The following is a 138,179-nucleotide window of genomic DNA, read 5'->3' on the forward strand; positions in this document are numbered from 1 at the left end:
ATCTCAACTAGGTTCCTGGAGTGCACGAACTATGCAGCCCATGACACCGGTATGCAAACAGTGTTGGGTAAGGAAAACTGCGGGGGGAAAAAAAGTGGGCATGCCTAATTTTCACACCTATGAGGCTGAGGACTAAGAATCTGACCTGGACAGCCTTATCCCCTGTCTGATTCTTGGACAAAAAGGTGAAAAAGTTAGCACTTATATATAGTATCAAAAAAATACACAGTACAGGATCACACTCTCTGTGTGCCTGAATTCACACAAACGAACATGTAGATTGAGATATTAAAGATTTTCTTACCCCAAGGTTTCTCAAAACCGCAAGTATGAGTCTCCCCTGATTGTATTAGTCAAATGTGCTGTGACATCACATGGATGTAATATAAGGCTCCCATTGCCTGTGCATCTCAGGGAGGACTGAACATCACCAAACAACCAACAAAGAGCACTCTGTCGGTCCTGGGAGAGAGAGTGATCGACTCAGCTACGACGCCTAACTGGTAAGTGTCAACCGCGACAGACCTGTACATGATAGGAGATCAATAATATATCAGTCACTCTGCATTGAGTAGAGATCTGTCTTGAAGTGGGTCTGTGCCCAGCTTGTTGTGTTGTTCTAGTCACAGCTGATAGAAAAGATACGTTTTCTTTTTCCCAGATGCTGAAACTTGCGAGAGATTCCTGTGTATTGGTTTGAATTCCTGTATGTCTGAGTATGTTGAGGCAGCAGAGCACATGGTGATCAAGTGATCGGCTTTGGGCATTCGGGGAGGATGAGACAGGATAATAGACCGGTTGTTAACAGGGATGGACTACCTTAAGGGAAGGGGTTCCCCAAATTGACTGATAGAGTAGAGTGGTGATTGATGTTTGAGGATAATCAATGAATGCAAATTCCACTGAGCTCCGCAATGTCTTTAACCTGATGAGTCTACATGATCTGAGAAGTGAGAAAAGGCAGTTTTACAACTTGTTTTATTGATCTTTTTGTCTTGTGTGTGGTCTTTTATGATGTATTTCTGGTCTTGCGCTTTATCTCTCGATATCACAGTATGACAAACATTTTTGTATCTCCTCCACACAGCTATGCCACCATTGTAGTCTGATAACATGAGCTCCCCTGGCCATGTGTTTGGCCAGTGAGCTGGCCCGTCAGATGATAAGACAACAGCAGTCATATGTTGTCACACAGAGGAGGAGGAGGAGGGAGGGGGGGTCATCAGGTCATTGTCCATTGTGCTTCACCATTTTCTCTGCTTACTACTGCAGTTTAATGGGTGAGAACTCATTAGACAATAAAAGACAGTCTCAGGGAGAAATTTGTCTCTGCAACATTTAGGCTTTGTTTTATTTAGTTTTTTTGACAACAACAGCTGCTATCATTCCTCCTCCTGCCGCTGTTATAACTAATACATGGACAGTAATCATCGACATAATTATAATAAGATCAGTAACTGCAGTCGACAGCATTGCATAATTCTGCTCAGAAAGGCCTACTTAAATACAAAAAATATCCAAGATTCATATGATGCAGAGCTCTGCAAATTCATTCTTTAATCATTGAACGGAATACTCATTAACAACATTTTTGAAATGCTGAAATCATGTCATCCTTGTTTACTGTTTGTAACATGCGGGAAAATGAAAAGACTGGACTGACTGCTACCTAATCAATTAACTGCGATGCAAAAATTCTGACAAGTGTAACAAAATACAGTGTCTTTAAAAAAATGTCTTTTAAAATATGTGGGCGAAAAGGGTGGGAAAAAGACTTGCTGACAGACTGTCATAAGACTAACAGAGGGATAAGTCAATTAGTCTGACTACAATGTCCCTGTTGTACATATCTGCTGAGATGTTGATTATTCCAAAACATTGATCACTACATATTACATTACATATTAGTACTTAAATTTGCACAGGTGCTTACTGGGAAAATTATTCTGTGTACAAAAGTTCACATAGCTACAATGTGCAAGACAAATAATGTTGCAGTGATAGTCCATCATGGCTCATCAATCCAAAACAGTTTAAAATTCACAAGTGGGATTGTTGCAAAATCTTGTGACTGTAATTTGTCTTAAAGTTGAGCTACTGTTGACATTGCAAGTGCATGAATAACCCAACAGAGGGTATTTCATTGCAGTTAAAGTCATAAGATACTCAGATTTGCTACTTTCACAAAAATGGCTCCTGTGTGACCAGGAATTGTTTGCTATGTGGTCCCTTCCCAAGACTAGAACCATTTGTTATATGTAGACTGTGGTGTTAATCCTAGGTGTCTGCTCCTCTTTCTCCTCTTCTGCTTCACTTGTCTCCAGTTGTTAGTGTATTATTCAAACAGGGAATATTAGTGAGGATGCTGAGAAAAACAGAGGCTGTGGTAGAGCAGAGATCAGTCATGGTCCACAGGCAAAACAAAATACTTGTAGGCTGGCATTCTTAACACGTGGCATGATTTGAGTGTGGTGAGAGGGGATTGGTCTTTTGTTGTGAGGTTAACACCATGTCTTTCTCCTCAGACCAGTATGGGACAGAACCAGGACAAATTGGAAGGGGGAGATCAGGCCCTCGGTGAAGGATTGGAGGAGACAGGGCCGTGCCCTGACTCTGGGAGTGCAGGCAGTCATGCAGGTGATGTCATGGAGGGAGGAAGCTCCTGTGAGGAAGAGGTTGGTAACACCGGGGAAAATTCAGGGGAGCCAGACGCTCAGGATCTGGACGAGAGCCTCGGCCAGGAGCCAGCAACACCTTCTAGTGAGAAGCACATAAATTCGTGGGTGAGTCCTTTCCCTGCGAGGGAGGTGAGACAGGGAGGGGCGGCAGGAAAAGAGGGAGGAGGAGGAGGAGAAGGAGGCAGGACTGCTCCACTGGTTCCACAGGAGACAGGCAAGAACCAAAAGAGCTGTGCGAGGATTGAGGAAAGAGCCAGGGCGTACAAGCTGCTCAATCAAGTCAAGACGGAGTGGAGGACGACTGGGGAGGCGCTTAGGACATCCTCAAAGATCAAGATGGAGTATCAGGACAAGGGAACGGTCCCACATGAGGAGATTCAAGATGAAAACTTCTCTGTGGATGCAAACTCTTCTGACAACACCGACGAGAGCTCTGTGATGGGGAAGATCAGCAGATGTGGAGCTCATGCAGCAACTAATGATGATCTCATCCAGGGAGCAGGAAGTGAGTTTTTGCACTTTGTTCAACATGATCAGAACGAGGCTATGATGGCTGAAGTTGGGAATGAAGATATTAAGCTCTGTGCAGGAACAGCGGGCCGCTTGAGTGAGAGGAAGGAACCGCCCACAGCTCAATCCCAACATCCTTTGAAAAACAGTCTGCAGAAAGAGGCTCTATTAGACATGAGTGATACCATTCACTGTAGACCTCCAAAAGAGGGAAGAGAAAGTGATACAAAAGAGGAAACACTCACACCAAAGGTCAATGACGCTGATGAACAAAGGGAGTCAAATGAAAAGCCCACAGATTCAGCATCAGATACAGTTTTACCAGTTGAACCCAGTTCCATTTTGGAGAAGCTGCTGAGGAGAAATAAAAAAGAGGCAACCCCCGCTCTCTCAAAAATAAAAGAGGTTAAAATAGACACCACAGATGTTCCTGTGGAGGTGAATGCAAAGAGGATCCTTGACAATGCAGTGACAGAGATATCCGCTGATGAAACTGATAAGTCAGAATGTCACACGAAGGGGATTTCACCCTCGTCTTCAGCTTCAAAAGCAAAATCAACAAAAGATCACCACAGCAAGGACCTGGATATGAAACCCGCGGTCACTGCTAGCAGCATGGCCTCAGATGTACTTTGTTTTCTTCCTGGAATGACTGGAAATACTATGTGTGAGAGCTCTCCCACAAAATCACATTATTGCGTAACTGACTGTCAGAGTTCAGAGAGGAACTCAACAGATGCTTCAGTCAGTGAAGAGATGGAGATAATGCCAAGTATAGACCCCTCTAAAAACCTGTCCTCAGACAACTTACCATCAGCTGCTCCACATGAAAGAATGTCATGTGGAGTGAGTGGTGTGATATCAGAGGAGTCTGCGCCATCCACTGTGCCTCCACCCACTAAAAGTGATGGGCAAATTGCAGACTCATGCCATTTTCTTACTGGTGATAAGACAGGCAGTAATTCAGTAAGGCCACCTTTACAGATAAAAGGTGCCTGTGAGGGCAAAACTGATCCACAATTTTGTGGCTCTGAGAAATCAGATATTCAGACAAACATTAAAAAGAAGGTGAAAGACTCCACTGAGGACACTGCTGCACTGGATGTGGATGCCAGCTCAGTTTCTGTTGCAGCCGGGACAGTTACCTCAGAAGAAAGCCACCAGATGACAGCCGGCATGAAGCAGGATCTTCACATGACGTTTAACACAGAAAATATGACAAAAGAGCAACCTGATAAGAAACCTGGCAAAGAGAGAGATGACAGCGTATCAAAGAGAGATAAATCCCCGAACACCCCCAAATCTAGGCCTGTCTCAGAACTCATAAGGGAGACCATCCAACTGCATGAAAAGCTGCAGCACCAGGATCGCTCAAAGCCTCCTGAAGTCAAGTCTGACGAGCAGGGTCAGTCTGTGAAGGTGGCACAGATGAAGGCGGCTTTCGACTCAGCTCAGAAATCCCCAGACAAGGCCGTCGAGAGGAAGCCGTCCATGAGAAGAGGTAAGGACATTAAAATCTACCCAGCTGCAATACATATACTGCATCATCAAATAAATAGAAATTGCAGGAAGTGAAGGACAAACTGGGGACAACAGGATAGCAGGTAAATGAATCAGCGAATCACTTGTTATTGAAAAAACAGTGAAGAAAAAAAAATAGATTGGATGATGGAGCACAGCTGTTTTCTTCTGCCAGGAGTTTGCATCACTCTGGATTTGTGAAATAACGCCATCTTGTGGTCCTCAAATACACTTGTGGTACATTGTGTTCTTCAGGAGAACTGATAAATATATATTTTAATATTGTAAAATGATATCTAGAACACTAATATGTGTATAAGCATGTGCTATTGGTTTACCACCGATCATAAACTCTACATTATATTTAATATTCATGGACATTAGAAGCAGCCTGCATAAAAAAAAAGTCCAAGCAGACTGAGGAATTACCTCTGCACACAGAGCCATTCAGCCTTAGCATAGACTTGTGTTTATATCCTTATGTTTAGTATCCATAATTGTATTCCCACTTACTTACACATGTAGGCACACACACACACAGCCCATATATGCTCTCTCTCCCTACTCCTCCAATTATTGTTGCCTCACCCTGTTTTTTTTTTTTTTTTTTTTGAATATTATGGGTCCTCTTGATATATATATATATATATTTTGCTCCTCATGCTGTCAGATGAGAGATAGGATGTACTTGTCCATCCTTCCAAAAAGAACAACATAAGTCCTATGAATTGATAAATAAATGGTAAAATTATGCTTTTCTGAATCATGTGGTATGGTGAGATAACAATAGATGCACAGAATCAGAAACAGAATCATCTTTATTGGCCAAGTATGTTTGCACATACAAGGAATTCGACTCTGGTTTAGTGGCTCTCAGTGTGCTTACACACAATAACACAACAATCTTCAGAAATATACACAAGGAATGACTTTATACAGGTAAACCCGTTTCTGTGAACTGTAAATAATATGCAAATACTGCAAAGAAGTGAAGAGTGCAAGGACTGATGAGATAAATATTAAACTGTAAAAAAAAAATGACTTTACTTTATACATACATATAGTAGGTGGTTATGTACAATATATACAGCCTGTTCAGATAGTGAGTGAAATGTATTGCCCAATTTCTATTTTAAACTAAAATATGAGCAAAACAATAACACAACTACTGCTACAAAGCCACCATGAAAACACAATTGATGGTGATTTTCGGTTACTGGGAACCTGAAGAAAGAAGGCTCCCTGTTATCCCAGAATTCACGCTGATTGGCTGCTCGAGCTGTCCGTCAAAATCCACTCGTCCACACGCTGCTCGCCAAGCCAAAGAAGGGGGCGGGACTAGCGGCGGAGTGGGGAAAGAGCCTACAGAGCGACTTGTGTCAGCAGCACAGCAGCGGCTCCGGCAGAGGGAGGAATCAACTGGGACACGCGTTGGGCTGTGTTATATCATTCGGCTTTCGGGAAGACTTTCATTTTCCTCTCAGGAGGTAGGTTATGGATTATGTGGTTTATTTAAAACATATCGGGTGGTTTTTCCCGCCTTTGAATTGTTTGCAACGGTTTTCCATTTGTCCACCTTACAGCCATCCTGACAGAAAAGTGCATGCGCTAGCTAAAATGAATCGGTATAGTCTGTAGACTGTGAACTGTGTTTTTTAAGCTAACACTAGCATTCAACGGCAGTTAATACTACTGATAAAGCCAAAAAGGGAGTTTCTAATCGATAAGCGAGGGAATAGCTGCTTTTAAAGGTTGTTTTTTTCATTCCTTCTGGTGTCGGAGGGGTGTTTCGTCCACTATCCACGACATGAAAATGAGCTGTTGTACGTTATTGAGCGGGGTGGGGTAGCTAACCATAGTGCGGCAGGAAAACTTATCTCCGAAACGATAGATCCACATAAGACGGAGGTGCAGGCAGACTAACCGCGCCCTGGCCCCTGGCATCCTGAACTGGCGTTAATACGGGCGTAAAAATACGAAACAATAGACTCAAAACATAAAATATCCAGCATTTATCTCCAGACAATTATTATTACCGAACTACCTCATTTGATCCAGGTCAAATAATCCGTAATATTCAACGTATTTTACCCACTAACACACCGGTATGGGAGATAAATGGAAAACGTAGAAGTGCTCGCCGCTTCCATGCTAGCGACCACAAATACTGCCCAAATGTCTAAATCACCGCGTCCTCCATCAGCTCTGCTATATGTCCACAACACGTGGAGAAATGTTGGTATGAAATTATCCAGAATCTGCAGATATTACCTCAACCTTCACTAGTAACGTTAGTTATAGTTGATGAGAGGAAACGCCGAAGATATGGTGCACCTGAGTGTATTCCTGTTATCTAAAAGGCTGAGTTCATCAGCATTATGTTGACAGCTTTCAGAGTTTGGGTTAATTATGTTCAAGTCAACGTTAAGATAAGATTTATTAGTGAATGGTCCTTGTTCCCTTGTGCCTCACTAATTTGATTTATCTAAATAATTCATTTTAGACTCCCACATTCGACCATATACTTGTATTTTGCAGTTGAGTCATTTAATGAGTGGTTTTACAAGTAAACAAATTAATTCCTGGATTGTGTCATTAGTAACTTAGGGCTATAGGACTAACGATTTTTTTCATTATTGGTTAATATGATTCTCGATTATGATTAATCACTTAATCTATAAGAAGTTTTACAAGAAAGTCAGTCCCAATCCCAAAGATATTCAATTTACAATGATATTAAACAGAATAAAGCAACAAATAAGCAACAAATCCTCATATTTGGGAAGCTGAAACTGGAGAATATTTAACATTTGTGGTTGACTAAATGACAAACAATTAATTGATTATTAAAATGTCAATTAACTTTCTTTCAATAGACATATCAATTAATGGACTATTTGTTTCAGCTCTGGTCATAAGTGTTATAAATTAGCCTTACCTTTTTTAATAATGTGGCTAGGCTCTGCTCTTGCACTGTGGGTAATATGATTCTCAAAAACCAATATTATCCTGGGAAATCAGTATATTGGAAATAGATCTAAAACTGAAGGTTGTAAAGAGATCATTAAAGACTTGATGGTGCTCTCCACTTAAGTCAAAAATAATCTCTGCAGTTGAGCCTTAGTAGCTGGGTGATGACCCAAATAGTCCTCACCGTGACCCTTCTGTCTGTATGTCACCACTGGCTCATTTACTTGCTCATTACAATGGGGCAGTTTGATTTGTAATGACCGTGGTTAGTGTGCCAAAAGGGCAGCATGATTTGCATATTTGGCCGCTGTCTTGAACTAGGTTACTCATCTACCGTGTGTAATCAGCTTTGGAGTTGTAGGAGTTTTCCCTCGCTGAGACTCGCTGTGGGATGCAGGGCCAGTTGAAGGCTGACAGAGCGACCCCGAGGGTTGACAGTCAACAGCACTACAGCTGTGTTTAGGCTTGTTAACCATTCCAGACGCATCAACCTCTGGTGGTTGTGCTGCAGTACAAGGTCTTTAGAAGTGCATAGCCTGCCTTCCTATGGCTGGGCTGAGTGAGGAAGTAGGTCAGGAAGCAGAGGGAAAGTAAGCATGAGATGTGAGGGAGTGTTTGCTTCTATTAACTGCAGCAAGGCACGCTGGTGTGGGCTGTGGTGAACTCTCCTATGCATTTTTAACATTTTGAAGAAGATTGCTGGGGTTTATATCCAGTATCCAATATATCCATCACATGAACTTCATCAGTGTTTATGGAGCTCAAAGCTATGACCAGCTGTTCTCTGCTGGCCATCTTTTACGATTGCCCAATATTAGGTTTCTGTTTCTGCTGAAGTTGTTTAGAAGTAGTGGTTCAAGCTAAGGCTTTGTTTTGTGCTCTAAGGAATGCGCACATTAGATAGAAAGTAGCTTAAGGTTCGTTATCGCTCTTGTTACTGTTAGTTCTCATATCAGTCTGCTGGAATAATCAGCATCCTGTGGAAAGAAGCTAAATATTCAGTCAGCAGTTTGGCCTCTGCATCTCAGTTGGATTCAAAGATCACATTCTTTGAACATGTCTGACATACCTCAGTTTGTGTCCGGTCCTGTCTGTGCAAGATACTATCTCAGTCCACACTTGCAAGAGGACTCTCTGTCAGAAACTTGCAGAAAAAAAGCTTGAAAATGTAACTGATTGTTGACTTACATTATGGGTTTGTTGTGCTACAGATGTTTTTTCCCCTGGACAGGATGTCCGGTAGTTTTTTCTAAGGACACAAGGAAGTAAACATCATTTTTAAAGACTTTTATGATTTATAAATAACAAAGGGGACAATAGATTTTGAGAGAAAAAGTCATTCAGAAAACAACCCATCCTTTGTCATTTAATAGGCCACACTTCATTTTTGGTAAATATATTGTCTGCTTCAACTTGTTTGTCTGGAAAAAGAGTTACTTGTCTATTTTTTTACATTTACAAGTAGCATAATCTATACTCACTATACAAACATAAGTTCAGATGCCCTTTCTCCTCTTTAGTTGAACTAAAGCAGTAGTTCTTTGCAGCTGAGCGATTCCAGCAGATGCACAAACTTCTTCCATTGGTCTTTCCCACCACAGCTGACAACATCTGTTGAAATGGAGCAGTGGTTCCTGCATTGCTCATTGGGGGGAGGGGGAAGTTGCTGATCAGGAAGAGGAAGGCACATGCAGGGTCCGAAATTAACACCCACCAAGCGCCACATGCGGGTAGATTTTCCGCTTGGCAAGTAAATCTCGGAAGGCTATCCACCACACTGGCGGGTAAATGTTTCTACCAAAATAGTCATGTAATAAAATATCTGGTATGATGATTCGGAGGAAATTACTCATGTTTGTCCCTATACAGTAGGGTTGGGTCAGTTTCTGGTTTTGCCGGTCCGGTCCAGTGTACGAGCTTAAACTGGTTGATTTTATGTGAACCAACTGAACTGGCATTTTTCATTAAGGGATGTCTAAGCGTCTCACACAGAGGCTCTGACACTGACAGGGCCTGCTGCTGTTGTCCACCCAGCTGGACGCCAAAGACAAGCTGAGGGAGGTAGGCTGACCCGGGCTAACGGCGCAGATCTCACCAATAACCCGGATAAACCTGGCCGGGGTGCTTACAGCTTCCAGCAGTCTGAGAGCGGCTTGTGTTTTGAAAACAACCCACAGATACAAAAGGAGGTGATGGATCATTTTACTAGCATGCACAGCGGCTAGCAGCTAGTTAGCATGGCTAGCATCGTTAGCATAGCATAGGCGAGCTGTGCTGTGTGTAGCTGTGGTGTTTCCAGCTGTTACACACAGCACCCTAGTGCAAGAAGAAAAGTTAAATTGAATGGTTGTTGTGAAGAATAAAAACAAAATGTGTCACTCAGTTGTCCTGACTGTGGCGCTGCTACAATCTCATTCACGGGCTCTCATTATGTTCCACTCAGGAGCAGCTGAGTCACATGCGAAACCTAGTGGTAAAATATGGTATTACTGGTTGGCTTAATATCAATATATAGTTAATTTTACTTTGAGCATGTTTACACTCTTGCCTACTTTTTGATATTAAGTCAACATAAGGAAGTTATGTACTGAAACAAATGTATATATGACACAATAAGACAGACAATTTTGGCCAGTAAAAAATATGCTTGGCTGTTGGATTTTGTCATCTACCAGTCCACTTGGCAGGTGAGTCAAAAAGTTAATTTTGGACACTGTGCACATGCTTTGCACTCTGAGGCTTGTGATATTTAGAAATTGGCTTGTTCTTTTGAGAAACAGGCAGATTTTGGTATTTTCCCCCTTTTTGTTGTGAGGTCTGTTGTGTTGATCATCTTATAGGAAAGGTGTTTCTACAAACCTAAGTAGGTTTATGTTCAATTTGCAATACCCCCCCCACACACATACACTCATACTCATAAAAACACTGGAGCTTTTCCTGTTGTGTGTAATTTTATAGGATTTTAAAGTCGTCTCTCTTAAACCTTGACTTTTAAGTAGGATAAGAAGTTTAGGATTTAGTCTTTTAAGTCTCCCAGCACAGAAAGTGATAGAGAGTTGGGAGGGGTTTATTGCTGGAGTACAGTTAAAGGCGTGCTTTGTGTCACACTAAACATACAGACAGTTTCTGACACATTTATGAACCCTATGTCTGAATTTAAAAAGGTCTGCTTTTCCTGTTTTGGAATGAGGAAGTTGGCCAAATCTCATCATTGGACCTCTGGTGTTGAAATCTTTTTCATCCGTGAATGTCTGGCACAGTACATGCTGTTGATCTGCGTACATAACCTTTACCTCCTCGATGGAAGAGTTCGATTGGATCTGGCGGTTAGTTCTGTCTCTGCTACTTAGCAATGAGTTGAACGTTGAGCTCCATTACTCTTGTGTCTGCAAATCTCATTTCCTCTACAAAGTATAAAAGTATACAATAGCATTCCTTGAAACACTGATGCGTAATATATTGTGTTCCAGTTGTATAAATTGAGCAGAGCGCAGACCGCATGGTCACTTGGGTTTGGAGAGAGGTGAAAAAACAGCACCTTATCTCATTGTTGCAAAAAGCACTGGAATGTAGCTGGAATCTGATTACAATGGTGGTCTGTGGCCTTGGTTACAGGAAGGGGATTTAGGTGGCGTCTCATGCGGTCTTGGTGACAAAAGGCAAAAGGCGGCCCGTGTATAGAGAGCACTGAGGCGACATCACTGCTGTGTGTGTAGTGGGGGCGAGGGGTAGCATGGGTAGCAAAGTGTGGGAAAGAAAAGCCTGTGACCAGTAATGGCTGTTATATCTCTAAAGTTAAAATATGAAACTTTCTGAAATTAAAATACCAATACTAGTGTGTATACATTAATCACATGCCACCCCGTGTGTGTGTAGGCATATTAGCATTACAATTTGTTGTAGTGATGTACTTTCTATACATGACCAAAAGTGTGGGCTGTGGCTACCAAGATGACGCTAGCAGCCACATTGCAGGGAAGTTAACAAAAACAATAATGATGAAAAGCACTGACCAACAAAGGAATTGCAAAACTAAACATGTAGCAGATAAGACCACTTGGAAAAACAGCTTTGTTTCATTTGCTGATTGTCGAATCAGCTACGCTAAGGGTGACAGAATACAGGGTAACTGTATTATGGACACCGTTTTGGCTCTGTCATAATTCTACTCTAATTCTGCTGCCCCTCCTCTCCCGCATAGCTTATCCTGATTTGTGGCTGGGATTTTCATGTTATGTCACATCTCACTCACCGAGTGCACTATGAAAACACGTAGCACCGGGGACAGTTTTGTCTCTCACCATCAATGTGAGGTTTGTATTGACAGACATTGTTAGTTCTTGTTTTGCGTCACCCATAGTCCAAAATAAACCGTTATCTTTGGGTTTCATCTTTGGACAGGTTAAATGTCATAGTGGGGATCTCATTGTCCAAGTGTTGAGGGTAAGCAGTTTAGTAAGTCTCCTCCTTGTCTCTTGGAGCTAAAACTGAAGTTTTGTCTTCCAGTAAATTTGTAAACAAGTGTTTCTTCAGTGCCTCTTTGTCTTTTATTATCAGGATGGGGCAATAATATGCAATAATATTATTGTGCATGAGCCTTGCCAACGAGAAACCAGAGTACAAATAGCTACTGACAGAATGGGGTGGCCCATGTTTTAATTGGAATGTGTGAACATAACTAAACGTGGCAGGGATGGACAACGTTAAATGTCACCTGTCACTGAGGACATGCCATAACCTTACGTGTTCTGACGTCCAGTCTCTTTCTTAAAGGTGGATTTCTCACGTTTAGCAACGTGTTTAAAACTTGTTTGATTTGGTCTCAGGAGCACATACTTTAGTAGGAAGAAAAAATAGATTTTCCTGGATAAAGGTCACCTCAGAGTGCTCCATTGATCTTAGTATTCGGTTACTGAAAAGCATCTTGGATCAAGTGACAGAAAAGGTGTTTGTCCTTCCAGTAATAACACAGGAATGAAGGAAGACATTCAGGCATAGTGGCCAAACACGAGCCCTCAGTAACTCTTTTTTTAGTGTTTCCTCTCTGTAGCTGGTTTGCAGTCTTATGTCAGAACAAAACCATTTCCCCTCGGTTTAATGGAAGGCAGCAGTCTGTACTGTGATGGTGAACGATAGTTGTGAGGGACACCCTCCATGGCCTAACCCAGTCTGCTGCAACAGCGAGCATGAAGGACCTAAATTCTTACCTTATCACTTTTCTTTTCATGCCATATCTTTACTCTTAGAGGTGTGGGGTTGTCTATTATTGTTTGACACCACTGATACATGATAAGACTGCCAGATACAGAGAAATGATTTAGTGATATACCCTAACAATTGAAATGGAAGTCTTGCACTCAATTTGCCAGAAGACCTATTTCCTCAACAGATGTGAGAGGAGTGGTGGAATGCGGAGAGAGATGCTAAAAATTGTGTCACACTGGTCGTATATCCTGTTGGTCATTTCCTCAGGCTCTAGGGTCCTCCTTCTGTCTCTGCACATCAAGGTCAGCTCTGCTGGCTCAGGAGGCAATAAGGTACATGGCTGTCCTTTCATCTGATTTGTCCGACTTGAGGTCTTCTTGCTTGAATTAGGGTTGGATCAGTGAACTGTAAGTCTCAGGATAGTGTCACTGGGAAGCACAGTATTCCTACAAGGTTTGTCTCTATCTCTCTGTGGTGTATATCTGAGGTTACAGCCACACTAATATGTTTTTGTTTTAAAACGCATAACTTTTGCTACGTTTACGCCTAGCAGCTACGCTACTCTGGCATTTTCAAACCCCATTTTCAAAGACTTTTGAGAATGCTACCGACCCCGTTTTAGTTTGAGTAAACTGGGATTGCATTTTAGTCTGGATGGGTGGAAACGGAGACTTTTGAAAACGATGACGCAATCACCCATGTTGGCTTCCTGATTGGGTCTTATCAGTCACGACATCTCCTTCCCTGATTCGTCAAACCCCTATCACGTGACACTTCCACTTCGTCGTCAGTCCAAGAAAAGAAATCTCTCGTCTTACTTTTCGCCATTGCTGTTCTTCCTTTGTAGTATTTTCTGCAACTAAGCAACCAACCACAGCGTAGACAATAAGGGGTTTTCCATACACATGTGCTGGCTTGGCTTGACTCAGTTTGACTCAGTGTGTCAGCCCAGTGAGGCAGGGATTTTCATTTCCATTACAACAGGACTACCTGCTTGAAGGTGTGTCTTTAAATGATGATGACGCGCTTGTCTTGAGCAGCGCCCTCTTTAGTGCTGTTTACGCAAGCTCCCAGGAAGTGTGCTGGCTGTGACTACTACTTTAAAGGAGTGGCTGTAAAACAGCAGATAATTTTTTTTGGTGTCACAACCCCCAGGAAATGACTCGTTTCACTATCAGAATTTGATCCTTTCGATCCGATAACATTTTGAAATTCTAGAAGAGCCGCCCATTGAATCATTTTATCACATTCAAGTTAGCGCAGGGCTTAACCAGAAGTTAGCCAGCTTGCCCCTGAATGATAACGAAACCCATCTGACGTCACCACAACCTGCTTGGAGGCAGGTTGGGTGCGCTTTGACTCGAATTCGGAGATGGTTCATCTCAGATGCGACTTGATGCAACTCGACGCATTTAAACTGGTAATGGAAATGCAAATCAATGCGGCATGGTTTGACTCGGTACAGCCAAAAGTGCCAGTGGAAAAAGGTTAAATCTGCTGTAATGGGACTGAGTGCACAGTAAACTCGGCAGCCACACATTTCTCTGTTCTATATTTCTCTGTTTTGTGTCTTCAGGTTAGGCTAACCCATTGTTGCTAACTTTGGAGCTAACCCCCTTCACTTTTCCAGCATTTGGGGAAACAACAGACGTGACTTTTTAGTATTTATAAACTGACACACTGTAGTCTGTACTGTACATCTACTGCCAGACTGACAACTTACTACTAACCTTTTCCTCTGCCCCGCTCGCATCCACCGTCACTTCTCTGCCCCCCAAACATACTCCTTAACGGAGCCATGCTACCAATAGTTTCCCAGGCAATGACAGAGGTTGACTCACGTACCGGAACAGTGCTGCTCAGAGACTCCCAAACGCTGTTGATTTCAAATCAAAATCAAATATTAAACTTTTTTTGGGGGGGTCTGTCGGGGGTTCTCGTTGTGTCATTATGGAGAAACACAGATTCAGTAAACATTCAGTACGTTCAATAAACGTTGAGTATAGTTAGACCCAGCAGTCTCCATTAGGTTGGGCGAGTTCAAAGTTGTGAAAACAACAGGGGTGTTTTGAATACACCCCCGTTTTCACAGGTAATTTGTTAGTCTGTACCTCTCGCCGCAGGAAATAATGGATTACTCCTGGAAAGCTATTGATGTAGCACTTTTCTCCTTTTGAAAATAACTCGGAGATTATTCGACCAATGAGAATTTAGTCGGACGAGAGCATATCGACCAACTAATCGACCAGTCAACCAGCAGACTACAGCCCTAAAAATTTCATTTTTTTTCTACAGTTTTCATTTTAATTTGTTCATTACAGTGTGCTCCACTGAATGAACCAGTGCTCTAGCAGTTGTTCTTTATACATATTTTACTCTGTGTTGACTATGTTTACTCACTTCCTTAGATTTCTGTGATAGCTGCAAGAGTCGAACAGAAAAATTATTGTCTTATAAAGCCTAGTTTTGATGAGAATGATGCTGCCCTTCTGGTTCCTGTTTGCCACTTTTAAAACCCAACCTAACCCAAAACTCTCCAATGCTCTTCAACTGCCTGAGCATATTTAGGATAAAATGGAGGTACAACATATCTACTTGAGTTTGTTGTGCTTATGAAAACTGATGTCACATAGACAACATATTGCAACCATGCCTTTTGTCTTTTATTAAAACCACCAACAACCAGCCTCAAATCTTTATGAAGTGTTGGATCCACTGGTGCTTGAAGGTTTGTTACACTCTGAATAGTTAAAATTAGCGTTTCATACAGTGACACATTTCATGCCTTTTTATTTAGAGTGCACAATCACATTACTTCCGGTGAGGTGATTCACTTACGGTCATACTCCCAGCACTGTTGGACACCTCTGTTCGGTTCAGCTTCCGCTTTTGCTTCACTCAGATCATGCTCAGTATCTGTGTCAGGACAGCTGCTTGTCAGCGCATTTAACGTGCTTTCAGTTTTGAGCAATTTCACACAACTACATTGTCTACAACTTCGAATCAGTGCCCAGCACAAATAGTTACCACCATACCAGCAGAAACATTTTCTCCTGTCCCTGGTTTCTGTGTAGGCCTGCTTGTGTCGGACTCAACACCAGGTGCAGGGTTGGGATAATGATGTTCTTACGTAAGGGTCCCGCTGAATAAGGGAGTTTTAGGTTTGGCATTTCCCCATGGCAGGGTTAGGTCTACATTTTCCAGTGAGAGAGGTGAGGTTTGTTTGAAACCTTGAAAGAAGGTATGCCTGGGAGGCAAAAAAAAACACAAGTCCCGTCATGTGTAGCTTTAGGGTCCAACATGATTGAGTCCTGAGTTTAAATTCCAGGTCTGTGTCTCTGAATTTATAAGATGAATAAGGATTGGTTTGCAAATGACCCTATTTCATTTTGGCTTGTCTAGCTCATCTTTCCATGTGTATCAGTGGGAATAGCAATTGAATCTCCTTCAGTGAGGACCCACTGACTAAGAAATGGTGCTATCTCTCTAAAGGAGGATTGTCAGAATACACCACCTCACAACAAGGCTTACTCACCAAGACCCAGTGTTGCATAATCAGCTGCAGCCCCACCCAGTTTGCTCTGACCTACAGCGTGTACACTGATACAGCCCAACCCTCACCATAAAGGTTTCATATCCAGTGCCTGAAGTCTAGTATAACAGAGATTACTTTATAATCATGTCATATAAACAAACATGAATAAATCTGGTGACATCTGAATTTTTGAACATTGACTGTTAAGTTATTTTGGTTGTAATCAACATTTGTAGAAATTGTGTCAGCTTTGGCAGATATGAGCAGGGCTAATCAACATCATTTTGGGACACAACTGGCCCTGAACACTAACATATGATATTAAACATTTCCTGCTGTTTGTAGAGCTTTGGATAGTGTGACTGGGGATCTTTGTGCAGGCCCAGACTGACCTCAAGAATGCAGTGATTGTTTTGTCTAAACTAGTCACACTATTGTGGTGATAAACCAACACATCTAATAAAGTTCTCCTACCTAAAACAATGTGTTGCTCTGCTGCAGATGAACAGATCCAAGAGCAGCAGGATAGTTTCACTGCTCGCTCTTTATTGAGATTTGGAAAAGCTCAATACCGCTTACATGGGTTATTGATTGGAACAGCCTTTATTCAACAAACAGGTGATTGACTAGTGTTCTGTGATCAAACTGTTCTGGACAGTTGCACCACTTGATAGATTGACGTTGGGTTTTGCCTCTAGCTTCTCAAACTGGAAAGACATGGTGGCTGTTTGTAAAATGATGTATTTGATCAGTTTAGTTAAGATTCCAACAGCTCTGCGTTTTATCATTGTCATCTAAACCTCTTCCCATAGTTTGCTGGCTCCCAGTTGCTCAGCTCAGTCGATTTGTCAGTGGATGTTTTCCAGACTAAGATTTCATAGTGAAATCTGAGATCATTAAAGTCTGTTTGGTTTTGCAAGGCGAGGAGAAATTCCAAACCTGGAGATATGATTAAGTTTAACAGTTGTTTGACTTTTGAAATTAACAGTAACCTTTAAAACATAGTTCTTAGTTAGTTTGTATTTTTAGTATTGTATTGTGTTTCTTTGTTGGGTTGGTATTTCCCTAATGTTGCTAAGCAGCATGTCTGTGTTACGAAACACATATTGCAGCCAAGTGAAGACGCATGCATTTGCCCGTGGCATAAGAGGATTTTTTTCTCTTTAGTTTTTTTTTTTTTAACCTTTGACACAACTTGATCTCCTACTGTTGGAAGTTGAATTTATTGTCACCTGTTGTGAGCAAGACTCAGCAGAATACCCAGGATAAAGTGCAGCATGGCCAAGAAAGCAGTTATATTTTCCAGTGATGCAGATTCCTGTAAAGAGTTGTAAGATGTTGAACCTCCTGATGGATGTCCAGAGAGTTCAGCATCAAGCCATTATGTAACTCTAAAATATCGTAGAGGAACTTTGTCAAAGGCGCATTTTCACATCTACATTTTCAGCTACAACTTACTTGAGAGGACGAGTGATCATAATAGACCTTTCTTTGCTCTGCCAGCTAAATTGTTGATGAACTGGCAATGTCCTCTTTAGTCAGTTATTGCTTTGCTCCCCCTTTTTTCACTCCCTCCTTATTAGGAAAGAGTCCTCACTCCAGCCAAGAGAACATATGGTTCCATTAGAGAACCAGTAGGGACTAGCACTAATTGACCACTTGCAGTGGCCAACAATTAGTCTGTCAAGCACTTGAGTGCCTGCAAAGATTCAATTTAAGATGTATACCAACCTCAACTATCTTCCAATCCCATATAATACAATTTTCCCTGCTATATCTTATTTTAAAGGGGTTTTATCCTATGTTTGCTATTGTATTATGAAAATAAGTATGACATGGGGGAAGTGAGCTGAACAGTCACATTCTGGTGTTGTGTTTTAAGTTTGTGGAAAGCTGCTAGTCTTTGACCAATATTTTAGACAGAACATGGACCAAATCAATCTTAGTAGCTAAATAACTTTGTTACATAAATTCCCACAACACTAATGTCGCAAGAAGCCAAATTTGTATTCTTTTGGGTGGTGGTTAACAAGACTGTGGCAGGTCCAAACTGGCTAAAGTCCCAATCTTTTCTGTCTTCACTAACTGTAGTAGAGTTACACATTTGGCAGGACAATCACAAGATTGTTCAAATAACCTAGGGCTTTTCTCCACTGCATCAGTTTACACACAAGCACACCAGCATGTGGTGTAGAGAGAAATGTACAGAGTTTGAAGTCTCATGAAAACACTGCCAAGATAATAAAAAACCTTCAACAACAGAGAAAGAAGCAGCAGCAGTGGTTTCTGTTCACACCATTACAAAGTTTTCTGACACTGTTATTAAGTCTGCCACTAGACAGGTAGTTGATTTAGGTGTCTGTTCACATGCAGCTTCTATCCCAACCAGACAGATCTATAGCTCTAAAGGTAAGCAAACAAGCCTCACCCTCACAAACAAGGTTGTCCTTGTTGAGTGTTGCCCCAGACTACCATTGCATTACTGTAAGGACAAACAACTCTTCTTTTCCCTTTTTGACATACTTGAAATGTAATTGCAATAAGAATCACAAATAGTTGTGTCGTTCACAACATAGACTAACTTCTGTTTTAAAAAATATTTAAGACTGTGGTGTTGGACAGTTTAAATATTTACACTTATTATTCTCATACAGGTACAAGACTGTAACATGCTTCCAAATTAATGCAGCTAACTTTTTAAAATAAAAAAAGCTCCATACTTTTATACACTTTTCTCTGCCTTTTTTCTGTTGCTCAGACAATCAAGACCAGTTAGCTGCCAGGTATGTTTCATATTGCAGTTCAGTGGGCCAAGGACACGACTGAATGGTTTGACACACAGTGAACTGGAGTAAGAGCCTAAAACTTGTGCCTCTTTTTCAATTGTGGTGACACCAAAAATCAGGATCAAATTGTGAGATTCTCAAAGATTGTATTTGTCTTTTAGCTCACCATCTATGTTTGTAAATCTAAAAAATGAACAGTTGTAATGACTGGTGTGTTTTACGGAAGAGTTAGGGAGTTAAGACACTCCCACATCCCTACAGGAAGAGCTTCCTGCTTGTGTTGTCCTGTCGGAAACATGCCATACAAGCGTTTCTCGCTTGCTCTCATTCTTCTTCTCACACACACACACACACACACACACACACACACACACACACACGCACACACACACACACACACACACACACACACACACACACAATGGAAAACCACTGCTGAAACATGTCCCACATCCTGTGCAGTTCTTTGGTCATGTTGGTGATTCAGGCTGGGAAACTGTTACCATGTGCTGTGTCAAAAAATAAAAAAAGGATTTGATGAGCTTCACAAAACCGAGACCACTCAGGAGCTTTTGTCTGTCTTGATGTTGTAGGTTAGTTCGGACTTTGGTTTTGGTCATTTATCTGAAACTGGCCAGATTTCCATTATCTTTGGAAGTGGTCTGTTATTGTAAGCTGAGCAGTGGGACTTGTAGCTTTTGAATGGGCTTGTTTTCCAAAGCTCTCTTGTCTGCCAGCAGATTCTTGTCTAGGTGAAGATTTTAGCTGAACCAGCTACAAAGTCTGTTTTTGTTTGGATTGGATATGTCCTATTTTCCTTTGGAAGTGGCTCTTTGAAAGTGTGGCACAGATAAAGGGTGCTCGCATTTCAAATGTTGGATATTTGGCACAACAAAGGATGAAAAGAAACTACAAGGTTTTGAAAAGGGTTTTGAGTCATTTGAAACATTTATCAAGCACGTTTAATGTCTTTTGGAGCTGAAACAATTAATCGATTGGTAGATCAACAGAAAAAATATTATTTTGAGAATCGCGTAATTACATTTTTAAGTAGAAATGCCAAATCATTCGCTGTTTCCAGCCTCTCCACTGTGAGGATTTGCTGCTTTTCTTTGTTTTGTGTCATTATAAACAATATCTTTGGTGTCTTAGGCTGGTTGGACAAAACAAGACATGAGACGACATCAAATTGTGCTTTAGGGAATTGTGATGGGTAATTTTTGTAAAAAATTATGATTATGCTGGGGATTTTATGTCTTTTTGAGATGGCGCCAGTAAAGAGATGACATAGCGACATGGTGCTTCATGGTTGGCTGAAAATAATCGTTAGTTGCCGCCTGAATTTTGAGACAATTGATGCAGTTTTAAATTGGGTCACACACACTAATAGTTTTATTGCTAGTGAACTGTGGTGTATATCTGCTTGTAACTTATGATTGAAGGATCTATACATGCTTGCTGTGTGATTAGCAAGCAGGCAGAGTATAGATAAGTCAAGTCAAGTTTTGGCTTGAAATTATCTCATTTCCTCCTTCTTACTTAACAGAAGAATTAAGAGTTGTGAAACAAAATATAGAAAAGTCTTAAAGAATGAAACTGGAGCTGAACCATCACTGTAACTTGCTCTTAATCTACAAAATGTGTTGGTAATACTCCTCTATGAAATTGTTAGCACCACAATACTCCCAAATTCCTGGGAGACCTTTGGAGTAGTGAGTAGTAATGGTTTGTTACAAAACACTCCTGGAGCAAGAGAGTCAAACATCTGCAAAGGGAATGTTTTGTGGAAAAAAAGCTCACACATGAACTCAGTCTGTTCAACAGCTTTGCTGCAGTTTGTGGACGGGATGTCTTGTGTTCTCAAGTCTCGCAAAGTAGCTCAAGTAGTCTATGTGTAATAAATGTGTTATTTCATATTGCAGTTCTGTTTGTTTTCTTGTTAGTGTGTGTGTGTGTGTGTGTGTGTGTGATTATAAGCCTTTTCATTGTTTTCATTTCAGCGCTATTTGACTATCAGTAAGTTTGCAAACATACTGTATGTTCAATCCTCCTCCTCTGCTCTTTGTACAGATATGAGACGAGTTGTACGGCAGAGCAAATTCCGTCACGTCTTTGGCCAGGCGGTGAAGAATGATCAATGCTACGATGATATCCGGGTGTCAAGGGTCACATGGGACAGCTCCTTCTGTGCAGTTAACCCCAAGTTTGTTGCCATAATTATTGAGGCCAGTGGCGGTGGAGCTTTCCTCGTTCTCCCTCTTCATAAGGTAAGTTTATGATGTATCATAAAGTTATTAATGAGTGGGTTAACACTGGACATGTATAGTGTGTTTGTACAGAGTTAATCAGTGAGAGCTGAGAGTGTAGGAATAGAATTAGTCACAGTAAGACAACTAGATGGAGATAACCTGGTTGTAAAAGCATGTTTGCATTTACTTTATGCCGGTTCAGAAATGCAATCTGAGCGCCTAAAATTGCATTGATTAAAAAGCTTTGTGTTCATTTTTTTCATCACTTGTTCTAAGATGAAAACAGCTAGTTTATTTGGCTTACTTTGGTGTACTTCCTTGTACTTTTGTGACGTTTGTGTTGTCTTTTGGTCATTAGCTGGATGCAGGTGAACATAATGTGCGCTGTCAGTGACTGTTGTCATCTCTGCAGATAAGATAACTCATAGTCTGATGTTCTCTATGCATATTCATGCTCCAAAGGGGAAAACCGTTGTTTGATTTACATGAAGGGCCTTTCCTCTAGTACAGGAGAAAATTGAAACCCAGTCTCTAATTTTTGAGATCACACTGTCCAGCTACAGTCACACAGCATAATAGCTAACAGTCGCACATGAACGATTAATGGTGTCCATTTTCTGAATGATCTTGTCGCATGATGTCCGACCTCCCTAAAATTTTAAGCATTCATTATTAGAAAACCGATTTGAAGGTAGCGTGTTTCTTCTTATTCTGAGAAAAAATGATGCATTGAAATGGTGTAATGCTACCCTTTTAAAGGCATTGTGGTGTTATGCATGTGATGTTTTTGTTACAGATGATTTAAGCAGATCAAATTACGTCTGGATATTTTTAGATGAGGTAAAAAACCTTGTCTTCACATCAGTAATGCCGTAAGAGTATGAAAGTCATTCTATCTGAGGGATTATATTTAGACCAACATGAATGTAAACATGGCACATAAAAGGTAGAGACAGTTGAACTTTAAATCTTGATTGCTCTTTGATTTTTTTTTTAATTTTTTTTTTTTCTTTTAGAGCAACAGACCATTTCCCATGTTTTGTGTACAGTAAACAGTCATTTGCATTTAAAACTTAACCTCTTACTGCAGGACTGCTGACTCTTCGTGTCAGTGTACCGCAGGATTAATGTTTACCAGTGGGTTGTCAACACACCCTTATGTGTACAACAGAAACTACTCCAAAGCCCTGGAGCCAACAGTCTTCTGATCCTTACCTCCATATAAGGAATCGCTCCACTCCAACTGGAGTTACTCTTGGGTTGGGCAAGAGACACATTTGAGGAGTGTTTGGCTGTAAATAAGTTTGCTGGGTGAATACATCCCTCTCTTTTGTTCTAGTCATGTTGTCATAATTGGGCTAATTAAGGTGTAATAGATTCTGATTCTACTCTGAATCCAGCAGGGTGCTCTGGCATGTCCCCAGAGAGTCCTTGGATGCCATTATGGTTGATAGCAGTGAATTGCAGGCCGCTTGTGTTTCTGTTTGGCAGCTCCAACCAGTGGCCAAGTGGCAGGTTCCCGACTCTGTGAGTGACATAAGTACTGCAATACTGTTGACAGATCTAACCTGTGCCTGTAATTAGTGCACGCCAGTACACTGCCATGTCATCTGAGACGAATCTGGCATAGGCGACCGGATCCTCAGGCCTGTCATCACACGGCTTACACCTCTCAGCACCTCATTCAATACGGAGCTTGTACTGGAGGTGGGCTGTGAACTCAACTGGTTTCACACTCCTCCTGCCCTCCTCTCTGTGTCTTGTGTTTGACTGAGCTGCCCTCTGCATGCCATGCCCCAGTACAGTAACAGTGTGTCTACCGAACAAAGTCTACTTTCACTTCTGAATTAAAAAGTAGTGGGAGACTGAGGTCTTTATGTGCAGCGCAAACCTCGGGCAATTTCCTCAAGTGAGAGATTAAAAAAAGCTCTCTTGATTTTTAGATCTTCCTACATACAAGCTGGCAGGCGTGACACAAGACTAATCTCTCAGATACAGTGTTTTTTCCTAATTTCAACAGTCCATTCATTGAGAGACTGGAGCTGAAAGGGGAATACCATGTTATTTATGAATTACAGTATGTTGTGCATGCAAGTTATGACTTTGGACAGTGTGACCAGTTTTTATCACCACCAAACCAGTTTCACAGCTTTGCATAATAGAGAAAGTCAGCTGCTGGGACATTAGCAACAACAAGAATTTCAGATCTTAAATTAATGCGTATTCCCTTTTTTTTAACATTTATTTTTGGCATTTATCACTGTGTTATCCTCACATGAGTTTTTGTGAAAAAGCAGGTCCATCTGGCAATCTCAGTATAGCCTCAGCTGGCAACGCAGGTCTCAAAAGTGGGGCGATGCTGTTCTTGCAAACAGTATGACAAGACTGCACTGCAGTCGGTCGATTATTATTACAGAGTTCCCCCTCGCACCTGAGATCACTGTTTATAAAATGAATAAAAAAGGATTACGGTGTTGCCTCTTAATTAGAAAATGGTTAAACTAATTTGCCAGGCATTTGTACAACAAATCAAGTGCTCTTCCTTTGGTTATTATGCCGTCTGTACAAAGTGTCTGTTTTACTTTATGTGCTTTTGTAAGACTCAGCTCTGCTAAGTGCCTGATTGAAGGACACTTGGGTCTCATTTCATTTTTACTGCAAGGACACACACATCCTCTAAACGCCCCCACCTTCCCACCCTTTCCCGTCCCTAATGTGAGGGTGCATCTGTCCGGCTAACCCATCTGCCTATGCTGTGTTGCTCCCAGTCTCTGTGGGCAGCCAGCTGCTCAGGGCCTTTGTCCTGCGCTTACTCCCAGCGCAGCCCTTTGTCATTACCACACTTCGCTTGGGGAGGGGGGGGGGGCAGAAGTGTGATGATGCTCCTTCCCCCTTCACAATTAAGCCATATGCAACTGTGCACCGTCTTTGTTGTAGTGATGCAATAACAGTGGGAGAATATTGTGGATGAAATTACTGGTTTATGAGCCCTCACAAAGCATTTTACTCCCTCCTTTTTTATTTTGTGTCTGGAAATGGATGGAAAAGCATCTCTTGGAGTTCAGAGGTTGCTGTTGTGGATCTATGACCTGACCTGAGGTCTGAGTCTCGTTTTGTGTCATCAACCAATGGAGCCGTCTCTTTGTGTGTGACTCAGTAGGGTGAGGTTGGTGCGGCAGGCCACCGTGACTCAGCACAGCCATGAGTATTGTTGCTTCCTAATGTCAGAACACTGGGATTCATAGAGAGGGCATCAGATGTCCAGCTCAACACATGTCATTCCCTTCCCTCATGCTTTCAATCTCCCCCTTTCTCTTTCTTAGCAGGATGCCTGCTAATTTATTCCCTGATTTCCATATGAAGGAAGCTGTGGGAGTGAATGCAGCAGCTAGCAAGTGCTCAGTGAAACATTCCTGATAATTCCTCTCTCTGTCTGGCTCAGCATAGAAATAGAAGGGAAGTCTCAGTAAATCACCACAGTTGTTGTGATGTATATCCCTAAACTAGAAATCCCTAATTTTGATTTATCCAAGCATGACATTGTTAAAAAATCAGCGCTGTCTGTCCTGTTTTAGCCATCAGCATCTTTATTTTCCATGCAGACTGTGTGTTAGTCACTTTGTGAACTGTCCGCATCTCTGGTTTCCTCTTTTGTCAGTTTCTTTTTAAGACTGACCTAAACTAAAGGCATAGCAGCATCAAAGTGTATTGTCTAATGTAGAAGGCATGTTCCATGTTAGTGCTTCAAACGCCGCCTCTGTACAGAAAGGATGATCAGATGTGGAGTGTGTGTGTTTGATTTGGATTCAATCCCTCAATGCACCATTCATCCAGTGCTCAACCTTTGCTGTTAGTAATTCCTGGGTGTGTGCACAGTGACATTATTTCTGTTCAGTCTCACATACACCAGTTTGGCTGCTAACTAAGCTAAAGTCTGTCTCTACATAAAAAAATACATTTGGCGTGCATGATATCCAGGGTCTTTCCCCATACTTTGGTCAGTTTGTGTTCCAAGACCTCTATACTGCTCAGCTGCCTCTGCCTTTGCCGCTTCTGCCGCTCAGTCCTGCTGACTGCAGATTTTACCATATATGGTCAAATCTGCTCCCTGCCTGACAGCCTTCCAAGACCATTTCCTCCCTGCCCTGCCATTGGCTGCTTCATGCAGTGTCAGTACACATGTGAATTCTGGGATAGGCCGAAATATGAAGAGCGGCCAAGATGAGAGAACTGGGTTGAAGTCAGATGTTGTCTCTGTCACAGAGTCAATGACTGTATGCAAATGCTACATTAAAATAATTATTTTTATGTGATAATTAGTACGACTGCTGCAGGATTACAGAATATTTACACTATAAAGAGCTGTGAATACACTTTGTTCACTGAAATATTGATTGATTAATTTTTATTGTCCTCAGTGGAAATTTGGGCTTCTCCCAAAGTACAGCAAAACTACATACACTGCGCACAGCACACACACTATTAAAAACATACAAAATATACAACATACAATAGTGCTAATGGGCAGGTAGCAGCAGATAGGTTATATAAATAATACTAGAGAGTAAATCTTATAAAATACACGTATTCCCTGATGCAGTCACTCTGTGTTCAGTGCCTGTATGACATGGGGAATAAAAGACTTCTTGTATATGTTCCAACTTGCCCTTAAGACGAGTACAGACATATCATAGGAAAAGAAATCCCTCATAGCTTAATTAAATAAACCAGATTGTTTATCTGTAAATCTCCTCTCTTTATAATACCTTGTAATAACAGATGATGAATGCAGTGTCATTTTCCCACAGGGCAAATTCTTCCATCATTTAAGAATTTATGGTTTGTTGCAAAAGAGCATTTCATTCACAAACCTGCTACGGTTTGTGCATGAATGCACTGATCTGGCAGACAAAGTCACAGAAAAATCTCTTAGGGTGGGCTGCCTCTGATAAGTTCCCGCTAAAAATATCTGTTCATTCATCTATTTTCTGTTTCTCCAGTTGATGATCATTTAGGGCCGCAGGTGCTGCTGTATCACAGCGTACACTGCAAATATTTTCATATCAGGCCTTGTTAGCAAATATCTTGTGCTGCAGAAGTACTTTGATAATAATAACACAAGTGGCTCAGAATTTCAGTTTCCCCAAACAATTCCTGTCTGGCAACCAACCTCGAATGTTTTCAGAATTAGTGGACTTGTCTCAGGTGCTATTTGGATTTTATCTTATGACCGGTGGTTTCATCAGCCAATGTACCAGAAATGCATTATATTGTACTACAGTATATCCGTAGTACACCTCTGTGGAAGTATCTATCTTTTTTATCTCCTTAGCTATATATAGCTCAAGTTTCCAGTGTGCTGCGCTCTATTGTTTCTCCCCCATTATTCAGACATTGTAAATCTTACTAAAAAAGTTCAGGGTATGACAAGAGTGCTGCTACTACTGCCTCAGCTGTTTGTCTCTGCCGTACAGATGAAGAGACTTGTAAAAGTGGAAATTTCCATGGAGCTCTGAGCAGCACTGGACAGCATGCATGAAGACCCTTTTAGTGGTGGGCATGTGCGAATCACATGTTGAGCTGCAAGGAAAGGAAGTGTGCAGGCCTCTTGTGTGAATGAAAAGAATGTCCTCTCTTGCCTTGAGGGAATGTTGTTCATCCATTTTTTTGTGTGTGTTTCAGTGTTGTGCTTTGTATCTATCACTGTGTGATTCACTCTTATTTTCTGCAGTCTTACTTGTTGCTATGCAACTGGTTGTTTTCTAGGCGTCAGACATTCCTCTCAAAGGATATAAATGCCTGTAGTGTAGTTATGGACATGTTAGGTATTCAACTGCTGAGTTTAGCCCGTTGGTGTTGGTGTGGGTGTTTTTTGATGCCGATGCGGTTGATTTTCCTTGTTCTCGTCAAAATTATGCTCACATCTTCGTGTCAAGTCTTGCTAAGCACACTTCCTATAGACTGGTCGCCTTGGAGATGATTTTCTTGCTTGGCTGGTTTAGTCTGTTAGGGCCCATTTTTCTCGGCAGTGTTCCAGTGTGATATTACTGGCTGTCCTACGTAACTATTCACCTGTCAGCCAAGGTGTTGGACCTTGATAGAATGTGTAAACCTTAAGTCTGATGTCAAAACTGAGTTATTGTCCAAACCACAGCACTAATGGGTGTGAAATTAGTGGTGAAACATGATTCAATAAGTGAAACTGTACCTGGAATCTGTAATCCAAGTCAGAACTGATATCTATCTTATACTCATACTTGTCCTTATTGCTGTTCATTTGCTAGCAGACTTCATATAGTTAAGTAGTTGGTAGTCATGATGTTTATACAATGTAAGGTTGTTTTATCAGTTTTACCTGCTCTTAATAATACAATTGTATGTTTTCCAACACTAGTGAGCAGCATCTGATTCAGCACAGGTGAGGAGTTATTTACTATCAAATTACTATTCGCTGCCGAATAGATCGAGGACAAGATGACACAGAATTTTTGTATTCTTCCTAAATTACTGGTTCGCAGTAATGTTAGTCACGCCTGATGCTGAGTGGTTGTGCCTACTATTCCCATCAAGATATTTTTAAATGTGTTTCTCCCTCAAGTAAAACTTAAGTTTATTACAAACAAGTGGTGTTGAGATACAGTGCTGTTGTAATATGTTCAGTTTTGTTTCCCTCTTTACATTCTCATTTCTACGTTGGTGAAATTTGAATCATGTGGCGCTAGCGCACCTTGAGACATGCTCTATTGAAAACACATTGAAGCCACATTTTAGAGTTCAATATTTCATAAAATAAATGTTAAATTAAGTTTCAGTTTAGTTTCTCTTTTGCACATTTGACTTGTCAATTCTCTCTTTGTCAATGCTCAAATTTATGTCAATGTTATATTTAGTTTCCTTTGTTAAAGGGAAATTCCTGTTTACCAGAGCAGAGAGTGTTGTCCAACAAGTGTTCAACTGCAGATGCAGGTTAAGACGGTTAAAAAAAAAATCAAATATGTCTCACCTGCCAACGGTTAGGATGGTCCAGTACTGTCTTAAACAAAGTTTAGTGTCTAGTATGTGACCTCGCCACAAGGCTGATTTCTTCAGATTTATCATCTTGTCTCTGCTGAGTGACATCTCATTATGCTTGTAATTGGGACATGACAGATGATGGGTGGATGTTTCAGTTAAAATATCTCACTTAAAGACAAATCTAGACTTGCAAATGTGCCTGAAGCTCTGCTTTTCCAGAGGGACAGAGGGGAGAATGCAACAAGTTGGTACAAGTTAACTTATCTGCACTGCTCATCTGAGGTGATCCCTGAAGTGAGCTTGTTTTCAGTTAAACTGTTAATTGGCAGAGCTGACAATTACAGTGACCTCACTCCATACAAACTGCATTCCTGCCTTGTGTATCATGTAATCAAATGTTTACGCAGGCTTGAGGCACTTGTGTTCGCCCTCAGACCCTGGAATTCCTAATTGTATGTATCAGACACAAACGACATTAACACCTCAAAGGGTGCTAGATTTGACACCCTAGCAGCCCTCTTGCTCTCATTAGTCATACCCATACCAGAGCTGCCTGGGGCCGAGGTGTGGAATGTGAAGAACGCCTGGCGCCCTGGTCGAACTGATGGTCTGCTCTGCCCTGCCGGGGTTGATCAGGAGGTCGGGCTCCACGGCTCGGTTTAAGTGTTACGAGGGCATCATGGTTCATTGCTACTAGTCAACCATTCGAGCTACAATTTATTCATAAGTGTAGTTTTTTTTATGTGTGTGATTAAAACGTGTTGATGGAAATTTTCCTGAGACTAGTGTAGGTCTTCTACACTAGTCTCCAGTTGAGACATGCTACAAACACTCCTGCTGTAGGAGTGTTTGTAGCATGTCTGAACTGGAGCAGTTAGCATGCCAGATGTGCTGAGAAGAGTGAGCGTCGAGGTCCCGACACTGATGGTTCTGCATACTGTAGATGGTCTTAATCTGTGTGGCACGGGCATAAAACCTGACCGTATGCTTACTGTAAATCTGTTTGCATGCTTCTTCAGTCTGTTTTAAAGCCACTGCACCACATTGTCTGTGGTCATTTCCGATTCCTGAGGTTCAGATAAATGTTTTTTTCTGTTCATGTGCATTTGCAGTAAATATATAACAATATAATATAATATAAATTAATATATATATATATATAATATACACACACACCCAGGTCACAGTCTACTTTCTTTTTCTTATACATGCACCATGAGATCTGTTGCTATTCTCCACCTCAGTTGTGTGTCTGTGCCAGTTTTTAAGCAAAATAGAAACCAAGTAAACACAAAACCACAGTAGTTTAAGTGTTTGTCTATGTTACAACATCCGCCCTTATGGATAATGCACGGTGTGCTCCTGAAGTACCGGACAACAGAAAAGATAAATGAGCACTTGTACAGCACCAGTTGATGTTGAAATGATATTAACTGTTTTACATGACAGAACTGGTTTGACAGTGTTTGACAATTGTTTTTTTGTGGATGTGCAAATTTCAGAATTTGTCTTGACATGATCCATGATACTGTGGATCTGTTCAGTATAATTAAAATATTGTGAAGTAATTAATGTAAAACATAGTAGCATTTTCCAAGAGAATAATGTACAATGGCAAATAACTTTGAAGTGTGGGCTCATCTTATCTCTGTGATCAGTTTGTTCTTTGTCAGACTTGTTTATGCTGTTTCTGTTGCTACACCTGGTCATGAGCCTGTGTCCTTCCTGCTTTACATCCTGTTCCTACGAGCAGGAAATCATTTGCAGGAATAGTCTGGTGAACTACGCTGTCATATGCTGTACATCTCTAAGCGATCAAATGAATATGCACAGATATCATGTCTACCTGATAATGCAAATTACCTGTGATTTGTGATTTACTAAATGAAAGTGGTATTTTTAAATAGACTCAGATTTAAATAGACTCAGCTCCAGAGGAGAGGTCACTAGTCTGTTATCTGATTAGCAGATGGTGGCTCATAGATCCCTGTTGACAGCGGTATCAAAGTCTGCTGTCTTTACACTCAGCTTCAGAGTTGGTTTCAGGATGTGTCTACTAGTCAGGGTGAGGTTTAGACGAGATCTTGTGATTTTTCACTTACTACCCGTACACGCCCACAGAGTTCATTCTCACATACACTGGACTTTGATCACTAAAGTTGGAGTTAGAGTATGTGTCACAGCCCAACTGTGTCAGTCAGGTGACTGCATGGCTACAGGCCTGATATTTTCATATATAATAATTATGTAACACTAAGTCTTACTGTGACTTTAACAGGTGTCCAGCCATTGTAGGACTGTAGATAAAGCATCTGTTCAGTCTCACTGAATATGAACTGAGATATGAATCTTGTCACATGGTGATATTAACCTCACCATGTTGATGTGCACTGTAGTGACAGGAAGCTTGAAATGCCCTCTGCTAGACTACATTAGCTACTACAACAGAAAGAGGTGCCTGAGCAAAATAATTATTATTAATGATTCTGGACTGAACTGTCCCTCCCAGGCCCAGACCACCGTTCCTCTGCTTGCCTCTGGGTTTTTGTTTCTCACTTTGAATCATAGCAAAATTAATAATTATTTGAAGAAGTCACCCTGTCAGAACTTGTGTTCAACAAGCAAACTGCATCTTTAGGTTAAAGTTTCTCCAGTTAAACAGCGGAAGTGAGCAGGATCTGTTTGTTTAAAAGAACAGAAAGCAACCATGACAGTCTGAGTAAGCTGCAGACAGTGCATTGCACTAAGAGTCCAAAAGGCCATTCAATTCAGACTTTATTAGGGACACAGCTCCATTATTTACTCTGTTCTGTATTTATCTCTCTGACAGCTCCTTCGTTTTGAAAGCTTGAAGTTGCATGTAATCATTTGACTGCAGAAGCCATAATTTTCAATTTGGGGTGAGCGTGGTCTCTTTGGAACTTTTGAGTCTGTCACTTTACTCAAACCAGCCGCCCGGCTGTTTGTAGCCAGCACTGACTGACTAAAGTAACATCTCATTCTTGCTTGTGCATGTGCACTCTACCACTATATTACAAATGAAATTTAATTTAGTATGTTGATAAACAGCAGTTGAATACAACACAGCCAGTAAATGCTAGTAGCCTATACTGACTGGGGCTCAAGACCTGTTAGTAAGCACCAAGTGGAAGAGTTGTAAGTTGAAGATATGACTCGCATGTACCTTTTTTTGTTTTGTTTTGTTTTTTTTATAAACCTTAAAAAATACATGGTCCAGAGGCCACTAAAAACAATGAGGAAGTAGCATGCAATTGTGTGTTGGGGATGGTGAAAATTTCAAATTCATGTGTCCAGCCTGCACACACTGTACCAGCTGGTCCTAAATGCAGTTCATCATTTTGTTTAAAAACATGTCATTTTGCTCCTGTGAACACCAAATTTGTTTGATGTATACTGTCATTGTAAATCGTTTGAGCACACAGTGTGTCTATTGAGTATATCATGCTTGTAATGGTTGCCTAATATCTTGTTTGAATTAACATTTAGATTAAGCTGTATCTGTTATTCATTACTAATATACAATTCTGAGATTTAGTAGCTCTTCTTAAGCCATTATTATCACTGTTCCCAGTGTAATGGCAGAGTAGCTGGGGGCAGTAAGTGATTCTCTTCTTTTCTGTATTAGGGAAGCCATCATGCTTTAAATAGGGCTGCAGCAGCAGGACTCTTTCCACAGTAAGTGACATCATCTCTCCGGCCCTGCGGTGGTACTTGGAGTCAACAGCACAGTAGGGTGTGTCTCAGACACCCACACGGCACAGCATGAGTTTGCTAAGTCACCTCACGGTGTAGAGAACACCTGGTTCTCCCAGCTCTCAGGGTTCAGAGGTCAGACCCAGCTGCAGGCTGGTTTTAAGAGGATATAAGAAGACGCACAGTGTAACTGAAGGACCTTTGTGTCTTTGTGTGTCAGTCAGAAATTCATCTGTAACTAGTCCATGAGTTGTATAAGTTGGTTATGTAAAGGGCACACTTTGATTCAGGGTTATCATTTTTTAAGTAAGGAGATGTTGTGGAGAACTAAGCATCTGTTGGCATGCGTCTACTGTATAATGACATCACCACTTTACTTTCCTTAATTACTGTGTGTGGTCCAATAGAGGGTAGGCTAAATCTAATCTCAGTTTGCCTCTGTGTAGCACCGATAAAACCCTGGTCTCTTTTTGGCTGAAGGAAGGGGTGATAAACCATGGCTGCTGATTTTTCTGGCTGTAGGCAGTTTTTAGGTTTGTTTTTCCTCTATGGTCATAATTTCCCCTTTCTGACCTCACACTTTGATCTTCATACAGTGTACGCAACTGTGGGTAAAAGTGGGTGACAATGTGTTATGTATTGAGCAAATCATTAAAATTTTTAAAATCATTTTTTATTTAAAATAAAAACAGTTATTGAATTAAATTCAAGAAGGAGTTGTACACATTTTTTTCAGTTTGTATTGATTGGCGTGCAGTGAATGCTGCCATATCACGCTCAGTTCACCTCTGATTCTCTGTAGAATTAATCAGTTTAAGCGTCTTTTCCTAGATATTGTTTGTGAGTGTGTGTGTGTGTGTGTTTGTTCTTATTTCCGCAGGTGGGATTTTGGATTACACTGTAATTGTCCCTTTTCAAAACATGCCCACTCCTCCAGCATGGACAGTGTTCTTTAAGCAGTATCAGACTAAGACTAATCTCATTACTCAGTGTTGTTTATCTTTTGTCTTTACAGTCGGGACGCATTGACAAAGCCTACCCCACAGTGTGTGGTCACACAGGCCCGGTGTTAGACATTGACTGGTGCCCCCACAATGATCAGGTCATCGCCAGCGGCTCCGAGGACTGCACAGTGATGGTAAGGTTTGCCTCGCCCTTTCACACCTGAGCTCGGCCCTCTTAATTATTGAGGAAGAATTGCAACACACATTCGTGAGCTAATAAATGACAAGAAACTTCATGTTTTTATTGCGAAAGACCGGCCTGTTGTAACTCAGGGATGGGTGCAGACGTCACCCTTTGGATTAGATTAGGCTCAAATATGTGTCGTAGAAATCAGAGCTGGGGAATTACTTAGCTGTTTATTGAGCTGAGGTCACTGACTTTTTTGAGACTGTAGCGGTACTTTCCTTCATATGTCCTTATTTGGGCCGTGAAAGGCTGAGACCAGTGTACTGCCCGTTGAGGTATGTTGCTATCACTTCCTCACCTGAAAGTCCTGACTTCCTGTTAAACTCAATCTGTATTAATGCCATATTTATTTCATGTTTGCAGAAGTAAAAGTCATATGAGCCATGCACAGAGGAATCATCAAGGGTTCCTCTCTTTGCAGCCTTTGATCTGTAGAATTTCACAGCCTTAATAAGCTCTTGGTAATGTTTAGTTTAGATTAGGTAGGCGTGAGTGATGTAACCAGTGTATACAGCAGACTGGTAGAGATATCCGCACATGACGTTTAAGTGCCGATGCCAGTTTTCACAATAAAGAATGGATTTTAATTGTCACGTAAAGCGCACAGCACACGTCGGCACAACTCACTGCAGGTTAATCAGTGCTGTTAATGTTGTCAGTGTGTCACTGATTTCCCTTTTAAAAATGTGAGCACATGCTTCACTTTTTACACTGAACCAAGCAAATATAAGCATGCTAAGAAAGGTGGTTGAATAAATGAAGACAGATGCCACAGAAGTAGCACTAAACAATGAAAAGGGGGACGCTTCAATTGTAGTTTGGACACGGTTTGGTTTTTAAAAGTGACACCAAACAAAAAATCATTATGAATAGATAACAATATATGTAGGAGACAATCGTTGACAGAGACTAAGATACAAGTAACCTTTTTATCACCTAAAAAAGAAAACATGTCCACAGATATGAAGGTTTTTTTCAGAATGTCCTTTGAGACAAATAACTTTGGACATTAACTGATCCATAAAATAACTATCTTCAGCATGTGGAGACATGTTTCCCAACCAAAATGTGGAGAGAGACATTGCTCTAATGTAAATATTTTATCCAAAATTAAATCCTGTTGCACAGTAGTATTTCAAGAAAATAGAGCATTTTCCACCATGTATGAATGAAAAGTATATAAATAGTTAGTTGATAAAAACTTTTAACTACACTAAATAACTACTACTACTACTACTACTACAACTAAATAGTGACATTTTATTGAGATTATGAGGCTCTTACCTCCCAGCCTTAAGATTAGATCATTTTAATCAGAACCACTGCAGGTGTCAACGGTTGACCTCCAAGTTAATTTATCATTATCAAAACTCCAGTTGTTTGGATTTTCATCAGGCTGCATATACATTATTTTATTGGGAGAAGGACCAATATTATACCAGATGTAGTGATAATAACTAACCTTACTACATGCTACACTATATGAATATCCCATCTCTGTCTCTAAATCACATGCTGTTGTTGGTTACTGAGTTCTTGGTCACTGCTGCCCCCCTCAGGTTCCTCTTGGTAACTGCTGTTTGTTGGTGGGTTTTTTTTGTTGTTTTTAATGCTGTCGTACCGTTGGGTTGACAATGAAATCTTTGGATATTTTTTTTGAGACTTTGTAATTTTGTCAAACACAAAGGTAAAAGTCTCCCGTAGGCTTCCTTGTCTGTTCTCTTATCTCACTTCTGTCATGGTAACGTGCTCCATAGGTGTGGCAGATTCCTGAGAATGGCCTCGTCACTTCCATGTCTGAGCCAGTAGTGGTGCTGGAGGGACACTCCAAGCGAGTTGGCATCATCACATGGCACCCAACAGCACGCAATGTCCTTCTTAGTGCCGGTGAGAGTCCTCTCTGTGTCCTTACAACTACAAAAAAAAGGCTGCTAGAGTGAGCTTTCAAAAACGTGCTGAAATTCAATGCTAACACTGATCTTCAAGTCATAATATATTATCATGATAACGGCAGCCTCAAAGACAAAACACTGGATCACTGGAAACACTTCTTTCTGTTGCCAGGTTGTGACAACCAGATCATCATCTGGAACGTGGGCACAGGCGAGGCCATGATCACCCTGGAGGACATGCATCCTGATGTCATTTACAACGTGTCCTGGAACCGTAACGGCAGCCTCATCTGCACTGCCTGCAAGGACAAGGCCATCCGTGTCATCGACCCCCGTAAGGAGGAGATTGTTGCTGTAAGAACTTTTCAAATCTTTTTTTGTTCTATTGATGTTTTTTAGGTTCAACTGTATCTACTATATGTGAAAAATAAATACTAATCTACAGTAGTTGAGCTCACAAGAGGGGGGAGACTGCTTTAGCTGTAAGCACTGTTTTCAACTGTGCTCCCTTAAAAGTGTTCTTGAATAAGACAGCTATAGCAGCTTTACATCTATTCTTCTGGGTCTGACCTCACCGTGGAAGGGTCAAGTGAAAACATTAAGTTGAAATAAAGTGGAAATATGTATTTTAACACACTCAAATATAAGAACATTAACAAATTACTTTCTGGGGAAAAAGACCCAGAATTTAAGATTAGTTTAGAATTAAGAAACAACACAAATGGTTACATAAAAAAGTTGCCCAAGAAAATGCATTTTAAGATTTGCTGTAAAACCTGAGCCCGTTTTCCTGCCTTATTAAACTGCCTGGTTATAGATGTGTTTCAGGAAACAGTGACTTGTGCTCACCTATTAACTCTACTTCACAGGAGAAGGAGAAGGCACATGAGGGCGCTCGACCCATGAGGGCCATTTTCCTGGCCGATGGGAACGTCCTCACCACGGGTTTCAGTCGTATGAGTGAGAGACAGCTAGCCCTCTGGAACATAGTAAGATGCTTCATGTTTTTCTGACAGCACTACATGAGTTCATTGATTATGGGGTTAGAGTTACATTCACACATTTAATTTGTCTGGCAACGAACAATTTCAGACTTAATTTCCACCACAGTTCTTTAATTGAAATGGTTCACACATGTTAAAAATAAATACCATATACAACTTTATTACTGTGGAATCTGTTTCATTATTCCTCGCTATCAAAAGTACAACATTCTGGCCTGACAACCACGCTGCTACCTTTTCCTAAGCCTTACATTTTTCTAGCCTCTCTGATTTATCTTCATACTTTATTTCCAGCAAAACATGGAGGAGGCCATGACTGTTAATGAGATGGACACCAGCAATGGAGTGCTCTTGCCCTTCTATGACCCAGACACCAACGTTGTTTACCTTTGTGGAAAAGTAAGTCCAAAGTCCTTCAGCAGTGAACTCAATCATTTGTGATCTCCACATAGAAAAATACAGAAACAAAACTATTCTTTATTCCTTGGTGGTTTACAGGGTGACAGCAGCATCCGCTACTTTGAAATAACGGATGAGGCTCCGTATGTTCACTTCCTCAACACCTTCGCCACCAAGGAGCCTCAGAGGGGCATGGGCTACATGCCCAAGAGGGGCCTTGATGTCAATAAGTGTGAAATAGCAAGGTAATCTTCGTCTCTGACACCAGAACGCATTTTGAGTTTTTATTTTTATCAAACACATCTACCGTGTAGTTTCCAGCTTTACCACTGGGAGGCAGAACATGATCACTAATCTCTGTCGGGACAGTCTGTTCCCTTTGTTGTCCAATAAGGAACTGAATTCTGGGTACACGGTTTGAATTGTGTCTTGCCAGGTTCTATAAACTGCATGAAAGGAAGTGTGAGCCTATCGTGATGACTGTACCTAGAAAGGTAAGTCCTCATCCTTAGCGGCCACTTTGCACACTAAACCTCTAATCAGCTTGTTGTATCAGCTGTGAGGTTCTGTCATATAATGTTCAGGTTACAGTGTTTTCCTAACAGCTTGTCACTCTGTCTTTCCCTTTCAGTCGGACCTGTTCCAGGACGACTTGTACCCTGACACAGCTGGACCAGACCCGGCCCTGGAGGCTGAGGAGTGGTTTGAGGGCAAGAATGGAGACCCCATCCTAATCTCCCTCAAGAACGGCTACGTTCCGGGCAAGAACCGTGAGTTCAAGGTGGTCAAAAAGAACATTTTGGACAACAAGGTGACCAAGAACACAGAGAACTCAAGCCCTGCCAACAAGTCTGCCTCCCCGACTCCATCGATTGTGAGTATTTGCTTTGGCTAAGTTGTCCAGAGTGTCTAATAAATGTCTCATTACATTAAACAAACTTTCCAAGGAGGCCTGAATCGAGGACAACTGGACTTGGTTGTAGTTGTAACCAAGTCCAGTTGTCATCGATTCAACCCTCCGTGGATAAACAGGATCTGGGCGACTGAGAATCTTCAGAGCAGACTATTAGACAGTCTGTTTATTTGGAATAAATAAACTTTCTTCTGATACGGATCATACTGTCTGTTTAGATAATGATATAAAGACTGTGTGATATTTGGGAAATAAATAAATTCAATTACGTTTTTGGCTTCCAACGATTATGAAAATAAGATAACCGAGATAAAACGATTATTGTGCCACATTCGGTTTCTCAATGATGCTCATGTTTTGTCTTGTGTTATAAATCCAGTGCATCGTGTCGGAGCAGCCGGACAGCGCAGTGAGAGGCAGAGTGACATAGCAGAGCTCTTCTCACTGTGCGAATGTGTCTGAATTGGACAGTCAAATGTTCAGCAGTGGAAACTGATTTATTTAGACATCTACAGGCTACTTTGTTTTAGTTACAGTCAGACTTTGGATGCTATTATTTTAGATACGAGGATTCTTCGCTCCGTGTTATGATCTCTCCTTTCATCCAGCTGCTCGGCACTGTGCCTTCTCTGTCTGCAGTCTGTTATTGTGCATATGCTTGCTTTTAAAAAGCTGATTAGAAACCTGGTTAAGTGTATACATGGCAGAGATTTTGGTGCTCTCCAGGGAGTAAAATCTACCTGTGGTAACCGGGTTTCTCTAATCCCAAACTCCGATTTTTCGTTCACATGACAGTTAATAAATCAGCTTTCTAGAAGAAACTGACTGTAACGTGGTTACATTAATGATGTTTCCAAATTCAATGAGTAACCATGTTAAATAATCGTGATCTCAGTATTAACCAAAATAATCATGATTATGATTTTTGCTACAATTGAGCAGCCCTAACGTCCCTTTTTTCCAGTTGATGATCTTCATAAATGACTCTGGAACAAATTGTTGTAGATAGTTTTTATTTAAACAAATAATTGTTTAAGAATTGTTTAAGTTTTGTCTACGATTCTCTGCCCTCACATAATTAAGATATTAGACAATAAACAGTAAATATTGATATATTTCCGATCCTTACTACTCAGAGGACATCATCATAGTCTGTCCTCCTGACTCTCACCTCCATCTCTGTGACTCTCTCTGCTGGCCTCGTCTCTATGTAGCGTGCAGTATTAGGCAGACAGATATGTGTATATGTATGTGTGTAAGAAGCAGGGCAGATCGCTGGCGGTCTTCATGAGGTGGTTTGTAGATCTTGTCTCTGACTCACGAACTGAGGGGTCTGCTGCTGCAGTGGGCGCCTGCCGCTGCTGGGCGTCGTGCTGCACCTCACCCACAACACAGCCACCCGCCTGGGACCCAGCCCATGCGTCTCTCTGCAGTTCTGCTCTGTAATCACAGCTCCAGTGCAGCCTGCTGGTGAAACATGTTAACCCTCAGAGTACCAGGCCCTGCCACATGGCATTTACACTGTAGTCCCAGACTGTAGATAGCGTTTTTAGCCATGCTAGCGGCGTGGCTATCAGGATGTCATGTTCCCCACTGTATCTAAAACTTAGTAAATGTTAGCGTGCTAACATGCTGAACAATGATCGTGAACATGGTAAAGATTATACCTGCTAAACATCAGCGTGTTGATGTCAGCATTTAGCCTAACAGCAGTCTCCCAGAGCTGCTAGCATGGCTGGAGACTCTTGACACAGGTGGTGTTTTTTTGCACTCTGCTGATATTTTTGTGCGTAGAATTATGTTTGGCATTAATTTAAATTGTGACTGTAGTCGTGTGTGAACTGTTCAAATATGCCAAAAAGTCCCAACTTGTCTCTTGTTTCCCACAGAAGTCTGAAGCCAAGCTGGAAGAGATCTTGAAAGAAATCAAATCCCTCAAGGACCTGGTCAGCAGTCAGGAGAAGCGAATCATCAAACTTGAAGAGCAAATGTCTAAAATTGCCATTTAAGGACCCTTTACTCGACCCCGCTACAATTCAGGACGTTCCATTGGCTGGACGGTGGGCGGGACCAGTCACTGCCTATCTCAATGACAGTGTTTCGTCTGAGGCCTGCCTAGCAACGATCCCTAGCAACATTCCAGATGAACTTTTTCTTAGCCAGCCCCCAATCCTCAGTTTAACACAGGTGGAATAAGAAGGACGTGTGGCAAAGTTAGCAGAAAATGTTCTTGCTTTTTGGTGACAAAGGACTCTTCTTTTTTTTTTTCCTCCTTTTTATTCTGTGGCAGTCTTTTTTTTTTTTATTTTGTCTACTTGTATAAAAAGTTCTTACATATTCCTTTTCATTTTAGCAAAATTGCCAAGAAAATTCCAATATTAACATTCCCAATTTACTATTGTATTCCCAAATATTTTTTTAAGCAGGTATCAGTGTTTCATGTTACCAAACCCCCAAAATTATAATGTTGGCAAATCTGAAATTGTGTTTACACCTCCTTGACAGTATTTCTTTCTCTCTCTGTCTTTCTCTTTGTGGGAAGATTAAAAATGCAAACAGAGAAGCTCAGTGCAGTCTCTCTAGGAAGAGAGGGATTTCATTACAGTTTTGCCATGAAATTAATATGATTTAAGTTAATTGGATAGTTACGAACGGAAGATTGACTTCTCAACTTCTAGAGGAAATAAATTCTTTACGCATAAACACATTTAACTGCCACAGTCCTCACCAAGCACTCAAATGACAGTTCTCGCTGTCTGTGTTGAAGATGCACAGATCAGCACCTGCTTTCTGGCATTTCTTTTCATTCCCACTGCTTTCTGTCATTCCGACACGCTCTACTGACAGTGGACACAATAATCCACGTAAACATGCATTCCTTTCAATCTCGCTTTGTTAACATGCACTGTGTGCTTTTTTGGAAAATGACAAACACATTCCACAAAATCTCATCGGCATTTCTTGGTGTTTGTGTAGGGGGGTGGGTGGTGGGGGGAATATTCCTACAACGTTCCTTGTTTTGTAAACACGCTACTGTAGTGACGCACGTACACTGGTTGGTTTTTATTGTGACAATTACGTCGTACCCATGGGAAAAAACCAACTGTGTGGATTTTCAGACCTTTCTGCAGAAAACCGCCTGTCAGCTCTGCTTTGTCTTTGAGAGGTTCAGTCACCGACCTCAGCGTCAGCGCTCAACACACAGGTGTAGTCAGGTGTAGTGGGATTATTTTTTGTCACGGTTCCTCTTTGCGTTACAGGTCATCTCCAGCTCAGATCTTTATTTTCTGTACAAAGAAAAGAGGAATCGATAAGAAACGACACCAAGTAATCACACCTTGACTTGATTTGGTGATTCGCTACAGAAACTGTTCATGACGGACCTTAAAGGCCTAGATTGTGTGTGAATATGTGCCTCGTCTTTGGCCTGCCGGGTTTCTGTCACTTTGGATGTTCCTGCTTTGTTTCTTATGGGGAGGTGGGGGCGGGGTTATGAAATGGACTCACAGTAGAACGTCCAAGACTTGCCTCTAACTTGGATGAATTGAATAGTTGGGTTATTGCTTCACTGTTAATTTTAGCCTGTTTCTTGTTCCAGCTGTGCTTATATCCCTCTTAGCACTTCCACTTCTTGGGTTTTTTAATGGTTATTTCTCAGATGCCCCCCCATTCAGTATAGTTATCCCAAAAAACAAGGAACCATTGGGTTGTCCAATCTGAGCTGTTTTGCTACGATAAAAGCTCTTTTCTTGATGTTTTTTCGATCTGTTTCCCAGTGGGAAGCTGAGACGGGTAATGGTTCAGTCTGTTGTTTGCCTTCAATGTTTGTTACCACTGTAAAGACCTGAAAGTGCCATAGAGGTGACCACGGAAGTGTTTGTAGAGGACTGTTGTGTGAGTAGTTTGATTTGTGTAGTAAATGGAAGATTTGATAGGTGCCCAGATTTGAAACCACTTTAAGGTGCTACAGCTAGTGCAAACACTAAGTTCAAAGGACTCTGGATGACATCACGAAGTCCCGCCAACATATCCCACAATCCACCAGGCAGCATTATCGATCTGGATTCGTTAGAGGCATCGTGCTCACAGACATCTTGACACTTTCCACCTCGGTACGGGTATTCAAGCCATTTAAAAAAAAAAAAAAAAAAAAAAAAAAAAAGATGTCAAACTGAGAAGCCGTCAGTCATCTTGACTTCAAAATGCAATTTGAGTCGACTAGAATATTAGTGAAAGGAAATCTAGAGTGCGACAGAAATGTAGGTCTGACACTTGAAGACCTGTGGTCTTAAATTATACTGCCCTATCATGTATATCAGACTGCCACTCTATGGATTCTTTATTGCACTGTTGGCACAAGAGCTAAGTTTTGAGGAGTAGTGAGTAGCGATCCAAAGGGACACTGTAGGTTGGAGAAATGTGCAGTTGAAAGATAGATGTATGTTTGTAATTAAGGTCTAGAGTGAAAGCTGTGTAAATAACATGACCATATTTTCTGTATTTTTTTTTTTTTTTAATTCTTTTTGTGGTTGTGCTGAAGAGGGTATTTGTATGGGAGGTGGGTTTTAAATGTTTCTCCTTGTCTGTTCCCTGCACCTTGCCATAATGCATCATGAGAAAAGCAGAAACCTCTTGTTATTATTGGAGGTCGTATGAATATCAAGAAAGAAAATCAGAAGAAAACAAACCAGGATGAAGCCTCATGTTGGAGGTCTGCTCAGCATTTTTGTTCATTATTCTTGCTTCAAGTATCAAACATTGATTATAAGAAAAATTAATAAAGAATTTTTAAAATGGGCTCATTGTGTAGTTTTGAATTGACAAATGTATTTGTATCTGATTTGTTTTATGTGTTTGTGTTTTTTTGCATTCAGCCATGCAGCCTGCAGTCAAAAGTTGCCTTTTGACCATGAACAACATATCTCAATCTGCACTCCAGAAGTACTCATTACAGGGGAAAAGCCTAAAAATGTTTAAAGGATAATCAGGCTGGCACTCGCCCATATTTTTCTTGTCAGCAAACCCCATGAACAGACCAAAACTAACAATGTGTGAGTCCGTCTCTCAATGCTTTACGGCTATCCTGTCTGTGGCAGCCTCACTTGTTCCCTCTAAAGATGTGAATCTTTAAAAGTCAGTAACAAATATTTAGAAAAAGGTATTAAAAGTAAAAAAGTAATTTCCTAAAACAGCTGGACACTAGTTTTCAGCAAACTATTCAAAATTTGGACTGAATGGTGCATTTTTAGGGACTATTTTCAGCAGTGGATTAATACACATTTGGTGGTTTAGTGTATATTCTCGGCAGCTGGATGGTTTATGTGGGATCGAGTGAAAATAAACTACAGTGGCCATGTTTATGTTGATGAAGGAACATGTCGTCCAGTGTAACAATGTGGCTCAATGAGACATTTTATAATTTTAATTCATTGTTTTGTGGACAACAATGGAGGTCTATGTATATTACAGAGGAATAACCTTTATCAGACAATACTTGTTAGTGGGATCAATTCTTTGTTGGTTTTAGTGTTTTTATTTCCTTGTGGACAATAATAAAAATATACAATATTGCCAGTTTTATCCTTTCAAAAGTCAAATTACACTTCTGAAAATGTGACACAAATCCTTTGTGTTGATTATTGCCGTCTGGCAGTGACAAACCCACACACATCAATACATCAAACTATCAAACTATAGGTCATCAAAAAGGTTGGTGTCCCACTGGAACAACCAGTATGAAATACATGGCTATTGATTAATGATATAATTAATAGAAAGTGTAGTAGCCTGAATCAAACCTTTTTCTTTTCTGTAGTTTAAACCAACATGTCCCATAGTATAAACTGGAGGAGAAATGATACTTTGAACATTATTGTGACCCTTTTGTTGGTTTATTGCAGGTAGTCACGGTGCTGCTACTGTGTTTGAACCAAAAATAGCCTTTGACGCACTGTTTCAGTATCGTGCGTCAAAGGTTGTAACATTTGATGACAAGTATCAGTTACAGCATCCAGAAATAAGGATCCGTTGTGAGTTACAAAGCTATTTCATGTGCTGTAATGGTCGTTACAACAATGTGTGAGGCACTGAACTAGCTAGTTTTCAACATGGCCTCCAGAACCAGGAGATAATTGCAAATCTCTGGAGGAGAAAAGCCTACAAAAAATGACGCTCAGTAAAAACTTCAAACCTTTTGAAAACGTCCTCTACTTTTAGGTCCTCTAGTCTTGTAAATTACCACCTCAATTCACTGATCTGCTATAAAATCATCATCACACACCAACTGTCAAAACAACTCATTCCTGCATAAGTCTGTCTGAATAAAATCAGAGAGGAGGCATGAGTTGCCTTAAATATATGTCCTGCATATTTAGAGACATATCCAGAGATAAGTGCTCCTAAAAAGACCATGAAGTTTATATGTTCGCTCTGTACATGTGTTTTGGGATGAGAGGCTTGCTTTCTCTCTGCACTGGTCTTGTATGCCCTGTAGAGACAGGCTGTAATCAAGGCGACTTAATTAGAGAGGACTCAGTGGGAGGCAGAGAAGTCTTGGGACTCGCCCCGCCATGTACAGAAATACCTCGTTCCCTAAAACATGAGACTGATGTACCAACTGCAACTTGAGTTTTTAAGCAGAAAACTCAGGTTTAATGAGTCGAACTTTAAACGCATCAACACAAATTCTTGTAAATTACACTTTTATTCAAAATTAAAACCCTTTCATAAGGCTTCTTATTGAGTTAGTGTTGCTCCATGTTCAAGAAAATATGAGTACAGTGTCACTTCTGCCTCATTGTTCCCTCTGTTATTAGTAAAATAAATGTAAAGTTTAAAAAATTTAAAAAGTCCATTCCTAAATGGCCGCCTCAACAGGGCAGGAGGATGAAGATGGAGGATGGGAGGCAGACGAAGAGGGAGGAGAAGCTGAAAATAGAGGGATGGACATCATTTTGTAGCCAGCAGACTTTTTAGAGCTGAGTAAAAAAACCACTCAGTATAACTTAGCAGGGAGGGCGAATGCTTGGAAACTCCTTTTCACTCTTACTTTCCTCTTGTTATTCTGTCTCCCCCCTTTTTTCCTCTCTGTCCTCCACACTTGGCCGTGCTGTCGTAAGATAAACCCAGGATAACGCAAGATCCTGTAAGTATATATATTTATATTTGTTGTGAATTTAAAATGGATGTTATCAAGAAAGAAAGAAGATGTAGACAAACATTTCAGGTGTTTCAGGGCAGTTTGTGTTATTGTGGTCTGTGCTATTTGATTAAAATTTCACATTTTGTGATCTATGTGATTCATATTGTTAATATTTAATGCTGTTTTACCTTTTTGCTACTAACATCCAGTGGTAGAAGGTAACTAAGTACATTACTCAGGTGCTTAAGTACAATCTGAAGATACATTTTACTACTTTATGCTTAATATAGTACTTACTATATTTACTGTACTATATTTAACTGACAGCTATCATTACTGGTTACTTTCCAGATTAAGATTTTACACATAAAATATATGATCAGTTTATAAAATATGATTACCTGTTACAAATTTAACAATCCAACAATACATAAAGTAGCTTATATTAGCTCCAATTAGCAACTGTAATAATGATATAATAATATGATATATATAACACTATAACACTCACAGGGGCCACTTTTCAGCAGAACAAGCACTTTTACTTTTGATACTTTAAGTATATTTAGCCAATACTTGTGTATCTTTACTGAGGTTTGTTAAGCTTTTACTTCTTATGGAGTATTTTATATTGTGGCATTGGTACTTTTACTTAGGGCTGGGCAATATGTCAATATTACATCGATATCGTGATATGAGACTAGATATCATCTTAGATTTTGGATATAGTAATATTGCCATGTGGCATAAGTGTCTTTTCCTGGTTTTAAAGGCTGTATTACAGTAAAGTGATGTAACTTACCAGACTCTTTTAGCTGTTCTATTATTTGCTTTTCTCCACTGAGTCATCATATCCACATTACTGATGATTATTTATCCAAAATCTCATTGTGTAAATATTTTGTGAAAGCACCAATAGTCATCCCTACAATATCGTCACAATATCGATATTGAGGTATTTGGTCAAAAATATCATGATATTTGATTTTGTCCATATCACCCAGCCATACTTTTACTTAAGTAATATTTCTTACATCCTTTCAAGATTTTCTTGAATCTGGATGATGAACTCAGATTTTATCCTGTGAGTAACTCATCTTCTTTTTTTAACTCTTAATATAGTTCACAGAGTGTGAATGAGAGTGAATGAGAGTAATGTTTTATGTAAGAATGTATTTTGATGATGATCTAACCTCAACAAATCATGTTCTCTGGCCAAACACTTTAAAATCAAGGAACTTTAATCTAAAATGTAGTTGAGTTTTTCTAAAGGGACATATTTCAGAATTTGAGGTAAATACATATAACAGGATGCCCAGGACATCCTCTGTAGGACATTTTCATTTGCTGTAATGACACAGCCATTAAAAATGTGTCCTGGATGGATTCATTACATATCTGGTGGCTGCATGGCCTTCATTTGAAGATAATATGGACCCACCGGTGACATGCCGGAAATGTAATTATGGCTGTAAATAATTATAGGGATTCAAGGGGCAGTGCTGGCCTATAGCTGTACATCCAAGGCTGAAGACCCAGCCAACCATCTGGTCCAGCAGCGTATATAATGTACTGTATGTTTGACCACACAGGGAGGGGGTTTCACACTGCACTGTGTAAATCAGAGGAGCAGCAGGTTCACTATAGCATGATGCTGATTAGAAGCTCAACTTTACAGCAAAGCACCGTGTAATTACACACCATGTAAAGAGTTAAACAGATTTTAAATGGTAACGGACTGAACTCTGCACCAAAGGACACAATTTCCTTAGTTAAATCTTGACTTCACATCGAGAGGAAGAGAGAAAGATGGAGAGAAATAATAATAGTAGAAAAGTAATATTGGGTCGGGAGGTTTATTCAGTCCGTTGTACTGTCAGTAAATGTAGGTTTCTCTGGAAGCAGAAATATCCTCATCAGGTTTGTGCTGATGTGGGCTGGTGTACAGCAGTCGCTGCCCAGTGTAAATATAGAGGCCACAGCCACAGGTCTCCCACGCCTCTGTGCACCCTCTGCATTATAGCTTCCTTCTGGCTTTGGTGTGGTGGATGGGTGGCCTCCCTCTACTTTACAAATTATAAGGCCTCCAGCACCAAACTCACTGCCTCCACCCCAAATAAGTAATGGCTACTCTGCTGCCTGCTAAAATAGATCTGGTGTGAGATGAGGAATGGAAGAAATCTAGAAAAACCTGAGTCAAGATGGAGACTGTAGTTACATTACAGATGGAAACAGCACTTAAAAACACTGTTTTATTTTAGTGGAGTGGTGCCCAACACGGGGGTTGGGACCCACCAAGGAGTCACAAGATAAGTCTGATGTGTCACAAGATGATTAAAAAGAAAGAAGGAGGAAAAAATGTATCTGTTCATGAAAGTTTATTCTTAACCTCGGTAGTGTCACAATAGAAAAACAAACAAAGTCTACAGCCACGTTAGCAGCTCTGTGAGTCTGTACACAGAAGCTGGACTTTGTGCTTTGAGCTGCAGTAAATGCTGTTTAGCAGGTGTAATGTTCATCATATTCACCATTTTATGTTATTATTATTTAATAATAGTTTTGCAGGTATTTGGTCATAAACCAGTTAAAAAGCAAGGAGGAAAATTAATCACCAAAGTTCATAGTATAATATATAACAATTCATAGTTGTCAAGATGTTCCACTCAAAAGCACAAATGTGAACCTCAGTGCCGCTAAAGGAAAAGACAGAGGATCAACAACATCATTAGGATTCATCATCTGTGAACTATGAATGTCCGTGTCAATTCATTCAGTAGATGATGAAATATTTCACTGGATAGGTGAAAACTTTGACCTGCTGGTCTCACCAGAACCATACATATCTGTACCAGACCTCATGTCAATCCATTCAGTAAAGGTATTTCAGTAAACTGACAGACAGAGACACATTTCCATCCATATGTTGATGCCACATGGCTAAAAACTTAACTCACAGTTCACTTATTCTCTCTGAGGTGTATCTAATGTTAGCTTTTTTTCAGTCACTAAATACTGGAAAGTTTTACCTCTTCAGACCTCTAAAAACAAATTAAACAAATGAAACCATGTGAGAAGGACACATCTTTCTTAAGTTGAACTGCTCACAGTCAAAAAATTTGGGAAACACTGTGTTAGAGGATCCATAGAGGATTAAGTTCATTAATACTTCCTTTTTAAATTCAAATAAAAGAATTTAAATGAGTCTTCTGTTGTTGTTGTTGTTGCAGGACTTAGAAGAGAGGATGAAGTCCCACTTGGTTTTTCACATCACCTGTGTGACCCTGCTGTCACTCTGGTGCAGTGTGTGTCACTCCACTCCTCTGTTCAACATGTCCATGGACGGCAGTGGTGATGAAGCGGAGCTGGGACTCCTTTTCCCAACTTCTTTCTCCACCAGAGCGCCTGTTCTCATCACTACTGCCACCGGCACTCCCACCCTCACCAACACCATCACCACCACCATGATCCGCCTGAAGGACTTTGTCCTGAGCCGAGTGGTGGACTTCCTGCAGGAGCATCTTCTCATCATCATTGTCGTGACCTCCCTTCTCATCGTCATGGTCTTCATCATCTGCTGTGCCTCTGCCATGAGTCACAAGCGCAAGCTGGAGGCCTACAAGCCCCCTGCTAATCCACCCAGGAAGTATATGGCGGACAAAACCGGAGGACGCAAGAATTCAAGCGAGCTCCAGGAGAGGCCGTACGCTGTCGACCACGTCAAGAGAGTCCAGACTCAGAGCATGGCCTCCCCCAAGAACCTGCGCATGCCCTCCAAGGCTCTGGTGGGAGAGAAGGGGAGAGATGTCAGGTCGTCACCTCGCCATGAGGTCAGGAAGGTCAGGGAGGCAGAGGAGGTGGAAAAGCCCAAGCACAAAGAGCAGTCGAAGCACAGAGAAGAGCATCAGAGCTCCAGTCCCAGCACCAGCTCCGGTCAGCCCGTCTGCACCTGCCACCTTAAAAAGGCCCACCACTAGAGGATGTTCAAGGCTACTGTTGACATAAACGGTGAAAATGTTTCATGAAATAAAAACAGAATCAGATAGGTTGGTTATTCCATCACACATGGGCAAAATATATCAAAATATCATCAAAATTACCCTTTTTTACAACTGGAAATATATTTCAATGAGGCTTGTGCCCTTGTATGAATAACAACACTTCTTTAAAAGAATAACCTCTAAACATTGATGAAAACATGAGCCACTACTTGTTGTTTAATCCAAAGTAAATGTAAAAACTAAACAGAATAGATATGTGACTAGAAACCAAAGTAAAGTAAATGTTGATGCACAAATCAAGCGTGTGCATCTCAAAGTTTTAAATTCATACACAGAGACTAACAAGCCAGTACTTGACACCAGCAGGTTTCCTTGAATGCTGGTTGCCTTACAGTTTGTCCTTATATACCTTATAATGTGTCTTGTGGTTTTTATCATTACTGTCAAGTCTCAACAGCCGACTATCATACCACTGTGCTGTTGATGTAGCATCACTCAGTAAAATTAATGTTTTTTTCTCACGTTTAAAAATGTTTATAAGGAGAAAGATAAAGAAAAAGTAATTTAATGTTTTAAAACTTTAGGCAGCTTGTAGGTGGTTTATTCTGCATGCTCGCCAAGTGAAAATGACACAATAATCAGTGTTCATGTGTTTTGACTACATCTTTGTATTACTTCATATGCCTGCCAAGACAGAGGAGTCTCCTCAGTACGTCCTGCTGTATGAATGATGAAATCTTTCTGGTCAGAGGACAGCGAAAAGCTTTGGCTGAATCAGTCTGACATTTAGAGTAAAATCGTTGGTGCTTGTAAATAAAGCAAAGTGAGATGCCAGTAAACTCCAGCTGTTGGACTTGATTACTTTAAAAAGAAAACGTTTCTTTATATTTACTTTCATACTAATTTCGTTTTGTGTTTGCATTGTGTTATGTTATATCATATTGTATTTTACTTTGATACCCTAACTCAAGATCTTTACACCAAAAACACAATGTGTGATAGCGCCTATTAGAAGTGGCTGAAGAAAGACATTTATAGTTTCTATTCTCATCTATTCTATCAATTTGTCTAAATGTTTATTCTGGTTGATCATTTTTAAGCTCTTCATAAAAATGGACAAAACATTCTGGACTTAATTTGTTGTTTGGTGTAAACATTTTGTGAATCAGGGTTAGATTTTTTTGTTTTGTTTTTTTTAGTAATAGGCATACTTATGTATACGATAAATTATAAGAATAAGGTTATTATTTTTAATGTAATTTTTTTTTCTGATCCAAAGTCTAAAACTTGAGTAATGGGATAGGGAGCAGACTTACTTTACTGGTGTCGCTGGTATATTTTAACTGGTGGCTAAATATTACTTACAACTAATTTCTCATATTTATCTGACTTGTTTGGACTTAAAATTCAGGTTACACTGGAGAAGAGCATCTGTAAAAACTCTCTACTACAACTCACTATCCCGTTACTTACGTTAATGACTCTGAGCATCTAAACCAAATGTGTGATATTCAGTTTGTACAATTTATGGGCCAGAATTTTGTCCTGTTTAAATATTTGTTTCCATTGAACCTCAGATTTTTGTCCTCAGATGTTTTGAGACAGATGCTTCCTCTGTAAGTGACCGTTTTCTTGTTTACAAAATGACCATTTTCTTTTACTTATGTTTAATAAAACTGCTGATAATGATGTTTCTGTCGTTATTCAAAGCGTGGCGGTGGAAATGGTGGAATCAGTTTAACAATGAAACACAGGTCTAAAAAAGGGCACACATTATGTTCAACGCTGAATCAAAGGTAGCTACTTTTAAGGCAAGGCAAGGCAAGTTTATTTGTATAGCACATTTCAATAACAAGGCAATTCAAAGTGCTTTACATAGAGCATAAAAGGCATTAAAACAGAATATAAAAGCAATACAAGTAAAAAGACATAAAAAACAATTAAAAAGTGTTAAATTTGGAAATAAAAAGAAGGTAAAAAGGGAATAAGACAGATAAAACAAGAGAATAAAAGTAACAGTGCAGTGCAAAATATTAACCCTCGATGTGGTTTAATGAAAGGCAGCGGCAAACAGAAAAGTCTTCAGCTGCGATTTAAAAGAACTGAGAGTTGCAGCAGATCTACAGTTTTCTGGGAGTTTGTTCCAGATACGTGGAGCATAAAAACTGAATGCTGCTTCTCCATGTTTAGTTTTCACTCTGGGGACAGAAAGCAGACCTGTCCCTGACGACCTGAGAGGTCCGGATGGTTCATAATGTAGCAGCAGATTAGAGATGTATTTTGGCCCTAAACCATTTAGTGCTTTATAAACCAACAGCAATATCTTAAAGTCAATTCTTTGACAGACAGGAAGCCAGTGTAAAGATCTGAGAACTGGAGTGATGTGATCCACTGTCTTGGTCTTAGTGAGGACTCAAGCAGCATCGTTCTGAATCAGCTGCAGCTGTCTGATCGATTTTTTAGGGAGACCTGTGAAGACAGCGTTACAGTAGTCAAGTCTACTGAAAATAAATGCATGGACAAGTTTTTTCCAAATCCTGCTGAGACATGAGTCCTCTAATTCTTGATATATTCTTCAGGTAATAGCAGGCTGACTTTGTTATTGTCTTAATGTGGCTGTTGAAATTCAGGTCTGAGTCCGTGACTACACCAAGATTTCTGGCTTGGTTTGTAGTTTTTAACATTATTGATTGAAGCTGAGTGCTGACTTTTAAATGTTCTTCCTTGGCTCCAAAAACAATTACTTCAGTTTTGTCTTTGTTTAATTGAAGAAAATTCTGGCACATCCAATTGTTGATTTGTTCAATGCACTTACTCAGTGCTTGTATTGGCCCATAGTCCCCTGGTGATATGGTTATGTAAATTTGTGTGTCATCCGCATAACTGTGGTAAAATATTTTGTTGTTTTCCATAATCTGAGCTAGTGGGAGCATGTAGATGTTGAACAGAAGAGGCCCCAGAATGGAGCCTTGGGGAACTCTGCATGTCATTTTTGTCCACTCAGATGTGTAATTACCTATAGACACAAAGTAGTCCCTGTCCTTTAAGCAGGATTCAAATCAGTTTAGCACTGTGCCAGAAAGTCCCAACCAGTTTTCCAGTCTGTCTAGTAATATTAGCACTGAGCACTGAGATCTAGTAATACTAATACTGTAATTCTGCCACTGTCAGTGTTTAAGAGTATGTCATTGAAGACTTTAACAAGAGCAGTCTCAGTGCTGTGGTGTGGTCGAAATCCTGACTGGAAGGCATCAAAACAGTTGTTTAGTGCCACAAAGTTGTTCAGCTGTTGAAGAACAACTTTTTCAATTATCTTGCTTAAAATCGGGAGGTTTGATATGGGTTGATATTAGTTGCTCATTAGTGATGTGTCTAGATTGTTCTTTTTTAAGAGTGGCTTGATGACGGCAGTTTTCAGGGTCTGTGGGAAGACACCTGAGAGAAGAGATGTGTTGACAATCTGTAGAAGATCTGAGGCCGTGCAGTTTGAAACAATTTTGAAAAAGCCTGTAGGCAGAATATCAAGGCAGCAAGAGGAGGATTTCAGATGTTGTATAATGTCCTCCAGGTTTTTATGGTTGATCGGATGGAATTGTGTCATACCACTCAACAACGCATATCCTGCACCTGATATGGATGCACTGACTGCTTGTCTAATTTTCTGAATTTTGTCAGTGAAGAATGAGGCAAATTCATTGCAGGCCTTGGTGGATAGAAGTTCAGGGGCTTACTGACACAGGAGGATTTGTTAGCCTGTCAACAGTAGCAAATAAGGCATGTGTATTATTATTATTATTGGCAATGATTTCAGAGAAGAAGGACCGCCTTGCATTTCTCAGTTCCAAATTATAAATGAGGTCTCTCTTGATAGATGTCATAATGAACCTGGAGATTTGTTTTTCGCCACCTGCGTTCAGCTTTTCGACACGCTCTTTTTTCCATTCTGACCAGCGTGGCATTTCTCCATGGAGATCTTTTCTTACCAGAGACAGCCTTCACCTTAGTAGGTGCAATGGCATCAATAACATTTGTAATTTTAGAACTGAAATTATCTACAAGCTCATGGACCGAGACCCAAGAGAGGGCGGGTATGACAGAGAAGGCCTGAATAAATATTTCACTGGTGTTTTCAGTGATGTACCGTTTTGTGATTACCTCTGTTTGAACATCTGTGTGCATGGAGATAGCACTCTCAAAGAAAACACAGGAATGATCAGAGAGAGCAACATCAGTCACCACAACCTTGGAAATTTTCAGACCCTTAGAGATGATTAAGTCCAGAGTGTGCCCCTTGTTGTGTGTGGGCTCCATTACATGCTGAGTCAGTCCATAGTTATCAATAACATAATACAGTTCTTTAGTCCCTCTGTCCTGGGAGTTATCAACATGGATGTTAAAATCACTAACAATAATTACACAGTCAAAGTCAGTACAGACAGCAGTTCAGCAAAGTCATCAAAAAAGGTTGCACAGTATTCAGGTGGCCTGTAGATATTTAGAAATACAGCTCGAGAGGGGGAATTCAACTGAAGAGCCACATATTCAAAAGAATCAAAGTTTCCATAAGATCTGTCTGCATTGGAGGGAATCATTAAACAAAATGGCAACTCCACCTCCTTTCTTATGCACTCTAGCTTCACTCATAAAACTGAAGTTGGGAGGGGTTGACTCGATAGGAATAGCTGCACTGTTATCTTGGTCTAACCAAGTTTCAGTTAAAAACATAAAATCAAGGTTGTGCTCGATGATAAAATCATTAATTAAAAATGGTTCTCCTGACGAAGATCTGCTATTTAATAAAGCTAAATTTAATGCGTTAAAAATATTATCTACCCAATTTTTTGGGACAAGCTGTAGCTGATGAGGAATGGATGCTAAATTTGATAAATTTGCAGAACCGGTTGAGTGCTTCCTGTTTCTTAACAGATTCACCGTTCTTTTCCTTTTATCTATCAAGACAGGAATTGGGCAAGCTACCGGCACACTGGGCCCTGGCTTTTCCTGGAAAGAGACATGAGTGCCATTAGCCTTGCAGCCTGGACCCAGCAGATATCAGTTAGTGCTTGCTGTATTTTGTCGTGGAGGGGGGGACGGGTAGAGGGGGGAGGGAGAGGATGATTCTGTAGCTGTCGTGGAGGGGGAGGAGGGGGCAGGTGCCGTAACTGTGACGAATGTTAAGGTAATTATATGTCACATTTGTCATATCTATTCTGTGGAGACATGCTGTCTTCTAACTTTAAGTGTTACACGCACAACACAGTAACACTAACTCCTCCACAGTTTCATGATTGGCCTCGGCAAGGCAGCTGGCACCATCACACCTAAACACAAGGCCTGCAGAAGGTATCAGAGCCTGGAGATGACGAGAGCCCCCTTTGTCCCTCGCTGGCTACTGTACAAGATTGCTTAAATATTTCAAGAGCAGTGAACCAGATACATACAGACGCCTTTGCTCCAAAACAAGAGTGCATGTATTGTGTATACAAATCTTGGAGACACCGATTTGTTCCAGTGAAGTTACAACAAAAAAATACATATGCGGGGGTGGATTTAGTGATTTGGGAGCCCCCCAGCAAACTGTGTCTTACTTTATTTTCATCCTCTCTCTGACTGGGAATGTCTCAAAACTTTTTTCTTTAGTAAAACTATTAATATCACACAATAAAAATACTGCATTCAAAATTTTACTCAACAGTGAATTTTACTCAACTTGTGTTCAAGGTAGAGCTTTTAATTATAACTGTTTTATATAATGCTGGCTAGTTGAATGAATAATAATACAGCATATTTTATTTGTTATATTTTGTGAGTAAAATCTGAATCTGCAACAAAACCAGTTACATTTATCTGTCAGGTAACTGTAGTAGTGCAATGTTTTCCTCTGAAGTAGAAGAAGTATACAGTTGCATACTTTTAAGTGCTTTGGGGGCATTTTGTAAGTTATTTTGGTGAATAATGAGTTAGAATAGTAACATAATTCAGTATTTTTCATGTTTAAACATCATAATGAATCTATAGCTGTTTTGGGCCCAAGCCTATCTTACCTTATGGTAAAGTCTGCCCCTGACAGTATGACTTTTGAGACACATATGTTGAGCCACTAAATGATGACAGTTTAATACCGCCCTCATGTGAACAGTGCAAGTATTGATTTATCAGTTCTATATGTTGATGCATTTACTATCTACCATTTTCATCTTGGTATGGATACACCAGGTGTGAAATTTATTGTTAAAATTCATTAAAAATGTGATTTAATGTTGCTAAAATGACTGAAACACAACTCTCTTTTAAATAAGGAAAACATTTGATCTGAATCATGAGCAGATCAACATGCCAAAGATCAAACATCAAAGACAACGATTGGACACAAGCTCCATAGAAAGCGTAACGCTGTGGCGGCTGAAATATGAGCCCTTACAGAGCCTGGCACTAGAGTCAGATTCCCTGCTCTTTTGTCAATGAGGTGCTAAATAATTTGAGAAAATACTACCCCCACACTTTCACTCTTCCCACCAGGTGACGGGAAAACACAAGAGCCAGAGGACCACCCAGCTGCACTCAGTCTGAGCTCTGTTTGCAGTCTGTTTGAGTTTTACAACTTCAACCTTTGGTAACCTCAGATAAGAGAATATTTGGGACACCAGTGTTGTTGCTTTTTTTCTCTTTTTTTGTACAATATGTCTTGCTGAACATCCTTCTGAATGTATTTTTCAACCCTTTCACTTTCTGTCACTGACAGACAACAGCACCTCTCAATCAATTCGGGTGGTGAAGAGGATCCAGAATAGGTAATACAGCACCTTAAGACTGTCATTAAACTTTGATGAGCATCTGCCTGGAACTGTCAACAGCAGCAGTGGTTATCTTTGGAGAGACGGTGGATCATGTAAGGACCACGAGGGAACAAGCCTGTCAATCTCTTCAGAGCAGATGATACAGGAATAGAAGAATGGTGAGTGCAGGAGCGATTTATCTGAGCTTTTTTAAGTAAAATAAGTAGGCAAGGCTTCATGTTTCCTGATGTCATTTGTTTGGATGAGTCTAATGCCGTCATCTTTCCTGCCTTCTTCCTCACAGTGAGTCATGCCTTGGTGCAGATGTGGTGTCCTTCTGGTTCTCTGCGTCTGTCCTCTAGCCTGCATCACAATGTCTCCCTGTCCTCCTGGCTGCTGCTGCCCTCACCCAGGATTTTTAGTCCTGTGCGAGTCCCTTGGTCTCAGGTCACTTCCTCACTCTGTCCCTCTGAGTACCTCGGCCCTGTCTGTGGCCAGAAACCAGCTTTGCAACGTGGACCACCTGCTGCAGCCCTTATCTGGCCTACAGGAGCTCAGCCTCAGTCATAATCTGTTGGCCCGCTTCCCTCGTGGCTTGCCTCCAAGTCTGGAGTCCCTGCTGCTGCAGGAGAACCGCATAACTTACATCACCTCAGGTGCCCTGAGGCAACTGGGGAACCTCACTCGTCTGGATCTGGAGGACAACCGCATCCGTGCCATCCAGCCTGGGGCCCTTCAGGGTCTTGGCAAGTTGCAGGTCCTGACACTGAAGGGCAACCAACTTACAAGCCTTCCTCTGAATCTGCCCCCCTCACTGACCCACTTAGACCTCTCTGCTAACTGCATCTCAGCCCTGGACCTGCCCTCGCTGTCCACCCTGGTCAACCTGCAGGTCCTGAAGATCAACAGCAACTGCCTGCGTTCAGTCCCAGAGAACACCTTCGACGGGCTGCCACGTCTCCGGTCTGTGGACCTCACAAACAACCTGTGGGTGTGCGAGTGTGACATTTTGTATCTTTACCGCTGGCTGCTGAGCGGTCGGCTGAAGATGGCCACAGACCTGGTGTGCACCGAGCCAGTCCACCTCGCTCACCGTCTGCTTCTCAACCTCTCTGTCGTGGCTATCTGTCCACGTGTCCTGACGCCAAATGAGAGGACACACCGACTGCAGACCTCCACAGATGAACCTACAGCACCTGGTTTCAAGAGCTCACCTGATAAGAAGAGGGACTTTGAAAGCTTGTCAGATGGTTTGTTACAGCAAATATCAAAAGCTCAAAACATTCACAAAGATGTTTCCAAGTCTCATGTATTACTTGAGAACTACTATTTAGAGACTCTTAGCTACGAGGACTGTTTGTCCTTAAATAAAACACAAACTGTGAGCCCTTCCTACTTAGGCACTACTTCTCTCCCTGCTGAGGAACAAAGGTGCAGAGGCAACGTCACAGGTCGATACCCTCAAATTAATGCAACCTCTGCTGATGAGACCCAATCTTTGCTTTCCACAAACAGAGATGCCCCTCTGCCCACTCCCAACCCACGTCTGTTTACACACCAGGACTCGGTGGTCATCTCTCTGCTGGCTGTGTTATGTGTATTAGTGGCTCTACTAATGCTGGCAGTGTTACTTGTGCTGAAAAAGGTACTTCGGCGCCAACAGAGGGTGGCTCCGCTTGATGGAGTAGCTGGTGGATGACATCAGCACACATACACACTGAGAATGTTTTAATTATTTATTTCACAATGAGTATAAGACAAAGCCACAGTCTCATAAAGTATTCTGTATTATGTTTTTGTATGTTGACTTTTAGCTGTATACCTGCGTTTTCATACTGAATCCTCCATGAAGGACCAGTGATTTTATATAATCAAGCCAAATTAAGCCTCGATGCCAAAAAAATATACAAAAACAAACAAACCTCAACCTATAATTAATACATTTATGATGTATCCTATCTATGCTTTGTGTAGCAAAACACTGCAAAGATTGAACAGAGTTGAGCTCGCTCATTTAAAACTAAAAAAAAAAAGAAAAAAAATCAGAATTGTCTTAAAATATTCACCATTCATTCATTCACCTTCCACCTAAATATCAGCATCAATTAATAAACATTTCTAATCATCTGCTGAAAAACAAACAAATCCATTAACACCGGGCACTTGAACAATATCTTAGCTTAAATTCAAGAGACTGGCCTGCGACCATGAAGATTTGTTATGGTTATAAAACTCCCTGATGTAGTCTTTTGGCAACCAATCTTACATTCAGCCCTGCAGTGAAACATTACAGGTGCTGCTACTGACAGATCAATGAGGCACCCAGAACCATGATGGAGTTGCGGTGAGGAGAGTTAATAATAATATATTAACTGCTGGCTTTGACACGCTCCTCCTTCTTGTCCTGTTGCTTTAATCTGTAGTCGGACAGCGCTGCTCTGATGGCATCTTCAGCGAGCACTGAAAGAGAAGGAGGGACAAGGTTTTAAAGACACAATGAGCATGAATTTAACTGCAGCAAAAGCTTTCGCACGTAGAGGTCTGAGATACGGGTAAAACCTTCTATCACTGTTGAGCAATTTTATATCAAAATAATTATATCTTTTGTGACAGTAATAGCCTGTCTTTGGCTAATCCAATAAATTAAATACCTGACAAATCTGAGTACTTCATCACATTGATGAATAAATTATATAAAAATATAGTATTGCCCTAAAATATATTGTCATATTGTCTCAGAATATATAATCATCAACAGCTAGAAACTGGTGACAAATGGTGGAAAACCTGGAAAAAATGAGAGTAAAAACATAACAAATGCACATGTTTTCACACAGGAAATGAGGGGTCACTGGATCATTTTGATGAGCATGAAAACTAGACACCTATAGGAAATTTTGGGCACTTAAAACTATATCACCATCATTAAAATACAGAATGAGAGAATATATTTTGGAAGAATGATGTTCATCTGCCTGGTAGAGTTCAGAAACTTGTAGAGTAAATACCAATGTGCATTGAAGCTGTTCTGGACGCTTTAGTTTTGTTTTTTCCTTTAATTTGTCACGAATATTCATGTTTATTAAGTTTTTAGATTAGAGCCTCGAACTTACTGGAGCAATGAAGCTTGACTGGAGGAAGGCAGAGTTCTTTGGCGATGTCTGTGTTCTTGATCTTCAAAGCTTCATCAACCTGCAGAGTGAAAGCAGAGTGATCAACTAACAAAAACTACAAAGCAACTTGTTACTCAAATGTTTTCTTTTTAGACTGTTTTATACTGACTCACCGACTTCCCCTTCACCCACTCAGTTGCTAGAGAACTGGAGGCGATGGCTGATCCGCAGCCAAATGTCTTGAATTTTGCATCCACAATCTTCCCATTTTCATCAACCTGGATCTGGAGACAGTATAGAGTCAAACACCTAGTCATGCATTAGCAAGTTAAAAGTGAGGACAGCAGTGACTGGGCTGGAAGCGATTCCCTGCTCTTGACCTCCCAACTTACCTGAAGTTTCATGACATCACCGCAGGCGGGTGCACCCACCAATCCAGTCCCCACATTCCTGGAGTTTTTGTCTAAAGTGCCCACATTTCTTGGGTTTTCATAGTGGTCCACCACCTTCAGAAAAATATAACACACACAAAAAAATGATATCATTGCTCTGCTGCTTTGAGTCATGTGTTAAAAAAAGACAGTAACACCCACTAACAGACATGCAGCACACAGATAGCTGCCAACTACACTTTTTTTAAATTAACATCTTTATTGAAACAAGTATACAACAAGTTTACAGCACCTGAACTTGTGTCTACAAACACGATGGGGGGACCAAAGGTTAGAAATCTTGTAAAGCTGATAGTTGGGTGTTTCCATGGAAACTGTTCAGATTGGACGTTGAAATTTTAAGATTTTTGATCATAACCAAAATAACCTTTGTATTTCTTAGCATGAAGAATGCGTCAGGCCTGCAATGAAAATATATTTTGAAAGCTCAGGCCCTATCATTATTATTATTTTTTTTTTTTACTTTAATTTTACACTAAAGCCTATGACGGGGTAGAGAGATTCAAAGTTTTATGGCCGAAATTCTCTCTGTGGTCAAAGCTAACACCAAATTAGCATGAGGCTAAATGAAAAAATCATGTTTTATACAAATGTGTTGTGAAAATTTCATTAAAAAATTGTTTTTCCTCATGTTTTTTGGTGTGACAGGGTGAACATTTTATGCTTGAGTGTGAAGATTTTGAAACAAAAATGTACCAAAAAATTTTCAAAATTCACCAGCATTTAAATTTATCTTCTTAAATGTCATTTCTTCTTAGTGATGTAATTTAAAGGAACAGTACAGTGTTTTTGTGCAGAAATACATTGGTGTGATGAGGTGGAAGATGAAACTTATGGACACATAAATCAACATATATATATATATATGTATATGTATGTTTTTTAAAATTTGATTAACACATTTCCCATTTAGAGGGAAGGATCTATGGTCCTAAAAACAAAAAAGTCAAAGACTTATGCAAAATGTATGAGTGTTACCCCACATGAATGTGAGAAATGGTCACATGAGAAAATGACTATTGTTCACCTGAAAACAGTTGAAAATATAAAAATTGTAAATTTCTTATTTAATTTTATTCAATTTCATACTTGAATTAGTATCTTAAGTCACTGAAAACAATACTGACATTTTTTACTGCCTGATTTTTCCCTTTAAATATTGAGGACCCAAACTTAACTTAGCTTTCGTGGATGACTCACTTATACGTTTCAACAGCTTTTTTGTTCAGATATTGAAGAAATGTATTGTTTGATGTGGACAGTCAGCTCTGAAAAGTTTGGCTTTTTGCTTTGGATTTGTGAAAATAAAATTTGGTCAAAATAGTAATCGACTGCGAACAGAGGTCCCTGTCATAGTGAATGCAAACAATACACTTTTCCAAACTAATGTAAATGTATTTGATCAGTAATAAATCGTGTCAATTTACTCCACAGTTGTTTTACATGTGGGCAAACACCAGAATACATGTAGCAGCGTTTCTCTGAGCTGCCCACCCAAGGTACAACTTACATGAACGTCTTTCTTGAGAGCCAACTAAACTAATGTGACATGGTTTGGTCACAATTATTAGCAAACCGTGAGGAAAAGATATTAAGTTGGTTACCTTTTTGTGATATGAACAGAGGGCACTCAGCTCCGGGCCGATTAACCTTCTGCCAAACAACAACAGCGAGGACTTTGATAAGGACAACATCGCCATGTTCAGATGATGAAACGACGCTGAAGTTCGCTTCACATTCGTTGCTTCCTGTCCGGGGTTAAGGGGAAAGTTAAGGGAAATATAGGGATATGTAGCGACGGATGCTCTGTTTTTTCCACCACTGACACTTATGAAAAAGTGTCAGACATCACTAACTTGACGCTCTATGGTTTGTTACGCAAGCTTCTCGCGTGATCTCGTTATCTCGCGAAGCCAGCGGTCCCGCAGGGTATAGACGTCACAGTTGAAGACTTAACGCTGTTTAAACCCAGTTTCAGATCTAGGAAACCTCTATTATCCTATGAAAACAGAAAAAAGGGCGATTTCACTGCTTTTTGCCGTCCAGATCAAAAAACAGTATATTTAAACTTGTCAGACCTTTCACTGATATTTCTGGTCAGTTTGAGGAAACGTGAGAGAACAACAATCATTTAGTAAAAGTATTTTTAAGTACAAATTTGTACTTAAAAATATTTTTACTTTTTGAAATACAATCACAAAATGTCTTTATTGAGTACATTTTCTTTACCCACTGCACCCACTCTAATTTTTTCCTTTTTCTTCCTTTGTTCTTAAGTGAGAAAGAGGAGCTCTACATGACTATAACCAATGAGATGTAGAGATGTTTTACAAATCTGAAACTGTGTTTTAATGAGTCTCAGGAGTCTCTTTGTTAATCTAGTCCAGATTTGACAAGTCTAAGTATAGTGGGTTTTGATCTGGACCTGTTCTGATGTGGTCTGGATTGGTTAAGCAGTGAAATCGCCCTTTTTTCAGTTTTCATAAGCAAAATAAATGCTCCACAGATCTGACACTGTGTTTTAATGAATCTCTGTAGTCTCCTTGTTAATCTTGTCCAGATTTTACAAGTGGTTTTTGGTCTGGACCTGGTCTAATGTGTTTGGATGAAGTCGCCTTTTTTCAGTTTTCATAAGCAAAATAAAGGTTTCACAAATCTGAAACTGTGTTTTAATGAGTCTGCGAAGTCTCCTTTTTAATCTTGACCAGATTTGACAAGTGGTTTTTGGTCTGGATTTGGTATAATGTGGCCTGCAGGGGGAAAAAGCAGTAAAAATCGCCCTTTTTTCTGTTTTCATAAGCAAAATAAAAGATTTCACAAATCTTAAAGTGGCTTTAAACAGCGCTAAGGCTTTTGCTACGATGTCTAACACCTTTTAAAACGTTTAAGTGGTGAAAAAACAGAAAATCAGCCACTAAAAATAAATAAATAAATATCATTATTTGTTTCCCTTAACTTCCCCCCAACTCCGAATCAGAAGCTAACTTCAGCGTCGTGATAATGAGCGGAAATCAACGAGTGTGGACGACAGCTAGGAGGAAGAGCAGTTTTGTTGACAAACAAGAGTAGAAGGACTGTTTCGCCGAAGAAGGAGCCCCGACTAGCGGCCGATACTGTCCGTTGCACGCCAGCGGATCCACGGTGAGTTGAGCGACAGACTCCGCCTCGCTTGTTTTCGGTTTTGTTACCAGGCAGACAGACAGCTTTTCTCCAACATGGCAGCGTCAAGCAACGCAGAGCAAACGCAGTTGCAAGATATGGAGGAAGAAGATGCGGGGATGGAGGAGAGAGAGATGGAGTCGGACGACGACGACGAGGAGGAGGAGGGAATGGGAGTAGAAAATTCAGACGACGACGAAGAGGACGATTCGTCGGAAGATGAGAAGGAGAATGAAGCCGAAATCCAGCGGCTGGAGGAGCAGGTAAATTAGCCGAGCAGCTAACGAGAATGAATGGGTGGTAAACAGAGTCAGAAACAACAAGTCAGCAGCGTTAACACTATGAGCGGCTCTGTCGTTTGCTTTCATAGAAAATGAAAATTAGCTGCTGCTATCCTAAATAGTTAAATGAGCGCGTTTGATACGACGTCATTCATATATTAGCTATCGTGATTAGCCGTCCTGCTAATGGCTCGTGTCACACGCGCCTTTTGCTTTCCCAGTACAGCGTGACATCACCGCTTCAAGCAGAGGGCTTTAAGTGTGTATAAAAAAAAGTATAAATTGTTATACCAACTTATTTAAGGTGCCACTTTTCTAGCTAAATATGTGATAAAGTGATGGACTGATAACGTATCATTAAAGTATATGATTGAATCTGATGCAGTGATACAATACATGTCTTACTGCTCTCGCTTTCCCTCCCACAATGACCAGTGTTTACTGTTTGGTCATTTTACCGAGACTCAGTTGCAAGTTTAGTAGGTGAACACAAAGCTAAAATTAATACTATCTAGTGCATATTAAGAAAACATCTATGAAAGTGAATGCTTAATAGTTTTAGGGAGGTATTGGTTATAATATATGGTAATTATGGAGGCTGTAGTTTGTGGTGCAGTTCAACAACTGTTTGGCATTATTCTAAGAGATGTTGATAATACAGTATTTGGTCTATAATTGGTATCAATGTTCGAGGCAAAATACACCCTTCAAACTACAAAGTACAGCCTCTAAATAACTGTAAAGTGGAATCACATCCTGTCTAAACCAGTTTCATCTGAACATTAGAACCATAAAGGTAGAGTTTATTGCAGGACTGTTGTATTAAACTGCATTCAGTTAGTGTTAGCTTGGTAGATCTAATGAACTAGCAACTGAGTGTTGAGAACTGTACATAATGTACCATTTTTTTGGGTGTATTTGTGTAAGTTTGATTGATAATGTCATGATTTAAGCTATGTGAGATAATGAGATAACGTTTTCTTTTCTAACATAAGTTAATTATAATATATTTTCATTGTATTAAGCGTTTTACTTATCTTTACTCTTCGTCTTTATGTGTTTTTCAGCTGTCGATCAATGCTTTTGACTACAACTGCCACGTGGATCTCATCAAACTACTAAAGCAGGAGGGAGAGCTTATCCGTCTGCGAAAGGCGAGGCAGAAGATGAGTGAACTTTTCCCACTCACTGAAGGTTGGTGTATGTCTAATACGGTTTTGGGTTTAGTTGTCAGCAGCTGTGTGTTATTTGTGCAACTGAAACCACATTTTGTTTAATCCTGCAGAGATCTGGCTCGATTGGCTCAAGGATGAGATCCGCCTGACCGAGGAGGAGCCAAACCGTGAGAAAGTCTACGAACTTTTTGAGAGGGCTGTAAAAGACTACATCTGTGAGTGCATCAATCCGGTGTTATTGTCTTTGATTCGACATGCAGCTATTACACAGTCTTAACTTTTAATTCCTTGTTTTTACACCCAGGTCCAGATATCTGGCTTGAATATGCACAGTACTCAATTGGTGGCATGGGCTCACCAGGTGGGATAGAAAAGGTGAGATCCATCTTTGAGAGAGCCGTGACAGCTGTGGGGCTTCACATGACCAAGGGACAGACTGTGTGGGAGGCTTACAGAGAGTTTGAGAACGCCATTCTGTCTACAGTACAGGTTTGTGTTTCCTTCACTAGAGGAGATCTTCTCAGCTGTCAGACATGCACACAAAGAAAAGACTGATTTTGAAATTAAGACACAGTGTCAGGAAATACAAAATAGTCAATTGTTAGACTGAAATGTAAAATTAATCTAGTATTGTAATTAAACATTTTATAAAAGCATAGTTTAATATAGTTGCAGACAATATCAGTTTCTCTCTGATGTGTTAATGTTGTATCAAAACATGCTTTTGAATGAAAATCCACTCACTTAAATCAGAATAAAAACCTACTTTAAATGCTGAACTGAATTCCTTTTGATGTTCGAACAAACAAGCACAGCTGAATTTTGACGCTCATTTTCTCTCCTGCTTTTCCTCTCAGCCTCCTCCTGGCAGGATTCCCAGCCGTGAGGAGCAGGAGCTGCTGAACACTCAGCTTGAGCGCATCCATACACTGTTTCGCCGCCAGCTGGCCATCCCCTTAATGGGTAAGGAGGCCGCCGCTTCTGTTCAGACAGGTTGTGAGGGCCATATGTCGCAGACCACCTGGAAAATTGTGAATTACGAGATAATGCTGCCTCGTCCAATAAGTTAAGTGTGACACAGTTGTGAGAGGGCCTTTGAAATGCCGTACAGATTTAGAAAGAGAGCACTCCAGGTCGTGTTGCACAGTCCGATCAGGCTTTCAGTTTGTTGCAGGGATGAACGAGGGGCAGACAGATGGTCTGTTATTGTGTTGTGTTTTTTCTTGCCCAGCTGAATGGACATCAGGGGCATTTCTGTAATGTTTATAATCCTTTCATATATGAACTTTTCACTTGTTGAATTGTTCCCTGAAGTTTTAGACAGAGGAAAGGAAGACAGCATACATGAAAACATTTTTAAATTTACACATTCCTGCAACACACAGTGACCTGACTTAAAATGCATTATTATTCTTTTACAGTTTGTTTATATGTGGTGTACGCATCTTTACTGATGGGGCTGAAAAAAGGAAAAGTGCTTTTTAATCTTGAGAAATTGAACTGTGTTTCTTTTTAGACATGGAGGCCACCTATGCAGAGTATGAAGAGTGGTCTGAAAAAGGAGTGGCTGAAACAGTCGTACATCACTACAAAAAGGCTTTACAGCAGATGGAGAAGTGCAAGGCTCTAGAGGAGTCACTGGTAACTGTCACTTCTAACATACCTTGGCTGAAACAGTATCTGTTACTGTCGTACCCTTAATTATCATGTGCTGTATAACTTTGAATGTTGTTTACGTTGCATATGATATGATACTGTTGTCTTGCTGCAGCTGGCTGCAGAGCCTCCTAAGCTGGCGGAGTATCAGACCTACATCGACTTTGAACTGAAGGAGGGTGACCCAGCCCGGGTCCAGATAACCTTCGAGCGGGCTCTGGCAGAAAACTGCTTGGTACCAGACATGTGGGCAAAATACAACACATATCTTGTGAGTATGGAGCGCAGTGGAGTCTGTTATTGGCTCCCACTTGTTTCACATGTCATTTCCTCCCACCTTTACTGCTCTAAAACTAGATAATAACAAAGAGATTCATCAAGATGATTATCATTTTACTCATCCTATAAGAGTAAAATATTCCAGTAAAATGTTATTCTATCTTTACTGCATTGGAATATGTCATCAAACTAGCTATGTCTTGTATTGAGTAAACCTCCAGGTCATTATTTGGTAATATAATAACATACATCGAGGTGTGCAGTGTACAGAAGCACTGTGTTACACTTGCAAGTATTACACTTTCAGCTCAAGATCATTTAACCTTGTTGTTGTCTGTTTTCTCTGGGCTCTACAGGACCGTCAGCTGAAAATCAAAGACCTGGTTCTTTCCACTCATGAACGTGCCGTCAGAAACTGCCCCTGGACCATGGGTCTGTGGAAGAGCTACCTGCTAGCTCTGGAGAGGCACGGGGCTGATCATCAAACTGTCTCAGGTAAGCAGTTTGAGCTGTTAAGATGATGCCTCAGTTTTCATGCATTGTGTGTGTTAATGATTTAAATATTTATAAGTTCTTATGTATTTGTTACAAGCATCACTGAAATGGACCCATATATTTAGTTACAGTGGCCTATGAAAGATGCTAAACTATCAATAAATGTTGGAGAGTCATAACTATCTTTAATGTATTTGTGGAAATATTCTTATTTGGTATATTGCATCTTGCTTGGTATTATTATGTCGTCTCTTGTCTTCCTCACAGACGTTTTTGAAAAGGCACTGAATGCAGGTTTCATTCAAGCGACGGATTATGTGGAAATTTGGCAGGCATACCTCGACTACCTGAGGAGACGTGTGGATTTCAGCAAAGGTGAGAGTGTTTCTGTGCCTGAAGACAGACTTTATCTTTGTGTTCGGAAACTCACCCAGTTCACCCATTGTTCTCTTGCTGATGGCGTTCTAAATTTTTCAGAGTCAAGTAAAGAGTTAGAGGAGCTGCGAGGATCCTTCACTCGATCTCTAGACTACATGAAACAAGATGTTGAAGAAAGTAGGTGGATTCTCTCCTGAGAATTACTTTTGTGTTGGTGTTCTTGGTCTCTTGGTTTAACTCATTGTGTTGTGGCACTGCAGGGTTTGGCGAAAGTGGAGATCCTTCGTGTGTCATAATGCAGATCTGGGCAAGAATAGAGGTAAGCATTGTTACTATGACGACCGTTTTCAAGAGTTTGATTTCTGCCGTGAATCATGTTTAACTCTGTATTTAAATCTGTTTCTTGTTTCTTAATTTTACATATTTTCTTTTTTTGGGGGGGAGCAAAATTTCATGGTTGTGTAACTGCTGACCTGAATATGGGGTCATATGACAAAGACAATGAGCTTGTAAACATAAAAGCTTCAAGGACCAGCGTGTAGGATTTAGTGGCATCTAGTGGTGAGCTTACAGATTGTTACCAACTGAATACACTTCTCCCCTCCTATTCCAAGCATGTTGGAGAAGCCACAAAATAAGTGAAATGCCCTCTCCAGAGCGTTTGGTCTGTTCTGGGCTACTGTAGAAACATGACGGTGCAACGTGGCGGCCTCCGTGGAAGAGGACCTGCTCCCTATGTAGATGTAAAGGGCTCATTTTAAAGTAACGAAAAACACAACGATTCTTATATCGATGGATTTATACACTAATAATCGACATATTTATGAATATTATATTCCATTTCTGCCAAATCAGTTCTGCTAGAAGCCACTAATTTCTATACACTGCATCTTTCAGTATGTCCAACTGCTCTATTGCTTGATATACTTGTGCTTCCAAATGACCTTGAAGGATAATGAGATAACTTCTAAAGGCCCTTTGAGATACATGGACTAAAGGACCAGATACTAAACAAAAGCAGCACAACTATGTGACCATTTTTGTTGAATTTCACTATTGTAGATAGTTATAATAATTACAGACAAAAAACGTCACATTTGTTATATGGAAACTGTCTGTACCAATGAACATAATTTTTCTCTTTTTTTTCTCTACCAGGCCCTCCACTGCAAGAACATGCAAAAAGCCAGAGAACTGTGGGACATCATCATGACAAAAGGGAACGCCAAATATGCCAACATGTGGCTGGAGTACTATAACCTTGAAAGGTCTGTCTGTGCACTTCTTGATGAATGAAAAAAATTGAATATAAGTGAAGTGCTAATGTCTTTGTTAGCTATAACTTTTATATTGTGCCCTTAACTTTTTTACTTTATCGATAGATCTTACGGAGATCCTGTCCACTGTCGCAAAGCTCTTCATAGAGCAGTCCAGTGCACCTCAGACTACCCAGAGCACGTGTGTGAAGTTCTGCTCACCTTTGAGAGGGTGGAAGGTGAGTCCCTGCATAAAATAAACTTTAATAAAAAAAACAATAGAGGAGACTTTGATGAATTACAGTTTTCTGTGCATTCTGTGTTCTTACCTACAGGGTCTCTGGAGGACTGGGACATGGCAGTGCAGAAGACCGAGACCAAGCTGAACAGGGTTAACGAGCAACGGGCAAAGGTAGGAGCATGTATCAGCATTGTACTGGGCAGGTGTATCATTTAGCTGCTATTGGCTCATATAACAAGCTTCTGCCCATCTGTTAGGTGGCTGAGAAAGAAGCCAACCTGGCTCGCCAAGAGGCGGACAGAGCTGAGCAACGGAGGAAGGCCAAGGCAGACAAGAAGTCTCAGAAGAAAGGTCCTAAGGGGTTTCGAGCAGGGGAGAAGAGGAAAGCAGAGCAGGATGATTATCAAGATGAATGGAATGAAGAGTCAGGTACATAAAATACTTAATTTGAAGGATGTAACAATTTATTTCTGAGCCAAAACTTAAATGTCATATCATCCATTATGTATTCCTTAATCTCTTTCTCCCTCTGTGACAGACCAAGCTCCCAAAAGGCACAGAGGAAACGGTGACCAAACCACAGAGGAGTATATGGAGACAGAGACAGGACTGTTTGGGAAGAATGCTCCCCCCGGCTATAAGCCTGCTCCTCCTGGCATTAAAAAAGCCCAGCAGGCGTCTGCCCAGAAGCAGAACGAAGACAAGCCCGAGCTTCGAAACGATAACAGCAGCGTGTTCATCAGCAACCTGGCATACACCCTGGAGGAGCCAGAGGCAAAACTCAGGACGCTGTTCGAGACCTGTGGTCCCATCAAACAGGTTCGCCCCATCTTCAGCAACAAAGGGAGCTTCAAAGGCTACTGCTACGTACAGTTTGAATCCCCGGTGTCAGTCGCTGAAGCCCTGAAGATGGATAGACGAGAAGTGGAGGGCAGGCCCATGTTTGTCTCACCATGCGTAGACAAAAACAAAAACCCTGACTTTAAGGTAAATATTGACATAAACAGACCTGTTGTTTGTTGGTTTGTTTTATTATAACGTGCAATACCGGTGACTTCTTTGCATGAATGTGCCCTGTAGGTGTTCAAATACAACACGTCCATTGAGAAACACAAAATCTTCATCTCTGGGCTGCCATTCTCCTGCACGAAGGAACAACTGGAGGAAATTAGCAAAAATTACGGCACCGTTAAAGATGTTCGTCTGGTCACGTATCGCTCAGGAAAACCCAAGGTGAGACTTTAAATGTCCTGCAGTGTCCAGATGTTTAGCTAAAAATAGTCATCTTGATCAATGATAATGATTACCACCTTTTGACCATACAGGAACTGAGCAAAGTCAGGACACAGAATCTGTTGATGATGTATTAACCCTCTCTCGCTCTGTGGCTCTGCAGGGTCTGGCGTATGTTGAGTTTGCAGATGAAACTCAGGCTTCTCAGGCAGTACTGAAAATGGACGGCACTGAGGTAGAGGGCAACAAAATCTCTGTTGCTATAAGCAACCCTCCTCGCAGGAACATGATGGATAAACCTGGTTCCAGCAGGCCCACGACAGACATGATGCCTCGCCAGATCTACGGATCGTAAGTTTACGGCTGCACCTCAGTATCATGGCAGCTTAAGTGTTTGACTAAAGTAAAATACAAGAATAAAACTGTTTTTTTTTGTTTGTTTGTTTGTTTTTCCAGGAGGGGGAGAGGACGCACCCAGCTCTCATTACTCCCTCGTTCCCTGCATCGACAAAGCACGCCTGTAAGCAAAGTGGAGAACGGGAGCGCGGCCGAGCGAGCGCCAGCAGCAGCAGCCAGCTCAGCGGTGAATGCAGCCGGAGACGCTAAACCTTTGTCAAATTCAGACTTTGCCAGGATGATTCTCAACAAGTGAAAGGATGATCGAGAGAATCATAACCGCCCTCACACTGAAAGCCATCTTGTGTCCTTACAAATTAGTGTTGGTGATTTTTCCGTAGTTGGTTACCTGACTTCCCTTTAATATCAGTCTTGTTCTCATCATCCGTTCTGCGAGATTGCCTTAATCGCCGAGCTCCTGCCCTCCATCACAAAACCCTTTTCAACCAAGATCACAGTGACTTTTGACCAGTGTGAAAGATATTTTTTTGTTGTTATTGTTGTTGCTGGGTGTTTTTGAAGGTGGCTGGCAGGCTATTTTATAAAAAGTGTATAATATTTCTGTGTAAATATACTGTATCTAAATTGTAGGCCTCATGTTGCAGTGTCTTTTTTTTTGTTGTTGTTAAATGTGAAAGAGATGTGACAGAGGCTTATGGGAGAGTATTTTTTTAAATATTCAAATTAGCCACTTGTGAATGTTGTTTAAGAAGGTATATGCAAACATTTGACAGCTCGGATGTGGTGTAATATAGTTGGTGTGTGTGTGTGTGTGTGTGTGTGTGTACATAAATTGGATGTGATACAGTGATGAAGACATTCTCCAAATGTTTTTGGAAACATTTTAGGATTTTTGTTGTGCAGCTTATTTTGATCTCTGAGGATACAACTAACAATGACTCTATATACTGCAACATGTTTTGTTTTTTACACAACACCATCAGCTGTTATTAATCAGTTATTAATCAGTATTATGATGCTATGGAGTACCTCCAGTATGTCTAGCAAGAGAATATTAGTTGTAAAATCTTGTCTGGAGGGAAGTTATTACAGCACATTTCCCTGTATAATAACTGCCCTACATGTTAATGCTTGATGTGGAGGTTCTCTAAGTAAACTATCATATGATTTATGTTTCTTAACACTTGTAACAGTTAATGTAACCTGTTGATTTTTGGGACAAACATCCATCAAGTCACTGAAGTTGTTTTAGATGTCAGTCCGTTTCATTTGGTGGGGATAGAAAGAGAAATTCAGACCACATTCCCTTCACACTAAGAACGCACAGATCTCATTGGCTGCTTTGGCGGCTTGACATTTGCTTCTGTCTGTGCTTTAGTTTGATTTACATACAGTGATTCCAGCAGTTTGACTTCACTCAACACTCCGTAAGGTGGTTTAAAGCTGAATCAACTTTTGACTACAAGTGTTACATTTGGAAAATGGTAAAATGAAGTGTAACAGTGGCACAAGTAGAGAAAAGTAATCAAGTCGGCAAACAGACTCCGTAATGTCAGTTCCACAACATCATCTACCTAAAGTTGGCTAACATTAGCCACCATATGCTAATGGTCAGACCAGCAAAACCCTTGAGTTTACTGAATTGAGCAAGGGTTCATTTTTATTTCTTGTGAATCCAAATTATTGTTTATAAGAAGGAAATGTGTTCTTTCTTCTTTCAGAAAGTTATAGTCTCACTCTAAGGTGTTGATATGAGACACTTGAGCTCAAACATGCACAGTGAATTGGACAGAAAGTACACTGAAAATGAATCATTAACTCCTTTACAAACTGACACTCAAGTACAGTTTTATAAATGTGCTTTTCTTCATGTGGCGTGTTGAGTAGAGTTGATCTCACCCTCTGAATTAACTTTAGCTATTAGCTGACAGATCCAAAGTGTTCTGGGAGATTAGTCTATTCCTGTCATGTACATGTATTTAGGTCTGCAGCTCCTTCGGTACAAGAGAGAATCTATGCAGTTTTTCCATCTTGTCATGTGAGGTGTTGATTCTTTACAGATTAAGTACAGCAGATCACACTGCATCATATGGTCCACTTGTATAGTCTGGATAGAAATATTGAGTTTGTGTACATAACTTTCAGTGTTAAAAGGTCACCATAGTTTGTAACAAATGTCTAAGTTTTCAAAACAGATGGAATACAAGCTATATGTATTGCTCTCACCACAGTGGCCTAATCTCAAAAAAAATAATCTAAATATGTTGGTCTCTAGAAGTCACCTTCTGTTTCATGTGAAATACTCCGAGACGGTGTGTTGTTGTTTTGTATCATTTCTACAGTCAGTGTTTTCAGTTTGGTAGAGAGGTGAATAATAAATGGTTATTTTCTGTTTGTTGAATCACAGTATTTATTTTCTTGCTTGTTTCATTATCTAGCCTTTCTACCTTGTGTTTTGGGGTCCTGTAAAAAAAAAAAAAGAAAAGAAAAAAAAAAAAGTCATGTCATGTTCTTTTTTCTTGGTCTAAAACTTGTTTTAATAAAGACATGTAAATTAACTTTGACCCTGGTATGACTGACAGCTTTGTTCTTTCTAGACAAGTTTATAACCTTAAGACATAATGAATAGTTAATAGAACACTTTTATTTTAAAATAAAATAAATAATCAAATACATGAAAGTGCTTTACAGTGTTATGAAACACTATCCCAAAGTTGAACTAAATGTCCACAAACTGTACACATCATCAGTGGAATCACTGAAGCATCTCAAGTCAAACGACATGATACAACAGCTTTCCTTCCTCTTCCCACCACCAGTAGTCAAAACTTCAGATTGTATTCTGATGCAAATAAATACCTCCTCCTATGAGAGTATGATTAGATACTGAAAATGATTAACTGGTGTCTTGTTGTATGATAGCAAACCCAAACCCAGCAAAACCTGATTTCTATTCAATAATATTTAGCAGGCGAGAGGTGGAAAGTGTTCCTGCAGCAGGAGCCAGAAAGGCCAAGAAACAAGGCAATTCAACTGAAGTAGGACTGCTATTAAAGAATCTTTAAACGTGTACTACTGTCTCATTCTCCCTTTTCCACTCCATTTCCAGTTCAGTTGTGGACTGGGATGGTCTGTTTGCAGTTGAGACAGGCCTGGTCCTGTCCAGCTGCCGGCAGCCCCACAGCATGCTCTGTTGTAGAAATCAACAAAGTGTCCAATGTGATTTCTGTACATTTGGCTATAAAGCGAATGAAAGGACGTACATCCCCCTCATTGGCTGTGTCTAGAGCTGCGTAGTATTCAGCCCTTTGTTCTTTGCGAATAGTGATCGGCGGGTATCGTGCCTGCATGAGCACAAGGTTCATTAGCAGCCGTGACGTGCGTCCGTTGCCGTCTACAAACGGGTGCACATACACCAGTTTGTAGTGGGCGAGAGCTGCGTACTCCACAGGGTGCAGCTGCAGGGCCTCGTCAGAGTTGAGCCATTGAATCAGCTCCTGCATGTGTCGCTGCAGGTCCTGAGGGTGAGGCGGGATGTGGTGGCCCACGAACACCTGGCTGGTGCGCAGCCTCCCTCCCTCCACAGGGTCTACGTAGCCAAGCACCCGCCGGTGAATCTCCAGGATGTCACTGACAGTCATGGTTCCTGTTCTGGACAACAGCGTGGTGTTGATGTACTTCATGGCTGCGTCCACGCCAATGGCCTCATTCTGCTCCTGCAGGCTCTTCCCGGGGACGGCGTAGCGCGTCTCAATGATGTGACGGATCTCAGATAGAGTGAGCGTGCTGCCTTCAATGGCCACCGTGTGGTAGATGTGGTGGTAGTAGGTTTCCTCCATCACTCGTCGGAGTGCAGAGTTGCCTTTAGGAATGGACATAAGCCTGCGCACTTTACTGTCAATGATGCCAAAGTGACGCTGGTCAATCTCCTCCACCAACGGAAGAGTCCGGTCTCGGCTGACCAGAGCCCTCTCGTTGCATGGGGAGATGGTCAAGGCTTTGGTGTAGAGGTGGTCCGCCTGGACAACATCTTTCTCCTCCTCCAAAATAGTCCCCAGCTCTGTCAGGGCGTCCACAAAATCTGGATTCATACTGAGTGCATGAACTAGCAGCTTGTGGGCCTTCTCCCTCTTCCCCACTTTCTTCATCTCCAGAGCCTGCTGCAGCGCTGCTTTGGCCTCAAGCTCCATCTCTGCAAACAGAACACAAGACAGCGTCAACTCCAACACTCATGAAATCACATTTTCCAGTAGACCTTTTTCCAGTGAGAACACATATCATGATATTTAGATAACCCCTTGTTAGGTAGAGTTTTTGATAATGTTAAGACAAACTGTCATTTTCAAGCACTTAAAATATTTAATACTACCGCAAAATATGGCTATAATGATAGATTATAAATTATATTAGAGCTGCAATTAGTGATTTTATTCCCATTAGTGAATAATCTCTTGATTAATCATTTAATTGTTTAGATTATAATGGTATAAGGTCACTAAATAGTTTGAAAAATGACTGAGCTCAAAATTTCTCTGCTTTATCTGGCCAACAGTCAAAACCCTCAGAAAAGCATAAAATCTTCATATTAAGAAGCTGGAAACAGAGAATGTTTGGCATTTTGCTTGAGTCATTTCTGCACTAAATGATACATACTGTATATAGACAGTATAGCAAATTGCCCAGCCTCATTCTATACAGCAATGATTTAACAAAAAGCATACGATGTGAAAATGTGCAGTGTATTACTGTGTCCTTTAGTAAGTGGCTCTTGCTTTTTGCTTTGTTCAAAATCTCAAGAATCACACAGAGATGCTGTTGTCACTGATCTGAGATGATAATCTCCTTTTTTTCTCTTTTTGTGTTGCTGTTGCAGTAAAAAAAGACTAGAAAAACTCCACTTTTTCATTAAAGTCTCAAGTAGTAACGTTATACTTTTATAGAGTCAAGGAATAAATTATCATGTGCTTCTTATTAATGCTGAGCTGGACATCTGTGTCATCTTAACTTTAACATATGGTACTGAATTAGACTTGTTTTTAGTGAATCAGTGTTCCTTGTTTGTACCTTTGCTCGGCTTGGACCTCTGAGGCAGCAGATCAAGGGCCGTAAAGGGGACAGTGAGGCTGGTGGACTGCACCGCTGGAGGCTGACGGGGGCTCCCCCACAGCTGGCAGCGGAGCTGGGCGATCCCCTTCAGGGCGGCACAGCACTGGTCCTCCACCTCGACCAGGGGCATCAGGAGGGCCACTAGGGAGCCGAGGAGGACACACAGCAGCGGGCCCCATCCTCCCAGGACACGGCCGCTGGTGTAACGCCACACCGTCATAGCAGCCATGATGATCCAGGGTTAAATCCTCCATCCTCTGGGAAAGCGGCACCCCATCTATTTCCACCCCAGCTAGAAGAGCCCAGGGCCGGCTGACAGGAGGGGAAACACGGCCAACATAACAGCTGTGACTCAATAACAACTCAGCGCTCAGTTATTTAACTTCTTGTACGTTAGCTAGCTAACGCTGAATCAACTCAGCTCTCTGACGCACTTATTTTAAAACTGCTCCGACACTACACAACCACTAAACTAAAGATTAGTCAGCGACTGATTTGTTATCGAATAAATACACATCATCGACTTCCTCGGTCTGGACTTCTAAACATGCTACAATATCATTGGTCAGAATCACATTGAAGAACGGCGTTGATTGGCTGAAACGCAGCAATACAACAAATGGTTCGTAATGGTCTGTGATTGGGTGATAATGGAACACTGTTGCCCTATTTGTTGCCTGACAGGCAGCACATAATCAATACACTGTACAACTGTATATAATAAAATTATTATTATTATTATTATTATTAAATACTATTTTGTTATGCTTCCATATGTGTAATGTAATTATAAAACCTATTTAAATAGCTGCTTATTTTTTTTAAAACGTATTTGTTAATTAACTTTTTCATTATTTCAGTCGTTATTAAATTAATATTTTCAGTTGACATTCTTACTTAGGTTTTTAAAGCATCTTGGTACTTTTTCTGTTGCTGTTGTAATTTTTGTATTTTAGTATTGTGTTCTGTTTCAATAACAGAATCAATAAATAAAAAGCACCATTATGCTCTCTAGCAATCAAATGGTTTGGACAAAGTTATAGTTGGCTAAATTTGGAGTTTGGCCAAAGGATGTATCAGTGGTCTGTTAATCCAAAGATAGGGAAGTGAGATTTGTACTCAGCCTGTGGAAAGCATTGGCTGAGAGGTCGAATGGAGGGTAAAAGGTTCTCTATAAAAGCTGCAACACTTCAGGCCAAGAACTGAAATAGACTGCTCCAAATATGTAGCTCCCACAGTGAAGTTTATGTTGACAAGATGTGCCAGTTGTGCTCATAATACATGAGCCTTTACAGCGCAGTCAGTATTAAGTGGATATAGTGAATGGATGGAGAACGTTTTTGTCCTCATTCATTATGAAAGGATTGATGAAAATCTTTATTACAATAATTACTGTGCCACAACTAGATGCACCCTCTGGTAGAGAATATGTACCATAGTTACACATTAGGGGTGCACATGTCTGTTGAATGTTTGAACTTTTTATCTATAGCACGTATTTAGGAACTAAAGACTAGTTTGTTTTTGCTCTGATGCCTTGATTTGCTCAGCAGTGATTATGTAGATACTGAGCCTGCGGCTGTCCTACCTCCATTCTCTAAAAGCAAGTTTACTTACAAACAGAAGAGGGCAGCATTGATCTGTCTTGCAAACATCACAGTCAAAGTACAGCACACAAACTGAAGACTGCAGTAGCTCAGTTTAGACACAAAGCCCTGAATCAGTATAATTTATTTCATTTTACATATTTGGATCCTCATTAGCCACTACCAAGCTAGCAGCTACTCTTCCTGGGGTCCACATGAGTAAACATTACATCATAATGCAAAACAATAGTTTAATTAAAATCCAAGGCAAAAGGGAACAAAAAATAACCACAAACAACAAAAAAGAACAAGCACACCACAAAAACAAAAAAAACAACAACAATGAATCAACAACAATAAAACTACTAATAACGATAACAACAACAATGACAACATGTACCCACCCTATATCTAAATAGTCAGTAAAATTTGATACAGCTTAAAAATGATAGTAGTACCACTAAAACCAGCCTATACAGTGACTGATAAAATAAATAAAATGAATTAAAAATTAAAAACGACCGAGAAGATTCCTCATTAATGACCATAGTCAGATATTGTGTAGCAGAATATGTCGTGTTTGGAGAGTGGCTGCAGTTCTGTACCATTAGGAATTTCTTTTCAAAACTCAAAAACTTCAAAAACAGTTTCACTTGTTAAATATGTAACATCTGATGTCTGATGGCAAACCATCAGTCATGATCTATTCTTATGCCATCCAGTTTTTGAATGCAGTAAATGGAAATCTGTCATTGTCTTGAGCAAGATTTATATTCTCCTTTAAAATCCCCACCGCCTCCTGTGCTTCAGCCTCACTCTGATAACATTTTGTAATCTTCTAGTTCTATTTATACCCGTCCTTCATGTCCTCTGTATCCTGTTTTGTTAGGTTTTATGTGTTTTATTAAAGGCTTTTATACTTCAATATGTGGCACCTAAATAAAGTGAAACTGTCTTTACAGAAATCACCACCAGCTGTGAACATCCTGCGGTGATGAGGATTGATTCCTGGCTGCGTGCCAAAGCCAACACTATTAGACATATCTTGAGCAGATGGGCATGGCGTGCTATCAGCTCTAAATAGCTGATATTCACACACAGCCCGAGCCTCTTCAGCCTCACGCTGTCACCACAGACAGCACAGGGAAAGTTTTGAATGAACAAATGCATAGATGATTGGGTGATTCAGCAGGTCTGTCTGAAATTTAGGATTTTGAATGTGTCAAGTCACAGTGCAAATTGTATTCACAGTGTATTGTACACTGTGTGCTGTACACTGGAGCTGCACACTAACATCATTTACTACCACAGAGTCCCTCTGTGCCACTCTGACCCACAGCAATTTCACCTTGGAGGATAATGGAGCAGCCTGTTTGAGTGTACTTGAGCTGCATTATTTCTTTACTCCTGTTATTCATGTGCTCTATCACACACTTCTCAAAGCAAAAAGGAGGCTGGAGCATGGTATAGAGGCTAAGAGTATGTTTATTTTGATTTTCATTCTCTAGGTAAGAAAGTAACCCTGGGGAAATATTTAATATTCTTGCTGCCAATGATTAACTGTGATGGGAGAAGGACAACTAACTGCTGCCTGTGGGATACAGGCTCTGTGTTTTGTGAGTTCGTGGCTCAAATCTGACTCAGTGGTGTATAATTTTCCCACTGCACCAAGACAGTTTTGTAACTGGCTGGCTTGGAAGGACATTTCACTCCATAATGCATGAAACCAGGGAAACTGTACTGTATGTCTGGCTGCGTTGAGAAGAAAGAAGAAGACAAAGCTGTCACAGGTTTTTATTTCCACATTGAAATTCATTGCGTTTATTTTTTTCATTTACAACAAACATGAACAAAAGATGATAAAGTCTTCAAGATCTCCCAAGTCCTGAAGACTACTTAAGATTCCCTTTATGAGCTTGATTCAGCACTACCAAATTGTTGATTATTTTCCATATAAGAGAATGACAAATATGTGCTGTAAAATATGCATGTGGTACATAATACATCAGAGGAAATCAAAATAAAGTGGTTCTAAGTGGGTTTTTTGACAAGCAACAAACTTCTGAATTGTGGTCTAGAAACCAAAGTTCTTTTCTAAGTTCCTGAAAGGTTTGTGGTTTGGAGACATGTGTCAGCAGTGAACAGTGTGAGCAGAGCACGTGGAAGTATGTTGGAAAGGAAACAACATATTTTTAAAACATCATCAAATTTCTGATGTAGATATCATGGTTAGAGGGCGACAATATGAATATGTGTATAACTACTTACTTAAATTTTCTAAAACCTTCAGAAAAGTGATTATGACACACCTTTCTCCCTCCAACAGTGGTGAAGCTACAGAGAATGAGATATACAGTACAGTGGACACAATTATGGTATTACCTACTAATATATGATCACATATATCAGTGGAGAAACTGCTTCAGTCCTCCGTCAGACATTGAATCCTGAGCTGTATCCAGGGAACCATTACTCATAAAACAAAATATCCAGTTCAGTGACTCTGAACTGACTCCACGTCAGTGACTCCACTTCAAACTCTGGCCTCCAGAGCCTCACAGACAGGGTCTGTTAAGGCCTCATTCAGTGTGGATGAGAGCATTAGCATCTTAGATTATGGCAACATCATGCAGAAAAATGTGTTTACAAGGTGCACTCAGTTCTAAAATGGCCTTATATTCCCGGGATGTTGAGCAACCATACAAAAGCAATCATCAGATCAGAATCCAAGAAAATATCTGCCAAAACCATCTCAGATTCCCAACCAAATGTAACAGTTGGCAGCAGACACAGAGTGTTGAAGTATTTCTCCAAAATAGGACCTGCTCAGATGCATGAGAACAGGTGAAAGATGACTCTAATGTCAGTATTTCTCTTTCCAGAGCTCGGTGAACTGTGGTTTTGTATTGCTGGCCCTGGAAACAAGCAGTCTCTGAATGACAGCACTACCATAAATACCAGCTCTCTGAAGCTCAGGAGGTGCAGGATTTGTTGAGTGACAGAAGTGCTGATTCAGAGGTCTGCTCTGACGATGCAATCTTGCCACAAGCGACTGTGGACATCACTTTGCAGCCACAGTTCCTAATAGTGATGTCCATATTTGGCTTGAGAGTCATCAGAATGTTTGGGGCTGTTAGCCTTGAAAGTTTAAAAGGAAAGTGACTGATATGTCTACAGTTAAATGTCTTATTTGCCTCATGTTGCTTTGAAAAAGTTAATTGGCTTCGAACTTAGAAAGGTTTCCTGTGAAGCTGACTTAATAATTGTGAAATACTTACTTCAAAGTGAAGGCTTTTTTAAGTGATCTTTTTCTACTGGTATGTTTTTCCCAAAACAGCAGTGAGGAGGAAATTAATTAAGATCTTTTTTTTTTCCTTAAACCGGGGGTTAACAGAATAAGCGGATGCTAAATTTGGGTGAGACAGTAATTCTGCTCTGCCCTTGGATTCTGTTATCTGGTTCAAGTCCAGTTTCTTACACCACAGACAAGCATCAAAGCAGGGACATCTTGGCCAATTCTTCATATAAGGCTCCACAACAATCGGGCCAAGATTATGCTTTAACTGAGAAGCAAGGACAAATATGGCAGAATGAGCAACCGATGAAGAGGAAGCGATGGCACGAAATGAACGGCCCTCGGGTCATACTGTAGACTCGATTCTTTGCCCATCTGGCATATGTTCATGTGAGCTTAAACCCCTCAGCTGTGGAAACAGATAAAATCACATGAGTCTGCAGTTGAAATCATTGATGAGCGCTAATTCTGTTTTCACTGTGTTGATGCAATTAAACGCCTCACGTCACTTTGGGATTATTATCAGAATGGAACCAACTCATGTGAAGTTAGGCCTCTGTTATCCGTAATGCACTCCTGCGATACTGCTTTTATCTCCTGTATCAGTGTTGACAAATGACTATGATGCATGGACACGGATTACAAGCCAGAAAACAGTTTCCACCGAATATATTGCAGATTTTAAAGAGGGAAACCTGAAACCTGAAACCTGCAACAGCATGATCCTCACACCAGCTGACACGTTAACTTGAAGCACACTCTAAAAATGACCTGTCACTGACTATTAAAATAACACCCTGTCTTTTCGGTACTTGTAGTGCTTCAAGAGGGAGAAAATCCATCTGCCCACCTGGAAAAAAAAGCGACCTGTCAGGGCAGGATATAAATCCCTCTGGCACAGGCGCCTCGCCTCCCCTGCTACCGACTCGCTCTCCTCTCTCTGGCCTCTGTTGAGCCGTCAGTCTGCTTGCCTTACTGTCGGAGAGGAGGCTTTGTTCTGGGTGACAGAGCTGAGTGTCAGAGATAGAGGATCTCGTCAGACAGTCAGAAGGAGAGGGATGGTGGCTCTCTTTCCACTCTGAGTATAGAGGGCTCAGAAAGCAGGGATGAGAGGGCTGTAACATGGATGACAGTGAATGAGAGCTACGCTGGGAGCAACAAGTGTCCTTGACTGTCAGCATCCAACATATCGATCTAAAGGGAGTTTGCTCCAAAATGCAAGATCCACACACTCACTGTCAGACTTACAGCTGCTGTTACAAGACGATTTGGGAGCCTTTTTTTTTTCTCTGCTGGAAAGAGAAGAGGACGGAGGGTTGGCCTTTGGTTACCTCAGCCTGTCCAGGAACTCCTCTGTTTACACAAAACCAGATAGATTAAAACACTAGTTTACAGGCTCCAGACTTCACTGTTTCACAAACACTGTAATCTTATGTTTTCTCTATGTCGCCCCAGCAGCCTGGTGAGAGTCAGTGCATGCTGAGAGACTCCCCTCCGCTTTCCCTGCTTACAGGAGCTCAGTGTAGGTCAGAGGAAAGCGAAGGGACGCGGCACACCTGTGGCTGCCTCCCCAGGTGTCAAACAGATAATTACTGGAGCTCTTTCCTTACAGTTTTCACTGCACTGTGAGAAGGGCCAATGTCCATGACACTGTCACAGTGGGAAGTTTCTTCTGTTGGATTTTGAAAAGGGCATGACACAAATGATGGTGCTTTTTAAAACGTAGCAGTTTTATTCTTGATTTGGGTCCCCATTACTTGTTACCTTGGCAACAACTACTCTTATAATCAACAAATAGGCTACTACTACTTAAAGTAAATATAATCAAATCCATTGACATTCAGCAAAACCAAAGATATGACTACTACTTATTTTGCTTAATTATTTTAGAGGTGCAATATGTATTGTGTAAGAATTTTAGTTTAAAACATTCAAAAAAATACTAAAAATATCAACAGAATGTGAAGAAATAATAAAATGACTTTCTCAGTTGTTGGACTGATTTCTATGTAAAGGACTCAGGACAGTTTTGCCGGGAAAATCCAAAGGATGTGACGTTTATGCTCACTCCCGAGTGCCTTGCCTCTCTCTACAGGATGCAACACTAGCTAACGTTAGCTTAGAAATGGGGTCCGCTAACATCTGACCCCGAGCTGGCTTTCCTCCAATAGGACACGTAAGCTAACATTACTGGAAAGCAGGTGAAATATATTGTGATCTTGTGGTTTTAGCTGGCTAACATTAGCGCCTCTGCTCACTTTTTTCTCACAAAAGACTTACAGTACCAGTCAAAAGTTTGGAGACACTTTCTCTGTAAGGTGTATCCAAACTGTATATGAATATTTGGGAAAACAAAACCTAATTGTATTTAAATGCCTTCTGTAATGGCTAAATACAGCCTCTTCCTCATGTGTAAAATTACACTTTGCAAGCCAAATCACTGGTATGCTCTACTTTAATATATAATGTATTTTATATATAATGTTCTATATAATGTATTAATTGACCCTCTAAAATGAAGCAAAGCCTGCGAGCTCGCTCAGGCAAACAACTTGAGTTAAACTGCTACACTGACTACCCACACTGGCTACAACATACAGAATACTTAAAACTCTTTATAGTAAGGTGGTAAGCTGTCACTGCTCTGCTCCCACTGCTGTTGCTCATCTGACATCTTATAAATAAGCTGCCAACAGTCTATCATGTCCAGGAGCCTCCTCGGGACTTCACAGAGAAACCTCTGTTGTCCCACTGAACTTACAGCTCACAGGGAGTCTGTAAAATGCAGCAATACATAAACCAAGAGGATTATGGATAATTAATTTTACTGGATGGATGTGTAGGGAGGGAGGGTGTGGGTGCGACTTCTCGCCTGCGGTCTGGAGAGACTGAACATGATTAATTCTCTTTATGCTCCTATCTGTCCGTCCTCTGCCTCTCACCGTCACAGCCGCCCAAAGGGAGTCATTTTTACATAGAGACATCCTTTATGAATGGCTGAACAAAGGAGATGATTTGTGTATGTGTGTGTGTGTGTATGTGTCTGTGTATGAGGGAAATATTTGTCCTGGAGCAGTACAATAGGGAGGAACAGGTTTTGGTGATAGGCTTGATGTGTGGTCATATTTGCTTGTTTGTCAGCTGTAACCTCAGATTAGAGAAACTCTCCCTTGGGCCCGGTCTCATGTGTTCTGTCAGGGTCCTGCAGGCTGGTCACCTGCTCGAGGGCCTCAGCAGAGCCAACAGGTGAGAAAATTATCTAGTGGAAAGACAGGAGGCAGAAATAATTAGGTCTCCACTGAGGGGCAGCCATTAGGGACCTCCCTCAGGCGGTTTCTTGCTGTTTGACTTATTATCTCACTTCCTTTCAGGGGAGTGGGTGTGCAAGCCCCCGGCTCTGTCAAATGTACCAAACTCTAGCACTAACAGGCACATCAACACACAGAAATGACTCAGCAACCCTTGGCAGCTCATTATTTTCTTCACCCACCAAGAAATGACTAGCTGTTGACTTTCCTTGGTTTCTTAGGTAACGTAGAGGGGGTGCACAAAATAAAATTACAGCACCTTATAACAGGATTAAATAGAACACAATACTACTGGGTGACACTATTTGCTTATCTGCGCTCCCCTGAAATTGCTTGCATTTGGCTGTTTTGTACCTTGTGGTTTTGCAAATGCAGGCTGCAGACAGTGTGAAACTAATCACAGTGTCTGTGTGGGACTTCTCAGCTCCAATTTAGATTGAATTTTAAACAGATTGAAACATGCAATACATGTGATTTGAATTTAAAAAAAAAAAAAGTTCTTATCTTGATATTTTCATGTTTGAAACCTGTATTGCCATACTAATTAAAACTTCCATGTGTAAACAAGGTTTTAAATACGATCTGATGAATAAATTTAAGACTACAGTGTTGGTAAAAAAAAAAGCTCCCATATGAAAACCAACATGCTTCCTCATGTATCAGAATGATCAGTGTATGTTGCTGGCAGGTGGTTATTTGAGCCTCAGAGGCATCCAACGCCAGTGACATCTGATTAATCATTGTGGGCCCATATGGTAATCATACAAGGAGCCCATCTGCAGGCTGACTTCATCATATAAAACAAAAACAAATAACCTGCAGCACCTTCTTTTCCCTCCACCTTCACATTTGCGAGTCCTGCGTGCCAGAATGTGGGTTTATTATTGTTTCCCACAGTCCTGCACGCTTCACAGGACAAAGGGCCTCGACCCAGCTGCTTTCTGTCATGTGTAAACAAAAAAAGAAATCTCTGATTGTTGTTGGAACGTATTGCAAATTATTATTTTAAGCACAGTATCAGAGTTTAGTTTTACTCTGATTGATGTGAAGACAAAGTGAGCTGATGGATATATTTATTATATGTTTATATTTTTTATACAGTATTACTAATAATATGACATTCTGACTACAAGCAGAAATCCTATGATCATGAGCCTCGGTCACTTTGAGGATTAGAGTTGCTAATTGACTTTTTCAGTGCCATACGATCTGTCTGATCACTCTAACAGGATTTAGATGGTTAAAAGCTGCACAGATGATCACATAAAACCACACACCCAAGGCTATATTGGATTATCATAGCTGCATAATTTAGGACATTTCTGCTCTATTCTATTAGTTGAATTTCCTTAATAAAAGCTAGTTTTCTACGCAAGGCTTCGGTGTAGGATATTTACTTTGGGATATGTGTAAAAGAGATGCTAAATAAGAGATTATTTTTCTCAGTGGACACTGATAACTGTGACTATGGATGCAATACCCTTAGTGTCTCCTATCTTTTGAAATGTGTATAGCTGCAGTAAATCTTTCAGTTGGCGTGCTCGATAATATAAAAAACACAAACACATTCACAGATAGATCTTCCAACAGTGGGTGTGATGTCAAGACATCTTAGCTATTTCAGATGTCTTTTTTCAATTCACAGTGGCAAGAAAAGGTACGGCAGATAATGTACTTGTTAGATGAAAGAAGATTTAAAACCCTCTGATATAACAGTTAAAGTTTTTGCAGGGGTCAGGGACGTATTAATAAATTAACAAGCTGCTTTGATGCTGCAGTCTCATTCATTGTTTTCCAGACGGTGTAATGATAATAAAACATCCAACAAGACAGAGGAGGTGACTGAAAATTGTCACATCTGGATTTTTGATATTGTTGAAATACTATTATTCCAGCAGCACTGGGCTTGACAGTTTCCCTTAAGCTGTATGCTGGTGGGAACGTCCATCAGTGGTCACCAGTATAGACCGAGTTGTCATGTGTAAGCTGTGTCCTCCCTTAAAAGCAAACAAGTCAAAGGCAGCAGGTGAGTGAAGCAAACAGACGGTGCTCTTTTCCAGCCTTTCAAGCTCTTAAGTTTTCTGTGAAGAAGTGTTTTCGCCTCAGTTATTCCTGTGTCACATGACTTCCACTCCTGCAGCGGAGGGTCACAGGCTTTCGACCCCTGTCAGCTCTTTCTAGTTCATATATTTCCAGTTTGTCACAATGACAGAATAGTAAGCAGCTGTGTGTGTGTGTGTGTGTGGAGTTTTGTATGTCAGCAGAACTGAACTCGAGGGAATGGGATCTTGATGATCTGCTACTGTATAAGCGCGGGAACTTTTTTTTTCTCCTCCTTGTGAGATGAATAACTTGTCATGTCAGAGTGTGGAAAAAATGTCAAAGATGATAATGTAGCTCATCTCCTCCTCATTCTGTGGTCTGATGGATAAAAGTCTGTTAATATAAAGATTTAAAATGGAGTCATGCTGGTCCATCTGTGCATATTACGGTTGGCAAACATCCAACTCTAATCCCTCTTAATATAGAGTGTGTATGTATGTGTGTGTGTGTGTGTGCATATGTCACTGCATGTGTGTGTCCTCTTTTTTCCTTGTCTGTCTATTTAAATTACATAGAAAAGACAAATAAATATTCATGACCGACGCTTCTTTTGATCTCATCTCAGTTTTCTGAAAGTATATCAATTTCTCCCCAATGTGATAAGTGTAGAAATGTAATATAGAAATCAATAAAGTGTCACTGGATTTACCTGTATTCATTACATCACTTTAGATAACAAAGAGAACAAATGTACAGCTTCTACTGGGCATGAGAAGTCAAGAGATGCTTAAAAGTCTATAGTTAAATGTACTCAATATTAATGTATAATATAGTAATATTCCTCTTGAAAGTGATTATTTATAAGAGGAAGAAGAATTCATGGGTATAACGCAAAACAAAGCACTTCACGTCACAGTCAATAATCCTAAACATTTACAATAAAGCAAGGATCAATACATAAAGGATCCATTTCAATTAAAAGAAGCGAAGTCAAACAGATGTGTCTTAAGATTTAATTTAAAAGTGTCTACAAACAAAAGCTGCATGAGGAAAAATCCAGATGCTCAAGCATGAGGATCAACAGTAGGCGACCTGGTAGGCACATATCTCTTAACCATATGAGATAAGACAATGTAAAGATATTCAGTGCTTTGAAAACCAATTAAAGAATCTCAAAATGAACTCTGCTGCAGACAAGTAACCCATTCAACGTTTTTATTGCCAGGTTAAAGGTGAAAATATCCACATGACTCCAAACCTGTGGCCTATTTCCGATGAGGACGACCAGAGTCGATGATGCTCATGTCACATTCAGAGCAAATCAATATCTTCTGCAGTCAGAGGTGAACTGGGATCTGATAATTGACTTGCCTGCTTCACTTGCAGCTTTGTTGATGACAGACTCTAATTAGACACTGGGGCAGTCAGACATGAGTGCAATAATATATGTACACAAATGAATCCTGACATTTTGTTTGTGACTGCTTGGTGCTGCAGGAAGGTTGGTTAGGGTTAGTTTTACTCCAGCAGGGAAAATGAACGACTGTCAGAAACTTTTCTGTCATTCTCCGAACTGTCTGTCAGTCATTTCAACCTACAAGGAGGATAAAACAAACTATATTATTTGCAAATGTTTGCTGTGGTTCATGTCACCACAGGAATTTCAAACCAGCTCCTTCTGTTATGACCTAGAAGGGAATTGTACCTTTCTTGTGTGTAAAGACTGACTGAGAGAAACCTGTGCATATAATGTATCAGCTCAAAGTGGAAAGTGAAATTAGGACTAATTTTATAAACATTTCATGAACATTTTATTGCTCACGCAGGGAGAAAGAAAGCAGCAACCTCCACAAAAGGGCTGCGAAACCATAGCGATTCTAATAATAACAGGCAGAATTGAGTTGTATGAAGTCACTTCCTGAGGTTAATGCTGCTGCTTTGTTCTGTAGATCATTTCAACACATGATTACTATCTATTTCTGATACTGTGATTCCATTTTAATCTGCATTGTGGAGGTGGATTTTAGGTAAGAAGATTTATGCTGCATTTCTGCTGCTCTATAATCTATATAATGGGTTTCAAGCAGAAAACACTAATGTAGCTTTAATGCTCAAGTTGCTTTAAAATTCAATTCATACGGCGCACTGGCTGGCAGGAGTGGAACCTGATACGGTGGAGGATCCTCCATCAAACCGCAGGGGAGGAGGGCGAGACAAGTCCTGATTGCAGGCATAATCATAAATGTGACTAACAGCCAGTTGATGGCTTGTTTCAGGTTTGAAAGCTTGACTGTGACTGATTGGTATCCAGATGTTTTTCACACTGGAAAGTTCCATACATGAGGACACATTTCACTGAATCGCACATATGTTGTTATTGTCACGGCCGAATCTTAAGGACTTGAATTTATACTTCAGACTTATCTGAGGTATAAAACCAGCCCATAGATGAGTAATGCAGATGATGAGCTGTGTACATTCATCGGTGGGGTTGAGTAACTTTGACCATGGGGACTCCATGGAAACAGCAGAGTTATATAAAGTCATGATGTCAGGGGTTATGAAAAAAAAAGGAAGAAACGGAAGAAATCACTTTCATTTCCTGAAAATATGTAAACCCACAATTTGTCATTTGACTCTTGATTCCGAAAACTGGACTAAAGGAAAAACATCAGACACACCAGCAGAACCACATGAAACCAGGCTTCTTATCAGATCAGGAGAACTGCATTAACTATTCTGCAGCCTTTTAGAGAAAAGTGGAAAGTGAATTATGTGGCACCACAATAGAATAAATCAGTTATGAGCCTGACAAACAACAGAGGAGGCCTGAGGAAAGAGTGGTTACATATTTCTTTCTACTTGCTTTAGGCTGAGACATTCAGTCACTCTGCTTCATCACTTGTCTCTTACTACCAAACGTTCATAGGTCCACTTATGTGTAAAAGTTTGACTCTCCTGTAGCACAAAATGAGCAGAATCTGTGAAAGATTACTAAGATTTTTGATCAACCAGTTACTTTTCTTGGAAGAAATTTCAAGTTGCGATGTTCAGGGTGGCTTAATCTTTTGTCCCCCATCACTGACACTGTAAGCACACTGGGACGAGATCTTTTAATGGTCAGTATGAACAGGAGGAATGATTACAAGGAAGAACTATTTCAATGTTCATTTGGGTACCTGAATAGTGTTTTAAGACAGACTTGAAAAATTGTGAACCTGTTCTTTAAAGCCAAGATACTGTAATAAAACAAAAGTAAGTAAACCTGAAATGATTTGTTTCTGGAGAGCCAGTAGACTGTCTGTGCAGTAAATCTACATCAGAGGAAAAAGTTCAAATATCATATATATATATTCCATATTACTTTAGGTACTCACTTTATTTGATAAAGTTAGCCTTAAAAAATACAGGGAAACACTGAAACAATACCAAAGATTTATTATCTAGAAGTTTGCAGCTGCAAAATTTGAAATTCAACTTGTGTTTTGATTTTTCCAAAATACAGAAGATTGTTCTCTGTGCTCAAGGAGAAAGGAATTAAAAATGAAAACAGATGAAATATGCCTAATCCTCATCTTTGTGTGCAACTCATGTCAAAACTGAAAGTTACATTGTGGCCCAGTGTGGCACTGAATAATTACAAGGTCATGCTTAATCCAGTGTGCTGCTTCCAACTTTACAACAAAACTCTGCAGGACTTCTGCAAATAATCGAATGAAAGATAATATAGTACTTTATTTTTTATATTCATATTTACAGCACCTGAGACTCTGAGTGAACTCTGATGCAGCACATCTCTACTTTCTCATGCTGAATCAAGGGTGTTACTGTGATGCACTCAGCTTACATACAATGGACACAAAGTTGTTTGTATACATTATAATGCAGAACGTATCAAGGATGAATGTGGAAGCCAATATGAAAACCTCCAGTGTAGAATTCATGAAACCAACAACACGTCGTGCTTCAAATTTAGATGTAAGACTCCTTAAATCAGCTGTTTCTAACCTACTTGATGACACAATTTTTCTGTATTTTTGAGTAAAATTAGCAAGAAAAAAACTATTATCTTCATCAAAATGTGAAACATCTTCTCAAATATAAAGCAGCATTTCCTTAGAGGGCCTGCATTGCATTTGTCAGTGAAAGACTACCTGCGTATGGTGTGAGTTTGATTATTTATAACCTCAGTCTTCGTTAGGAAATGTAATCTGCAGGGCACCAGGAGGTCTCTGTGTCCTCTGCGGTGAAAGTGATTTTGCTGAAATGCATCGAAGTAGATGAGGTAGGCATGCTGTATGCAATTAAACATTTCCTAATTTACCAGAGAGCTGCATGTGGTTCAGGATTTACATGCCTAAGATTGTTTCCTGAACATATTGTAAAATTGCCTGTTCATTATAATAATCAAGATAAAATTAAGAAGCACATAGGAGGTCCAAGAAATGTTTTCTTTACTGAACATGAAGTGAGTTTTGAAACTTATGTGCTTCATCAGCTACACAACGAAAGATTTTCTCTTTTAAGATTTGATTTTATGTGCAGAAAACTGTTTAACATTGTAGCATACATTGATTGTTGCTCTCTTCTGTAACCTATTAAAGAAGAAACAGAAGCCTTTACTCAGCAGCAAATATCATCAGATGGGAAATTGGGTGTTTGGAGACTTCCAGCTCGTGTCCTTTCACTTCTGTCTCCAGCAAGAAGCTCGCTGTAAGGAAAAACCAAACAGAAGCTGCAGGAATCAAATCAATTACTGTGGAATACAACTGGGAAAAATCATTTATTTTTTACAAGGTTATCCGCTTCAAAGATGAGCAAAAAAATGTAATTACCCACCTAATTCCAACAAAGTAAACTGCAGTACAGCAGTAAGAGATATATTTCATTATGACATCTCTGGAGACATGCGGTTTTACGGCTCTGTTATAGCACATTGATCTGCGGTTGGGTCAATATTATGAGGATGTCAGCTACATCCTCACAGGGTGACCAACACAAACACTCTCAGTGTGTATGCTCCAACCACTTATAAAATGCTGTATTTAACAGTATTTTGTTTGTCTCTCAGGCAGCATAGTAAAGGTTAAAAAAACAGCAAATGACCAGTTTAGAAAATCCTTCTGTTATTTCAGAGAGCAGAAGAACACCTTTGACATTTCAGACCAAGTGTTTTGAAACTTTGTTATGACAGAGAAGGACATACAGTAATAAAGAAAAGAAATGGGCAAAAGAAATTATTCATAAAATACCATTAGGGGTAGACAGAAGATAAATTACATGATATGACTACAGCAGATGCTCTTGTTTTTTACACACACACACACACACACACAGAGTTTTCTTTGCTTCCTAAAACTGGGGAGAGTACAAGATGTCAGCACGTAAACAAACCTTAAAGCCTTTTCCCCACGTTAATACAGTAGCTCTCATTGTGAAACACTGCAAATGACGGGGGTTTTAAGCACACATCAGTTTTTTTTTTAAATGTATTGGTGCTTTCTTCCATACTGTTTTAAAACAAATGTTAAGATAGTGGTGATGTTGAGACAATTGATTGTCAATTTTTTTATTATTTTAAAGTTAGAATGATTGTATTTCAATATGAAATTCCAAACTGTATACTCTAAATGCAAGAAATCCACAAATTTATTCATAACAAGATTGTCAAATACACAGTATCAGTCCACACACACACACACACACACACACACACACACACACACACACACACACATACACACATACACATACACATACATACATATATATATATATATATATATATATATATATATAAATACTGGTGTTGTCCTGTTGTCATGAAGACTTTTGCCATTTTGTACCATGAGTAAAACCTGCTCATCCACCTTAAAGCACACTAAGATATATCAAGTGGAGATAAAAAAAAAAACTACAAAAACACAGACCATGCCTTTCTGTAGTATCACCTTCAAGGTTAAAATAGATTCTTCATCTCAAAATCATTCTTATTTTTTTTTTTAGATATGATCATTTCTGACGACTTACGACTCAATTGTGACATAACTATACCACATTAGCTTAGTTTCTCATGGAAACTTTTGAATCAGGACTTGAAACCAGTTTCACATCTGCAAACGTTGTTGTTCTCTTCACTTATGATAACCTTTTCCAAACTGAGAAACTTTGCCATCTGTGATTTGTCTTCTCGCAGCTGTTCCTGCTGCTGCCTCCTCGTTTTCAGAAGAAGCACAGAACATCGTGGATGGATGCATCTGCCTAAATGATTATGACTCCGTGAAGCAGCAGGACAACCACAGAGAGTCAGTAAATGAAGACGACGTCTTCCCTGGCCTGCGTTTACAGCAGCTGTTGCTGTTTGTGTGAGTTATTAGAAACATCTGTATCAGCTGGGGTTGAAATATCAAATTAAAATCAGTGTGTTTATTGTTGTGAGACCACTGTCATCTCACCCAGAGCTTTACGGTTTTATGAACATTGCGGCCTCATAAGCCTTCCTCCTTTGTCTGCTTTGAACACACTGATAACATGCATCCGGCAGAGAAAAGGGAAACTTCCAATACCCAAAAACATCGGAGCCATTTTACAAAACTCTGACAGAGGAGAGTACATGTATGTGTAATAATGTTTTCACAAGCCAGTGGATATATTTGGAAATACTGAAAAACTGTAATACTTAATCATTTAAAGACTTACTTGTAACCAACAACAGTGTAAGAAATTATTTTTGTTGCTGTGATGATGGCTAAATTGGGAGTTTAGCATAATATCTAAGAACTTAACTTTAACTATAAAAAGTTTTCCACATGGGAAGTACATTCTAACGTCATCAACAAAACAAATCTTATAAATGACTCAAGAGTCCTTTAAGATGTAAGACTTAAAAATGCAGAAATGAAAGTGTGGGGACTTAAGTATTGAGACACCCCCTAGTCAGCTGATGTGGTGAATGTGGTGTTAACACAACTAAAGGAACCACACAAAGCTCATTGGTCACTCAGCTCCGGAAAGCGTCGAGTCAACAGCAGTGGAAGAGCCGCACAGCAGGTATGACTTTGTTTAATGGTTCAAATATTATATTTGCAGTTAATTTAGATTAGTATATTTTATAATTTAATGAGCTCTGTTGGAAAGTTATGTACAGTCTTACCCATGCAGATCTTTTGGTCATTTTGAATGTTTTTTGTTTTGTTTTGTTTTTTACAGACATTTTAAAGATACTTCTGTTCTTTAATGGAAATGGAAGGATATGAATATGAGTCAGACTACAACTACACTTACGAAGGCAATTTCACTCCTCACGAGGAGTCAGTTTTTCAGCACAAATCAACATGTTCAAAGGAAGTCCTGTGTGTGTCTTTGCTGGTGGTCAGTATAATCATTTTTCTGCTGGGTTTTTTCGGGAATGCTTTGGTCATCTGGATCACTGGCTTTAAGATGAAGAAGACGGTCAACACTACCTGGTACCTGAGCCTCGCAATCTCTGACTTTGTCTTCTGCGTCTTTCTCCCGTTCAACATCACCCACACGGCGATGGATGAGTGGATCTTTGGACGCTTCATGTGCAAGTTCACCCCCTTGGCTATGTTCGTCAACATGTTCAGCAGTATCTTCCTCTTGGTCGTCATCAGTGTTGACCGCTGTATGTTGGTCAAGTTTCCAGTCTGGTCCCAGAATCACCGCACTGTAAGGAAGGCATCTGTTGTTGTTATAATAGCCTGGGTTGTCGCTATCGCACTGAGCATTCCCTCTACAATCTTTCGAGATGTTCACACTTATCTGGGCAAGACCTCTTGCTACAACAACTATACATCAAACCCGCAAAGTCACAGAATTATTGCATTTAGCCGTTTCCTAGCAGGGTTTGTTGTCCCTTTCATCATCATCATTATCTGCTATTCTGTCATCATCCTCAAACTTCGCACCAACAGGATGGCCAAATCCACCAAGCCCCTCAAAGTCATGACTGCCCTTGTTGCTGCTTTTTTCATCTGCTGGCTGCCCTACCACCTGTTCATCCTACTTGAGCTAAACCATCAAAACTACGACCACAACATTTTAACAGTCGGACTACAAGTTGGCACAGCTATGGCCGCAGCAAACAGCTTCCTCAACCCAGTGTTGTATGTTTTCATGGGCAACGACTTCAAGCGGAAGTTCAAGAGTTCTGTGCTCGCAAAGATGGAAAATGCGATGGGAGAGGAAGGCCGCACCACAAGCCGATACCTGTCCAGGTCCAGCTCCATGGACGGCAGAGCATCAACGCATATCTAGAGGTCTCAGATTTGTTTGCTCATTTGCCAATAAAATACTGTTTTCAAACATGCAGTTAATTACCAAAAGATATGAAATATGGTTTTTTTTAGTAATTAAAAAAACACTCATGGATTAAATTTGTAGAGATTCACTGTACAAATGAACATTTTTGTCCTGCTTTTCCACAAGAGCAGAGAAAACTACTGCAGTTTAAGCTCACAAGCACATTGTGTAGTTGATGAATTATCTGTTTCTGTGTGTTATAGAAATCTGAAAAATGTGAACTTGGCTCATGTTGTATTTCAGGATGGGTGACATCAGTCTCAGCAGAAGGAATAGTAACTGTGGAAAGTTTCTAATTTTAGCTGCAGCACAAATCTTTTGTTGTAAATACAAGGAATGTAAAATATGGAGTATATTTTCTGATAATAAATGCATAAAAAATTATTATCATTATATTTAGCAATGTCTTTCTGTAGTAAAATTACACTCTAAGGGTTTGTCTCACTCAAAATAATTTGCGAATGTTCATGATCACAAATGGTGGCAGTGTCATGTTTCACAAATATTAGTCACTTGCAAATTGCAGATAAACTGTGAGTCCTGCAGGGCTCATGCATGTTCAGTTATGGGTTACAAGTATGCAGATCATTTTGATTAGTCAAACATGTCAAAGTTCATTGCGGTTGATGCAAATTTGGCAAAATGGGCTCCAGGCTTTTGGCAGTGAGTTTATGCATTGTTGTTTTCATTTGTTTAGCATTTGAAATCACTCAGAAACTTGAGTGAGGTTTCCTTGAACACTGAAACAAAATGATAAACACAAGGCCATGCAAATTAAAAACACACGCTGACGGAAAAAGAATTGAGTTCTGGTATTTCCTTTTCATGCAGATAAAACCTCAACTGGCCTTGCACTCAAAAAGAGTTGTTCTGTGGTTTTATTTACTGACACAACAGCATGCAACAATTTTTGTGTTGCAGCATCTATGTACATTGTATTAAACTGATCCAAATACAATATGCAAATGGGCGGAGGTCCGTTTTTGAGATGTGTGCTGTGATAGTTTTCATAAGAAGAAAAGCTGCTGTTTAATGATTAAAAATAGGAAATTAACATCTAAAAGAATTAGAGAAGTACATATATAGTCAGTTTCCTCCACTGATCTGTAATTGGTTTTGGACACAAGTTTATTGTGTGAGGTGAATGTCTCTTAACAACTCAGTGCAATAATCACAATGCTGTATAAATACAACACACCCAGCTTGTTGAATGGACTTGTGTTTTTGTCATTTCATGTATGAAAGCTGTACAATGAGTGTGTTACGTGCAATAGATGTTTAAATGTGTTTTCTCTCTCAGTCTCTGTTTTCTGAAATAAAGATGCAATTAATACAATCAGCTCTTTGATTAATGGTCTTAATCTCTCAATACTGAGGCACATTCACTGCATTTTTAATTTATGTGCCTCAAATAAATTAAGTAATCACTTCATTATAATATTGCATATTTCATTGATATCTCACTTGCAGAACTATATTGTATATAGTGCAGTGACATCATCACTGTTCACCAGTGGTCAGTGGAGTAGTGTGGCCTTTTTACACGTTTTCTCAGATGCATTTTTGCCAAGAATTCTGAAACAATTAAGGGTGAGAGAGAAATATGAGCTCATCTTGTGTTTGACAGAAACATTAAATGGTGCAACATTTCCAGGGTAAAAACTATTCTTCTTCTGAAGGTGTAAACTGCACAAAAAGATGAGATGAATGTTATATTCTGTGCATTGTTAACCTATGACATGAATCTTTGCAAAGTCCCTCACTTCCTGCTTAGTAATAGCACGAGAAGAATCACAACACGAGCGAGAGAGTCTGGTGATTTTTTTTGATGTTGAAATAGTGGGGGGTAGGGGAAAGACCCAGACTGAAATGGTTACATTACACAGTGAGCCATAGTGAAACTTAGATAGTTCACCTTTACAGCTGCACTAATCAGTGTTTTCATCTTAACATTTGGACCATATATGATGTGACTGGGCTCCATGTAGTGACAGACCCACAGCGCTATGGATTGTTTTAGTTTTACAACCAAAACAGCCTTGTTTCCACTGTGGCAGGCAGCTGTTCTGGCGAAAAAGCACCAAATGACACACATACAAAGTTACTGACTAGCTGGTGAACATTTAGAAGCTAAATAGCCTGAGACTTCCTATATAGGTTTCAGTGGAGACCAAAACAGAGATAAAACAAGTGAATATTAGACTGACATCCATCAGGTGGTCAGAAACACAAATGAATGCTAACATTGTTCTGTGTCTGCTAGATGTGTAAATAAGCAACTTCATGTTAACATGCTCACCATCAACCTTATGTGTTTACAGCTTGATTCACTGACTGAAAGTCGATTCATGCTGCTTTAAGTACACATAAAGTTTAATTTTGCTATTCAGTACTAAATGTTTTTAATTATGATGTAACAAAACCTATTTGAAATATTATCAACCAATCCAAATATAACTCTTTGCTTCATAGTCCCAAAAACATGTCACTGAATTTCCTACATATTTATGTACCTCATGTGCAATTTAATCATCTTTTCTTGTGTTCCTCATGCTTACCAGTCTCTTGCAAAATGTTTATTATTATTATTATTGACCTTTATATTGTTATCATGTTTGCACATTTATCCCAAAAGCATGCATCTTAAAGAAGAGAATCTGAAACTGACAGTTATGCTTCATGACACTTATGTTTTAAATATTCATTTTAAGTATTACTTTACAATATAATTATCTACTGTTTTGTCACTGATTCTCACAACTTAGTGGTAGTTACCATCAGTCAATTCCTGTAAAACGTGACTGTTGACACGTCTTGATTACTTCTCGGTCTACTCGCATGTCTGCGTTTTACAGGAAATCTAACGTGTGACAAAGTGGACCACAAGAGCATTGTGTGGCCCATATAACACACAAACACACTCACACACACACACAGCCGTGGGGACAAATTATAATTATAATATTTTAACGATTTTAAACCATTTTAAACCATTTTCAACCATTTTAAACAAAGTAAAACCTGCATTCTTTAGTTCCATGTATTATGGTGTGTAAATAATAATTGATTTATAGGAATATTCAAGCATTTTGTACTGCACTTTCATAAAGTTGAGGAACTCACCAGAGATAGATTTTTTTTTTTTAAAAAAAGGCCCAGATATCCTGATTTTTAGTACCTAGTATGGGTCAAGCTGCAAAGAGACTGGATCGTAAATTTTTCATAATTCCACCTTCCATCAAACCTTTTCAAATTCTACTTTTAGTATCAAGTTATAACTGAGGTAACCCTGATTACATCACTATGACATCACCTGGGTTATTTTCCTTGAGCTACAGAAGACATTAAACAACTGTTTTCACAGGCTGAGTTGTGATGAATGAACTGACCTTTATGTGTAAAATTGGTGGAGTGCCCCTTTAAATGTTCTGTGGTTTGGTGAATTTGAATTAATGCTTGTCATTCCTGCAGACACACTATGAAATCTGTTTAATAGTAGATAATATGCTTCTTTAATAGCCAAAATACAGAATTACCTTTGTAACCCAGATAGCAAAATTGCTGTGGCCCAGATCCGACCAACACCCGACACTTTCGGCACTTTCATCCGGCCCACGTACCACGTGGAATGATGGTGCTTGGGTGGTCCGCTCCTGTTTCCCAGATCTGGGCCACAACCAAGCCATATGTCAACCAAGAACAAACCAGATAAACCAGAACTGGCCCACATCTAGAATACACATACCTGTGAGCACCGCATCTTTGCTAAAAAAGGCCCACATTTGATTTGGGATATTTGGGCATTTGCTATTTCTAATGTGGGCCATTTCAGACTGACAACCATTTCGTCCGGCCCAGAAGAAGGCCAGCAGTGCCGCATCATTGCCTGAAGTGGCCCACTTCAATATGCTATCTGGGAATTGCCTTAAAATTTCCTCTATTTTTCATTTTCATTTGTAAAAAGTGATCATAGACATCATTTAATTTACTCATTTATTGGGTCATATCACATTACATTCATTCCATAGAAAATACATTCAGATGTGACACCTATGTTCAAGTGCCGGCTTGTCAATGAAAGCAAGAGCCAATAAAGTTTAAAGCATGTGTTAAAAATAGAAACAACTTCTCCTGTTTGCGTCTTGCAATACAAATATTTTTGATGTGTCAGCACACACTATAAAAATATATTTATATATTATACTGAAAATGGAAGTCAGTTCATGTTTCCTGGCTCTTAGTCACCAGTGTTTTTATTCATTTATATATTCATGTCTTTATTTATTTATATACTCGTTCATTTTTAAGCATGTAGCATACTGTAGCGCATTGAGTACCATTATAAGACGTGCTGCTTTATAAAATAGGAGCAGAATTTTTCACACTCTTGTGGACCTTTGAGATTTTTTTTTAAATCATGAAGAGTAAAAGTATCACTAGCTTTACTGTGTCGTAGCTCTTATTACAACAAAGCATTAAAAAAAACAAAACAAAAAAAAAGTTTTCACATTCAGTATGATTAACTGTCATAAAATAAATCTAAAACCATTACTACTACTAAAGGAAACCTCCAATCTAAAACACAAGTCAGAGTGTAATGCCTAATTCCTTGGTGATCTTTGGGGGCAAGTGTTGCACGGCAAAGTGCTTTTTGGATTTCTGCATCGAGTCCAGTGTTAAGAAAACAACTTCAAAACCAAATTAGTCAACATGTGCACTGCACACCAGAGATAAATAAATGCTGCAGAGATAAATCCTCTTCTCTCCTTCAGTCAGTGCCTTCAAGAGGGATTATTCATCTTCTTGAATATGAGGAGCTGAGAATTGAGTTCCTTACATCTTCATCATCAAAAACATAATTTCTCTTACATACAGTAAGTTGAATAACTTCCAAAAACTTGGAAACAAACAGTATCATCATCAGGTAGTTATAGCCTGCATATTGCATTTTTCCCTCCAACAAAGGGCTCAGATTTTGAAGTTTTCAGAGAACTTCATGTATAAAATAGTATTGTTCTGTAACTGTTAGCAGCAGAAAATTTTAATGTTTTGATTTTTTTCACTTTTGCACAAAATAAGCTCGTATCATACACTTAACAGTATGCTATTACATCTTTTGGATGACATGTTTTTCCACTGGCAACAAAGCACCCAGCACAGTCAGAAGTGCCTCTCTGTGGTCACAGCTATTGTACCTTCTTCATGTTAAGGCATGTGCACATGCCCACACAGCACATGTGCATAGAGCGAGATAAGAAGTGCTTTTCATTCAGCCAAATAAAAAAAAGCCTCTTCTATTAACACATGGAGCCATTATTACCTAAGTTGAACAAAAAATGAAAAAAATGTGAATAAAAAATGAATATAGGAGGAGAGAGACTGATTTCTTCCCACTATAGCGTCAACCTATGTTGAAAAAAATTGAAAATACAATTTGGGTGATGCAATCCTACAAAATATGGTGCAGAGTCTGTTGACAGAACAGTCCAATTAAAACGGAAACAAGGGGATCACATACTGTATATCATCTTGGCATGTATTCGTCTGGAACTCCAGACATCTTTCTTTTCTTCAAGGCAGCGTCTACTGTTCTGATCAGTTCATTGATGCTGGCTCGCATTTCGGGAGTGTACGGGTCATATTCAAGTTTGCGTAGCCCCGACCGCTTGAAGTTGCCATCCTTCTGGCCCTCGACGCAAAGCAGACGGTCCTCAGAAACCTTCAGACCCAAAAACTGGACCATCCCCTTGAGCTGGGAGAACAGGTCCCTCTTCAGACCCTCAAAGTGGACCACGTGGACGCTCTTCCCGTAATGGAGCCAGTCCAAGGTGTGGGACGCCCACCAAGGAGCGTAGTTCTTCACAAACTCGGGCCACTCTGCAGGACGAATGAGAGTACAGAAAATAAATAAATAAGGACATGTGTTTGGCAATGCACCAAATAAATTTAAATATGGGGGACAGAACTCACTCAGCTTTTCATACTGATGAAATCAAGTCGCAAATTTATCAAACTTCTAAGAATTACACTTGAGAATGATCTAAACGGCCAACTTAGAAGTAAATTGTTCTTAGCTAAAACTGAAAAATAAGACACATTTACCAATATTAATTAAGTGAAGTGTAAGAGTTTTTTTTCCTTTCGGCAAAGTGACATCAGACAGACAGACAGGAACAGCCAAAAAGACAAAGATTTACCCTTCAACTGCCAAATTGTTCATTTTTAAAATTATTTTATGTGTTAAATATTTTATATCTCCAATAGCAATAAACATGAAATTAAAACATATGTGTATAATATGTATATATATATATATATATATATATATATATATATATATATATATATATATATATATATATAGGGATGAAATAATAATAAATTGGTTGAAATGGAGACAAATGGAAAAAAATTAGAGAAGGGATTACATGAAGATCTTATGAAAGTGACTGCAAGTTGCAAGGCTTAATTGTTGTTGTTTACACCTCTCATAAATGAAAAAAGGTGTAACATCCTATGAAACACGTGTTCGGAGATGAACACCAACAAGAAGTGAGCAGCTGTAAAAGGAAGTGTCTTTGCAATGCAGCCATCTAAGACACTAACAGACCTCTAGAGTGCTCTTAAATATAGATCTGCAATCTTAAATCAATATAAATTTGCCACAATTGCTTTTAGTGAGTAGAAAAGTTTAAAAAAATACAGGCTCCTATCTTAAAACAAAGCATTATTGAAAAGCAAAAATGATGGTAAATAAGATAAGTGACAAACTTAAAAGTCACAAAGGGAAATGAAATGAAGGGGAAGTGAGAGTCAAGATAGCCAAACATTGATGTCATTTAGCTTGAGAGGTCTGGAGACAGCCTGGCAGGACACATGAAGTCATTTCTGAAATGTATGGATGGTAAAGTCGGACATTCTTGATCATCTCTAAAACTGCACACTCACTGTAGGGCTCTTCTTTTGCAGATTCATCTGCTTTTTATTCACTGATAATCTACTGGTCCATAAAAGCACCGGCTGGCTGGAGCTGTGCTGCATTATCACGCATCTTTACGGTGAGGAGAGCATGTCGTTAAAGTTTAAAGCCTGCTGAGTTTGCAAGCGCCGTCTCAGAAACCAATGTGAGAGGCAACTTTAGTAACACAGTGGACATAATATTATATACTGCATACTGCAACACAACCAGCTGTATAGAAACACAGGGACTGCATCTCTGATGGAATTGTTTTCTCTTCCTATCAGGCTTTTTCAAGAAAGCAGAGCTTAAAATAAGAAGGCCAAAATAATCGCAGCTCTCCCCCAAACATCTTGTTCTGCTAATGTTTCATTGAATCTCTAATCTAGCTGACGTACTTCTCTGTTCTTAGAATTCTGACACCAGAATAAAGGGGTTTGTGTACAAGCCTTTCACACTGGAAAATAACACACTGTACTTTGGAAAATGACAAGCCCTCAAAAATAAGTTACACTTGCCCCTGAGTTGACTTTATGGAGCTGCACTGGTAGCTATCAGTGTCTGTAACATCATCTGAGCCCCACAGTCTCCCTCTGCAGAGGTGAATGCATCAAATCGTACATGTGGCGCCCCGTACACAATGTCACACTGACTCTCAAACTGGGAGCTTCTCTCTGTATTCGATGTGGCAGCTGTCAAAAAGCCCTTCTCTTACTGATGTCACCGCATCATTACCCCACCAACAGAAGGAATAAACTTGCATTGGAAACGGCAGGCCAAATGTGCTGATGCTTACACAAAGAGAGACAACTGCTGGGTCGGCAATTCTCCAGCCTCTGGAAAATCGATTAAACCTCAGAGAAAGTCAGAGAGACGATACGCGGACCAGACAAAACCAGTTGCCATGGTTACAAAGACATAGTTGGGTGGGTGGACGTACTGAGGGAAGAGGAATATGCATGAAATATAAAGATATTTTAGCAAGGTGCATACAATCTGGCCTTAATTTAATGGCTACTGGACTCAAAGGTCTAACCTCTTCGATTTTGTAATGGACGATGACCTCTTATTGAAACATCTTTTATTCATTAAGTCGACGCAATAGGAAATTAACTTGAATAAAGTGTGCTGACAAATGATCAAATGGTTACACAATGCAGTGTGACACACTGGGAGCTAGACAAAATTTCCACTGCACAACAAAATGGACAAATTAAGACTGCAAAAAAAAATGCAGTACACATACATCTTAATACAATTTATATTCTATCAATAAGAATAGAAATCAAGCAGCTATTAATTCTTTCAGAAATTCAAGAAAGGGGGGATTTCTTGTACTTGTTAAACATAATCTTTGTAAAAGTCATTATTATTTATATATTCTTGAATGCACTGTACCATAAAGGACCTGTGCACAAAGCTGTTCCCACATGCCAGCAGCTTCCTTAAGTGTCTTATCAGCACAACTGGGAAGATTTATATGAAAATTCTAGACATCTTCTCCACACGTAAGACACACACACACACACACACACACATAAACATTTTCTAATCTGGATGAGAGCTTGAGGAACAGGCTGGTTTTACCAGGTCACACAACTCATGATCACACTGAACCAGAGTGACGGAGGCTGTGTTCGGTTGGTTAATCGTTTCATTTCTCATTTCTGAGAACTAGCACGAAGACTGCTGCTGATCTGATGTTAAAAATGTGTTCTTCGGCCACATTGGCCAATGTGGTCAACACCACCAAAAAAGCCCTCAGTGTTTGCTCATTTCCTCCATTTCCTTCCATTTCCAGTTCACTGGTAGTTTGTTATTCTCTCTATTTTCTGAGTAAAGATTCAAAATATAACAGAGTATAAATATTAACCTCCTTCTGTGAAATTTCAATGAAGGGGTTCAATGGCTGATGAAGTAACCGCAGACTAAAACTGTGCTGAGAAGGACAGAGATGCAGCGAACCTATCTATATACCCCATTGTGCTTGCAGTAACTTCAAATATTTTCCACTTGTTTGAAGGCTTTTAACAGATTTCACATGTACTCAAACAGCACATAAAAGTTTTGGTATTTGCTTGAATTATGATTACAGGATGCATTATTAAATACAATGTAAAATATTATAGCTACCTTTCCCTCTCCAGTGAGCCTGGGAGGCAAATCCAATGTGTCCTCCATATTTGCGGTTAAACTCTGCCATGAGAGCTTTGTAGGGGTTTCGGATCATGAGGATGCTGGAGTCGAAGGCTTCAATCTCCTTCCTGCCGCTCTCATGTGTCTTAATGCAGATAGTCCTCCCACTCCGCCAGTGGTCCCTCTCCCCTTTAAATCCTGTGAAACGATGACACCCCACAAACATTTAATCCCTAGGGGTGCAATGATGAGTGAATGTGTTTTGTTTTTTTTATCATGTCAGATAAACGTTAAAGCCTACCTTTATTGTAAAGGGAGCCATCGAAGTAATAGCTGCCAGTGTAGAAGCCAGTGGCGAGCTCTATGAGGTGGCGAGCCCAGGTGTTGCCGGCTCCAGGGAAACTGGCGAGGGCCACCAGCTGTTTGGCGTGAGTGGGGAGGAAGTGTCGGTCCATGCAGCGGTTATCTGAAAAAAAAGGACAAAGACCAACAGCCTATATTATTGATTTGTTGCATGTATAGATTTACGGATAAATTCTACAGTGACAAACATGATCTGTGGTTTGAAATGTGGGGTGAAAGACAGTCAAGTATGACTGATTGAACAAGTTGTTCGACAGCAGAAGAGGAAGAAAGAAAAAGAATTGTTGTGTTGAAACATTGAAAACTGGTACAAAGACATTTCACATTATTAGAGAAAGAGAAAAGATTCAAACGAAAAGTCAAATACTGTGAAACAGACACATACTGGTGTTTTTTTATTGTGGGTAGCTTGGCTAATCTCTCTGTACTAATGGTAAACTCGTTTGTTCAGCTGCAGAAACCTGAGGTAAAAATAGATGACGGGAAGAATTAGAAGTTCACTTCCCCCTGCAACTTGTTTATGTTTTTGTTTTGTTTTTTTTTGCTATATGTCTCCTTTTTTGTTTACTGGCTCCAGCATTTTTGCTGATCCCAGCCACAGCTGTCTGGTGCACTGAGGAAACGCTGCCCACAATGACGCATTCAGCACACTGATGGCGAACTGATCCTTGACTTTTGGGTTTGATAAAAATACTTGGGAATAAAACAAACCTCATAATGATAAATCAGCTGATATTTGTTTGTTTTTTTACCTCACATAAACATACATGAAAAATATTTTTTAAAGACCCATCAGAAAGATATGTCTGGGGCAGAAATACAACAAAAATATATAAAACTTCAATTAAAATATATATATACAGTATATACTAGTTAGGTTCTAGTACACACACACAGGTATGAAAAACAGCACAAGTCAAACACAGGCTAGAGTCACTATGAACGTGCTCATATGTATTTCCTGGACGCAGCGTTTAGTTTCCTGACATGTGTCTCATTGCAATGTGCTACAATGAGCCACCAAACTTTTACCTGGAACCTGCGTCTGGTACACAACAAAGTACTCGTCGTTCCCACAGCTCTCGAACTCTTCCCCGTGGCAGTGGTGGAGACACATTTTCTCATCCTCCGGCTCATGAAGGGAAAAGAGAGGAGTCGGGAAGCCGCAGTGACATCGATCTCCAGCCAGGACAGCCAGCGACTTCTCCTGAAACACAGCTGCCATTACACACTGAAGACACATTTATACATGCCACTGACTGTACAATGCATGAATACACACATCCCCTCACCCTCTCCGTGCACATGTCGACACACTTGTCCACAGACATGTTTTGGATGACCGCGCTGAAAGGAAGCGCCAAAGTCACATTGTCTGGCTTGTGGAAACACCCCTTAAAAATGGCGCTGCCATCTGAAACAGACAAATCAGAGTGTTACTCACAAACAGGGCAAAAAAACCACAATATACTCCAGTTTTATGGTTACTGAACACAGTTTCCATCAGTTTGGCCTCTATCCAGTGACCCCTGATGATGAGATCCCACTGGGACAACCCCCCCAGTCTATTGAGGCCCTGGTCTGAACCAATACCATCACTCACATCCCTGCAGTGTGTTGATGACCTTTAACCCCAGGCCCTTTCACTGTACATTTCAGTCCGTCTGTGAGATAATGTTTAAAAAAAAACAGCCTGAAAAGAGAACTGAATCATATCTGAAGTGTTAATCACAGTGTGTTTGCAGGCTGTGATGTGAGCACCATTACTTTCCTAGAGATTTGAAAACCACTGTTTTAAATCACATTAAACATAAACATCTATTTTACTTTTATTTTATCCTGTCAACATGTCAGCCACGCTGACATACATATGAGACTGTCTCCGCTGTCAATGGACTGTTAAGCATTAATAAGGAAGGAAGGAAACCAAAAAGCTTTTTACTGTGACAGATACCATGATGAAGACAGCTTGCTTGCTCAAACATCGCTGAATAAAATATGCAAATGGGGCAATGTGTCTGCAGTATTCATTTCTATTTAAGTTCAGGCTGCCAATACCAGTACCTCACCAAGACTGGAGCTCATGTCTGCTTTCCTTTACTGAAGGCATTAACTCTCAAAGCTATGCGCCTTTAAAACAAGGTACCTCTTTGCAAATCAGCTCTAGCCATGTGAGCGCACCTAATGTTTTATTTATTTTTGACCTTTTTCTCTGACTAAAAGTTACATTTTTAATGTCATGTCCATTTTTCTCCTCATTTCCCTACAGTATATCTTAAGTGCATCCTCTTTCTGTAATCTTTCTTTGCCCTTGCAAGTGGCATTGCTTTTTAAGTTGTACTGACATACATTTTTTGTGCTCTGTTGACTGGTGTATATGCGGCATCCAAACATGTATCACAAACAAGGTCTTGAGAAGCAAATAATAGATCATTAACACAAATATGCAGCAGATGAAACATTATCCTTCTGCTTTGCTAACATATAGATGGAAGCAAAGGAAATTAATGCAGAATAATATATATGCGTGATTGGAATTTAAGTTAACATTTACTGAAAACTGGATCGTGTGACCACGATGGTACTCAAGTGGCAAAAAACGCAAAACAGCCACTTCGACACATTTTCTGCGTTTCCTCTTTGATGATCTCAGTAGGAAACACATGATGGGAATCGGGGTAAGAGGTGAAAACACAAACACGAAGAGCTTACTCAGTTGTCTGATAGATTGCAAACAGAAGGGGGAAAAGCAGAAATGAAAATAATAATAAACAAACAGAACTGAACCAAAAAAAGAACTGGACCAAGAAAAGTAAGATTATTAAACTCTATAGATGTGTATACTAACTATACAACACTTGCATACTACCAGATTATTTCTCAGAAAGAAAGGAAAAGTGAAATGACGAAGGCAACGATGGTTTTGAAAAGGTACTTCACCTTGTAGCTGGGAATTTCTTAAAAATCACAGCAATAGTACCAAAGAAAGAACTAAACCATTTCACACTATGAAACAGGAAATGAGGTCCCTTCCCTTTTTCTAATAATTCCTTTGTTCACTTCAGTTTTCCAGTAGCAGGCAGCGAGTATTTTAAATGCAGACCACGGCTGGCTGAGAGAGGCAGGTACTGTAGCACAGCTATCCCAGGAGGGAGGCTAACACAACAGAGCAGTCTGCTCCCGACTGTGGCATTAACCCAAAATTAAACAAATATTTTCCCTCAAAACAGCCAGGCTTGCTACATTTCTGCATCAAAACAGCATGTTTGTACCTCAGTGGATACTGTCAAGTATACAGTATCCTCAGATCTGCTCAGGCTTTTTCAGTACATGGACATACGTTTTGCAAATTATTCAATGTTCAATTATACAATTCAAAATTCCTGTTTTTTTACCTCTGCAAAGAAGAGGGTGACAGTAATTGCAGACATACAATATATGCATAACATATATAGCACTGAACCAGTCAAACATTTAGACACACCTTCCCATTCCCTTGAATGAGAAAGTGTGTCCAAACTTTTGACTGGTATTGTATATGCATGCCCGTGCTCTCTTGGGTTTACTTGATAGCCCTGTGGCTGTCAGTGTGTGTGAAGACCAGCACGTGGTTCCTATGAAGCCCAGGAGAGTTCTTTTGTTGTTGTTGTTGAGTGTCAGACTCACAGCGGCGCGCTGACTCCTGGCTCAGCTCCAGCCTATAGATGGACAGTCGGTTGGCTCCTCCGCACAGGTTGCTCTTCTCTCCTTTACACTCCATGTTGCACTCACTCTCCGAACAGTTGGGCGCCTGGATCTTGTGGCCACAGTAGCACTCTGCTCCAAACTCCAGACCTGCATACATGTAACCTCTGGACAGAGAGAGGAACAAAGGATTGGCATCATTAGCAAAGACAGAGAGGTTCGAGTGAATGATCTGAGCCTTCATTATGTGTCTTAATCCTTGACAGGCCAATACAGATTATTATGTAGATATAATCAATAAAAAACAAATAAATGAAGATGAGAACACATCCAAACATTACTCTGGAATAACATCTCTCTTTGTTGATTGAAGATGAGAATAGTTATATGTGCTGTAAAGTTTGAAGCCAATTATAAATGACTGCAGCACATTTTCAAACTGAATCCATCACACAAAACCTCCTCTCTCTCCTACGGACCGCTTTCTGCTGCCTCACAGAGGATGCCACTCCCACGATGCCTTTCGGATGCAATTAGACGTCTAACACACCCCTCACACCAGACAAATCCCCTGGGCTGTCAATCAAATCCAAACCTTTGTGTGCTGCTACGTGCTGTTGCCCCTCATTTGTTTGTCTGTTTTTATTAACCTGCTGCTCTGGGAAAAGGAGGCGGGCGGGCTGCGAGAAGCAAGCGGGAGGAGGAAGAGCCTGAAAACAAGCAACTCTCTTTGCTCCTATTCTCCACTCTGTGAATCAGTGATGGGTGTAATTCAATGCATCCGATAGAGCCGTCCCCGGTATTCCTCAGAGGGGAGAAAAAAAGAGGTGAGAGAAAGATGGCAAGGTAGCTGAGAGAGGAAGACAGGATGTGAGGAAAGAAGAGACAAATGGAGGAGAGCAGCAGAGAGCACTCAAAGTGATAATGAGCTACATGAAAATGAATGAATGACATTCATAGCAGGACTTCCTCCAATTTGGTAGAAAGAGTTGTGACAGAAAAACAGCATATAACCAAAAGTATGTGGACACAAATCACACTCATGTGATTGTTTAACATTTCGTTTTAGACCAATATGTTGCTATAAGTCTATAAGCCAAGTTTGGAAACTGACTGCAAGGATTTCGCTCTATTGCAGCCACATGAGCATCTCTGAGGTTGGCTAATGAAGTTGGAGTATAAACTTTGGCTTTGGCTCATCTCCAAAGTGTTGGATGGGGTTGATGGGGTCACGTTTCTGTGCAGGACTCAGAAAAACAATTTCTTTATGGAGCTGGTTTTGTGCATGGAGTTACTGTCATGTCTAAACTAACAAGGACATTGTGGTGATAAACCCTCAGATAATAATTATCACCCAATGTGAGTTGTTTTATTTATATACTATGTATGCAAATGTGACTTTTCTTTATCAGGTGGACACAAATAGGCAACCACTAATTGTATAATGCAATTTCATGTGAGTATTTATAGCTTGCTGCACTGCCCAAAACTGGACACACGAAAAACCAATCAATGCATGTTTAAGATTTTCCTTAATTAGAATTGATTGGCCTCGCCCAAACCATGAAAAACAGACTCCCGATGAGAAAGCACCTTTTAACAACAGTCAGGTTTTTCCATTTCCATTATTCTGGACTATCAGCTCTACTTTACATCTCATCCCTGACAGTAAGCATGAAAAAGAGAGAAAAAAAAAGAGAGATATCTAATGGACGAGTGTTTTTTGTTGTTTGCTGCTGTCGTACCTTTCTGCACAGTTGTCCTGGCAACGGAATACAGTCATTTTTTTGTAGTCAAAAAAGGAAACTCCTCTCAGCGCTCTTTTCTGTGTGTCATCAATGTAGCAGCCGATATACTTTGCTGAAAAAGATTTAAAAAATAAAAAAAATTGTTAGTCATGTTTGCAGAAAGACAGACACTCATATGGTATATACATAGCGTATACAGTGTTCCAAGCATTAGATTTTACTTCAGCTACTACACAATATTGTTAAAATCATTTTTAAAACAGCCATTTGACCATTTGTAAGAGAGTAAAAAACTGGACACTGCTCACAACAGTTTCCTCCTCACAAGCCTACACAGTGTGGTATCAGAGCACAGGAGGAGTCCAAACTGGGGCAGAATCTTTATTTATTTATAAAGACACACATCCCCTTCTAGTGGCCTGTAACTGTAGTGGCAGTCATCTCTCTGCATTTTTCAGAAGTGCGTGGGGGTTGGGCTTCGGTGAACCTCTGCAGAGGGATACAGCAGTCCTTCAGCGGCTTCTTCTCTCTCATCAAAACACTGTTCCCCTGTTATACCGAGCTACACAAGCTCTGCTGCACCTTTAACAAACAAACCCCTCGCCATCTGTGCTGTGCCATTACCCCTCTGAGCCTCTGTTAATAGCTAAATGGGGGGTGGGGAGGGGAGGGGGGGGGAGCATAGTCCTAGTCCCCTGCATTACTTTAATTGTTATGGTTTAAAGGCCTGCATTTGAGCAGCATGTGGTGTGCTGCATGACTCAGCTGTAATCTTTCTCCTAACTATTGTTCAGATGGAAAATAATCTGCTTTATGATGAAGGGAAATGCTGATTTAAAGGAGGCTGAAACTCCACTATGAAAAGAATATTTCTGCTCAGTATGACATGAGGGTAAAAGATGAATAAACAAATGCAACTGATGTGTCCATAGTATTATTATTATTTGGTCAAATGTTCCTCAATAACCTCACTGTAGCTGCTGGATCATATTAACTAATGTCAACAGTGTTTCAGTTTTATTTCTCCTGCTTATCATTCCAGTCTACTCCTGTTTTTTTTTCCCTTCTGTACAGTATGCTTCTGTGCTATTGCACCATACAGCACAAATGTGTTTATGTGCTGCGGTCGGCATCTTATGCTGCAATATTCCCTCCAAATGGAATTCGGAGCCAGTGAGAATGAGTGCATTTGGAGGGAGAGGAGGGGAGGAAAGAAAAGTCTCTTAACCCTAACCTTAGAGAAACCTGAAGATAGTTGAGACTGCAGAGTAATGAGTGGTGCTGCTGGATGTATGAGAGCAAACGCTGAAGCTACTAATTACTCTATCATCACGTTCAGCTGCAGTCTTGTGAGGTTTCAGAAAGGAAAGGATGGGAGGGGAGGAGGAGGAGGACTGAGCCAGACTGAGAGACTTTCATTTGATTAGATAACCCAAAGCTTGAGTGTACACTATAAATATGTTTGTTTGGCCCTGATTTGGGGAAAAAAACAGTGTAAACACTATCCTAGTTAGAAAAACATTGTTCTTTGATATTCTACACTGGGTGCTATACAATACTCTGACGCAGATTTTGTAATAGAATCACTTATTTATTTTCCCAACCAGCTTGATCCTGCTCAGGCTCACAGAGGTCGGAGTCTCTCCCGGAGTATACTGGGTTAAAGTCAGGAAAACAGTCTCCCTCATGTAGTCATATAGCTAATGCAGACATACCAGCAATCACTTACACGTTTGTGTCAGATTTATGGGCAGTTCACAATCTCCACCTTCCTGTACTGCAATCCGGACAGAAACCAGAAACCAACACACCCACAATGGGGTTATAATCAAATCCTGGTGTTATTTATGGCTATTCAGTGTCTCTTTTAAGATGATATGAATGTAGAGCTGCAACGATTAGTTGATTAATTGATTAGTCGATCAACAGAAAATTAATCACCAACTATTTAGATAATCGAGTAATTGTTTTGAATCACGTTTTAAGAAAAAATGCAAAAATTCTCTGGTTCCATCTTCTTAAATGTGAATATTATCTGGTTTCTTTAGTCTTCTATGACAGTAAATTGAATATCTTTGGGTTGTGGACTGTCAGTCAGGACAAAGCAAGACATTTGAGGTTGTATCTTGGAGTGGAAACAGTGATAAACATTGACTAAATGGCTAATCAATTAATTGAGAAAATACATCACAGAGGGAGGAAAATATTTTTGCCATTTTCTCCAGATGTCCTACTGGAAATGAGTTTCAACTGATGAAATTTGTGAAGTTTAGTTTATTTATGTTGGTGATTGATGATGCTGATGGGAGATTTTTCTCACGTCTTAACACCAGCGGCCTAAGTACATTTACTCAAGCCCTTTACTACAAATTTGAGGTACTTGTATAACTTAATGCTACTTTATATTTCTACTCTGCTACATTTCAAAGGGAAATATTGTACATTTTACTCAACCACATTAATCTGAGAACTTTAGTTACTTTGCACATTAAAATTAAAAAACATAATAATCTCATAGGATACATTGCTACAGATGAGGCCAACAGTGTATAAAGCAGTTTAAATTAACTCCATCTCCACCAGCTTTAATACTGAAATACTGCTTACATGTCAATGCATAAGTAATAATAATCCAACGATATGATATATTTAATATTTTACTCTCTGAAAGGAGCCATTCTGTATGATGAGTAGTTGTAATTTTGATACTTTAAATACATTCTGATAATGATACTTTTACTTAATTAAAGCTTTAATGCAGGACTTTTACATTCAACATGATATTTTTACATTGTGGTATTAAAACTTTTACTTAAGAAGTATTTCTTCCACTACTGCCAAACACTTTTCTATTTTGTCTCTTCATGGAGAGAGGAGGTGGACTCCACAGTGCTGACTGTTTTTAATAATTTATACTTTATCCAACAGTGCAGAAAGTCTTTGACAGGGTAAGAGGAGCAGAGAAGAGGAAGCAAGAACAAAGCCAGGAGTAAATTACATCTTCTGATCAGCTTATTTGATCGTGCTTTGTTTGGACAGAAATAAGAAAGCAGGATATTCGTGCCATCCAGGGTCAGACATTTTGGCTCTGGACACTTCCTGTCCTCACAACCCTGTTTTCAAAACCTTTTGTGTTTTTGATAAGAGGTCACATGCTAGTACAGTAAACAATCTCTGAAGGGGATTTGTAGTCACACAGTTTATAAAAACTGTAAATCATGAAATCATTTAGATGTTGTGACTCCACTGTTGCAGCTCAAGTGCAGCTGGACATGTGCTGAGCAACACAAAGCCACAGCTCAAGCACAGTGAGTGGGATCCTTGAGGGGTTCTCTTTGAGACAAGATAGAGGACTTAATCATCATCTCTCTCAAGAGATTTCCTACGTGGTCAATTACAACCAGAAATTCTCAGTCATTAAAATGGTCCAGTTTGTAATCAGAGATTACTTTGGATCAATTTCACATTAACATGAAGTGTCGGAGGGACAAAAGCTGCCAGCATGTTTTCCAGCGGATGCACGTAATTAGTTAGACTGTAATAAAACATTTAAAATTCAGAATCCTCTTATAATTAGCTGAATATTCAAATTACCAACTATAACACAAATAATGTGAAGTTATTATAATACTATCAATATAATAATTATCCTAATATTGTAATAATTTACACACAAATTCAGTTTTCGCCCTCTGTCTTAATGTTGCAATAGTGCAATTGTTTTGCAATTGTTGGCACATATTGTGATTATTCCCTCATTTGAAAGTCGCTCAGCTAGCCAGTAAATTTTGTTTATGCCCTTGTTGATCTCAACAACTGTGTACTGCATTGTATTACTGTAATTTATTTTAATGGATTTTGTATGTTGGAGAAGCCAAGGGGGCAAATTTCAACCACTGTGGAAGAGAAAGTAAAATCTTTAATAGTTTGCCAGCCCATTTTGAATTATGAGATGTGGGAGTAGATCTGAAGAAGCTCAGATGTTTGCTCTGGAAAACTGCCAAACTGAAAAAAATACCACTGCAGTTGCATATTAAAGTATGTCTTGGTATGACCCACCTCTTCCATCGTCCATGTCTTTGGCGTTGCGTCCTTTAAGTGCACGGTTCCAGTTGCTGGTGTAGTCTTCACCTCTCCTCTGCGTCTCCTGGCCAGTCTTTTTCATCCATGGGGGGCCATACCTCCGGCCAGACCTCTGAGTCTCCTTAAACACTCTGCGCATGATGCCGAGCCCCCGATTGTCTGACGATGAGGTCCGGCTGCCCATCTCTAAAGCTACCGCAGAGTCCCGGCCCCCTCGAGCTCCGGGGCCACTGTCCCCGACAAAGCCTGAGTGCAGGAAGACGAGGCTCCCAGCGGTCAGGTAGAGGAGGATGAGGGAAAAGAAGCGGACAGGTTTCCTGCGGAAATAGCGCTGTATCTTCAGCAGAGGCTTGGCCATGCTGGCTCCCCCTGCCACTCAGACACACTCTCCCAGTGATGAAAACTCATAAAGCAGAAGAATCAACACCAGCTCTCCCTACTCCCACCATAAAAACCCCACTGGGCCCCAACTAAAATGAAGACAGAGTCAGAAAAAGTGTCTTAATCCTGTATGAAGGTCGTCCAAACAATAGCATGACTTTTCCCTCATGTATGCCTCTTCAGTCTCACGAGGCAGACGCTTTACACCTGTGCACTATGCAGCTCTGGTGATAGTGTCCATGTGAGCGTCTCTGTGGGTTCCCGCTGACAGCCCAGCCCTAAGAGCCGGCTCTGGAGCCAGAGCATGAAAGGTGAGCGGCTCAGAGTGAAAGATGATCGCTCAACACTGCTTTCACTCCAGTTATCAGCCTACAGAGATGCCACTTTCTCCCACACTGTGCAGAAGGAAGAGGGTTTTATTTACCGGCGGAGCTGAGATCCTCTCGCCTTTGTGTGGTCGGCTATTCACTGAGACGATCCGAGAGAAGGAGGGCGTGACTCACCATCTGCAGTAAGGACACAAAAAAAGGAGGAACAAGTGCACATATGAGTAAGCTACATCTCACATGCAAAAGGAGAAATAACACAACCAAGTTATAAAAGAATGTGGTCAGTGCAACACGGAAAAACATCTCAAAATTCCTGCTAAGGTTTAAACCAATACAGGAACTGTCATCAGAGAGACAGAAAATGACCGTTCAAACAATACAATGGGTTTCTATTATAATGCTGCTGTTATGGAACTTAAATTTCTTGCGAACAGCAATTGAAACTGTCCTCATTCTTTTATCTTCTGTCAAACTCACATCAACGGAAATACACTATGTAACAGAGACAAGCAAAGAAAAACAAATTATAAGAATAAAAGTAATTAAATATCTGGGAAATGTGTCACTGTTGTTAGTTTATGCACCAAGAAGTCAGAACAGCTGCATTTCAACAAGCTCAGAGTTCTACAAGTTACATTATCTTTAATAAATCAGGTCAAACCGAAAGGGAATAAACAGAAACAAAGCTCTACCCTGCGGCATTTTCACTGATGTCTTTGGGATCTAATGTGAGTGGGAAGGGAGGGAAATTAAAAACATTAGTCAAGATGATGAGGTTTATAATAGTTTCTATGGATGTGTGGCAGGAAAAGAGCAAGTAGGCTCAAGTAAGTGACTTTCAAAGATTGCTGAGGTTAATAATCTGGGTATAAAAGGGTATCAAATTAGAATTTTTTTAAAGTCTAACTGAAGTCTCTACCCATCTGTTAAATCTAGAGGGTATAAGAGAAAGTGCTTTTCCTAAAAGAGACATTGTGCATTTATAATTCTGAGTTTTTAGACAGATTATTGCATTTTTGGAGGGGGGGTTTAAATCCTACAGCCTCCCTCAAAGAAGTCTCTGTTCGGGGACGAGCCCGGGAGGCTACAACTGGAAGGTGTAATGCAACACTGCTCAGGGTCAGGGAATTTTCCAGAGTGTTCGAGGGGACACTCGCCCTTGTGGTTTTCTGTCTGCCCCCAGGACAAATCTGCAGAATACTTGTCACTTGAAACCTAACTGGCGCTGCGGACCCCCCTCCCCCTTGGCTCTGTTTATCCTCCGGTAGTCTGGTAAGAGTCTGGGACCCTCAAGGAGAAAAAGATCGCATTCTGCTCATGTGATTGAACCTACAGCATCCTGACACAAAGACACTTCTCATCCTGACTGATCTCTGAAAACTTTGCCGTCACATCCTGTTCAGTAACTTTTACCTACAAAGAAAAGGTGATCACTGGTGTCTTTGTCGGCATTTTAATTATTCAGTGTTTTGTTCAGCTATAACTATGATCAAATCTCTTTTCCCAGGTCAAACTCAGTTCCAAAATGCCAAATACTAAATATTCAGCATGAAAAATGGAGGTGTTGCAGGTCATAATCAAGGTTAATAAAGAGAAAAAGAAAAAAAGAAAATCACATTAGTGGGGTTCATACTCAGGACATTGAAAACCAATATCAGAGTCTCATTTGTCCAGGCTTTACAGTTTGAAATTAAAAAGGAGAGAAACTATTGTCCTACAAACAATCGCTAATCGCTGGAATACTGTTAAAGCTTTACACTTGGCCACCACATTTTAAAAAATCCTCTATCGTTGCCTGAGAAAACTGATATCTCTCATATTTGGCCTCAAAATGAAGCCAGCGCCAGCAGCCAGTTAGCTTAAACACACAAAGACTGGAAACAGGGGGAAACAGCTAGCCTGGCTCTGTCCAAAAGTAAAACTATCTGACTAGCTCCTCTAAAGCTCACTAATTAACATATTATATCTTGTATGTTTAATCGTTGCAAAATCTGAGGTGTAAAAACGACACATGGTTTTACAGGAGGTTATGTGCTAAGACTATTTCTTGCAAATCTTAACACTATGCCAAGCTAAGCTAACTGGCTGCTGTCTACACAGTTACATATTTAGCAGGCATGAGAAGGTATCAAGCTTCTCATCTCTGCAATTAAGAAATTATTTCCCAAAATGTCAAACTACTCTTGTTAACATCTTTGTCTGAAACATCAAAGAATTTCTGAATTCCCATGAACAGCCTTGACTCCACAAGGATTCACATACTGTATGCCGTAATATATCATAACTCCACGTATTAATTTCTACAGCTTAACAGCTGTATTTATACAGCTGTTGAGCAATGACAGTATTGAAAAGTGACTCCTACACTATCTGTAAACATGACAATTTTTCAGTCCTGTGCCAGTATTTTGCTCCCTGACGGCAGAGAAATGATTCATATTTCAGGATGAACGAGATACAGTGACTCTAAAGCAAGCTGGTCTTTGTTTCAAACTGAATAATTTGTTTGCCTTTGAGAAATTGAATCATATCTAGGTTGGGTTCCCAACGGGGTTACAAGGTCTAAAAAGGAAAATAAGCTGTGCCTATTACTCCTAATGTGGAGAGAAACAAGTATCCTGAAAATGTGTAGCAGCCTCCTGGTCATAAGCAAAAATGCACAAGAGAGCATTGTTTCATAACAGGTCATGTTGTGGTGGCTACAGCTACACAACAGTGAAGGACTTTTGTACTGAAAACACAGTTAGCAGGTTCATGAGGGTAAACAAATAGGAGAAAATTTCACGAGGATACATGTGACAGCACTCCTCTCACGTATGCCACAGGGCCACACACAGGTTAATTGCTGGCGTTAATAATTCATTTCCCCCCAGTACTTACAGCTAATTTGCAGGTTCAAATGACAGTAACAAGAGAGAGGATGGACTCTGTTGCAAATGTATGGAGACTAACATGCTGATGTTTATCAGATACCAATTCCACCATCTAGTTTTAGTGTGTATTTAACATGCTAACTAATTTATATTAATATATCTTGAATATTTGTACCAAATAGCGATCCATCTAATAGTTATTGAGATATTTCACTCAAAACCACAAATGTGAACAACATGGTGGCGATAGAGAAAAAGTCAGGGGATCACCAAAGTCAGTAGGATTCATCCTCTGAGAGGAATGAAAGTTTGTATTAAATTTCATGGTAACTCAGCCAATATTTTGTGGGATCAGTCTGGGCCAAAGTGGTGAACCAACTGCCTAGAGCCACACTGCTATCAATCTCAGTTAGCTACACTGTCTGCAGCAGTATTAATTACAGATTCACATACTGTAAGTTTGTGCTACTAAAAGCAACTACAAGTACTTCATTCACACTTAATCCTACAAACAAGACTAGTGGATAAATATCAGTCATGGCACTCATGAACAGACTGACAGGGGAAGAGGAAATAGGAGAGATAGGAGGTGCCGCAGAGGTCTTTTTGCCAAATCATGGCAATTACTCAAGTGAAGCGGACATGAACTCACTGACTGACCATTAATTCACATTCATATTAAATGAGCCAGCAAATATTTAATCAGAGCGGATTTAGGGGAGGAAACGTCAAAGTTAATCTTTGGTGAGCAGGCCGACAGCCAGCTCGGCTTGTGCTGTAGGCGAATGGCTCTCCAAGTCAATCCATAAATATTATTCATATCTGTCCTGGGACTCATTGACCAAGAACAGCACTGAGCAAGGCTGAGCTGTGGTTGACTCTGTGACACTCCTAACTGTGACTGTCAGCTATCTATGACAACTAGTGGGTTCAACCAACAACCAGTCACCTTACTTTAAGAAACAACTAACTGTGCAATGACAGGGAAGATACCAGCAGTAAAACATTTCCAACAGTATGATTATACATTAATTTAAAAGGTTTTGAGGTTCTTATGGTCTGAATAAATACACAAACAGAATCTACCAAGGAACAGACAAACTGCTGATGATACAATAGATATAAAGTATAAAGGAACTTAAGAGGTTAAATATTTAGATGTTGGATATTTCACCACCATATAAAATATGTTGTTTAGTTACATGATTCTACAGATGTAATCAATTTCCATTCCACCATCTTTCCATTGCCAAAAATTCTTTTCAGTCCAACGTGGGTGAGGCTTTCTCACAGCTAGACCTCCGAATCCCCAGTGCAAATCACACCATCTGAAATAAATTAGTTGTGATATTCTCCTTTGTTTTAAAATGGGTTTTCACAGTGGTAAAAGTTGGGGGGTAAAAAACACCATAACAGGAAAATAACTGTATGGTGAAATGTCAGTCAGGTTATGTTGGTCCACAAAGCTAGCACTGATAGTCATTAAAATAAGCTTCTGGAGGGAGGAAACACACAGTATTGTGACATTCAAATGGTGAGTATTAACAGTGGCAGGAAGAAGAGGTTATCAGGTGCACCGGCTTTAGTGGGAAAGGAAACAATTTGTCCGTTTTTTAACTCCCGGCTTGCGTCATGTGCACAGTCTCATCCTGTAAAAGCACTGTGCTGCACTGTAACATGTAGGATGTCTTCAGCACTTTAGCAGCAGAGGGGTTAACAGCGTTACTGCAGCAGCCCTGACCCTCCCCTCACCCTGGGGCCCGTCTTTCCGCTCTCCTGGTGTGTTTGGCCTGCCAGTGCACATTAGCAGTGTTTGTCAAATCAAATCAAACTGAAGATCACATTCCTCCCCCGGTAATAACACTGGCCATGCTTACATTGAAGTTCACAGCAGCGTTCTTCATATTCTTCACTGATACCCTGATGCCCCATTACTTACAACCACCAGCAGAGCATCTCTGATTTTTTTAGCTCATAATTTTTGCTGAAAAATACAATTTATTAGCACAATATATTCATGTGTGTCCTGTGATTAGGTTTGTATTGAGTAAGCATATCAATAACAATAAAACTCACGGTCACTCCAAAGTTTACATTTTTAAAATGTAAACTTGTTACAGTAAGAAAAAGTATTTGAAAGACTTCTCTGTCTAGCAAAAGACTGCAGTTCACACGTTATAATGAGAAAGCTCAGATAAACCAGTTAAATGCCAAACTTTTGCTGCTCTGCAGACCAGATTCAAGCGGCTCACTCAGCACAGATGGCATCTCTTAGGAGTGCGTGACCCCTGAAAACTGGAGTGTGAACATGACTGCTTCCAATAATAACAGGATCACAGTGCCAAAGCAGTTTTCTTCGCTTAATGTTTGGCAAAAGTAACTGCGGTATGTGCTACAGTTTTGGCTTCCCATTTTCTTGTCAGACATTTTAATTAAACCAATGTTTGATCTCAGTGTGTGCCCACATTAGTGATTGGCTTAACCCTTGGGTGGTGTTCGAGTCTGTGGGACCCGTTTTCAATGTTTACTAAAAGCAAAGTGATGCAATGTATTCTTTCAACCTGAGACTCATCGACCTTGGCTTATTTTCTGTGAAGAACATGTAAAAGAGCACATTTTCATTGAGTGCACACTGTGCAATTCCCTAACCATTTATATTACATATGTGGTGTTCAGGTCCACTGGACTCAAGGGTAATAAAAGTGTGGGAATTGTAGGTGAAAACAAGTAAACATGGTAAAAATGAAAGAAAAAGGTTTGCTGTGTACTGGAATGGGAAATTGCTGATCACTCAATAAACACACAAAGAGAGCATTGTTAGGTTATGAAATAATGTAATCAAATAATACAATCAGAAGTATAATGTATCATAGTTCTGGAGACAAAGATACCACCTAGCTATCTTTTCTTTGTCTGAAACGTTGGCACTTAACCAGTCCCTTAAATACTACTTGTACAGAATTTAAGACATCTGTTTACTAACCTTACAGGTCAGCAACCAACCCTCAGATAGAAACACAAGTCAAAAGTTCAGCTAACCTAGGAACAGTCTTTCTTCACGACCATATATGACAGTACATAACCATGCACCAAGTAGCATCACAAAATAACATTACTACTATATTAAATTAAGGACAAACCACACTATCCTCTAAAAGCTTATCAGATTTATACATAAACATCTACATAACTATAGTTTATCTTATCACTGGCTCAGGTAAAAGTATAACAGAATTAACTTAACTGTTAAACACACAACTGCCTCATCTTACACCGCAAAGAACTAATTTTAGAATAGACACAGCACAGAGGAATTTAGTACATGTGTGAAACACAAACTAACACTAAACTGAACTTAAAGACTATCTGAAACATGTATGATATATTCAAGAAATACATCAAATGATAACCTACTATTCAGTTTTCTTTCACAGTACCTCCACTCTGTCTTCCTCCTACCTGGGCCTGCTACAAGGTTTCAACATAGCACCAAGAACCTTTCTGTCGCTATTCCTGCACTCTTTACCCTCTGTAGTGTGTGAAACTACACACACACAGTCAAGATTGCAACACTGTTACATTTCAGGCACCAAGAACCTGTCTGCTCCCACATATTCCCGCACACTTTACCCTCTGTAGTGTGTGAAACTACAAAATGTCTCACAGGAAGCTGAACAATGTTATTTCAAAACATTCTATATTTTCTCTCACTATATCCCAGCTGCAAAAACAACAATAAACAGCTTTGCGTGTGTGGATCCTTATCACAATCCATCAATATGGCAAAAGGATTCCCTGCTCAGGGGGCCTTAGAAATGAATTTAGAAGAGAGAAGCTTTGGAAGATGAAGAGTTTTCAGAATATGAGGACCGCACATCTGTCAATTCAGTCTGACAGTGAGTTAGAAGAAGAAGATGAGATTGACCCTCAGCCAGGCCCCAGGACCAGCCTGTCATGAGCCTGCAGGAGGAGAAATATGGATGTCAAAAAATGGTGAAATTGAATGGTCTTCTTTCCCAAGGAATGAACCAGCCTGCATGGCTGCCAATGTGATAAGGGTGCAACCAGGGCCGATACAGATGCCGGTTACCCATGTTCAGGACATAAAGTCTTCTTTTGAACTTTTCATCCCAGACACCATCCAGAAAATTATTCTGGACTGCACTAATCTGGAGGGAAGGTGTGTTTTTGGAGAGAGGTGGAAAGAGATGGACCAAATCCATTTACATGAATACCTTGGGGTTCTCATTGCTGGTGTTTTCAGATCCAATGGGGAATCCACAGAATTCCTGTGGGATGCAGAAACTTTTCTGTGCAACAATGACTCTGGAAAACTTCCACATTATTTCCAGGATTAACTGCTTCGATAACTGAAACACCAGACCATCTCGGCGGCAGAGAGATCAGGTCAGTGTGAGTGAAGTGGGTGGACCGCCTTCCCCTGTTTTACAACCCTAGGACCAATGTTACAGTTGATGGGCGGCTTATGCCATTTAGGGGCTGCTGCCCCTTCAGGCAGTGCATACCATCTGGTACGCAAGAAGTCCTGAACATGACACAGGGACTCTGTGGCCACAACATCATATGTGATAAATGTTTTTACTTCGCACAAGCTGGGACAGGAGCTCCTAAAGAGGAAGCTGATGATGGTAGGAACAGCAGGGAAAAACGAGCCAGAGCTCCCACCGCCGGCTGTTGACTACACAGAACAGGCCTGTTAATTTATCCAAGTTTGTGTTCACGGCCGACACATCCCTGGTGTCTTACATGCCAAAGAAAGGCAAAAATGTGGTATTCATGTGTACGTTGCATAGGGATGGGACAATCTGTGACCAGGAGCATCAAAACCTGAAACCTTATAGGATTGCAATGCCACACACAACCCTTTTGTCATCTGGATGGCATTAAACCCGGGCTGGAAGAGGGAATCTCCGGAGGAGACAGCTCTTTCTTGAGGAGCTGGACAGGCTCAGGCTCTGCAGCCATTGTGAGGAGGATTCAGGAGGAGGATTCGCCCAACCCACAGAACCACCAACTGCAATACCTGAAGTAAGTGTGAGTGATGTTGTTGCATATGTAGGCCTACGTGTGACTTTGTTCAAAGTAATAAACATCAATAGTGATAAAAACCTTGTTTCATTTATAATTTTTTTCAAGATAAACATGATTTATTCCACCCATGTTTTGAGCTAAATGGCAACCATTAACCATATATGTTGTCTATATTGCTTGTAATTGAGATAAAGTCTGGTATTTTTACATAAATTGTTATGACTGTATTGTTTTAAAAACCTAATCATGTTGTGGGTCCACCATTCCTACAAACATTGGGTGAGTAACAAAAACACAAACACTACACAATGGCCCAGTGCAATTAATTACTAGTAGCCACTCAAAAGGAAGCTCATCGGCAAAGATGTTTGCAAGAATTTCTGTACAGTAACAGATTATATAAAGCCAGGAAACCAGTTTTAAAACTCTTGAGAAGCTCTTGCTGTAAAATGATCCTTATTACACTTTCTCCCAAACCAACAAGATGGCTGAACAATTTGCTACGGATGACATCCACCCCTGCGTCAGTGTTGGCAGTTGAGAGTGTCACTTTACATATCATGTGATAAGTTTTCTAAAAGTAGTGCTCCAGTATGCATGTCATGATTTGGTGTGTGCTATAGGTCATCTCTTCCTAGACTCCCTGCTTGTGATCAGTCAGGACGTCTTGCAGAAGAAACATATAATAAGATAAATGATAAAATAAAAATAAAACAAATCTTTGTTGGAAGGATTGTAGAAAAACTGGAGATTGGTGGCAGAAAGATATTCATTGCCTCTCGCTCTCATTTCATTAACCTCTCATTAATGACCTGCTGAGAGGTTAATGACACGAGCTGTTAATGAAAATGTTCTCACTTGGGACTTCTGGTGACTTCATTAGAGGAATTGCAGCCTAGAAACAGAGCTCTGTAAGACAAAAAAAGTGACAACTATAGTTACTAGGGGTTAAAAAGCAGAAAGAGAGTACCCCTACAAAATGAGTTTAACAACTAGACAAAAGAATTCCAGCAAACAAGACACCTCAAAAGAAAAGGGAGATAAACACAGACCGCCAAGCCCAGTTAGCTTAAACACCGCTAACAAAGGTCAGTCAGACAAAAAAGTACTAGAAAAGTTGAGGAAACTCCATAAAGAAAATCAAGAAGGACATAATCACACTAAGATGTCCCTCGAACGACTGGAACAAGCCGTTACAGCCATAAAAGACCAGATGGTTGAACATGAAGAGAGAATTGGAAAGACAGAAGAGGGACTTAGCACAGATACAGCAATGCGACACCACAGGGCGCAAAGATACTTGCTTCACTGTCATATAGACCCTCTAGCAAAATGTGATGACCTCCAAAACAGACTGAGACGGAACAACATATGAATTTTCCAAATCCCAGAAGGAAAAGAAGGAAGAGATACGGTTGAACGATAATAGTGAGGTTCCTTGATGCAGCAGAAAAAGACGCAATCATATGTCAAGCATGGAGCCAGGGACAAGTTTTCTTTCTAGACAAGTGGATCTTCTTCGATCAGGACTTCACTCCTGACCTACAAAAGAAACGAGTTAAAGTCCACAGAGTCATCAAACAGCTGGATGCTGTGGAAGTTGGCTAATGTTTATACAACTCAAACTTATGTTTTTTTGGCAATACCATATAGAGACTATGGTTTATTTTAATTTCATCAGTTATAATATAAGAGGAATTAATAACCCAATCAAAAGGAAAAAAAAAAAAGAAACTGCAGTGTTCTGTAGCTCTGATTCAAGAAACACACCTGAGACAGAACATTGAAAACTAAAAAGAGAGGTGGGTTGAGAGTTGAGAGGGTTGACCAGGTCTATAGTGCATCATGTGGGAAGAAGAAGGAAGGAAGGAAGAAAAGAGGGGTTGCTATCCTTTATACTATGACAATGAGAGAATTTTTCAAGATGATGAAGGCCGATATGTCATGGTGACTTGAACAATGCCCCTAACTGAGACTGCCCACATTTCTTAAAAAGGATTGCAGCTCTTTTGGCAGATAAGAGCAAAGGGATTATACTCATAGGGGTGATTTTACCTGTGTATTATACACCAAATTAGACAGACTACCTGTAATAATAAGACCTCAGTCTAAAATGTTGAAGGATTTATCAGGTATGATGAAGTAGTCAGGCTTAATGGATGTCTGGCGTCATCTTCACCCTTGTGAAAGAGACTTCACATGTCCCAAGTACATGGGACGGCCTCATTTTGAATCCTGACAGTTCTGCTCTGAATAGAAAAGAGAGGAATAATAGCCCGCCTACTGACTGTAAAAATAAATCACAACACAAACAAATCACAAACACAAATCACAACAGGATGGACTGAGAGTAGAAATAAAGGCCTAATTTGTAAAATGTGGGGTTTTAAAGCCCCAGTCCATTAAAGGTTTTCAGCACCTTTTTCATTGCACATAGTAGTAAATATTTCTAATTCCTTCAGCAGCTGAGGAACCAATCGTTACCATAGGATGAGGTGGGAATGAGAATAAACTGGAGGACTTGAAGCATGTACATAAGCTGATGTTCACACACTGCAGGAACGCTGCGTATGTATGTCAGCTCTCATCATATGTAGTAGGGGAGTCTTTGAGAGTCATTCTTTTGATGTATTCATTTCAGAAGAGGGGCATTCGGCGGGCATCAAAATGTCTGCACACAGAAGCCTTAGAAGAAGTCTTGCAGGTTCGTGTCGCATCAGCTCTTCACAGTACACCACTGCCCTATTTCCCAACATCAACACCTGTCAACTCTTTTAAAAAGTAGCAATTTCATCATTTTTACTCCCGTACCAATCTACCGTACCAATCTAAACGTCAACATGGCCAACTTATTGTTTGATTTTAGCTTATCACAGATACAGAATATCAGTATCAGCATATACGTCAACTAATGAACACTTGTCCATAAGAGAGCTCTGTCACATCTTGCCTGGACTTTGTTTTTCTGGATTTTCTGTCTTCTTTGGAGTTTCTCGTGTTTCATTTCTGTTGTCAGTCCTTCTGGTCATATGGTTTTGTTTATGATTTGGGTGGTGGGTTTAGAGTACTGCATTATTAGTTAGTTTGTTGGGTTGTGTACTTGGGTTTGTGTTTGTGGTTAGTCTTGGATGGGTTAGCATGGGTGGCGTTGAGTTTGTTTTCTGGGTTTTGGTTTTCTGTTGCTCTGTTTCCTTTGTGTGTTCGTGTACTCCTCCACACCTGCCCTGCATTTGGACTCGTTAGCCCTGCCCTGCTCTGTTTTCCCCACACCTGCCCTGTGTTAGCCTCGTCAGCCCTGCCCTGCTCCCTGTGTTTCCTCAGACAATCAGTATGTATGTTCACTCCCCTCTCCTCCACCCATCTCCCCACCTGCACCTCATCCTCCTCCTTAGTTCAGTTTCTTTTTAAGTCCTGGTTTTCTGTTCAGTCCTTGTTGGATCGTTTGTTTTGTCTGCTAGTTCTGTTCGGCTCTGTTTGTCTTGTACTGTTCTTGACAATTTCAAGATTAAAGGAGATTTTCGTCAACTCTGCATTCCAGCCTCTGCATTTGGGTCTACTCCTGCTTCCCCAACCTGACACACTGACAAGTTTATTTTTTCAACTCTACAACGTCTCGCTCTTGTTTATCATTCAAGCTGAGTGATATTGGGTTGTACAAATAAACCTTCACTCAACATAAGAATGGAGCATGTGCCTTACATGCTAAAGGTATTTTTGCCCAGTAGTTTTAAAGCATTGTAGAACTGCAACAATTAATCAACTGGTCGATTGAAAATTGATGAGAATAGTAATCGGCTACAATTTTGATGATCAATTTATCATTTTCTAACCAAAAATTCCAAATATTCTTTAGTTCCAGCTTGTCAAATGATTTGTTGTTTTTCTTTCTCAAATATGACAGTAAATTAAATATATGAAGGTTTTAAACTGTTAATAGCTGACCGTTCATAATGAAAAACCCAGTTTTTTAAACTGTATTTTAACATTTCATTGACTAAATGATGAAATGAGAATACAATTGGCAGATTAATAAATAAGATCAATCATTTAGTTGCAGTTCTACAGCATTGGTAGTACAGGGATTCCACACTAAACCACCATTTTCTCAAAAAATTCAGGTTCTGGTTGACAGAAATCAGAGACAAGATTTGACCCTTGTGTTGTGTGACTGGGCTTGCATTTCTTGTGTGTTTGGGGGGTTTTTGCAAGTTCTGAAAGAGGCACTTACTGAACAAATAGATATATTCTGTCTATTGCAGTGTTTAGCCCGGATGGTTACACCATCCTAAAGCCTGTGGTTAATTACAAGTACCAGTGCATTTGCCATTGGAGATGTTGAACACACCAATCACAGGAACAGTTTTTAAGTACGCCCTATGAGGCTTAAAATTTAAGCTCAGGATGGCAGGGAAAAGCTCATTGTAATCCTGATAATACTCAATGGTCCATTAAGCTCAGTAGTGACCATTTACTCTGAAAGAGAAGAGGTAAATTAAAGGGTCTAAAAATAATGTAATCCTCCTCTTTGACTGGTGCATAGTGGCATTAAGTGGCAGTGTTGTAATCGAGTGACTGATGATCATGAATGTTCCCTCAGTATATGGTGATAAGCGACTGACATGGTCAAAAAGAAAATGGGAGTGAAGGAATAATAGCTCCATTGTGATTGTGGGTACAAAGGAGCAGAGTTCAATTAGGCCTTGGCAAAAAGAAAAAAACTGAACAAATTATTTCCACAAAATCTGGATCAGCACTAATTCTTCCACTTGTAGACAGCATGGAGTCTGTTTGTAAGTGTGAAGAAGTGAGAGAGAAAAAAGGAAATGAAAGAACCTTTAAAAATATATATTTATATCTTTGATGACACTAATGATGTGTTACTGCAAATCTCCAAAACAGAGAGAAATAACTCAGATCCCTGTTGTGCAAGTTTCAGACCCACCCTTGGTAGCCGCCGCGCCCGAGGTCCCTTTTGGCCACATAGATGGACATTTGAGAAACATTCACTTGAATCGGTCCTCTCTAATGGCTTTATAAAAGAAGTAATTATTCAGCAGTGGGGAGCCGCTGTCAATGGGAGATCAAATGATGTCTTCCACTATCCAACCTTAACAAAGCTCTTCATTCAGGGCCTGACAGAATATCTGCAGTTTTTTTTTCAAAGAGAAAAGAGCTTTTTTTTCCCCTTCTCCTTTCCCACCTCCACTAAGCACAGAGGATCCCTCTGCTTTAATTAAAAGCGAATTCTCCCAGCTCAGTTATGCCATGAATCTCAGTCCTCTATGCTTGAATAGACTTAAGAGGGGATTGCAGAGGGTTTCAGCAAATGTTTAGTTGGTGAGGAGGAGGAGGAAAGGTAGGAAATAGGAAATGCTTCTGTATGGAACTCGAGAGGCAATTTTCAACAGCACATCATTAAGCTGAGCTGTGAAGGCACAAAACAGTCGAACAACTAAGAAATACAGTTATTTATTAACTGAAAACAAGGCACTTTCTTTTTCCATTTTACTGAGGAAGTGTTCTTAAATGTACCAAACAGTGGGTGTTTTGGGTGTTTAGCTCAGCTATTTTGGACCCTATTACCACTGAACATTTTTTCATTGTAATGCACCTCAGTATTTATTATCTGTAAAGTTTGAAAAACTCTCATGTTAAACTAGAGGCAAGAAAAACATGACTTCATTCTGTTACGTCAATAACGTCAATAAAATGGTGAATGCAAATGTGATTATTTGTCTACCAAAATCTCTCAAGCTCACAAATCAACATCTGGTTTGTTTGATCCATGCACTTTGTACTTTGTGGCAAACAAGGTTAATTGTCCTCTTGGCACTTCTGTGCACGGATTGCCAGATTCGGACAATGAGCTGCGCATAGTCACTGCATTTGGCCAAGAAATAGTTCCAGTGAGTAAGACGCCATATAAACAAACGTGTGGAATGCATTTCCTTCCTCATAAAACATCTGTTACGATACTTTTTAAAAAAATTTAAATCGTGTTTACATCCATGTTTGCCTGCTAGCTTAGTGTCCCTCTTCACTCCCTTTGTTGCTAAATTACCACCACCAACTGTCGATTTGTGAAAAAGCGTGAAAACAGCAAGATGTGAATCACATCATCCACGTGCTTGTACATGTGCATGACTCACTTGTAAAAACATTACTCCATAGCGCTACTAGTGGCCAAATTCTCCACAGGGTACCTTTAATGCACAGACATGAGACTGATTTTGATATTCTCATCTCAATTTTGGAAACCAGGCATATTTTCCGAATGATGAACTATTCCTTTATATCCCGATGAACAGATTAGGGCACCATAAATCTTTTCAACTTCAGTTTTTGGTCGACAATAATCACCAAATGGTCTGAGAGAAATTCCTGTTAAAAATGCCAAAATGAAGCTACTTAGTGGTATCTTCTCATAAACATGTAGATTTTGTTATGTGGGGTGGAACTTATTCTCAGTGGAAGATGTTGACACAACCGTCCCTCCGTATCACACAGCTTCTTCTGGTCTGTTGGACTATGTAAGAGCAGAAAAACAGCCTAGTGCTTGGTGGTGCAGTGAGAGGGGAGACAGACCCTCTACTGTCGGATACACCTTCAATCTCCTGTGTCAATGAGCACCCACTCTGCTCAAGTGTGCTTAAGCAAGAAGCTGAATTCTCCAGCACTGATGCTCTGCAGCTCGCCCTTCACTCTGACCTCCTACTGTGGGAGACGAATGAAAAAAGCATTTTTTGCACTTATTTTAAAAGCAGTAAAATGAATTATGGTTTTATTGGAATAACTTTCCCAAAGGCACTGACTATTGCAGTAACATGATGGACAACATGTGCTTCAGAAGCACTGAAGATCGAAATGAGATGGTGTCATGATGAGTGGCTACGTTAGAAGTGATCAGTATTGACAAAATCTCACTTCCCTCTTGCTATAGTAATCGCTTGCTCCTTTCTATAAACCACAGTGTGGTCTCAGAGACTAATCCTACACAGCCGAATCCATTTTCAGCAAGAAAAATCATTGCACTTGCCTTTTTGCTTTGTTGATCCATCAAGTTTTCAGCTCACAGTTGATCAATTTAACATTTAAGATTTCGATCAATGTTCATCCTTGAGAATGAGATAAGACTGCGCCGTTCAAAAGAACAGATTAGGGCAGCTGCTAAAGATGTTGTCTGGACTACAGGGTTTGATCCTGACCCTCATTGCCACATGCTGGGATCACTTGAGACAATACAAGATCCTGAAACAGCATGCTGCTGTCTCAAGATGAAGCACATTAAACAGTAGGTTTTCAGTCAATTTATCTTATTTATTTTCCAGTAAATAAAGAGGAATATTTTTGGCTGGTAACCTTTGTTGCATGCCATACCCCTCTCTCAATCTCTGCCCATGTTTCCTGTTTATAACTCCACTGTAAACAATCTAATAAAGGCAAAAAGTCTAAACTATTAGTATGCAGTCTATGTTGCTTTCACCACCTACACATACATAATAACCCAAAGCTGAATTTTAGTATTTCACTCCCATGCTTGTGGAGTTGTTCAAAGTCTATCTGGGGAATAAACACTAACTGAAGTAAAGGAGGATGAGCAGGTTGGAGGAAAGTCCTCAACTTTATCACAAAAAAACTCTGTATTAAATTGAATATCACAAACTGATGCTCTGACTTTATTTTATTTCTAAAATACAGAAAGAAAGCACGGCACGAGAGCTGTCGGCTCGTCCGTCACCGAGTGTTGTTGTGCGCAAGTGATTTTAGCTGTTTGTGATGAGCTGTTCAATGTGCACAATCACGCAGGGCAGTGAGCTGGGAGCAGCGGTCTGGATGCATTCATTTGAGGAACATGACGTGTGTGTGTGTGTGTGCTGGGTGCTCTGTAAGCATGCCTTGTAAAATGTGTACTGAACCATGGGCTTCATCAGCATCACGCAAATCTGCCTATAAAGGTCGAGCAGCACCAGAGGCCTGCTGTCAACATATCCTTTCCAATTAAATATGAACATCATTAGAGGTCTTGTTGCTCATATGTTTTATTTTTAGTCAACTCTTGTTGTTGTCATTGTGTCCTCACTGCTGGTCTCATCAGCTCTATATGAAATGACATATGACTGTTTCTAACTGACAGTATATCTACATGTTTAAGTCTCTACAGCTCCACTTGCTATTTAAGATGGACATGTATTTAATAAAGATGGACCTGTGATAATATTTGTAAGCTTGGACACAAACTAGGTGGGTTTAATGTATGTTTATGTCTAATCTTGAAATAATGAGAGCACAACTTTTGTCAGAGTAAAGGTTGATTCTCTTAAGGATATTGAAATGTATACATATTGTAGTCTGCAAATGAGATCATGATGATGAGCTCTCTTTACCCTTTTCTTGCTTTTTTTCTATTGGAGGGAGTAATGAATGTGTAAGTGTATATATATGTATGCATGAATACCTGTATTATACTTCTTATATGTAGGTATGCATATGTCTGTATCCATTTAAGAGAATTTACAGGTATGCAAGTTTTCTCTCTCTACATTTTATTTATTTATTTAAATCAATAACATTCTATAATTTTGCTATACACTTAGTTGATTTATTTATATTTTTGTTAATACTTTGCTGTTATTTCATTCTTTAAATTATGTTTTTTTAGGACAGCAGAATGAAGGACTTTCTTTGATTTCTCAATAAACCAGCACTACCAAAAATGTATTCAGTTCATTTCAGCAGACATTGTAAATTGCGTTGTTTCTTCCCACTGCAGGGTTCAAGTGAAAGTGAAATATTTTGTTTACTAATGCTTTCTATAATAATCGTATTGTTTCAAGATTCTGACAGTGTTGCCATCAGTTACCACATGGACCTAACAAGAAAAGGAAATGAGGAAAGGGTCACTTCTGCAATGATGGAAAGGTAATGTGTCGCAGGGGAGTACTGTGGTATGCAATTAAATGTGCCTAGGTATGTATGTATGCGTGTGCATGTGTGTGTGTGCAGAAGTAGAAATAGGCAAAGCATCTGGGGATTCAGGCTTTCTGACAGCTGCCTGCTTTGGGCTCACAGGAAGGAGAGAGAGCCTCGGCGCCGCAGCCTCTCCTAAGATGAATAAAATATGACGAGCGCATACAGTAGCGTTTCACTGTTGCTCTCTGATGCAACATGGAACAACATTTCTAAAGCAAATGAAGAAAGAGGAGGGCTGTGTGTGAGTGTGGACGTGATGTGTGTATTTACGACTGTGTCAAAGGAGAAAGACGCAGAGATACAGAAACGGTAAAAGACAGAAAGAATTGAGAGAGATTAACTACTCACTCACTAATTCTCTTAAAATAATACATGCACTTTAGTCCAGTGTGGATGTAATGCATTTATTTATAGAGTCAGTCACAAAAGAAAAAAATATCACTTCCCACTGGTTGTATGAAGCCACACAGATAGTTTTTGCTTTTTAGTGCCCTGGTTTTTAGACTGTTTGCCTCTGAGTCCTAGACATTGTTTTTTACTGTTGAATTTTTAATGTTTTTTTTTTAATGCTGAAAGCACCACAAACAAAATTTCAATCACTTCCACTATACTGGGGTAAAGACAGAAATCTCAGAGGTTATTATAGATTATCTCAAAACCTTTATGTTTGGGTATCCAGGATTACAAGTTGGCGTGATGTTGATCTTCAGTATATTTATTGTCACAATAAGCAGTAACCGTCCAGCTACGACAAGGCCGACTACACAAGAAACTCCTCTCACCAACCAAGGTCAGTTATCAAGCCCTAGTGCTTGAGAGTGCATGAAAACCAGTTAACAAACACACAGATAAGTCAAAAAGGACTGCTAACAGTAATGGATAAATGGTTGAAAAGTTCAATTTCTGCTACCCCGAGTGATAGTAGAATAAATGCCCAAATATCAACAATGTGAGGGTGTATTTTGTGGATCCACATAGGCAATGAAGGTGTGTTTGAGTCCATCTCAGTGCTGTAGAGATATATCTGACAGAAAAGGTAACACAAGGCAAATATTGCAGCCTGTGAGACGGTGCAGACAGACCGTGTTTAAGTTGCCGTGGTTGACTGAGGAGAGGGTTGAACCAGGAGTCAGTGAAGCGCTAAGTGGGAGCTAGAGCTGAGTCATCCCCCCCCTCCCCCCCCGGCAACCTTGGAAAGATATCTGCACCGTCACCGAGAGAGCGGAGGTGATGAAGGTTGACACAGAGTGGCGATGAGCTCGTGGCTGACCGGCCGTGCCTCATTTACTCCATGTGATAGTTCCTAACATCACGGCCAACCTGGTGCAGCTTTACTGACAGATGGAGAATATTAATGCTGCGGAGGAGCTCATGTGTGTGTTCTGCTTACAACCAGATTCAGAAAAGTAGCTGATAAGGGGATAGACTTATGCGCTCATCCTGCTTGATGCCGCTAGTGTCGGAAATTAATGGAACAACATGTAAGGCTGGGTATAAGAATAATAAGCTCTTACTTTAAGGGTATATAAATAGACGAGGCTTGGTTACTGTTGCACATCTTTCAGATGAAATCCCAGTAGATGCAATTACTGAGCACAAGACTATCATGAGAATGTGCTACATTTACCCTTTAATGACATATTCCCAACAGGAAATAAGCAAAAGTAGTTTATCCCTTTTAATGCTTGAGTATCCTGTTATTCACTGATAATCATAGGGGTAGATGGGTAGTTTGGGGAACCAGTATGGGAACAGAGGGATACACATCTTTATTGGGCTAAGTAGTTTATTTCCCAGCAACCTGACAAATTTCTCTAGCAAGTGTGACAGCACAATTAGGGCCCAGTGCGCTGAAAGGAGATCTGAAGCCGCTGCTGACACTGACTGCACAGGCTGACAGACCCAGAGGGGGCTCCACTCCCTCTGATTCTTTATCACAACAGGGCTCCTGCTGCTGTACTAAAGTATTGTTAAGACAGGGCTTATCAAAATCTCCTGACATCCTCTTTAAAGAAAAGCCTGTCTAATTCTTCACAGTGCAGTCTGGATGTGGATGGATGTGTTTTCACAGATCGACTAACATTGCTCGAAGTGATGTTCTCAAAGCAGAGTAAACACCACGGGGCTGCTCGCTAATATGGATATATCAACTTTATCGACCTAATGGAGGTTTAAAAAGACTTCTTTATATATTTGCTATCATTAGATTTTGCTTCTGAGCCAACATCCTAAAACTTGTTTATCTTTCTTCTCAAATCATTCAGTTTTCTTCAACCTTTTAGGATATAAATAATGTTAATGTGGGGACTCATTTAGGAGTATCAACAGAACTTTAGTTTAAGGTTGCACATTACCCAAAGATAAATGGCTCTCAGACTAAAACACTGGAAGCACTCAGACCATTTTGTCCTCCAGTTTCCTTAAAGTAGAGTTGGTAAACTAAATTTCTCTATTTAAAGGGCAGGGCTGTTGCCAGGTTGGAGCTGTGTTGGTGCAGCAGGTACAGAAAACAGAGCCCAGCAGTTTAATGCCAACAAAGGCCTTTTTGTCAAATAGGGATCAAGTTGAAGAAAGGACAAGAGGGTCTGCTACTAGAGGTGAGCAATTACAGTGGTGATGTGCTAATCTCTGTGACTGGCATCATCTCAAGGTCAGCCATGGACCGCAGAGAATGTGCCTTTTATATTCATTGCCCCCCCCCCTTATCTTTTGCTCCTCATCTTTTTTCATTTTCTCGATTGCTTTCACACTCTCTTCCCCTCTCTTCGTCCTCTTTCTCTCACACACACGTATGATGTCAAGCCTCCAGTGAGCAGTTAGTGTTGGACATTCACACAGTTGTGAGTCAGACTGATGGAGGGCAAACAGAGAGGTTGGGTGAGACTGAAGGGAGCCAGAGTCGATGCCACATCTGAGACCCTGACTGCCCTTTAGCTGAACTGTAAATGTTGTAATAACCCCAGTTTGGTAGAACAGAGAGGTTTTTCTACATCAAATAAATACTGTAAATCAAACATTTATTTAAGACACTGGCTCTCAAACTAGGGCGACATAGAGCTATTGCAGGGGAAACACATTGAGGAAGGGGAAGATTTATTCAGAAAGCAAAACTAAAAGTAAACTACAAGATGGATAGATTTTTCTTTTTAACCGAAACAACAAGGGAAAGACACAAAAATTGTGCAATCTGAAATAGGATGTAGCTTATCTTGCTCAGAGGTTTACTTTCAATGTAGTCTGAGAGCTTTGTGTCTTTTGTGTATAAAAACACTGGCAGACACAACACTGCATAACAATAACTCACAAAACAAACTAGCAAGGATAATTTTAAACCTTCATTCCCTTTACACATGTTGAGTCAGAGCACTACAATGATGATCTTATCTAATGATACTGACTATAGTTGCAGTCTCTGTGTCAACAAGGAAAAAACACTCAACGCAGCCTTGAATCTGGATCCAAGTTTGTTAGGAAATGGGACAGGATGCAAATACAACCTTCCACAGTTACTGTAACACACACACACACACACACACACACACACACCATCCTACCCTTCATATTAAGCCTGATTGCATAAAACAACATCCTGCCTCAGCAGGGTGCCTGTCTCTGTCTGAAAGAGAAGTTTTAACAGCAGCTTCGACTTCAAAAATATAATTGGCCATTTAGCTTTTATTCAGTCATTCTTACCTGCATGTGAGTTGTATAAAGTATGTATGTATGCGTAAATGTTTTTTCAATGTTATTGCTTTTCTTTTTTAGTTTTTCCAGTCCGCTTTTGTGCTATTTGTTTACTGTATACAATTCAAATGTAATAAACATAATTGTATTATAAGGACAATGTATCTCTACAATGAAAGAACTGTAACATACGTTTAGATTTTAGGGTTTTTTTTGGCCTATATCAGATGTCTTCCACCCAGTATTTCCCCGCCACCTGTCTAGGGAGTGATTATCTGGATACGTCTTACGGAAAAGGTCCGGTGTTGCGAATAATCCTCCTATAAGCTGAAAATCTGGCTGAGATGTGCATGCAGCAAGGCTGACCCACTCCTTGGATCTGTGTAACCATAACACAGTTTTAAAGATGATCCTCTTTATATAAGCATCTCTTCTTTCGAAGAAAAGGAAAACAAGTTCTTGTCAAATAATAAAAAGGTAAGTCATTTTTTTAAATTCATCAACAACAATAAAATATGATACCACTGAGTATGAAACTACTATTCCGCTTTTGACCGTTTGACATTATAAACAGCTCAATTCAGCAGAGTATTTAACGCCAAGCTATTTTTGTAAGAGCTCTAATGAGGATCTTGACATCCTTTCTTTATGGTGATAAATCAGGGGCGAGCACACCATCCAGCCTACACAGAGCTCGCACTGCACCACTGTAATGGCCAGCACAAGAAAGCAAACTGTAATTCCTGTCATTTCCTCTGGCGATCTTCAAAGCCTGCAGCCATTGGATATGATCCATGGCACGTCCCTGAGAGGTCGCCAAGAGGATGAAGAGATAAGCTCTGGAGGAATTCAAAGCCTTCTCACTCTGCTGCCGGCCACCCCGTCACTACACAAAGGACTTCATATCTGTGAGCACTGTGTTTCAGTTCTCCTCTGCAGCCAGAGCTTAGCTTGGCTCTCATGAGCTCCTCTAAAATACAACATCAAAATTCACTGTATAATTGTTGAGGCTGAGGCTCCACTTTAATACAAGAGGGACTCCTGGTGATACAAAATTACATTGACCAAATCAACAGCAGCGGTGGGAGCAGCACTTTCTCACTTTCGAGTGTACAAATATGAATTGCAGCGTTTGGTATGTTTCTCTGACGTCTGAACACTTTTGCCTCAGGGAGGACTCAGCCAACGAGACGGTACAGCCGCTGCTGGCAACAATAACATCTATGTGATTTTATTTTTTAAATGAGCCACCACGGATTTATGTATAGTTGAAACGTCGAGACTATTGTAATGTGATACAAACTCCCATTACCAGAGGGTTAAATTAGAATGTAACAGGGAGGGGAGCTTTAATTTCTGTGCTACAGTGACGCTCATGGTATTGATCAGTTCCGCTTGGTCTAGATTCAGGACTAGACTCTATGAACTGAGTGCTGAATCCCGCTGCTAGAACGAGGGGTCTGACTAAGGCTGGGCGATATAAATGATATACAATATAAGCTCATCAAAATGTAAAATTTAAACAATAAGAAAATTACAAACTTCGATATAACTGTCGATAGGGAACATTGCCTGACAATGTACAACAGCCGATCAAATCACAGGTACAGAGCTATTTGTAACCAATCATATGGCAGTATTTTAAACAGCTCACGCCCCAAGCATGGTTGGTTGACTTAGCTGAACAAACCACATTACTGTTTTGATTATGAGAGTAATGAAGAAGACAAGCCCAAGTGTTGATGACGAAAGCGATACCTCAGCGGCCACAACAACCATAAACAATGGAGATATGGTGGATAAACAAAGCAAAAAGACATTGGTGGTGTAGCGGTTACTTTAGCCACTTTAACTCTGACTAGCAACAGAGTAGGAAATACTTATTTCATTACCTGAAACACTGTCACCTAGTAACGGAGTGCACGCATTTACAGTCATAACCAGCGGCAAAACTGTTGGAGAAAAGCCCTAGCAACAAACAGTCTGTAAGCATTTTCTAGTGTTACACCACACAACAAAAAAGCGAAAAGACACACAGACATAACACATGCTGTCACTTTTTTCTTGCGAAAGGCCCGATTCAAGAAGCTAATGAAAGTAATGGACCCGGAAGCTGAAAGAAAAGCAAAGAGTGTGTTCTGACTTTGCACTTTTGGAAACCATTTTTAGTGTCCCGTAACGACTGAAGGACAACAAAGAGTTTACCTTGAGAAGATTTAAGTTTATTTTTGTATAGTTTATTTATTAGAATTGATTTTCTGTTTGCAGCTCGTACAATTCTGGTTCATTTTTCACATTCTGAATCCACTCAAAGCAAAAAATAATGAAATTTTAAGTTTAAGGGAACTTTGAAGTTCAAGAATATTAACTTGATTCATATCGGGATATACAGTATATCAATATCAACTGATATATGAAAAAAAATGATCATGATCAAATTTTTTGCCATATCACCCAGCCCTGGGCCTGATGTCCTCTATGCTTTTTATTTACTGTCATCCAACATGCTGAAATAGCAGCAGCAGCATGAGCAATTAGTGCCATTCATCAATTGATTTTAACAGCATCGTTATCAATCTGAACAAACATTATGCTCCTCTTCCTCTGCTTTGACACTCCGCACTGTGCGGCTGGTTCAATACAGTGATATACAGTACACTGAGGTCATCAGGAACAAGGAGGGAGAGTGGAAACTGCTGAATTTGCATAATTTCATTAAATCATTAATCTGCTTGCTCTGCTGTGGATGAACAGTATAGTGCTGCAAATAACGATTATTTTCGTTATCAATTACTCTGCCTGTCATGATTAATCTTGTTTTTTTTCTATAAAACATCAGAAATATGCTCTTTATAATATCTCAGAGACTATAGATCTTCGAGACATTCAGATTAGAAATTATATTAAACAAAGAAGAGCAGCAAATCCTCACATTTAAGAAAGCTGGAACCAGAGAATGTTTGGTGTTTTTGGCTGAACTCTTGTTATAAAACACAAATAAATTAATGGGCTGGAGCAGAGCTGGTTGACACAATTAGTTTCCTAGAGAAATAACTGAGGGGAGGAAATGCTGCTTAGGTTCTGTCTGTCTTTTCACTCTGATTTGCAGTTCTGGTTAAAAATTAGCAGGCAGGCTCTAATCAAAGTCCAGCCTCTTCACACTTTGGAGAAAATGCCAGATGAGGTAGTTCACTCTATTTGCCAATAACCGTGCGCCTGCTTTGAGATGAATGCTACACTGAACATGACAATGTACAGAATAGAGATCAGGGACACCTCCACATCTGTCACACAACCATATACAAACTCTACAGATGAAAATATAACAGAGAACTAAAAGGATAAAGGACTGTACATATGTTTTGTTGGAGTCAAATAAATAAAAGTTAAACATTAGGATTAGTGTACAGAAACAGACGGATTAGTTCACCCATGATTTTTTTATCACCTGAAGCTCAGTCTTATTAAAACGTATGGCCTTTAAATAGACAAAGCCTGCTGCAGCTACTCAGTCTCTCCTTTAACAAGTGGAAGCTTCTTTCATATTCAAATGTTAGTGATCTTTCAAAATGATAAAACATATACAATAAATTGTGAAGAATTGATTCCTGGGGTTGTGTTCTGCTTCAACGATGTCAACCAGCGGTGTTCATGTAAACTACACTGTGAGAACATACAGACTTCTGTAACACCGCAAATGTAACAACCGCTTTACACGTCTTACAATTTTAACCACAATCTCTGAGTTGTGACATGAGAGGCTTCTCTTCTTGTTTTTTTCACACCACATATGATAGTTATCAAGGCGGCACCTTACCTTTCACACGAGTCCAGATCAGGCTTCAGCAGATGGTTTGATGTTGCAGTTCACAGGACGCAACTCAGGCGCAGGCATGATGTTTCATCTCCACGATAATTCAGTCAAATAATGAACAGCAGCCTGCTCTCAGAGAAGCTTCTTTCTGCTGTGTCTTCATCCGACAACTAACGTTTGTTTATCAATCCCGTTTGATCGTTCAACCCTCAGTGCTGTTCAATAATCTACTGCACCGCACGTATGCCGCTACACGCTTCTAGCTTTCAGTCGGAGAAGGGAGTGATGTTAATGGCCCTCTACTTCAAGCCCCCTTAAGACAGTCCGCTATCCGTTTCCCTCGCTCCTGTCATGTGTTCAGGTCAAAGCGTGGATGTGATGCAGGCGGTGTGTCGACCTGTGTTTTCTGTCGCCTGTCCGATGAGAGGGGAAGGCTGTTTGACGCTGCGGAGAGGCAGCGCCGCACCGTGCGCCCTGCGCGCCCACACGGACCAACAGCACTGCCTGCTGTACTTAAAGAGACACAGCAGAGCACACAAGAGGCGCAGTGGCCACTTGCTGGGCCACACAGGAGAGGTTTGGCGCGGTGACACACACTCCCCACTGATAGGCCGAGTTGACTTTGATTTTGTGTGAAGAATTCATTCAGAATATCAACATCAGAATCAGGTGTGCAGGTGAGTTTTTGCTCATGCAAGCGATTTGCCTGCTCCCGTGCAAGTAGCCTGTAGCTTTTATAGACCCATTTAAAACACAAATCATCACAAAATGTTTATTCACATGTTGTTGATTTGAAAGGAAAATTGTGGATCAATATGATATAGATCTGTTATCAGTGCAGTCTCTGTTGGAACCTGCTGATTGCAGTGACTG

General features: G+C 40.1%; 9 protein-coding genes across 11 annotated transcripts; 6 read left to right on the forward strand and 3 right to left on the reverse strand.

The window, feature by feature from the left end:
• Positions 1-446: 446 nt before the first annotated feature.
• On the forward strand, positions 447-4,763 carry si:ch211-108c6.2 (uncharacterized protein LOC559375 homolog). The gene is made up of 2 exons (XM_044335842.1): positions 447-503; positions 2,526-4,763. The coding sequence occupies exon 2, from the start codon at positions 2,532-2,534 to the stop codon at positions 4,761-4,763; it is 2,232 nt and encodes a 743-aa protein (XP_044191777.1). The 5' UTR covers positions 447-503; positions 2,526-2,531.
• A 1,306-nt stretch (positions 4,764-6,069) lies between these two features.
• On the forward strand, positions 6,070-42,379 carry coro1ca (coronin, actin binding protein, 1Ca). 2 transcript variants are annotated; one of them, XM_044371604.1, is made up of 11 exons: positions 6,070-6,196; positions 21,276-21,472; positions 33,198-33,320; positions 35,131-35,260; positions 35,438-35,619; positions 36,135-36,254; positions 36,564-36,668; positions 36,768-36,913; positions 37,105-37,162; positions 37,300-37,542; positions 39,474-42,379. In XM_044371604.1, exons 2-11 carry the CDS (start codon positions 21,278-21,280, stop codon positions 39,588-39,590), a joined length of 1,419 nt encoding a protein of 472 aa, XP_044227539.1. In that variant the 5' UTR covers positions 6,070-6,196; positions 21,276-21,277; the 3' UTR covers positions 39,591-42,379. The 2 variants fall into 2 exon arrangements, with proteins under 2 accessions (XP_044227539.1, XP_044227530.1); XM_044371595.1 differs by having other exon boundaries at positions 6,072-6,196; positions 39,471-42,379.
• A 2,191-nt stretch (positions 42,380-44,570) lies between these two features.
• On the forward strand, positions 44,571-50,409 carry tmem119a (transmembrane protein 119a). Its single transcript, XM_044371615.1, has 2 exons — positions 44,571-44,725; positions 47,950-50,409. Exon 2 carries the CDS (start codon positions 47,965-47,967, stop codon positions 48,694-48,696), a length of 732 nt encoding a protein of 243 aa, XP_044227550.1. The 5' UTR covers positions 44,571-44,725; positions 47,950-47,964; the 3' UTR covers positions 48,697-50,409.
• A 5,460-nt stretch (positions 50,410-55,869) lies between these two features.
• LOC122969846 (leucine-rich repeat transmembrane protein FLRT3) lies at positions 55,870-57,195 on the forward strand. The gene has a single exon (XM_044335848.1). The coding sequence runs from the start codon at positions 55,870-55,872 to the stop codon at positions 57,193-57,195; it is 1,326 nt and encodes a 441-aa protein (XP_044191783.1).
• A 23-nt stretch (positions 57,196-57,218) lies between these two features.
• iscu (iron-sulfur cluster assembly enzyme) lies at positions 57,219-60,982 on the reverse strand. The gene is made up of 5 exons (XM_044371652.1): positions 60,666-60,982; positions 59,002-59,115; positions 58,783-58,893; positions 58,610-58,688; positions 57,219-57,956 (listed from the first exon to the last, which is right to left on the reverse strand). The coding sequence occupies exons 1-5, from the start codon at positions 60,759-60,761 to the stop codon at positions 57,865-57,867; spliced, it is 492 nt and encodes a 163-aa protein (XP_044227587.1). The 5' UTR covers positions 60,762-60,982; the 3' UTR covers positions 57,219-57,864.
• Positions 60,983-61,280: 298 nt separating this feature from the next.
• sart3 (spliceosome associated factor 3, U4/U6 recycling protein) lies at positions 61,281-70,200 on the forward strand. Its single transcript, XM_044371627.1, has 19 exons — positions 61,281-62,483; positions 63,569-63,695; positions 63,787-63,891; positions 63,981-64,165; positions 64,534-64,639; positions 65,193-65,317; positions 65,448-65,603; positions 65,968-66,106; positions 66,374-66,481; positions 66,584-66,661; positions 66,745-66,803; positions 67,643-67,752; positions 67,867-67,979; positions 68,076-68,152; positions 68,239-68,410; positions 68,520-68,968; positions 69,062-69,214; positions 69,378-69,565; positions 69,671-70,200. The coding sequence occupies exons 1-19, from the start codon at positions 62,277-62,279 to the stop codon at positions 69,864-69,866; spliced, it is 2,853 nt and encodes a 950-aa protein (XP_044227562.1). The 5' UTR covers positions 61,281-62,276; the 3' UTR covers positions 69,867-70,200.
• A 1,880-nt stretch (positions 70,201-72,080) lies between these two features.
• ficd (FIC domain protein adenylyltransferase) lies at positions 72,081-75,295 on the reverse strand. Its single transcript, XM_044371639.1, has 2 exons — positions 74,636-75,295; positions 72,081-73,763 (listed from the first exon to the last, which is right to left on the reverse strand). Exons 1-2 carry the CDS (start codon positions 74,904-74,906, stop codon positions 72,682-72,684), a joined length of 1,353 nt encoding a protein of 450 aa, XP_044227574.1. The 5' UTR covers positions 74,907-75,295; the 3' UTR covers positions 72,081-72,681.
• A 16,556-nt stretch (positions 75,296-91,851) lies between these two features.
• Positions 91,852-94,570, forward strand: cmklr1 (chemokine-like receptor 1). The gene is made up of 2 exons (XM_044371664.1): positions 91,852-91,959; positions 92,119-94,570. The coding sequence occupies exon 2, from the start codon at positions 92,146-92,148 to the stop codon at positions 93,184-93,186; it is 1,041 nt and encodes a 346-aa protein (XP_044227599.1). The 5' UTR covers positions 91,852-91,959; positions 92,119-92,145; the 3' UTR covers positions 93,187-94,570.
• Positions 94,571-97,210: 2,640 nt separating this feature from the next.
• Positions 97,211-137,802, reverse strand: wscd2 (WSC domain containing 2). 2 transcript variants are annotated; one of them, XM_044371685.1, is made up of 10 exons: positions 137,310-137,802; positions 121,697-121,747; positions 112,180-113,090; positions 108,118-108,232; positions 106,355-106,539; positions 103,981-104,102; positions 103,721-103,895; positions 102,627-102,791; positions 102,323-102,523; positions 97,211-99,108 (listed from the first exon to the last, which is right to left on the reverse strand). In XM_044371685.1, the coding sequence occupies exons 3-10, from the start codon at positions 112,559-112,561 to the stop codon at positions 98,756-98,758; spliced, it is 1,698 nt and encodes a 565-aa protein (XP_044227620.1). In that variant the 5' UTR covers positions 112,562-113,090; positions 121,697-121,747; positions 137,310-137,802; the 3' UTR covers positions 97,211-98,755. The 2 variants fall into 2 exon arrangements, with proteins under 2 accessions (XP_044227620.1, XP_044227612.1); XM_044371677.1 differs by lacking the exon at positions 121,697-121,747.
• Positions 137,803-138,179: the final 377 nt, after the last annotated feature.

The sequence above is a fragment of the Thunnus albacares genome, chromosome 2, assembly GCF_914725855.1.
Source record: "Thunnus albacares chromosome 2, fThuAlb1.1, whole genome shotgun sequence".
NCBI classification, from domain to species: Eukaryota; Metazoa; Chordata; class Actinopteri; order Scombriformes; family Scombridae; genus Thunnus; species Thunnus albacares.

Bases quoted from the DNA above. Each gene is read 5' to 3' on its own strand.
- si:ch211-108c6.2 (XM_044335842.1), top strand. From the start codon at position 2,532: ATGGGACAGAACCAGGACAAATTGGAAGGGGGAGATCAGGCCCTCGGT.
- coro1ca (XM_044371595.1), top strand. From the start codon at position 21,278: ATGAGACGAGTTGTACGGCAGAGCAAATTCCGTCACGTCTTTGGCCAG. The intron at 21,473-33,197 runs GTAAGTTTATGA...TTGTCTTTACAG, and splicing joins TCGTTCTCCCTCTTCATAAG to TCGGGACGCATTGACAAAGC. The intron at 35,620-36,134 runs GTAAGAACTTTT...TCTACTTCACAG, and splicing joins GTAAGGAGGAGATTGTTGCT to GAGAAGGAGAAGGCACATGA.
- tmem119a (XM_044371615.1), top strand. From the start codon at position 47,965: ATGAAGTCCCACTTGGTTTTTCACATCACCTGTGTGACCCTGCTGTCA.
- LOC122969846 (XM_044335848.1), top strand. From the start codon at position 55,870: ATGTCTCCCTGTCCTCCTGGCTGCTGCTGCCCTCACCCAGGATTTTTA.
- iscu (XM_044371652.1), bottom strand. From the start codon at position 60,761: ATGGCGATGTTGTCCTTATCAAAGTCCTCGCTGTTGTTGTTTGGCAGA. The intron at 59,116-60,665 runs GTAACCAACTTA...ATTTTTCTGAAG, and splicing joins TCTGTTCATATCACAAAAAG to GTGGTGGACCACTATGAAAA. The intron at 58,894-59,001 runs GTAAGTTGGGAG...TACTGTCTCCAG, and splicing joins GTGATGTCATGAAACTTCAG to ATCCAGGTTGATGAAAATGG.
- sart3 (XM_044371627.1), top strand. From the start codon at position 62,277: ATGGCAGCGTCAAGCAACGCAGAGCAAACGCAGTTGCAAGATATGGAG. The intron at 68,969-69,061 runs GTAAATATTGAC...TGTGCCCTGTAG, and splicing joins ACAAAAACCCTGACTTTAAG to GTGTTCAAATACAACACGTC. The intron at 69,215-69,377 runs GTGAGACTTTAA...GTGGCTCTGCAG, and splicing joins ATCGCTCAGGAAAACCCAAG to GGTCTGGCGTATGTTGAGTT.
- ficd (XM_044371639.1), bottom strand. From the start codon at position 74,906: ATGGCTGCTATGACGGTGTGGCGTTACACCAGCGGCCGTGTCCTGGGA. The intron at 73,764-74,635 runs GTACAAACAAGG...TTCTGTTTGCAG, and splicing joins GAGGTCCAAGCCGAGCAAAG to AGATGGAGCTTGAGGCCAAA.
- cmklr1 (XM_044371664.1), top strand. From the start codon at position 92,146: ATGGAAATGGAAGGATATGAATATGAGTCAGACTACAACTACACTTAC.
- wscd2 (XM_044371677.1), bottom strand. From the start codon at position 112,561: ATGGCCAAGCCTCTGCTGAAGATACAGCGCTATTTCCGCAGGAAACCT. The intron at 102,792-103,720 runs GTAAAAGTTTGG...CTTTTTTTTCAG, and splicing joins GTACCAGACGCAGGTTCCAG to ATAACCGCTGCATGGACCGA. The intron at 102,524-102,626 runs GTAGGCTTTAAC...ATCGTTTCACAG, and splicing joins TGGCTCCCTTTACAATAAAG to GATTTAAAGGGGAGAGGGAC.